Here is a 144179-nt window from a genome sequence, read left to right as displayed (position 1 = left end):
GTATGTATTCCTCCAAAGCCTTCCTCTCAGGAATAGTAAGGTTAAATAAACGACTTTTAGGAAGAGTCGCTCCAGGGACAAATTCAATAGAACAATCATAGTCTCTATGGGGAGGCAAAACCTGCGATTCTTTCTCAGAAAAAACTCTCCAAAAATCCTGAATAGGAACAGGCAATTCTCCCCTATCCAAAGCTGCAATACGCCCGTTACAACACTTGTCATAACATTTATGGCTCCAGGATTTAATTTCACTGGTAGACCAATCCAGTACAGGATTGTGAAATTTTAACCAGGGCAAACCCAATATTACTGGAGAAGGCAAGTTATTCAACACTACCAAATCCAATTTCTCATGGTGAACACCATTAATAGTGAGAGGAAATTCACTGACCTTGAGAGTAATATTCTTCAAAGGGGAGCCATCCACAGAAACCACAGCAATGGGGGATGATAAAGGTTCAGGTTTTAAATTGAGTTTTTCCACGAATCCCCCATCAATAACATTCAGTGTAGACCCGCAATCAACAAACACCCGAAATTCCATTAATTTTTCCTGAGCAATCGTGGAAGCAGCTAAAAATATACCCTTGGAATTTAAACAGGCAATACGGGCGTGACTGACCATTTTTTTTTCTTTCTTCATACGAAGCTCACAGCCTTTAATCAAATGACCAGATTTTCCACAATAGAAACACAAGCCTTCTGAAAAACGACGGTGTTTTTCTTGAGAGCGAGGTGCCACCGATCCAATCTCCATCGGTTCACCACTGTTAGTACACACATTATCATAACCAGAAACTGACATAGCAGAGGATTTGCTCTCATTAACCCTAGCACGCAGTCTTCTGTCCACCCGTATAGCTAATTGCATAGCCTGTTGCAAATCCTCAGGTGTAGGATAAGCAATTAGCAGGTCTTTAACCTTTTCACTGAGCCCAGCAAGAAATAGACTTTTCAGAGCAGAATCGTTCCACCCTGTTTGAGTGGACCAACGACGAAAATGTGTACAATATTTTTCCATATTACTTGATCCTTGTTTTAAACGTCTCAACTCAGTCTCAGCTGATGCCACACGGTCAGGATCATCATATAATAGTCCTAAAGCAGAAAAAAAACTATCCACTGATCTGAAGCATGTATCACTAGGTTGCAAAGAAAAGGCCCACTCCTGAGGCTCTTTGCGCAAAAGTGACATTATGAACCCTACGCGCTGGGATTCATCCCCAGAGGACTTGGGTCTCAAACGAAAATACAATAAGCAAGCATTTTTAAATGAAAAAAATTCTCGATGTTCACCAAAAAATAAATCCGGCAAACATACCTTAGGCTCCAAGAAATATGCTCCAGGACAGTTACTCACGTGCTGACGGAGCTCGGCCACTTCCAGAGAGAGTCCCTGCAGGTGTTTAGCCAAATCCTGAACCGACACCATGATGGAACAAAAAAAAATCTTTCCTTAGAGAATTTACAGGCTGGACTTACTGTTATGTTCTGCTACCAAAGCTAAGGAAAGAGAGGAGATCCGTCCCTACTATAAGACTCAGCTGAATCCCTACGATGTAACAGGGAACCTGATCCTGCGATCAGACCTGCTAAAGTCCTAATCTAGTCTGTACGGAGACCTATAGATTTGGGGAGGGAATCCCTACAAGTACTAAGGACTGGGAGGAATATGGGACACCTCCTAACAGAAATAGCAGCAGACAGACGAACAAACAAAATAGATAGAACCTAGAGGTCCGTAGACCAAGCAAACTAACAGAGTTAGATACAGAGCACAGGCTAGCTAGAAAGTAGATATACAATGAAGTCCAGCAAAGCCAGAAGGGCGGAGCAGGATTAAATAGGCCAACAAGGTCATGTGACCAGCAAAGGAAAAAAAACCTAACAGCAAGGTTCTAACAGCCACACATACGAGAATGGGGAAATTTACAAGTAGCTGCTGCATTTCCCACCCTAGGTTTATACTCAAGTCAATAGGTTTTCCCATTTTTATGTGGTAAAATTAGGGGCCTCGGCTTATATTCGGGTCGGCTTATTTAAAATATACGGTATTTTAAAATCAGTGAGTACGTGGTGCCCATAATACTGCAGGACTCAGGCGTGCAATATACTATATGGGGGCTGCATTTTACCCTATGGGGTGTGTAATATACTGTATGGAGGACTATGGGGAGTGCATTATATTCTATGGAGGACCATGGGAAGTTCATTATACTATATGGAGGATTATGGGGGGGCGCATTATACTATATGGAGGTTTATGGGGGGAGCTTATACTATATGGAAGATTATTGGTGGTACATTATACTATATGGAAGGCTATGTGGGGCCATTATAATATTTTGAAGGCTATGTGGGGGGCCATTATACTGTATGAAAGCAATTATACAGTGTGAAGGTTTGTGTGGGGTCATTATACTGTTTGGAGGGCTGTGTGGGGGCCATGAGAGTGTATGGAGGGCTCTGTGGGGTTCACAGTTGGGGGATTATACTATGTTAGGGTCACCATACTTTGCCGTGGGAGTTGAAGTGGGGTACAATAGGGTCATTATACTGTGCATGTGGAGGAATGCACCATAGGGGTATCATACTGTTTGGGGGTCACTTTTGTTGGCATCATATTTTATGGGGGCAATGAAGGAGGAATCTATGACTTCAGAAGGAGGTAAATTACTATGTAAAGGCTGAAAAGTTATGAGATCTGCTCTTCTGTGACACGGACAAATATTTATTTTTTGTAGGGGGGGGCCCAATTAGAGCTTCTGCTATGGGGCCCCATGACTTCTATGTACGCCCCTGCGGTGACCGCCAGAGTTCAGGGGTCTCCTCGTACAGCGGACAGCTGTACCACATCAGCTCATATCAACTTCTCTGGCATTCCCAGAATCTGGGCTATTTCGCCCTGGGAGGGAGTGTGAGATCATCTTCGCCCAAATTAACACACCGCACTATAACATTGCCACACCGAACGGTTACCAGTGTCCGAGCCACCAAGAGTCCGGGGAGTACTTTGTCCATCGATGTTGATCCAATCTGAACTTCGACCCCCTCAAGAGGAGTGCAGGCCCGTGCGGATGACGAGCCCAGGGGATGGGGACGACTCAGCGCCCGGGCCTTGTAGTTTGGGTTTTGGGGGATGTCACGGTAGTCAGCTCCCGGGCCAGTACCCTGGGCCTCTCTTTTAAAAGGGTGGATAATTATAGGAAAGTTTGTGACGCCACCTGTGGTGTCTGGTGAGGATCACCAGCGCTGTGGCAGTCCTCTGAGGCCGGTGTTAAGGCAGCTTGGGTGGTATAGCTCCCCACAGGTGGAGCTAAGCCTCAGGGCAGCGTAAGAGGGGGGATACAGGACAGGGAGACCCCGCCGGGCCTGAAGAAGGATAGGCAAAGACACAGTTCACTTCAGTACCTTTTACTGATGGAGGTTCAGGCACATTCTGGAGCACTGTAGGGTGTAGGGTGTATATCAGGATTCTCCCCAGTGAGCGGGTATAGGGTCTCCTGTTTCTTGCCTTTGCGTAGTAAGTTTCTGACCGGCCTGGAGCTAGGCCTAACTTTGTCTCTGTCCTGCACCGGCTGACTTTGTGGTAGGGCCTTCTCTTGGAGTACACGCTCCCAGCTTGCGGGGCCTCTGTGTCTCCTGGCTGTGATACGTATCAGCTCTTGAGTGATCCTGGGACCTGAAGTCTTCCAGGGGTCTCCGGTTGTCTCTACAGGGGAATATACGGCCCTGTAGACGCGGATCCATCTTCTGGGGTGAGCTTGCACAGCTCCTCTGCCCCCAATGCTACTCACTCCTCTAGCCTTCGGCCTCGCTCAAGGTCCTCACTAGGCTATCACACTAGCGGCTGCTTGCCGCGCTTCACCGCTCTTATGGCGTCAGCATGCCTTGGGCTCACTAACCTGAGCGTTTAGAGTCAGGACTGTGCTCGGCTGCAGGCTGGCAACTGCAGGAGCTACTCTCTGGCTGTAGCAGACTTCACACTCTGTCTAGACCAGACTCTCTCACTGACTGACTGCCTAGCTCCACCTTCCCAATTTATATCCCTAACGGGCTCCCTCTGGTGGTCTGAGGTGGAAGGTGGAGGTGTGTGAATGCTTATGAGGGCCTCTTGCGGAGGAATCTATCCATGCACCCTTCTAGGATCTGTGGTACCAAGCGCAGCTGGGCGCCACATTCCCCCCTAGCAAAGCTCAGCACTCCCGGGCTGAAGTACATTTTGAAACAACAATATAACATGAACAATAACAATTTTACCTTTTGGGAGGCACCACGCTTGAACATTGCATAAAAAACACTATAAACAATAAATAGATATATGCAATTTGATAAGCAACCCGAGAGTCCAAGTCTCTTGCGGTGAGGTTCCCAGACAGGATGTCCATCTCACAGGGTAGAGTACTTGGTAGTTTGAGGGACCTGTCCCAAACCCTCAACGTAGGCCCTGGGGTGGCTGCAGGGCATGGAGATCCTGAGTTGGATCTCCAGTAGAGCCACACCCAGACAGGTTTTGCTTCTGAGGTCACCTAAAGGGGCACTCCTGGGAGTGAAATTATGTACAAGAAGCAGTTTTTGGGCTGCACATAGTCCTCAGCCTCAAAGTTCTGAATGTACCCTGACAGGTAACTAGAGTCAAACAAGAGAAGTGTCCATATCACTTAAATTGTCCATTGCAAGGCAAAACACACGTTAATAGATACATATACATGAAAATACACAATATAATACCCCAGGGGTAACTATCTACACTGTCAGAGTTTCCTTCTTACTTTCTGTATCTGACAGGGGTCTTACCTTTGGTACTACGTGTGGACCTGCGTGGTACTGGGATACGTGAGGCATTAGTATTCACACTACCTCCCATTCTGTCAGTACTAGGTGTGGAGGGGCCACAAGACTGCATTGACCTCTCTACAAGACTGGCAAGTATACCATTAGCTGGGCCCTCTTGCTCTGCTCCAACCGGTAATTCGTCTTCCGGGGATTCTGCTTGAGCAGGCTCTTCTGAAGCACTTACAGGTTCTTCTTGTTGTGGATAAAAGGTGATTACTGGTATGATTACTGCTCCTCCTAACTGGGGCCAATCTACTGGGAAATCTCCTAAGTCAGTGTGTATTACTGTTTCTTTAGGCTCCTCCGGTATGGTGAGAGGCACTTCTTCTTGGGGCTTTAGCAGACCTGGACACAACTTCAGATGGTCCCTGGATATTGTTGCAGTCGTTCTTCCTCTGTCTCTACTAATTAGGGAGGTCTTCCTATTATCGAATCTTGACTGTAACACAGTGTAGGGTTCTCTCTTCCACTGGGAATTAAGTTTGTGGTTCCTCCTTTTCCTTTTTAATACCACTTCTCCTGGTGTAAAGCGTTCTGCGGGCGCACTTTTGTTGTAGTGGACCTCCTGCTTGTCCCTCACCCGAGTGAGACTGTCTTCGACACAGGCCTGTACTCTTCTGTACTGCTCCTGTCTGGTTGTGTTCCAGTCCTCAGTGGTCACATCTGCTTCTGGTTCTACAACACCAAGCTCCAGGTCCATGGGCAACTTCCCGGGTCTTGCTCGCATGAGATATGCTGGAGTGCAATTGGTGGAACTTACTGGTATGTGATTGTACACATCTACTAGGTCAGGTAGTAGGTCTGGCCACTGGTTTCTCTCCTCTAGTGATATGGTCTTCAGAAGGTCGATGATGATGTTATTCATCTTTTCACAGAGACCATTAGTTTGGGGGTGGTACTGTGTAGTCCTGATCTTTTTACACCCGTACAAATGGCAGAACACTTTGAACAACTCAGCCTCGAAGGCCGGGCCTTGGTCCGTCAGCACCTGCTCAGGGTATCCATGGGGTCTGCAGAAACATGCCTGGAACGTTTTTGCTGCTGTCTCTGCGGTCAGGTCCTTGACGGGGGCGACCACCAGGAACCTGGAGTAGTGATCCACCATGGTCAGGGCATAGGAGTACCCTGACCTGCTGGGTGACAACTTGACATGGTCCAGGGCCACGATCTCCAGGGGTCGAGTCGTCTTGATGGGTTGCCGGGGTGCCTTCTGGCTGCTGTAGTCTTTTCTTCTGAGGCTACAGGGTCCACAGTTTCGGCACCACCGCTCGATGGAGCTGCGCATTCCTACCCAGTAGAATCGACACTTCAGCAGGGTCTCTAGCTTTTTCCAGCCAAAGTGTCCCGCCTGATCGTGGTAGGCTTCCAATACCATCTGGATGTCTGTCTTGGGTACTACTATCTGCCATACCATCTCATGGGTCTTTGGATTGACGTACCCCCGGCACAGCTTCTCACGCTAGATAAACAGTCGGCTTCGCTCGTTCCACAGCTGCTTTGCTTGCAGAGGTGCTTCCTTCTCCAGGGAGGAACCTTCCTTGGTTATCAGTTCTTTAATACGGCTGACAACCAGGTCGCTGTCCTGGGTCTCCTTCCAGCTGTGGTGAGGCAGGGGGTTTAACGTCTTCCCACGCTGCCTCCTGGAGGCTCGTTGCTCGTGGATCACCCCATTCCGGTGAAAGGCAGGTAGCACAATCTCCTCCAGGTCATCCACTTCTTCTTCAGTGTCTGACTGGTGAGGCATCCTGGACAGGGCATCGGCGTTAGCGTTCTTGCGGCCCGCCCGGTATTTAATAGTGAATTGGTAGTTTGACAGCCGAGCCATCCATCGCTGCTCCATGGCTCCTAGCTTGGCTGTTTCAAGGTGAGTCAAGGGGTTGTTGTCAGTGAAGGCATTGAACTTACTGGAGAGTAGGTAGTGCTTGAACCTTTCAGTGATGGCCCAGACCAAGGCCAGAAACTCCAACTTAAAGCTGCTATAGTTCTCTGGGTTCCTCTCGGTCGGGCGGAGCTTCCTGCTTGCGTATGCCATCACTTTCTCTTGGCCATTCTGCTTCTGACTTAGGACAGCTCCCAGCCCTTCGTTGCTGGCATCAGTATACAGCAGGAACAGTTGGCTGTAGTCAGGGTAGGCCAGGATCTCGTCACCTGTCAGGATATTCTTCATCTCCTGAAATGACTCGGCTTGCTCCTTACCCCAGTGGAACGGGGGATTCCTGCCTTTGGGGGACTGCCCTACCAGGAGGTCTTGCAGAGGGGCTGCTTTCTTAGTATAGTCTTTTACAAACCTCCGGTAGTATCCTACTAGTCCCAGGAACTGACGCACCTCCTTGAGGTCCTTCGGCTCCGGCCACTTCTGGATGGCAGTGACCTTCTCCGGGTCTGGTGCTATTCCCTCCGGACTGACAATATGCCCCAGGTACTGTACCTTTCTCTTGAGCAGGTGGCACTTTGAGGGCTTCAGCTTCATCCCGTACTGGGACAGCAATTCAAATACCTCTGCCAGGTGCTTGAAGTGGTCCTCGTACGTTTTGGAGTACACTATCACGTCATCCAGGAATAGTAACACAGTCTCGAAGTTGCAGTGTCCCAGGCAGCACTCCATCAATCTCTGGAAAGTTCCTGGGGCATTGCAGAGTCCAAACGGCATACTGTTGAACTCACAGAGTCCCATCGGGGTGGTGAAGGCCGTCTTCTCCCGATCCTCCTCAGCCACAGCTTCTTGCCAGTACCCACTAGTGAGGTCAATGATGGAAAAGTAATTTGCAGACTTTAAGGCAGCCAGGGACTCCTCTATACGTGGTAAAGGGTATGAATCTTTATGTGTAATGCGATTTACTTGTCTGTAATCTACACACATTCTCATGCTCCCATCCTTTTTCCTGACTAAAACTAGGGGAGCTGCCCAGGGACTACAACTATCCCTTACTACCCCTGCCTTCTTCATGTCATGCAACATTTCCTTCGCTTTCTGGTAGTGTGCTGGTGGTATCGGCCTGTAACGTTCTTTGATAGGTGGATGGTCACCTGTGGGAATACGGTGTTGGACCCCCTTAATCCTCCCAAAGTCAAGTGGGTGCTTGCTGAATACCTGAACCACCCGGTGTACCCCCTGTTTTTGGTGGGCAGGAGTGGTGTCTGTCCCAGCATGGATCTGCTGACACGAATCCTCCACCTGGGTTGCCGGGTCATTATCCTCCACCTGGTCTGAGGTGGTCAAGGACTCCGCCGTTAGAATGGAGTTGTTATTTACAGCATGTAACTTGGCAACAGTGGCATAGCGTGGTAATCTGACCTCATCTTCCCCATAGTTGAGAAGACGGACGGGCACCCTCCCATTGCGTACATCCACTACCCCTCTGGCAGTTAAGAGTGTAGGCCTGTGCTCTGAGCTAAGGGGTTCTACTACCGCCTGGTAGCTCTGTCCTTTAAGACCTATTGCTGCTCTACACCAGATAAGCATTTCACTCATTGGGGGAATCACAATGGGTATGGGGTCTGTTACCCGCACATTAGCAATCTCACCACCGGATAACTTTACTTGCTGCTGGTACATCAGGGCTCGGATCTCCTTCTGGATCGCTCTTCTCTGCCCTGGTCTGGCGGCGTTACCAAGCTGTTGGAGAAAAAACACCACTTCCTCCAAACAGTTACCAACAATGATAGTGCCTAGTACCATATTCAGTCCTGAGTCATCAGAGACAGTCTCTGCTACAATGAGCCCCTGGTCCTTCAGCTCCACTCTCCCCACCTTTACCGTCACCTCCTTAACCCTGACTAGGTTAAGAGGGAGACTGTTGGAGGCATATACTGAAAAGTCTGGGTTCGGGGGTTGAAGACTGTCCATGGACCAGTATCTCTTATAATGGACATCAGGTATAATTGTTACCTGAGATCCAGTGTCCAGCAGGGCAGGTATTGCAATGCTGTCCAGGATTATGGACAGGAAAGGTCTTCCTCCCATGTACCTGCTGTGCCAGTCCGAGGGGCCTGCTGAGTCTATTCCTGGGTGTTGGCCCTCAGACCCAGGGTTTTCTCGTTTAGAGGACAACTCTGGATGGTGTGACCTGGCTTGCGGCAGCGGTAGCAGACAGGGTCCTTCGATGGACGGCGCTGGTCGCTGATCCTCCCAGGGGGTGGCGTTGTCCTCTTCTTCCTTCTCATCCAGGGGACATCCTCAGGGCTGTCAGCTAACAGGATCTTTCCATCCTCCTCGGGCTCCGTCCTCAGCTGCAGGGCACTCAGCACAGTGATCAGGGTTTTGCTCAACTGACGCACTTCAGAGCGCAGGCTGTCCAGTTCACTAGGGGGCGTTGCTTGCACCTTGGCTTCAGCAGCCACCGGGGAAAAGGTGGATGCTGCAGGTACTGGGGTGGCCCCACCCTGGTAACATTGGATGGCAGTTGTTTCCAGGGGCTGCAGTCCTTTTATAGCCATGTCCTTAAGGGTGTCGAAGGTGGCATCTGGATGATCCAGGGACCACCAACGCACAGTCCTGCTCTCCTCTTGGGACCTCATTCCCCGGATAAACTGTTCTTTCAGCATTTTATTTTCATCGTTGATGCTGGTTGGACTAACCTGCTTCAGAGCTCGCAGGGCCCCTTGTAAACGCCAGGCATAGTCCCGAACACTGTCCTCCGGTTGCTGAGAGCAGTTGTAGAACCTCATCCGGAGGTCTGTCTCAGTATGATTCTCAAAGACAGTCTGTAACTTTTTAAAGATTGCAGACACTGACTCCTGGTCTGCGGCCGACCAGGTTTCTACTTCTCGCTCCGCAGCTCCAGTCAATTGTCCTAATACAACAGCGGCTCTTTGCTTGCCTGTCATAGAGTACATGTCCAGTATACCGCATATCTTCCTTTTGAATCCAGACAGGGTATCAGGTTTGCCGCTGTACTGGGGGAGCCACTTCACTCCAGGGATGTACGGTAGGGCAATGGGTATGACAGGGGTTACAGGCCCTGCTGATGGAACAGCTGCTCTGGCCTGCTCGGCGCCGAGCTCGGGTTGAACATCAGGGCGGTTAACCGGTGCTCCGGCGTTGTGCTGTTCCTCGGACATTCTGGCGCCCCCCTAGCGAACCGTGGCCTACCTTCTTTTCATTTCTTCCGGTAGGCCGCAGTTCCGCAGGTGACGGTCTTCTTCAGGACCTTGCTTCGTTTGCATCCTACAGTACAGACCAAAAGTTTGGACACACCTTCTCATTTAAAGATTTTTCTGTATTTTCATGACTATGAAAATTGTACATTCACACTGAATCAAAACTATGAATTAACACATGTGGAATTATATACTTAACAAAAAAGTGTGAAACAACTGAAAATATGTCTTATATTCTAGGTTCTTCAAAGTAGCCACCTTTTGCTTTGATGACTGCTTTGCACACTGTTGGTATTCTCTTGATGAGCTTCAAGAGGTAGTCACCGGAAATGGTTTTCACTTCACAGGTGTGCCCTGTCAGGTTTAATAAGTGGGATTTCTTGCCTTATAAATGGGGTTGGAACCATCAGTTGTGTTGTGCAGAAGTCTGGTGTATACACAGCTGATAGTCCTACTGAATAGACTGTTAGAATTTGTATTATGGCAAGAAAAAAGCAGCTAAGTAAAGAAAAACGAGTGGCCATCATTACTTTAAGAAATGAAGGTCAGTCAGTCCGAAAAATTGGGAAAACTTTTAAAGTGTCCCCAAGTGCAGTTGCAAAAACCATTAAGCGCTACAAAGAAACTGGCTCACATGAGGACCGCCCCATGAAAGGAAGACCAAGAGTCACCTCTGCTTCTGAGGATAAGTTTATCCAAGTCACCACTCTCAGAAATCGCAGGCTAACAGCAGCTCAGATTAGAGACCAGGTCAATGCCACACAGAGTTCTAGCAGCAGACACATCTCTTCAACAACTGTTAAGAGAAGACTTTGTGCAGCAGGCCTTCATGGTAAAATAGCTGCTAGGAAACCACTGCTAAGGACAGGCAACAAGCAGAAGAGACTTGTTTGGGCTAAAGAACACAAGGAATGGACATTAGACCAGTGGAAATCTGTGCTTTGGTCTGATGAGTCCAAATTTGAGATCTTTGGTTCCAACCACTGTGTCTTTGTGCGACGCAGAAAAGGTGAACGGATGGACTCTACATGCCTGGTTCCCACCGTGAAGCATGGAGGAGGAGGTGTGATAGTGTGGGGGTGCTTTGCTGGTGACACTGTTGGGGATTTATTCAAAATTGAAGGCATACTGAACCAGCATGGCTACCACAGCATCTTGCAGCGACATGCTATTCCATCCTGTTTGCGTTTAGTTGGACCATCATTTATTTTTCAACAGGACAATGACCCCAAACACACCTCCAGGCTGTGTAAGGGCTATTTGACCAAGATGGAGAGTGATAGGGTGCTACGCCAGATGACCTGGCCTCCACAGTCACCAGACCTGAACCCAATCGAGATGGTTTGGGGTGAGATGGACCGCAGAGTGAAGGCAAAAGGGCCAACAAGTGCTAAGCATCTCTGGGAACTCCTTCAAGATTGTTGGAAGACCATTTCCGGTGACTACCTCTTGAAGCTCATCAAGAGAATGCCAAGAGTGTGCAAAGCAGTCATCAAAGCTACTTTGAAGAACCTAGAATATAAGACATATTTTCAGTTGTTTCACACATTTTTGTTAAGTATATAATTCCACATGTGTTAATTCATAGTTTTGATGCCTTCAGTGTGAATGTACAATTTTCATAGTCATGAAAATACAGAAAAATCTTTAAATGAGAAGGTGTGTCCAAACTTTTGGTCTGTACTCACCGGCGCTCCTTCCAGGACCTGGCGCTTCCTGGTTTGACATCGAGGCGTGGGGTGTGTCCGGGGCTTCGCCCGCTTCAGCAGGTACGCCCCTCAGTTTTCCGCGGTTACGCCCCTCTTCCCGCTCGGCGGCCCAACAATGGCGGCAATCTTCGCCACAGTTAAATACACAGTTTCTATTAAAGTAAGCACAGTAAGCGGTGGCAACGGGCACAACACTCCGTCGTTGCAGCGGGCACGGAATCCTGTTCGTGACGCCAGGAAAGAGATGACGAGCCCAGGGGATGGGGACGACTCGGCGCCCGGGCCTTGTAGTTTGGGTTTTGGGAGATGTCGCGGTAGTCGGCTCCCGGGCCCATACCCTGGGCCTCTCTTTTAAAAGGGTGAATAATTATAGGAAAGTTTTTGACGCCACGTGTGGTGTCTGGTGAGGATCACCAGCACTGCGGCAGCCCTCTGAGGCCGGTGTTAAGGCAGCTTGCGTGGTATAGCTCCCCACAGGTGGAGATAGGCCTCAGGGCAGCATAAGAGGGGGGATGCAGGACAGGGAGACCCCGCCGGGCCTGAAGAAGGATAGGCAAAGACATAGTTCACTTCAGTACCTTTTACTGATGGAGGTTCAGGCACATTCCGAAGCACTGTAGGGTGAAGGGTGCATATCAGGATTCTCCCCAGTGAGCGGGTATAGGTCCTCCTGTTTCTTGCCTTTGCGTAGTAAGTTTCTGACCTGCCTGGAGCTAGGCCTAACTTTGTCTCTGTCCTGCACCGGCTGACTTTGTGGTAGGGCCTTCTCTTGGAGTACACGCTCCCAGCTTGCGGGGCCTCTGTGTCTCCTGGCTCTGATACGTATCAGCTCTTGGGTGATCCTGGGACCTGAAGTCTTCCAGGTATTTCCGGTTGTCTCTACAGGGAAATATACGGCCCTGTAGACGCGGACCTGGTGTCCGGCATACGTCTTCAGGGGTGAGCTTGCACAGCTCCTCTGCCCCCAATGCTACTCACTCCTCTAGCCTTCGGCCTCGCTTGAGGTCCTCACTAAGCTATCACACTAGCGTGTGCATGCCTCGCTTCATCGCTCTTATGGCGTCGGCACGCCTTGGGCTCACTAACCTGAGCGTTTAGAGTCAGGACTGTGCTCGGCTGCAGGCTGGCAACTGCAGGAGCTACTCTCTGGCTGTAGCAGACGTCACACTCTGTCTAGACCAGACTCTCTCACTGACTGACTGCCTAGCTCCACCTTCCCTATTTATATCCCTAATGGGCTCCCTCTGGTGGTCTGAGGTGGAAGGTGGAGGTGTGTGAATGCTTATGAGGGCCTCTTGTGGAGGAATCCGTCCTTGCATTCTTCTAGGATCTGTGGTACCAAGAGCAGCTGGGCGCCACACGGATAACGTGAGTACAGTTTGTCCGGGCAGTAAGATGATCACCGTAGCTGCTGGCACTATGATTTTCCCCAGGATCTTCCCTTCACTCGACGTCTCCTGAGCCTGGGCAGCTCGGATTAGTTGTTGAAAGACCCTCCCTTTCAGGGTTCGCGGGTTCCACTGGTCTAGAGGAATCTCCTTCGGCTCACTAATCAGGATTTGCCCGATCTCTTTCAGCACATTCATTCTGAGGGTCACCAGGGGTCCACTTCCGGTTCCCCCTGCGACCAGGACGACTCCTTTTTTTCCCACATCTTTTCCACACACTCGGATCTTCATCCACCCCACCCCTGCGACCGGGATGGGTAATTGATTAGCTGCCGTGAGTCTAATTACTGGTCCCCACTCAGGCCGCGCTATCTCTGAAAATCGCTGTTGGAAGTAGGCTTCTGTCATCGTAGTCACCTGGGATCCCGTGTCAATCAGGCAGTGAACAGCCCGACCGCTTATTTCGGGCCCAGACGGTCGGGCTGGTGGAAAGACTTCCTCTTTTTCTTTCCCCTTCCTCAGGCTCCGGGCTGTGTCCCCCAAACACGGAGCCCGCTAGTTTAACGGCTGCCGCGACAGGGGCCGCCCTCGGCTAGCACAGCCCCTGGCGTAATGTCCTGCTCCTCCACACTTCCAGCAGGTTGTGTCTCTGTCTGTGTAGGGCTGCCTCACTCCCCTACAGAACTCTCCTGCAGGGGGGGCCCTGAATTCAATTCTTTCCATAACTGGAGCAATAGATCTGGGTATCTCTGGTGTCGGGGCAGGGGTCTTCTTGAGACTGGACCATTCATCCCGCATCTCCTGTATCTCCTTTCGCATCTCTCGAGCCCATTCCGGTTAAGCTGCAGGTGGGGTGGGTACCTCGTTACTCCAGACCATCCCTGCCAGGGCCATCACCCCCATCTCCTGCTCTCTCACACATGCCTCTGCCCCCACTTCTAGAAAAGTCATACGTGGGATGGCGCGCTGGCGCTCCCACAAGGCCTGCTTCAGCTGCACATCCCTGAGACCTGCCACAAACTGGTCCCTTAAGATCACGTCAGGGGGGCCCATTCCCAAATTCCCCATGTCGTCTTTTCTAGTGATATAGGCATGCACCCTCTGTAAGGCATTAACATACTGCGTCACAGTCTCCCCCTCCTGCTGCACTTGGTGAAATAGCCATATCCTCAGCTCTACTATATTGGTGGCATCTCCTCCAGTATCCACACCACTTTTTCTACAGTATCCCGGTCATGGGGAGGGCGGTACATCACAGATTGTCGGGCCTCGCCGTCCAGGGCCAGTAAGGCTATTTCGACTTGCATAGCTGGGGTCATCGGATGCATATGGCGCGCCCCCTGGGCCGTGGGGTACTCGGTGCCGGGCCGGTCGTTGCTAGGGGAGATGTCACAGTGGCAGTGACCCGGTCCGTGACTCAGGGCAGTCAATAAAGGGGGATATTTCCAGGGGATTTATAGTTTTTATATACAGTTCGTGATGCCACCTGTGGTATGCAGCTAAAGGGAGCCGCCGCTGCGGGGCAGGTCCTCTGGAGCTGGTGTAAATGGAGCAGAGTTGGTTTAGCTCTCCACAGGTAGAGCTTAGCTCCAGGGCTGTGCTGAGTTGTTATGGATGTTGCGATGTAGTGCAAGGTGTGATGGCACAGCAATAATTTCACAGAGACAGTGGAGTGCAATCTTCAGAGTTTACTCACAGTTGTTAAGTTCCTCAGGTTGCACTGTCCAGCTTACAGCCTCCTACGTCGCGCTGCATTCACCAGGCAGGGGTTCAGCAAACTCCCAGGTGTTTCAAGAGTGCCTGACAGGACCCCGTTCTATATGCCCTTCTCAGCCGTCTTCCTGCGCTGGCTCTCACCCTTCTTGCCCTGCGCCTCGCCAAACAATGTCCCAAGCCGGTAACCTCGGATCTTTCTGGGCAACCTGGAGTTCCCTGGATCCTATGTGGTTACCTTTTTGGCGACTTGAGTGCGGATGTGGCAACTGCACCCTGAAAGTACAGAAGCCTCCGGTTTCCAGTTGAACCTTGTAATTCTCACTGGTCAGGGGCCGGTCCCCTCTGCGGCTTGATCCCTCCACCGCCTGGCAGATTCGGGCGTACGGGTGGCCTCCAGCACTGCCCGTACCCCTGGGATCCCTTTCACTTTCCTGGAGCCCCTCTCCTGCTCCTCTCTCCTTCCTCCTTTCCTTCTCAGTCTTGGGCCTCTCTCTCAGACCCTCCTCCTGAGCCAAGCTCCTACAGAGCTCCTGCTCTCCTCAAACTCCACTGACTGACTGGCCTCTCTTTCCGAGGTAGCTCCCTCTTTTATATCACTTCTAACAAGTGCTCGCCTGATCTACGTCCTCCACCCACACCCTCTACATGGTTCCCCCTACTTGGTTCCCCCTACTCCAACCAGGGTCAGGGCTCAGCAGGAAGCGCGACACATCTTGCCCCTCCAGCTGGTCTGGAGTAAAGTAGTGTTGGATGCAGGTGTTAGGGTTCCGGGCAGCACTCTATCCTTACCTGAGAGTGAGATACCACACCTCTGGGTGAGATGCAGTACCTCTGCGGTGACTGAACCCGCAGGGGCGCCACACATACGTAACATACAAAATACAGCAGTAGGGGTTTTAGAAATAACTACACAAAAAAATAAATGTAAACACAAGCAGGTGTAGTGCTATAGAAATTTAAAACTTAACATTTATTACCACTAGATAAAATATGTGCAATATACAAGGACCTAAAAACACAGATATACTGTCTGTGATATTAGATAGCCAAAATACTTCCATATATTGTTGCGTCCAAAGATATAGATATATGTCATATAAGCATATTGTATCTCTGACGCAACCAAGAAAGTGTGGCAAAAAGAAAATGATGGAGCCTACGGGACACTATAACAACTTATTGTGTCTCAATATATGAGAACGCAGAAACATTAACCCCATCAGTGGTAACCATTTAACCTTGCTATATATAGAAATGGAACATCCTCACCAATTTTGACATCCGTTCCTGCTCTCAGACTTCAAAATAGCTCCATATGATGGGGGCAGACCAAGTCTCATAGGGTCACCAACCCATCGCAATATACCGCTCCCGACGCGTTTCTTTGCCTTAGCTAGTCATCAGGGGAAAAAGAGAGAAGACATGCGGTATGCACGCTGCCCACAATCGCGCAGCTCATTCACCAGACAGCGCCATTTGACACTCTGATAAGTCCTCTTTTAAATCCTAGTCGCGCTATACTCGCGATCGTGTCACTTCCGGTTCCGGTCAGCTGACATCCGGTATGTGGAACGCAGGTGCCGGCCGTGACACGCAAGCGTCACATCCGGTGTGCGCATCACAAACACGGAAAACCGCACACTACGGAGCGACGATTAAGGGGCACACAAGGTAACCAACTGACATCTTGTGTTGGATGGTGACATGAAACCCTCCCATCCATAAGTACCCCAGGCCAGGGCAAATGTCCAAGTTATACAGTAGCTGACACCCATCCAGGCACATACCGTATGTACCGCGGTATATACTAACCGCGTATATTCTGCCCCAATGGTTCATGAGCTGGAAATACCTCATAGGTCAAAACCGCACAGTGGTGCCACGGCCCAGGTCGAGAGCGCACTTAAAGCCCAAACAAAAATTATTATGAAAATAAAAATGGAAATCAAGGTGAAATTATGAAAAAAAGGGGGGAAAATGGAGAAAAATGAAGAGAAATGGGAGGGACCACACCTCACAGAATTAGAGGGAGAGAAAAGAGGGGGGCCAAGGGACCTATAAAAAGCCCTATTGAGCAACTAAAACAACATCACCCTACCTGGCAGTGGAGGTTGGCACCCTAAAACCTGCGCAAATGGCGCCCCCATTCCTCGACGGCTGTCCCTACACTCCTTTCCCTAATTCACCCTACACTTATAGGAAGGACCTATAAGACAGCTGTTCATTGAGGCCGTGAGGAGCCATTGTCCGCAGCCTAAAGATCCACTTTGTCTCCCTTTGCAGAATCAGTTTGTCCCAGTCGCCCCCTCTTGGCGGGACCATTACCTTGTCAATTCCCATGAATCGTATCATATCCCTGCTATTCGGGTGTGCGTTATTCACATGTTTCGCCAGGGGGGTGTCTCTTTTCAGGATGATATCCCTTTGATGTTCCCCCACTCTTCTCCTCAATTCCCTCCTTGTTTTCCCCACATACTCCATTCCACAGACACATTTGGCCATATAAATGATTCCCTTGGATCTACAGTTGATAAAATGTTTGACAACAAATGTTTTCCCGGTGACATTGCTTGTGAAGTCTTTTCCTTGTGTGATAACTTTACATGATACGCATCCGCTGCATCTAAAGCAGCCATTAATAGAACTTCTCAACCAGTTGTTCCCCAGATGGCCCATATAGTGACTATGGACCAATCTGTCCCTCAGGGATCTACCCCTTTTATAGGTAATCATGGGTCTTGAATCGACCACGTCACCAATGTCCTCATCCATTAGTAAAATCGGCCAATGTTTTTGTAGTATTCTACGTACTGTATATGACTGGTTGGAGAAGGTGGTGATGAGTCTGCAGAAAGTATTATCCTTATCCAAATTCGGGGATGGATGTAGCAAGGAGGAGCGGTCCCTGGCCAAAATCTCTTCATAAGCCTCAACTATTACCTTCTTTGGATAACCCCTCTCATAAAATCTTTGACATACGTAACATACTCCTAACTCTCTCAATCCAGTCCCACAACATCATATTGTCCCCGGTGAACTTTGGGAGATTGCTGAGCATGGCCCCCAGTGGCAAGCTAGATCTAGGGGCTCCCAGGATGGACTGCTCTGCAGTGTCTGTGTCTAACGACTGCATCCTGCTGACTATGGCAAATGTAACACAGGTACTTTAGATGCAGCGACACAGAAACACAGAGCAGCCAATACAGGGTTAATAAACAGGGGAAGTTTATAATAACAGGGTCAATCTCCATGCAGGGAGTAACAGGGTAAAATATGGGGGAAAAACAAGGGAAGTAGCAGGTAAAAGTCTTTAACTGACAGTTCACAGTTTAACTAGATATAACAGAGTCGAACCGGTTGTAATCGACAGTTTTTCCACAAGGCAGTTGCCAGCTGAGGCCAGTGTTGATTTATTCAGGCTTCCCCGCTCAAACAATGCTTCATCTTCTGGCGGCAGCGGGCGGTCTCCGGTTTTACACGCTGAGCCCCTAGTCCATAACACGGCACCTCACGTGCCCGGCTCCACCGACCCTGCGTCTCTTCTCTAGTCGGCTTGACTCCTCCGGTCCACTGCACTCGGCTCTTGCTCCCAGTCCTGGAGCCAGGAGCCTGGACCCTCTCACACTGCTCTGCTGAGCAGGACCCAGCTCCGCTTTCCCGTGCAAAAGTCCTCGTCTCTTCCTCTCTCTACCCACGTGACCAGTCTCCTGGTCACCTGACCTCCCAGCTCTCACTCTGGACACGCCCCTAGCTTCCCAGTCATCTGACTCCTGTGCTCGCAGTCTGTCTTCCCCCTGCAACCAGAGGCACGGCCCCGGCAGTTCCAGATCCCTTGCTCTGAAAGTACTTACACCCCCGGTCTTCCCCCTTACATAACCACCTAACTTTCATAAAGATGAACAAGTCATGGATCTCAAAGGACTTTTGCACCCCAATCGCAGACTATGCAGACTAGATGATGGTGTAGTTTTTAGTGTGCTGCATTGACCTTGCGTTATTGCAGTCTGTGATATCTTTGTTGTGGCTTCTGTGCTTGCTGTTGCTGCTGCTGATGTTAACAATAATTTTTGGAAATGTGGAGACTCCTGATTGGGTCTCCATCTGCTGGGTTGGCTGTAGTGGAAGAGGTGTCATTCCCAATTATACTATTTCTACTCTGGTGAAATTGATGCCACTTTCATGGTGTCAGCCCCAAACATTTTGAAATGTGGAGACTCGGGGTTGGGTCTACTTTATGTGTGTTGCCTGTAGCAGTAGGGATCCCAGACCGGCAGGCCTCCACTTATTTTCAGTCAACTACCTGTGTTACTATCCTTCAATTTTTGTACCAATAATACTCTATGAAACAGATGTTTGTGCCACCTGAGTGTGGCTGAGCAGTAAAGCAGCTTGAGCTGTTGCATGTGGTATCATGGCTCCCAGAACAGCAGGCCTACACTGATCCCTCATCCACCTCATCTTAATTTAAAGACCCTGATAACTCGTGCATGTGTGACGCCCCTACGGGTTCAGTCGCCACAGAGGTACTGCATCTCACCCAGAGGTGTGGTATCTCACTCTCAGGTAAGGATGGAGTACTGCCCGAGACCCACCCACTTGCATCCATTACACTCCACTTCAGAGGGCAGGGCGAGATTGCTCCTAAGGGAGAGCACAGTCCCTCGTCCCTAGCTGGAGGGCGGAACCATGTAGTGGGTGTGGGTGGAGGACGAAGCACAGGGGAGCACTTGAGAAGGAGAGTATAAAAAGGGAACCATCTTGAAAGGACAGAACAGTCTGAGGAGAAGTAGTGGGAGCAGGAGCTCTGTAGGAGCTCTGCTCAGAGGAGAGGAGAGGAGCGGGCCTGAGTTGAGAGGCCCAGGAGGACAGGCTGGAAGAGGACGGGCGCAGAGGGAAGGCTCCAGAAGTGAGGGGATCCCAGGGGCACGGCGAGTGTGGAAGCCACCCGTGTGCCCGAATCTACCGGAGTGTGGAGTGATCAGGCCGCAAAGGGGACCGGCCCCTAACTAGTGGAGAACTACAAGGCTCAACTTGAAACCAGAGGCTTCTGTACTTTCAGGGTGCAGTTGCTCACAGCCGCAAATATATCACCGAAAAGGTAGCCATATAACATAGTTTGTAAAGCCGAATAAAGACTTGCGTCCATCAAGTTCGACCTGTTAGTTCTGTAATTGCTAAAGTTGATCCAGAGGAGGGCAAAAACCCCAAATGATTTAGCCAATCTTCACCTGAGGAAAAATTCCCTCCCGACTCTGAAACCAGCAGTCAGAATAAATCCCTGTATCAACCTACTATTTTATTTTATTTTTAAGTATACGCTGAAATCTGCCTGGTATCTAGAAATGCATCCAGTCCCCGCTTGAACTGGTGTAGTGAATCTGACATTACCGTCTCCTCACTCAGTGAATTCCATATTCTCACTGCTCTTACCGTGAAGAACCCCTTCCTATGCTGGTGCTGGAACCTTTTCTCTTCCAGTCTTAGTGAGTGCCCTCTTGTTACCGTAATATCCCTCCTTTTGAACAAATCCCTGGCAAGTAGTGTTGAGCGATACCTTCCGATATCGGGAAATATCGGATCGGATTGGATCGGACCGATACCGAAAAAGTATCGGATATCGCCGATTCCGATACCGGAAACCAATGCAAGTCAATGGGACATAAATATCGGAATTAAAATAAACCCTTTCTTTCCTTGTAGGTTATTTCTACATGAAGGAAAACAACTAAGAATAATGTAGAATGTATTGGGGGAGGTGGGGGAGACAATAAAGGCATAGAGGTTTAGCCCAGTCAAATGGAATAGCAGGAATTAATATTTTTTTATTATGTTCTGAGTTACGGAAATATTAACTATGTTAAGTATTTTTATATTTTGTCAGATATTTATGTTTCACTACTTCCATGCTCTTCACCTTCTTTTTTACTTCTCCCACACTTTCTCCTTCATCATCCTCAGCATCTTTTTCATCCACTTCTTCTTCACCTTCTTCTTCTTCACCTTCTTCGTATTATTCTTTTTTTTACATTCTTCATATTCTACTTCTTCATCTTCTTCATATTCTTCTTCTTCATCATATTCTTATTTGTGACAGGCATTCCTGTAGTTGTTATCTATAAAAGGTTGGACATTACACCTTTCGTTCTGCCCGTCACAAAAGATTTACAACAGGATTTGTCCGCGTTCAGTTTGGCCTGCAGCAGCAGGTCTTTTCCAGGGGCACCACGAGGAGGAACGGACTCACCCCCATACACTGCTTAGTCATCTTCTGCTTATAATTTAGATATTATCTTTTGCTCTGATTTTTAGTCTTATGCTTAATGTTCTTCCGCTTTTTGTTCTGCAGCTTCTTGTATTTCTGCTTCTTGGTTTTCTGTCTCTTGTTTTTCTGTATCTTGGTGCTTGTCTTCTCTTCTTTGTCTTCTTGGTCAACTTCTTCAGGGTCATCTTCTTGGTCTTCTTCGGGGTGGTCTTCAGGGTCGTCGTCTTCGGGGGTCCTCGTCTTCGGGGTCCTCGTCTTCTTCGGGTTGGTCTTCTGGGTCCTCGTCTTCGGGGTCCTCGTCTTCTTCGGGGTGGTCTTCAGGGTCCTCGTCTTCTTCGGGGTGGTCTTCAGGGTCCTCGTCTTCTTCGGGGTGGTCTTCAGGGTCCTCGTCTTCAGGGTCATTGTCTTCGGGGTCCTCGTCTTCTTAGGGTTGGTCTTCAGGGTCCTCGTCTTCAGGGTCCTCGTCAGGGAGATCCAGAGTGATTACCAAGAACCATTTCAAAAAGCTTGAACTTGGAAATGTAGCAGAAGGTACAAGAAAGCTGAGGAACTACCGAGGACCAGCTGACGGTACTGGAACCCGGATGGATAGCAGAAGGTACAAGAGCCAATGGAACTACCGAGGACCAGCTGATGTTACTGGAACTCGGTTACTAAGCAGGAGGTACCTGTGCCAGAAAGCACTACCAAGGACCAGCAGACGTTGGTGGAACTTGGATACCGAGAAGGAGGCACCTAATCCAAAGGCACTGCCGAGAACCAGCTGACGGTACTGGAACCCGGATGGGTAGCAGAAGGTACAAGAGCCAATGGAACTACCGAGGACCAGCTGATGTTACTGGAACCCGGATGGGTAGCAGAAGGTACAAGAGCCAATGGAACTACCGAGGACCAGCTGATGTTACTGGAACTCGGTTACTAAGCAGGAGGTACCTGTGCCAGAAAGCACTACCAAGGACCAGCAGACGTTGGTGGAACTTGGATACCGAGAAGGAGGCACCTAATCCAAAGGCACTGCTGAGAACCAGCTGACGGTACTGGAACCTGGATGGGTAGCAGAAGGTACCCATGTAAAAAAAAAGTTCAAGGCCGCGAGCCGGCCGCAGTTACCAAAACCCACAGTCCTACAGAGGGTGCTTGTCCTATTGGCACTATGGAACCAGCCTTCATTGCCAGATCCCGCAGCCCACATAGGAGTCACCTAAACTGCAGGCACCATAGAGTCGGCTAACCCGACCGCAACACGACAGGACAACGCATTGGAGGCAAAGTGACGTTGACACTACCCGGAAACAGCTGGCGTGCTGGAACCAGGCTGGGCAGGAGGGAGTACCCGTGCCAAAGACACTGCCGAGAACCAGCTGACGGTACTGGAACCCGGATGGGTAGCAGAAGATACAAGAGCAAATGGAACTACCGAGGACCAGCTGACGGTACTGGAACCCGGATGGGTAGCAGAAGGTACAAGAGCCAATGGAACTACCGAGGACCAGCTGATGTTACTGGAACTCGGTTACTAAGCAGGAGGTACCTGTGCCAGAAAGCACTACCAAGGACCAGCAGACGTTGGTGGAACTTGGATACCGAGAAGGAGGCACCTAATCCAAAGGCACTGCCGAGAACCAGCTGACGGTACTGGAACCCGGATGGGTAGCAGAAGGTACCCATGTAAAAAAAAAGTTCAAGGCCGCGAGCCGGCCGCAGTTACCAAAACCCACAGTCCTACAGAGGGTGCTTGTCCTATTGGCACTATGGAACCAGCCTTCATTGCCAGATCCCGCAGCCCACATAGGAGTCACCTAAACTGCAGGCACCATAGAGTCGGCTAACCCGACCGCAACACGACAGGACAACGCATTGGAGGCAAAGTGACGTTGACACTACCCGGAAACAGCTGGCGTGCTGGAACCAGGCTGGGCAGGAGGGAGTACCCGTGCCAAAGACACTGCCGAGAACCAGCTGACGGTACTGGAACCCGGATGGGTAGCAGAAGATACAAGAGCAAATGGAACTACCGAGGACCAGCTGACGGTACTGGAACCCGGATGGGTAGCAGAAGGTACAAGAGCCAATGGAACTACCGAGGACCAGCTGATGTTACTGGAACTCGGTTACTAAGCAGGAGGTACCTGTGCCAGAAAGCACTACCAAGGACCAGCAGACGTTGGTGGAACTTGGATACCGAGAAGGAGGCACCTAATCCAAAGGCACTGCCGAGAACCAGCTGACGGTACTGGAACCCGGATGGGTAGCAGAAGGTACCCATGTAAAAAAAAAGTTCAAGGCCGCGAGCCGGCCGCAGTTACCAAAACCCACAGTCCTACAGAGGGTGCTTGTCCTATTGGCACTATGGAACCAGCCTTCATTGCCAGATCCCGCAGCCCACATAGGAGTCACCTAAACTGCAGGCACCATAGAGTCGGCTAACCCGACCGCAACACGACAGGACAACGCATTGGAGGCAAAGTGACGTTGACACTACCCGGAAACAGCTGGCGTGCTGGAACCAGGCTGGGCAGGAGGGAGTACCCGTGCCAAAGACACTGCCGAGAACCAGCTGACGGTACTGGAACCCGGATGGGTAGCAGAAGATACAAGAGCAAATGGAACTACCGAGGACCAGCTGACGGTACTGGAACCCGGATGGGTAGCAGAAGGTACAAGAGCCAATGGAACTACCGAGGACCAGCTGATGTTACTGGAACTCGGTTACTAAGCAGGAGGTACCTGTGCCAGAAAGCACTACCAAGGACCAGCAGACGTTGGTGGAACTTGGATACCGAGAAGGAGGCACCTAATCCAAAGGCACTGCCGAGAACCAGCTGACGGTACTGGAACCCGGATGGGTAGCAGAAGGTACCCATGTAAAAAAAAAGTTCAAGGCCGCGAGCCGGCCGCAGTTACCAAAACCCACAGTTCTACAGAGGGTGCTTGTCCTATTGGCACTATGGAACCAGCCTTCATTGCCAGATCCCGCAGCCCACATAGGAGTCACCTAAACTGCAGGCACCATAGAGTCGGCTAACCCGACCGCAACACGACAGGACAACGCATTGGAGGCAAAGTGACGTTGACACTACCCGGAAACAGCTGGCGTGCTGGAACCAGGCTGGGCAGGAGGGAGTACCCGTGCCAAAGACACTGCCGAGAACCAGCTGACGGTACTGGAACCCGGATGGGTAGCAGAAGGTACAAGAGCCAATGGAACTGCCGAGAACCAGCTGGCGGTGCTGGAGCCCAGGGTAAATACTAAAAACAGAAGAGCCAGAGGTGTATTTGGAGGAGGTTTTAAATCCGTACTACAGTGGATGTGGACAAAGCAGGAGAATTTGCCGGACACACAGCTGGGGATCAGCTGACGTTACTGAATCCCAATAACACTGGAGCAAGCGTTGACTGTGCAGACGGCACTTCTGAGCAGCAACTAGCGGTATTGGAGCCCAGGGTAAATACTAAAAACGGAGGAGCCAGAGGTGTAATTGGAGCAAGTTTTAAATAAGTAGCACAGTGAATATGGACAGAGCAGGAGAAATTGCCGTGAACACAGCAGGGGAACAGCTGACGTTACCGAACCCCAATAACACCGCAGCAAGTGTTGACTGTGCAGACGGCACTTCCGAGCGCCAACTGGCGGTGCTGGAGCCCAGGGATAAGAATGAAAACAGAGGAGCCAGAGGTGTAATTGGAGCAACTTTAAAATCTGTAGTAGTGAGAATGTGGACAGAGCAGGAGAAATTGCCGTCCGCACAGCAGGGGAACAGCTGACGTTACTGAACCCCAATAACATGGTAGCAAGTGTTGACTGTGCAGACGGCACTTCCGAGCGCCAACTGGCGGTGCTGGAGCCCAGGGATAAGAATGAAAACAGAGGAGCCAGAGGTGTAATTCGAGCAACTTTAAAATGTGTAGTACAGTGGATTTGGACAAAGCAGGAGAAATTGCCGTCCGCACAGCAGGAGAACAGCTGACGTTACTGAACCCCAATAACACGGCAGCAAGTGTTGACTGTGCAGACGGCACTTCCGTGCGCCAACTGGCGGTGTTGGAGCCCAGGGATAAGAATGAAAACAGAGGAGCCAGAGGTGTAATTGGAGCAACTTTAAAATCTGTAGTAGTGAGAATGTGGACAGAGCAGGAGAAATTGCCGTCCGCACAGCAGGGGAACAGCTGACGTTACTGAACCCCAATAACATGGTAGCAAGTGTTGACTGTGCAGACAGCACTTCCGAGCGCCAACTGGCGGTGCTGGAGCCCAGGGATAAGAATGAAAACAGAGGAGCCAGAGGTGTAATTGGAGCAACTTTAAAATCTGTAGTAGTGAGAATGTGGACAGAGCAGGAGAAATTGCCGTCCGCACAGCAGGGGAACAGCTGACGTTACTGAACCCCAATAACACGGCAGCAAGTGTTGACTGTGCAGACAGCACTTCCGAGCGCCAACTGGCGGTGTTGGAGCCCAGGGTAAATACTAAAAACGGAGGAGCCAGAGGTGTAATTGGAGCAAGTTTTAAATAAGTAGCACAGTGAATATGGACAGAGCAGGAGAAATTGCCGTGAACACAGCAGGGGAACAGCTGACGTTACTGAACCCCAATAACATGGTAGCAAGTGTTGACTGTGCAGACGGCACTTCCGAGCGCCAACTGGCGGTGCTGGAGCCCAGGGATAAGAATGAAAACAGAGGAGCCAGAGGTGTAATTCGAGCAACTTTAAAATGTGTAGTACAGTGGATTTGGACAAAGCAGGAGAAATTGCCGTCCGCACAGCAGGAGAACAGCTGACGTTACTGAACCCCAATAACACGGCAGCAAGTGTTGACTGTGCAGACGGCACTTCCGTGCGCCAACTGGCGGTGTTGGAGCTCAGGGATAATACTGAAAACAGAGGAGCCAGAGGTGTAATTGGAGCAACTTTAAAATCTGTAGTAGTGAGAATGTGGACAGAGCAGGAGAAATTGCCGTCCGCACAGCAGGGGAACAGCTGACGTTACTGAACCCCAATAACATGGTAGCAAGTGTTGACTGTGCAGACAGCACTTCCGAGCGCCAACTGGCGGTGCTGGAGCCCAGGGATAAGAATGAAAACAGAGGAGCCAGAGGAGTAATTGGAGCAACTTTAAAATGTGTAGTACAGTGGATGTGGACAAATCAGGAGAAATTGCCGTCCGCACAGCAGGAGAACAGCTGACGTTACTGAACCCCAATAACACGGCAGCAAGTGTTGACTGTGCAGACGGCACTTCCGAGCGCCAACTGGCGGTGCTGGAGCCCAGGGATAAGAATGAAAACAGAGGAGCCAGAGGTGTAATTGGAGCAACTTTAAAATCTGTAGTAGTGAGAATGTGGACAGAGCAGGAGAAATTGCCGTCCGCACAGCAGGGGAACAGCTGACGTTACTGAACCCCAATAACATGGTAGCAAGTGTTGACTGTGCAGACAGCACTTCCGAGCGCCAACTGGCGGTGCTGGAGCCCAGGGATAAGAATGAAAACAGAGGAGCCAGAGGTGTAATTGGAGCAACTTTAAAATCTGTAGTAGTGAGAATGTGGACAGAGCAGGAGAAATTGCCGTCCGCACAGCAGGGGAACAGCTGACGTTACTGAACCCCAATAACACGGCAGCAAGTGTTGACTGTGCAGACAGCACTTCCGAGCGCCAACTGGCGGTGTTGGAGCCCAGGGTAAATACTAAAAACGGAGGAGCCAGAGGTGTAATTGGAGCAAGTTTTAAATAAGTAGCACAGTGAATATGGACAGAGCAGGAGAAATTGCCGTGAACACAGCAGGGGAACAGCTGACGTTACTGAACCCCAATAACATGGTAGCAAGTGTTGACTGTGCAGACGGCACTTCCGAGCGCCAACTGGCGGTGCTGGAGCCCAGGGATAAGAATGAAAACAGAGGAGCCAGAGGTGTAATTCGAGCAACTTTAAAATGTGTAGTACAGTGGATGTGGACAAAGCAGGAGAAATTGCCGTCCGCACAGCAGGAGAACAGCTGACGTTACTGAACCCCAATAACACGGCAGCAAGTGTTGACTGTGCAGACGGCACTTCCGAGCGCCAACTGGCGGTGCTGGAGCCCAGGGATAAGAATGAAAACAGAGGAGCCAGAGGTGTAATTCGAGCAACTTTAAAATGTGTAGTACAGTGGATTTGGACAAAGCAGGAGAAATTGCCGTCCGCACAGCAGGAGAACAGCTGACGTTACTGAACCCCAATAACACGGCAGCAAGTGTTGACTGTGCAGACGGCACTTCCGTGCGCCAACTGGCGGTGTTGGAGCTCAGGGATAATACTGAAAACAGAGGAGCCAGAGGTGTAATTGGAGCAACTTTAAAATCTGTAGTAGTGAGAATGTGGACAGAGCAGGAGAAATTGCCGTCCGCACAGCAGGGGAACAGCTGACGTTACTGAACCCCAATAACATGGTAGCAAGTGTTGACTGTGCAGACAGCACTTCCGAGCGCCAACTGGCGGTGCTGGAGCCCAGGGATAAGAATGAAAACAGAGGAGCCAGAGGAGTAATTGGAGCAACTTTAAAATGTGTAGTACAGTGGATGTGGACAAATCAGGAGAAATTGCCGTCCGCACAGCAGGAGAACAGCTGACGTTACTGAACCCCAATAACACGGCAGCAAGTGTTGACTGTGCAGACGGCACTTCCGAGCGCCAACTGGCGGTGTTGGAGCTCAGGGATTACAGTTCAGGTGGTAGAAACATGAACAGAACAGGAGACCTGGATACTGTTGCCAACCAATTATTTATTCTGGAAGAGGACTGGCAAATTCATGAGAGATCCAGGCCTTGTTCATTTTGAGAAAAGTAAGCCGGTCAACGTTATCGGAGGATAGTCGCATGCGACGGTCTGTTAGTACACCACCTGCGGCACTAAAGACGCGTTCCGATAATACACTAGCAGCAGGGCAAGCTAGCACCTCCAGTGCATACTGACTAAGCTCTGGCCATGTATCCAGCTTACAGACCCAAAACTTGAAGGGAGAAGAGCCGTCTGGGAGTACACTAAGAGGGCAAGACATGTAGTCTGTCACCATCTGACGGAAACGTTGCCTCCTGCTGACTGGAGCTGTCTGTGATGGTGTAGACATTTGTGGCGGCGGGGACACAAAACTTTGCCACATTTCGGCCATACTGGTCTTGCCTTGTGCTGAGGCGCTGCTTCTGCTCCCTCTTTGTGCAGAGCTTCCTCCACTGCCTCGACGCACTGAGCTGCTTTGTAAAGCACTAGCAGCACTGCTCTCGGTTGGAATGGAGAACATGATGGAATGCACCAGTGCGTCTTGGTACTCCCGCATTTTACGCTCCCGGTTCAATGGTGTTATGAGGCTTTGTAAGTTGTCCCGGTAGCGAGGATCTAGGAGGGTGGACACCCAATAATCAGCCGTGTTGAGAATGTGGGCGATGCGGCGGTCGTTTCTGAGGCACTGCAGCATGAAATCAACCATGTGCTGCAGACTGCCAACTGGCCAAGAAACGCTGTCCCCTGCTTGAGGCGTGATCTCTGCCTGCTCTGCATCACCCCACCCTCGCTCTAGATACTGACTACTAGAGCATTGTGTACCTCCCTCCTCTGGACAGATGTCTTCCTCATCCATTGACTCCTCCTCATCCTCCTCACAAAGTGTCCCCTGCCTAGGCCTTTGTGAGGAACCACGTTGCGCAGACTGTAGAGAAGCAGATGGCATTTGTGACTCCTCATCCTCCACCTCTTCCAAAACCTCGTCCCTTAGTGCTTGCAGTGTTTTTTCAAGCAGGCAGATAAGGGGGATAGTCATGCTGACTAGTGCATCATCTGCACTCGCCATCCGCGTGGAATAATCGAAGGCACGCAAAACGTGGCAAATGTCCTTCATAGAGGCCCACTCAGTGGTGGTGAAGTGTGAACGGCGCGCACTGCGACTTGTTTGCGCCTGCTGCAGCTGGTACTCCATTACTGCTGCCTGCTGCTCACACAACCTCTCCAACATATGTAACGTTGAATTCCACCTGGTGGGTAGGTCAAATATGATGCGATGTTCCGGAAGACATAATCGGCGCTGCAGAGCTGCAATGCGTGATCTTGCATTGCTGGAACGCCGCAAGTGAGCGCACTCTATGCGGACCTTGTGAAGCAGTGCATCAAGATCCGGATAGTCCCTCAAAAAACTCTGCACGACCAAGTTGAGCACATGTGCCAGACATGGGATGTGAGTGAGGTTGCCTAGGCCCAGAGCTGCCACCAGATTTCGGCCATTGTCACACACTACCATGCCTGGCTGGAGATTCGCTGGCACAAACCACACGTCACTCTGCTGCTTGATGGCATTCCAGAGCTCCTGCGCTGTGTGGCTTCGATTCCCCAAAGAAATTAATTTTAATACGGCCTGTTGACGTTTGGCCACGGCTGTGCTCATATCGGTCATCATAACAGGTAACCGTTCACGGGTCGATGTGGAGGTAGACCGTGACGGCTCCTGCAGCGCTGATTCAGAGGAACTGGAGTATGAGGAGGAGTCAATGTGTACAGACTGGATTCCTGCAATCCTTGGAGTTGGCAGAACACGTACAGCGCCACTCTCAAGATCTGTACCCGGCTCCACAACATTTACCCAATGGGCAGTGAGGGAAAGGTATCGTCCCTGTCCATGCTTACTGGTCCACGCATCAGTGGTCAGGTGGACCTTGCTACTGACGGCGTTTTGTAGCGCATGTTTAATTTTTCCCTCCACATGATGTTGCAGGGCAGGGACGGCTTGCCTGCTGAAATAAAAGCGGCTGGGCACGTTGTATTGTGGGACTGCCAATGCCATAAAGTTACGGAATGTGTCAGTCTCCACCAGCCTGAATGATAGCATTTCAAGGGCCAGTAGTTTAGCAATGCCAGCATTCAGAGCCTGTGCTCGGGGGTGGTTTGCCGAGTATGGGCGCCTTTTCTCCCATGCCTGTGCTAACGATGGCTGTAGACTGGCCTGGGAGTGTGAGGATGACTGGGAAAGTGGTGCTGTGGGTGGAATTACACTGTGTCTCTGTACAACAGTGCCAGAGATTCTTCCATGGCGATCCTGTGAGGAAGCCGAACCAGCTGTGTGTGAGCTGGAGGAAGAGGCTACAACACGAGCTGAAGAGGTGGTAGGTGGCGCTGTAGGTTGGCCTAGGTCTTCAGTGTGTTTGTGTAACTCCACCACGTGCTTGGTCCGCACATGTTTCCACATATTTGTGGTATTGAGGTTGCTGACACTTTTCCCTCTTTTCACCTTCTGATTACACAGCTTGCATTTGACAAAGCAAATGTCATCTGCAACTGTGTCAAAAAAGGACCAGGCACTGCAAGTCTTGGGAGCGCCCGCTTTGGATTTTGGAAGAGCCATGCTCCTAATGGGTGCCGAAGTGGAGGCTACAGGCAACCAAGTCTGCCCCCTCCCTCTCCCTCCTTTTTGGGCCGTTCGGGGAATCTCTTCCTCAGAGCTGCTCCCACCACCTTCCTGTCCCTCACGCCATGATGGGTCAAGGACCTCATCATCTACACCACCCTCTTCAAACAACTGCCTCTCCTGGGTAGTCTCGACAGCACAGTACGCACCAGAAAGTGGCACCTGAGTCTCATCATCAGATGCGTACTGAGGTGTGCTGCTGACCATAGGCACTGGCCCACCCGCCTCTTCAGATTCAGAGAGACAAAACGGTTGCGCATCACTGCATACTACCTCTTCTTCAAATTCTCGAATTCTGCTTGGCTGGCCCCCTCTTTCCAAGCCAAGAGATTCAGAGAACAGAAGTAGAGATGGCTCCTGTCCAGGGCTCTCTGACTGCCTGGGCAATTTGGCAGGTGGTGAAGAGACAGATGGGTGCTCTTCAGTGCTCAGGACCTGAGAGGATCTGGAACTAATTGAAGTCGATGCGTTAGCTGCCATCCATCCGACAACGGCTTCAATTTGGTCCTCGCGCAGCAGTGGGGTACGGCTAGCTCCTACAAAGCTGCGCATAAAGGACTGTTCCCTGGTAAAACTGGGGGATGATGAGTCACTGGTGCCCGCAGCAGGCACAGAATCCCCACGTCCTCTCCCTGCAGGCACAGAATCCTCACGTCCTCTCCCTGCAGAAACTCCACGCCCACGCCCACGACCACGACCACATGCCTTACTCCCTGCCTTCTTCATCTTGGTAGACTGATAAAGATAGGCAGAAAAGTACTAAGGGCTTAGTGTGCTTATTCCTGAACAGCTGCTAACAGGTATAAGAAACACTAATTTTATAAAGTGTGGACTAGACTTTAATATGAGCTAATGTGGCCTACACAACTGTAAAGTGGAGTGTTTGGTGAACTTTATTTAGGTTTTTTTTGTCACAAAAAGACACTGGATGTGCCTAAAGATGTAATAACGATAGTATCACAAACTTTTTGTAGCTATTACAATGTAGGAAGGTAACCTACAATGCAATAGATGAGGCTGCAAAAAATAGGCTAATACTAATCTGGCTGGGGCTGCAGGACCCAATGCTGCAGAAAGGCTCCTCTATCTACTCCTATATAGTGTGTTTGGAATCAATTTAGCTGAATATGGATGGAACCACCACACTAATAGGAGATATCAGGAAAAATTATGAATTGGCAATAAAGGACAATGTATGAGGCAGTGACACACACTGAGTGCACTACAACCAGACGGGGTTGAAGCACACACTACAGGGTGAGCTGCACTCACACACCAGACCTTGCAGACAGCGGTGAACAGTACAGATGCAGAGCACTGTGCACTAGTGCTGCAAGACGGAAAAAAAATTCTCTATCTACTCCTATATAGTGTGTTTGGAACCAATTTAGCTGAATACAGATGGAACCACCACACTAATAGGAGATATCAGGAAAAATTATGAATTGGCAATAAAGGACAATGTATGAGGCAGTGACACACACTGAGTGCACTACAACCAGACGGGGTTGAAGCACACACTACAGGGTGAGCTGCACTCACACACCAGACCTTGCAGACAGCGGTGAACAGTACAGATGCAGAGCACTGTGCACTAGTGCTGCAAGACGGAAAAAAATTTCTCTATCTACTCCTATATAGTGTGTTTGGAACCAATTTAGCTGAATACAGATGGAACCACCACACTAATAGGAGATATCAGGAAAAATTATGAATTGGCAAAAAAGGACAATGTATGAGGCAGTGACACACACTGAGTGCACTACAACCAGACTTGGCTGAAGCACACACTACAGGGTGAGCTGCACTCACACACACAGACCTTGCAGATAGCGGTGAACAGCACAGGGAACTGTGCACTAGCACTGCAAGGCACAGTGATTTAGAAAGTAGCTTGGGTAAAGCAGTATAGAGCAAATAGGTAGCTAAAACTGTCCCTCAGAACAACAGCGTCCTATCCCTAACTGAATTCACAGCAGAGTGAGCTCAAAATGGCGGCGGTGGCTTTTATAGTGCATCATGACATCATTTCAGCAGCCAATCACAGCCATGCCATTAGTTAAGATGCCTACATGCCTAACAGGATGTGCCCACACTTCTTAGGATCCTCATTGGCTGAATAAAATGAAAATGTCTCATTGCATTATGGGAACTTCCGATTCCGGTATACGATATTGCAATAGTATCGGAATTAAGTATCGGAATTCCGATACCGCGAATATCGGCCGATACCCGATATTTCAGTATCGGAATGCTCAACACTACTGGCAAGGTCTCTATACTGTCCCCTAACATATTTGTACACATTTATTATGTCCCCCCTCAACCTTCTCTTTTCCAGGCTGAATAGTCCTAGTTTTGCCAACCTCTCTGGGTATTGCAGTCCCTCCATTCCCTTTATTAATTTTGTTGCCCTCCTTTGTACCTTTTCAAGCTCATTTATATCCTTTCTATATATTGGGGCCCATAACTGAGCACAGTATTCCAAGTGTGGTCTGACCAGTGCTTTGTACAGTGGAAGAACAATGTTTTCATCCTTTGCAGCTATACCTCTTCTGATACATCCCATTACCCTGTTTGCCCTTACAGCAGCGGCCTGACTTTGGGCACTCCAATTTAGTTTGCTATCAATCAAGATGCCCAAGTCCTTCTCCATCTCTGAATTCCCCAATGATTTCCCATTCAGTGAGTACTGGTGACTTCCATTTTTCCTTCCCATATGTATGACCTTACATTTCTCCTCGTTAAACCTCATTTGCCATTTAATGCTCCACATACCCAGCTTATCCAAATCCCTCTGTAGGTCTGCGCTGTCCTCTTTTGTATTAATTGTTTTACATAACTTTATAAGATTCAGCGAACTGCAGGTTGCCCGCCAAGATCCGAGGTTACCAGCTTGGGACACTGGTTGCGAGGCGCAGGGCAGGAGGATGAGAGCCAGAGCAGGAAGACGACCGAGGAAGGAACACAGAATGGGGTCCCGTTATGTACTCCTGAAACACCTGGGAGTTTGCTGAACCCCAGCCTTGGTAAAAACAGGACGACGCGGGAGGTTACCCTTGTCCTGGTAACCTGGAGTGCAACAACTGTTAGTAAACCTTGAAGACTGCACCCCACTGTGTCCTAGCATTATTATCCCCGGCACTACACTGCACAGCAACATCTACCTCATTAATCATCACAGCACCACCCTGGAGCTTAGCTCTACCTGTGGAGAGCTGAACCAACTCTGCTGCATCACCAACAGCTCCAGAGAACCTGCACCGCAGCGGCGGCTCCATATAGCTGCATACCACAGGTGGCATCATGAACATTATATAAAAACTATATTCCCTTTTCTTTAAAACCCCTTTTATTGACCGCCCTGGGTCACGGACCGGGTCACTGCCTCTGTGACATCCCCCAGCATCGACCGGCCCAGCTACCGAGTACCGCACGGCCCAGGTGGCGCACCACATGGCCCATGGCTGACTGCGGCTGTGCCATTATAAAATTTGTACTGTGGGTCAATTGATGTCACTTTTCTTGGTGTCTGCTCCTAGTTTTGGCAGCTTTTGGGCCCCTTTGAAGGTGTTGTATATCCGAATGCAGTGGGATTCGGATATGTTCAACGAACTGTTCGACGAATTGTTCAGAGAACATCGGGAAGTTCACCGATCTGAAACTAATCGAACCTTGGAAGGTTTGCTCATCCCTATTCATCATCAGAGGCAGTGAGCATCCTATGATTACTTTTTTCCTATGCCCCCTTTATGTATTTGTAAGGTGCCCCAGCGAGGTAGTCGTGGGCGAGCTGTAGTCCCCACTCGCTATGGCACCCTACAGACAATACATGTCCTCCCTCTGAAGTGTGGCTGTGTATGTGTTGCTCTTCACTTACTTCAAGCCATCCGATCGCGGCTGTCTCCAGGCATTTCTCTTCTGGGACCAGGGCAGCAAGAACTTCAGAGGACACGAGGTTCTTAACCAGAACTTGAACTTTACTTGGGGAAGAGGGATATATACAGTATTTACAAGCAGATATAATGGATAAGGCCCGACAGGCTATCATCTCTCTCACAGGCACTGACAACATCTTCAGCCCTGGTTTCCTCTTTAAGTGAAGCATCTCTGTGACTCTATCTCTAGTCCACGAGACTCTTCTGTAACATTAACAGTGACCTGGATCAAATATCTCCCCCACGTCCTAGCCTGGAGTCCTATTTATCTTCTTCTGCTTCCTGCAGACTAGAAGTGCCTCGGGTCCTCACTACCTCTGATGAGTTTCTCCGACCAGCTAACAGGACTCTTGCTCTTGCGTGAGGAGACTTGCACAGTAGTGATCCCACTGTCTGAGGGTGTAGAGCTCCCGTCTACCCTAGCAGCCACTATAGTCAGGCTGCCCGCACGATTCCCCGTACTGTCTCTTATTGAAGAATCACTTCCTGATTCTGGAAACTAAACAGAGATTTTCCTAATGTGCCCACCCTCAGTGAGCTGTCATCACACAGCATTAACTCATCCCTGTCTGTAACACTGCTAGCAGACTCAACCTGACATCTGCACCCAGGACAGTGGCATCTTGTGGCTGTTTACAGGTACTGCAGCCCACAATGAATTATGCCAGGAACAAGCTCTATATCACTCAAGGCTTGATCCGGGCACTAAGTTCCCCCTCTACTCTACTGACTGGACCACTGAAGCTAACCCCTTAGCTTGGCCTACCACAGTTCAGAGAGGATTAACTAAGGGAACATTTTCCTTAACTACTTCAGTGCCTAGGGAAGGCTACATCCTTCCCCACTATTACATATTATTATGTATTATTTGTATTTATATAATGTTTTTACCAAAATAAGAAAAAAAATAATTAACCTAGATGCCGTAGTATGTTATTAGACTGTCGCATAATAATTCATGTGGTTTTTAGGATTTGAAAGACACAGTATCTCTTCACTGAAACCAATGGTTTTTAGTAGACATATCTTATTGTAGAGATGATTATAGAGATAATTAATAGAGATGAGCGTTGTTCTACTCGAACTGTTCGCCAATCTCAAATTCGAGCTGTTTTGGGCGGTGTTCGAGCCGGTCGGCGAACACGAACAATTTGAGAAAAATTCGGCTGTTCGAGGTTATGTTCGATAACTGTTCGTGCACCAAAATCATAACTGGATTTTTTCTCAGTAATGATGAAAATTAATGTTAATACGCAGTTTGAGTGTACAGCGGGGCGGGGGGAGGGGCAGGGGATGGATCTCTGCAGGAACAATGAAGATCTCCATTTTTTTTTCTCTTTCCCGCATTTGCAGTGGGGAGGTGCAATCTGTCAGCCTATCAGCAGCGCACACACGGAGCGAAGTGCTTTTTTTCACACAAGCAAGGGCATGTGTCATTGGCAGTGTATGTCACATGTCCTTGCCCTATAAGACCAAGCCATTTTCCCCGTCGCCTCCATTTTCTCACTGCTGCAGCTGCGTGTTAGACGGCACCGCTGTTGCTGTGTGCGCTATACCTTGTTAATTTCAAGCCAATTTTCGCACAAATATACAGATAGCTTGGGAGTAGGGAATAGTTGTGATCGCAGTCCTTTTAAGGACTAGGTTACAGCATTTCCTACGACTTTTATCAGGCAGGTCTGTGCTCTTAAATAGATAGATTGTGGGAGTAAAGACTAATTGTAATTGGAGTCCTTTTCAGGACTAGGTTACATCAGTTCCTATCAGTTTTTGCCAGGCAGGTCTGTGCCAGTGCTGTGCAAGTTTTTTTCACAGCATTTGGCTGAATCTAGCAAAGCTAATCCTTTTTGGCCTATTGCAGAGTGTGTTAGTCAGTGGAGTAGCCTATCTGTGTTGCAAGATATACCACCTGTGTATAGAATACCAATTTTTTTACTGCACCTAGTGAAGTAAAATCTTTTGGGCATAGCATCATTCTATTAGTCCATCTATACTGACCTCCATCAGGTTGCAAACTGAATATAATTTTTTTCTGCATCTAGCTCTGAAAAAATATTTGGGCTTCTAGCAGTGTGTGGGACTTGGTCTATTAGTCCATCTATACTGACCTCCATCAGGTTGCAAATTAAAAATAATTTTTTTCTTCATTTAGCTCTGAAAAAATATTTGGGCTTCTAGCAGTGTGTGGGACTTGTTCTATTAGTCCTTCTATACTGACCTCCAGCAGGTTGCAAATTGAATATAATTTTTTTCTGCATCTAGCTCTGAAAAAATATTTGGGCTTCTAGCGGTGTGTGGGACTTGGTCTATTAGTCCATCTATACTGACCTCCATCAGGTTGCAAATTAAAAATAATTTTTTTCTGCATCTAGCTCTGAAAAAATATTTGGGCTTCTAGCAGTGTGTGGGACTTGGTCTATTAGTCCATCTATACTGACCTCCATCAGGTTGCAAATTAAAAATAATTTTTTTCTTCATTTATCTCTGAAAAAATATTTGGGCTTCTAGCAGCGTGTGGGACTTGTTCTATTAGTCCATCTATACTGACCTCCATCAGGTTGCAAATTAAAAATAATTTTTTTCTGCATCTAGCTCTGAAAAAATATTTGGGCTTCTAGCAGTGTGTGGGACTTGGTCTATTAGTCCATCTATACTGACCTCCATCAGGTTGCAAATTAAAAATAATTTTTTTCTGCATCTAGCTCTGAAAAAATATTTGGGCTTCTAGCAGTGTGTGGGACTTGGTCTATTAGTCCATCTATACTGACCTCCATCAGGTTGCAAATTGAATAAAAAAATTTTCTGCATCTAGCTCTGAAAAAATATTTGGGCTTCTAGCGGTGTGTGGGACTTGGTCTATTAGTCCATCTATACTGACCTCCATCAGGTTGCAAATTAAAAATAATTTTTTTCTGCATCTAGCTCTGAAAAAATATTTGGGCTTCTAGCAGTGTGTGGGACTTGGTCTATTAGTCCATCTATACTGACCTCCATCAGGTTGCAAATTAAAAATAATTTTTTTCTTCATTTAGCTCTGAAAAAATATTTGGGCTTCTAGCGGTGTGTGGGACTTGTTCTATTAGTCCTTCTATACTGACGTCCAGCAGGTTGCAAATTGAATATAATTTTTTTCTGCATCTAGCTCTGAAAAAATATTTGGGCTTCTAGCGGTGTGTGGGACTTGGTCTATTAGTCCATCTATACTGACCTCCATCAGGTTGCAAATTAAAAATAATTTTTTTCTGCATCTAACCCAGCCAATAGTTTTGGCCTAATACCACAGTTTGGCCACTCAGCTCTGCTCGGTTACCATCCATTGTTTTTTTGTGCAAACAACTCCAGAGTTGTGAATTAGTTAACCACCAAAATGAGTGGAAAAAGGCCTGCTGCTGGTGGAAAGGGGAATAGGCGTGTTGGGAAGGGGAAAAAAGGTTGTGTCCGTGGGGTAGGTGCAGAAGAAAGACCATCTTCCAGCCAAACTAAAATGTCTACTTCTTTTAGCGGACAATGTGATAAGATCCCTTTCTTACGGCCACGCCAATCGCTACAAATTCCAGATGAGGCACAAAAACAGCAGGTGCTTCAACGGATATCAAGTGCTCCTTTAAGTGGGCTCTCCTCCACATCAACTTCAACATCACAAATACTCCAGTCCTCAAAGGTGTCACCCAAATCGCACTTGCTTCCTCACAGCTCCCAAATCTCCAGCTGCCCGTCTGAGTATGAGGTAGAACAGATGGTTGAGTCTGCAGAGCTGTTTACTCATACTATAGCCTGGGAATCAGAGGTCGACTCCTGCGCTTCTGTGAATCCAGACGAGGAAATGATCTGCACTGATGCCCAGAATCTTTATGAGTCGGATCCAGGACCAGACGCAGAAGGTTCTGACCATAATGTAGACCCTCATTCCCAAACTGTAACTCCTGTTGGTGGAGACAATGAGGAAGACGATGATAAGACTCAAATACCTGATTGGAGCGACAACTTTAGTTTTTTGTCAGGGCAGGAACAGGTTGGCTCTGAGGACGACGGGTGTGATAACGCACAGGGTGATGATGATGGGGTCGGAGATCCCACTTACTGTCAACCCACAGTCAGCCAAGAGATGAGGTCAGCAGAGGAGGTGGAGGAAGATGCTAGTGACGACGAGGTCAGGTTGCGCCTTCCTGGACAGAGACGTAGTACTGGAAGCACGTCAACAACTGCATCCTCAAACACAACTCTGCCTCTCACCACAAGTCGTGGTGGCTCTTCAGGTCGCATGGGTGCTAAGCCTTGCATAGCCTGGGCATTTTTTCAGATCGATAAAGATGACCCAACTCGTGTTATCTGTAACATTTGTCAGCAAAAGCTAAGTAGAGGCCAAAAAATACATAGTTTGAGTACTTCATGCATGAACCGGCACATGGACATGAAGCATAAGTTGCAGTGGGAAGCTCAGTGTGCTACAATGCGGTCTAGCCGGCCGGGCCAACCACCGTCTGCCATATCTTGTGCATCCGCGGCCTCTTCATCCTCTATGACTGGGGGGACAGCAGTCACACCTGTTTTGGGGCGCAGACCTGCCACCTCTTTACCCGCAACAGTCAGCGTGATTGGCAGGTCATCATTTTCTTTGGAGGTGGTAACACCAGCTGGTCTTGAGCGCTGTCCGACATCGATAGCACCACCTTTGGATCAAGGCAACCTAACATGTCCACCTGCATCTTCCTCACAGACCGGCAGTTTGCCGGGGACACCCTTAACAACCCCGTCTAAGCACAATAGCCAGCCCTCGGTCCCTCAGATGTGGACAAGTAAAAGACCATTTCCTCCTAGCCATGAGAAAGCTAAGAGGTTGAATTTCACCATCTGCAAGCTCTTGGCTACAGAAATGCTGCCTTTCCGCCTGGTGGACACAGAGGATTTTCGAGACCTTATGTCCGTCGCAGTGCCCCAGTACCAGATGCCCAGTCGGCACTACTTCTCAAAGAAAGGTGTGCCTGCGCTCCACCAGCATGTCGCACACAACATCACCGCTTCTTTGAGAAACTCTGTGTGTGACAGGGTGCATTTCACCACAGACACTTGGACGAGTAGGCATGGACAGGGGCGTTACATGTCGCTGACTGGGCACTGGGTAACTATGGTGACAGCAGGACAAGGGGCTGCTGTCCAAGTCTTGCCGTCCCCACGAGTTGTGCGTCAATCCTCTTTATGTCAAAGTTCCTCCACTGCTTCTGCCTCCTCAACCTCCTCTCGGTCTTCCACCTGCACCCAAAGCCTGTCTGGTCATGCCACAAGCTTTCTAACTGCGCAGAAGGGATCCTGCACACCTCCTTACTATGCTGGCAGTAGGGCTCAACGTCATCAGGCGGTTTTTACATTGAAATGTCTGGGAAATGTGAGTCACACAGCTGAGGAGTTGTGGTCAGCTCTGGAGAACCAATTTCATGAATGGTTGTCTCCACTGGACCTGAAACCAGGGAAGGCCGTGTGCGACAATGCTGCAAACCTGGGTGCGGCCCTTCGCCGGGGCAATGTCACACACGTGCCTTGTATGGCTCACGTGTTGAACCTGGTTGTCCAGCAATTTTTAGCCCACTATCCCAGACTAGATGGCCTTCTGCAGAGGGCACGGTCGCTGTGTGCTCACTTCCGCCGTTCGCATCCCGCAGCTCAGCGACTTACATCTCTACAGAAGTCGTTGGGCCTGCCACTTCACCGGCTAAAATGCGATGTGCCTACCCGGTGGAATTCAACTCTGCACATGTTGCAGCGACTGTGGCAGCACCGACAAGCCCTGGTGCAATACGTTCTGACGTATAGCCTGGGCCAACGAGATTCAGAGGTGGGGCAAATCACGCTGGAGGAGTGGTCTCAGATCAGGGACCTATGCACCCTTCTGCACAGTGTTGAAATGGCGACGAAGATGTTTAGTGCTGACGATGCCATTATCAGCATGACTATTCCGGTGATTTACATGCTGGAGCACATGTTAAACAGAATTCGGAGTCAGGTGGTGGCACAAGAGGAGGTGGAGGAAGTAGAGGAGGAGGAGTTGTATGCAGAAGGGCTAACATCTGCAAGGTCCAGACGGTCGGCAGCACCAAGGCGGCAGGCATGTGAGGGTGGGGGAGATGATTTTACCAGGGCGCATGGTAGCAGCCAAACTAGTGAGGAAGGTGCAGGAGCCCAGGAAGAAGTGGAGGACGAACTGATGGAAGACTCATCAGATGAGGGAGACCTTGATCACATTTCTGTTGTGCGAGGTTGGGGGGAGAGGACAGAGGAAGGAAGCATGATTGTTACCTCGCCACCAACACAACAGGGACTTGGTGCTCCTGGATGCGCAACACACATGAGTGCCTTCTTGCTGCACTACCTGCAACATGACCCTCGAATTGTGAGAATTAGAAATAATCCTGACTACTGGGTTGCCACACTGTTAGATCCCCGGTACAAAAGTAAATTTGCAGAAATTATTCCTGCCATAGAAAGGGATGCACGCATGCAGGAGTATCAGCAGAGACTGTTGCAGAATCTTACATGTGCTTTTCCACAAAATACCAGTGGTGCACGTAGTGAATCTCACAGTTCCAACTTGCCAACCGTGGGACCGTCAAGTGTTCAGCACTCAAACCGTAACAGAACCACAGTATCTGCTGGTAACATCAATTTTGCGGAATCATTTCACCACTTTTTTAGCCCATCCTTTGCAAGGCCACAGGAGACAAGAAGTCTGACACATAGTCAACGCCTAGAGACGATGGTACAGGAGTATCTCCAAGTAAACATTGAAGCCACGACTGTGTCACTGGACCCTTGCTCTTTTTGGGCTTCCAATCTGGATAAATGGCCGGAGCTAGCCACTTACGCCTTGGAGATCTTGTCATGCCCCGCAGCCAGCGTTCTGTCTGAACGTGTGTTCAGCGCTGCTGGTGGTGTGCTGACAGATAAGCGCACGCGGCTCTCCACTGATAATGTAGACAGACTCACGTTCATAAAGATGAACAAATCATGGATCCGAAACGACTTTTCTACCCCTGTGTCATCCTGGGGAGAGTAAAAGCTTGATGATTGGTTAAAATCACCCTACCAACCGTTTTAAGCTTTCAAATTACTAATCATGTTTATCTGTATCTTGACTGGAAAATAATTTGGGCTTTGTAGCAGTGTGCAGCACTGATCCTATTAGGCCATCTATAATAAGCTTCACCAGATTTAAAATTAAAAATAATTTTTAGCTGCATCTAGCCCGGAAAATAATTTTGGGGCTCCAAGATGCGCAAGACACATAAGTGCCTTCTTGCTGCACTACCTGCAGCATGACCCTCATATTGTCAGAATTCGAAGTAATCATGACTACTGGGTTGCCACACTCTTAGATCCCCCAAACTTTTCGATCAACCTTTTCATTTTAATAAAGACCAAAAAAATGGTCATTTTTGAAATTATAAGCATTAGCAGGTTGTTAGAAACTGAAATCAAACAGTTTTCAACTCAAAACTTTATTCTAGGTGATGTTACATTTTCACATAGGACCCCTTGTTCGAAAGGAGCTTCTGAACTCTCTCGTCCATTGAATTTGTCAGGTTTTGGATGGTTTCTGCTTCAATTGTTTTGCATGAGGACAGAATACCCTCCCAGAGCTGTTGCTTAGATGTGAACTGCCTCCCGCCATCATAGACACTCCTTTTAATGATGCTCCAAAGGTTCTGAATGGGGTAGAGGTCAGGGGAGCATGGGGGTCACACCATAAGTTTGTCCCCTTTTATGCCCATATCAGCCAGAGATGCAGATGTTTTATGTGCAGCATGAGATGGTGCATTATCATGCAGAAAAATGATCTTGCTGTGAAATACACGGTTCTTCTTCTTGAACCATGGCAGGAAGTGCTGTTTGAGAAAATCCACATACATTATGGAGTTCATCTTTAGCGCCTTCAGGGATCCTAAAGAGGCCGACAATCTCTCTCCCCATGATTCCAGCCCAAAACATTACTCCACCTCCTCCTTGTTGGCGCTGTAGCCGTGTTTGCGTGGGGTGTCCATCAACCAGCCATCCTCCACTCCATTCATCTGGACCATCGAGCGCTGCACGGCACTCATCCGTGAACAAAACAGTTTTGAAATCAGTCTTCATGTAATGTTTGGCCCACTGGAGCCGTTTCTGCTTGTGTGAAGTGGATAGAGGAGGTCGACAGGATGGCGTATGCACAGCTGCAAACCTCTGAAGGACCCTGCATCTTGTTGTTCGGGGGACGTTGGAGGCACAAGCAGCTTCAAAAACTTGTCTGCTGCTATGACAAGGCTTTTTTGCCGCTGCTCTTTCAACCTGACGTAATTGCCTGTAGGAAAGAGTCCTCAATTTGCCCTTATCAGCACGCACACGTGTGTACTGTGAATCAGCTACATACTTCTTGATTGCCAAGACACTTCATCCTGATCATCGCACAATGTTGATTGTAGTCATGCCTTGACCTAAACACTCCACAATTTGTTGCTTCTCAGCAGCCGACACATCCTTTTTCTTTCCCATTTTGGCAGAAAATGTAGGCTGCTTAATAATGTGAGAGAGCCTTCTTAAGTAGTCTTGCCTTTCATTGGACACACCTGCCAAACTAATTAGCACAGGTGTCTGCAATTGCTTACAGTGATATAAAGAGTCCTGACACACATCACCATCAATGAGTTTAACTGACAAACAAACAAATTCTTCCCTTATCACTCCTAAACACTTTTTGCATAATAATTTGGAACACAGTGTACATGTGCTTTTCCACAAAACACCAGTGGTTCACGTAGTGAATCTTACAGTTCTAACTTGCCAACCGTGGTCTGTATGGAATTGTTCAATAAAGGGCCCAAAATTAAGATAACATAGATGGGAGAGGTCTCTATGAATAGGAATTCCTAAGTATTTGATACCCTGTGAGGGCCAGGCAAAGGGAAAGTTGGACTGGATGGAATCCTATATGGATTTAGGGAGGGAGACATCGAGGGCCTCAGACTTCGCTGCATTGATTTTAAAATTTTACCATGTAACAAAGTGATCTATTTCAGCCATAACAGCAGGGATGGATATATGTGATTGAGTGATATATACTAAGACATCATCAGCAAATAGAGAGCACTTGTACTCGGTGCCTCCCACCTCAATCCACCTAATATTGGGGTTATGGCGAATTGATGAGAGCAGGTGCTCCGTCACTAGGATGTATAAGAGAGGGGACAGAGGACATCCCTGCCTTGTCCCATTGGTGATTGTGAAAGGTGATGAAAATGTTCTGACGCACCCCCTGGGCCTTGGGACACCCGGAGCCGGACCCTTTTTGGTGGATGCTGGTGGTTGTAGTCTTCGTGGCGGCGATCCGGTTCCGTGGCTCAGGGCGGTCAAACCAGTGGCGGAACTATTTATGTGGTTTTGATGTTTAAATGTCCGACTACGCCACCCGTGGATTGCGGTCAGAGTGAACCGCCGCTACAGGGCAGACCGCTAAGGCTGGTGTTGTGGGTGCAGCAGAGCGTAGCATAACTCCCCACGGGAGGAGTATAGCCTCAGGGCAGTGTATGCGGAGGATGGGGGTGATGGTGCAGGGCAGCAGCAGTAACGACACGGAGTCAGTGATGCAGTTCAGGGCCTTTACTCACAGTTCTTATTATCCAGACCACGTCTGCAGGTAACGGCTGCCCACGTCGTACTGTGCTCACCAGGTGAGGGGCTCAGACAACTCCCAGATAACTTTGGAGCGCTTCACAGGACCCCCTTTGTGTGTCCTTTGTCTGGCCTTTCTTACCAACACTTCTGTCCGGCTGCCTCGGGCCTCCTCTTGGTAAACTTGGCGCCAGTTTCCCTGACCCTATGTGGTGCCTTCCTAGCGGGTGGAGCAAGGGGCTGCGCCACATAAAATGTCAGAGCCTCCGGTTTCTAGCTGAGGGTCGTTTCCTGCCTCCACTAGTTCGGGGACCGGTCTCCCCCTTTGGCCTGACCCCTCCACGCAGGTGGATTCGGGCGTGCGGTGGCGACTCGCCCGTCCGCACCCCTGGGATCCCTTCATTCCTCGTTCCTGGAGCCTTCTCCGCTCCTCTTCCTTCCTTCTCCCTCTTGCAGGCCTGGGCCTCTGTTACTAGGCCCGCCTCCGGAGCAGAGCTCATGCAGAGCCCCTGCTCCCTGCCACTTCTGCTCAGACTTCTCTGCACTGAACTAAGATGGTGCCCACCTTTTATACTCCCTTCTCAATGCACCCAGGAACTGCTTCCTCCCTGCTCCTGCACTGCAGGGTTCCCCTTCCTCAGTGTTCCCTCCCCCCACTCCAGCCAGGGACAGGGACTGTCGTGCCCATCTCAGGGGCATATTGGTCGCCCTGCCCCACGGCAATGTGGTGTAATGCATGCAGGTGTCGGGTCCTGATCCACACTCCATCCTTATCTGAGAGTGAGATATCACACCTCTGGGTGAGGTGCAATACGTCTGTTGCAACCGAGCCCTCGGTGCTACAGTTCCATTTATCTTCAGCCTAGGTGACGTATTGTGATACAGGGCCGTGATTTTGGCTATAAAAGGGTCCCCTAGACCCCTACCCCAAGCTTTTTAAGAGAATCATATATGGCGTGCCAGGAGACTCTATGGAATGCTTTCTCAGCATCCAACGAGAGTATCTACTTACAAATTTTTAACTGCATCTAGCCCAGGAAATACTTTGTGCCTAGTAGCAGTGTCTGCTAGTCAGCGGATTATCCCGGCTGTTAAGCAAGCTACACCACCTGTAGTTTGGACACTTAATTTTTTCAAAGGAAATGCTTCGGGACCACGGGATACTTAGTGAAGAGCATCAGGAGGCACCCCAAGGCATAGGGGCTGGGACTGGCACTAGGATGCCTTGCGGTGGACAGCCGAGCTCGATCCTTATAAAAGCTTTTTAACTGCAGCAGCTTTAGTGGACGCTACTGGAGCTGGAATTACGCGGCTGCTGGCATGAGACTTGCCCTCCAATAGATCCTTGTAAATGGATTTAAAGTGTATTCATTCAAATTAGAGGGACAATTTAAATTAAAAAGCTTAGAGCTGCCTCCACCACAGGGGGGCTCTCTCGACCCACCAGCGGACAGGCACCAGTATTGGGAGAGGGGGGCTGGCCGTCAGGGTTCACCGCGGCTCTGGCACAAACCCGGCGACACGGAGGTGGCACGGGCAGGAGCGGACTGGCCGTCTCGGCTTCTCACTTTTTGGATTTTAGAAGGGCATGACATGCCTATATCTGTGTCTCCCCCTCCTTTTACTCCTCCACCTCTTTTCTTTTCGCATGACTATATGTACTTGTCACTTTTCCATGTGTTAGTTGTGTCTTCTGAGCAGTTTGTCAGCTTTTGGACACCTTTGAAGGTGTTTTCTATGTGTTTCTATGTGTTTTTGTTTGCCTGCCATTGGTTTTAACGGTGTTCGAAGGTGTTCGACGAACAGTTCGACGAACAGTTCGGCGAACACACGGGTGTTCGACGAACCGAACCGAACTCGAACACTACGGGGGTGGCTCAACACTAATAATTAACTACTCCTGATTTCCTAATTTAGTGTAATATTAGATATATGGGAGGCTTTTTTTACTTTTCTGCTGATCATTGAGATTCCCTGCTATAGGACCCAACCCAACAGGAAGCTTCATGCAGCTGGCTGTGCTTTATGCTTTTGGCAAAAAGATTGTCCACATGCCAGCAGGTCTCAGTCTCGGGTGTTTTCCTGTATGACTCTCCCTCATGCCTGAAAGTGTGGCACCACCAAAATGGGATGGGTTCATTTCCTTTGAGGTCATCAAGACTGTTTCAAACTATTGCATATACCTTTTAAGATGGGTGAAACATTGCTATAGTATTTCATACGCCTTGCCCTTTATTCGCCTTGCTAAGCATATATAAAGAGCTCCCTTCCTGCATAGATCGTATTGTGTGCATAGACTGTCATAGTTCTCGGCAGCACATGTGCTTCACTTGGAGAACAAATTATTTGTCAATCTTTGGGTGGTCATCAGCCTGTGTACACTGGCCAATTATTCGGAAGCAAGCTTTTGGAGAATGATTGTTCATACTAATTGGCAAGTGTCAAAGTACTGACGCATCCCCTGGGCCGTGGGGTACTCAGCAGCCGGGCCTCTGGTTGCTTGGGGAATATCACGGTAGTTGGCCCTTCCGTGACCCAGGGTGGTCAGTAAAAAGGGGGATAGCTTTATAGGGGATTTGGAAAGTTTGTGACGGCACCTGTGGAATGCGGCTAAGGGGAGCCGCCGCTGCAGAGCAGTCCTCTGGAGCTGGTGATACGGCAGCAGGGATGGTGTGGCTCTTCACAGGTAGAGCTAGCTCCAGGGCAGCGTGGGGTGTAATGGATGGAAGTGCAGGGGAGAGACGGCAGGACAGTCCCGGAGGAAAGACGGACACTCACATGGGGGTAAGCTTCAGTACCTTTACTGGTGATAATGCAGGCACGGTCCAGGGTACTCAGGACGAAGGGCGCACTTCTGGACTCTCCCCAGTAAGTGGGTATAGGGCCTCCTGATCCGTGGCTTTACTCGCTAAGCTTCTGACCTGCCTGGAGCTAGGCCTACCTTGGTTACTGTCTCTTTCTTGCACCTGCTGACCTGGTGATAGGGCCTTCTCCTCGAGATCTCTCTCCCTGGTCGCTGGGGCCTACGTGACTCCTAGCCCTGGTACTGTAGTCAGTGTTTGGTAAACCTGGGACCTGTAGTCCTCCAGGGGTTCTGGTGGTCCCTACTGGGTATTAAGGGACCCCGTAGGCGTGGACCCGGTGTCCGGTATATATCTCGGGGTGAGCCTGGTATGCTCCTTTGCCCCCTTGCTACTTCTTCCTTCTCCTCTCGCCTTCAGCCACACTCGAGGCCCTCACTAGGCTTCAGGGTGCTCTAGGCCTCAACTTGCCTCACACAGCAGCCTACGTGCTGCTCTCTCACTGAGCACACTAAACTCTGAACACTCACACTGACTGACTGACTGCCTCCACCCTCCCTATATATATCCCTAACGGGCTCCCTCTGCAGGTCTGAGGTGGTAGGGTGGAGGTATGTGAATGTGTGAGGGCCTCTTGTGGAGAAGTCCATCCATGCACTCTTCTGGGTTCTGTGGCACCAATGCGCAGCAGGGCGCCACAGTACCCTTAGTGTTTTACTTGTGTCCTTCATTAACCTTGAGTGACAATTCTTTTATGTACTAATTATTATCCCTATGATGTTCTTTCATTAATTTGCTGTTTTTCTTTTCTGCGAACCACATGTGACATTTAAATAGAAGTCCACATGTTGGTGGCCAAACTAGTTACCCATGTGTCATATGAGATACATTACACATAACATATTCATCAAGGTCCTCTGAAACTTATTGTAAAGTAAATTTCAAAATATTAAAATCAGGTTTTCATCATAAACATATTTTAGATGTTATCCAGACTAGCTAGATGTTTTCTGTTTTCCGTATATCACTTGTACGCTTTGCCGTATAGACTGAGAGAGTGTGAGCAGGGTCATCTCAAGATCATTAAAGGGCAAGTGATTCAATGACAAGTTGGACAGTTTAGACAATATGGGCCTTCCTAGTCACCTTATGTGTCATGTGACATGTCACATGACGATGATGGTGGGCTGAAATGTGATAGGTCACGTGATCAACATACAAGTGCTCTTGTGCACGTTTGGTAGATAATGGTGTAAAGAAAGCGGTGCCCATAATAGACTGTGCCAAATTTTGTCCCTTATGGACAGCTCTATATATAACAAGAGAAGACATTATTTAAAAAGGAACAGTGCTATATACAGTATATCAAGAGAGGATACTATGTAATAGTGGGACTGTGCTGTGCATAACAAGAATGGACGCAATGTAATACCGGGAATGTACAATACATAATAAGAGGGGATGTTATGTAATAATGGATGGCGCTATACATAATGAGGGAGGGCACTACGTCATAAGGGATGGAGGTATACATAATCAGGTAGGATGCTATGCTATGAGGACAGTGCTATACATAAAAAGGGAGGATGCTATGTAATAAAGGGACTGTGCTATATATAACAAGAGAGACTGCTATGAAATACCGGGAATGTACAATACATAAGAGAGGATGCTTTGTAATAACGGGACTGTGCTATGCATAACAAGAGTGGAAACTATGTAATAACGGGACTGTGCTATATATAACAAAAGAGGACATTATGTAATAACGGGACTGTGCTATATATAACAAGAGAGGACACTATTTAATACTGTGAATGTGCAACACATAGTAAGAGAGGATGTTATGTAATAATGGACAGTGCTGCACATAATAAAGGAGGGTGCTATGTAATAAGCAACAGAGCTACATAATAAGGGAGGATGCTATGAAATGAGGGACGGTGTTATACATAACAAGGAAGGACATTATGTAATAGGGTATGGTGCTATACATAATAAGGGAAGATGTTATGTAAGAAGGGACAGCTATATATATAATAAGGGAAGAAGCTATGGAAAAAGGGAAGGCACTATACATAATAAAGGTGGACACTATGGAAACAGGGATGGCAATACATTAAACTGTACATAACAAGAGACAACATTATGTAGTAAGAGAAAACACTGTAATAAGAGATGGTGCTATACATAATAAGAGAGGACACTATGTAATAATGGGCGGTGCAATACTTAATAAAAGAGGACACAATTTAAAAATGGATATCACTATATACTAAGGGACACACTATACATAAGAAGAAAGGTCACTATGTAATAATGGCACTATATATAATATATATGTGTGATGTGTTCACTCCTCCAACATGCTTTCCCCAGCTATACTAAAAAAAATAAATCACTTACCTGTCCAGATCATCCTTCGATAGTATCTGCTAAATGACAGAGGTGGCGTGATGAGTCTTAGAAAAAGTGCCAGGATGGAGTTGAAAATAGCTTCCTGCAGCTATGCTGAACTAGGTTGAAAACTCTGCTGTGCATAATAATTTGGAACATGCATTTTGAGTGCAGTTTGAGTTTTTTATTTTTTTAAAAATATACTGTTATCATAGGCAGTTTGTACAAATACCTTTCAATTGTACTCTAATAGTTATTTGACTGGAAAATTACAATGACTGCATTTACAGTGTGTCTTCAGCAAAATGGCGCCGGACAGCGCGGTGCTCCGGCGCCGCACTCCTCCCCTGGCCTCCGGCAGAGAGGAAGCAGCAGCGCTGGAGTACAGAGAAGAAAGGTGAGTATAACTGTTTATTTTTTTGTATGTGTGTACAGTGTGAAAGGGATAAGGGGGCCACACATAACAGGATTGTGGGGTGAGGGGACCATGCATATATCAGGATTGGGGGGGATGAGGGGTACCACACATACCAGGATTGGGGGGTGAGGGGTAACATATATTCCAGGATTGGGGGTGAGGGTTACCACACATACCTGGATTGGGGGTGAGGGGTACCACGCATACCAGGATTGGGGGGTGAGGGGTATCACGCATGCCAGGATTGGGGGATGAGGTGTGCCACGCATACCGGGATTGGGGATGAGGGGTGTCACGTATACCGGGATTGGGGATGAGGGGTGCCACGCATACCGGGATTGGGCATGAGGCGTGCCACGCATACCGGGATTGGGGATGAGGGGTGCCACGCATACCGGGATTGGGGATGAGGGGTGCCACGCATACCGGGATTGGGGATGAGGGGTGCCACGCATACCGGCATTGGGGATGAGGGGTGCCACGCATACCGGGATTGGGGATGAGGGGTGCCACACATACAAGGATTGGGGATGAGGGATGCCACGCATGCCGGGATTGGGGATGAGGGGTGCCACGCATGCCGGGATTGGGGATGAGGGGTGCCACGCATGCCAGGAATGGGGATGAGGGGTGCCACGCATGCCGGGATTGAGGATGAGGGGTGCCACGCATGCCGGGATTGGGGATGAGGGGTGCCACGCATGCCGGGATTGGGGATGAGGGGTGCCACGCATATGGGGATTGGGGATGAGGCGTGCCACGCATGCCGGGATTGGGGATGAGGGGTACCACGCATGCCGGGATTGGGGATGAGGGGTGCCACACATGCCGGGATTGGGGATGAGGGGTGCCACGCATGCCGGGATTGGGGATGAGGGGTGCCACGCATATGGGGATTGGGGATGAGGCGTGCCACGCATGCCGGGATTGGGGATGAGGGGTGCCACGCATGCCGGGATTGGGGATGAGGGGTGCCACACATGCCGGGATTGGGGATGAAGGGTGCCACGCATGCCGGGATTGGGGATGAGGGGTGCCACGCATGCCGGGATTGGGGATGAGGGGTGCCACGCATGCCGGGAATGGGGATGAGGGGTGCCACGCATGCCGGGATTGAGGATGAGGGGTGCCACGCATGCCGGGATTGGGGATGAGGGGTGCCACGCATGCCGGGATTGGGGATGAGGGGTGCCACGCATATGGGGATTGGGGATGAGGCGTGCCACGCATGCCGGGATTGGGGATGAGGGGTACCACGCATGCCGGGATTGGGGATGAGGGGTGCCACACATGCCGGGATTGGGGATGAGGGGTGCCACGCATGCCGGGATTGGGGATGAGGGGTGCCACGCATATGGGGATTGGGGATGAGGCGTGCCACGCATGCCGGGATTGGTGATGAGGGGTGCCACGCATGCCGGGATTGGGGATGAGGGGTGCCACGCATACCGGGATTGGGGATGAAGGATGGAGTGCCATGCATACCGGGATGAGGGATACCATACACACCAGGATAGTGATGAGGGGTGCCATACATACCAGGATAGGGATGAGGGGTGCCACGCATACCGGGATTGGGGATGAGGGATGGAGTGCCATGCATACCGGGATGAGGGATACCATACACACCAGGATAGTGATGAGGGGTGCCATACATACCAGGATAGGGATGAGGGGTGCCACGCATACCGGGATGAGAGGTGCCAAGCATAACGGGGTGAGGGGTGCCATGCATACTGGGATTGGGGGTGAGGAGTGCCACGCATACTGGGATTGGGGGTGAGGAGTGCCACGCTTACCGGGATTGGGGGTGAGGGGTGTCACGCATACCAGGATTGGGGATGAGGGGTGCCAGGCATACTGGGATTGGGGATGAGGAGTACCATGCATACCGGGATTAGGGATGAGGGGTGCCACGCATACCGGGATTGGGAATGAGTGATGGGGTGCCATGCATACCAGGATGAGGGATACCATACACACCAGGATAGGGATGAGGGATGGGGTACCATGCATATCAGGATGAGGGATACCATACACACCAGGATAAGGATGAGGGGTGCCACACATACCGGGATTGGGGGTGAGGGGTGCCACGCATACCGGGATTGGGGATGAGGGATGGAGTGCCATGCATATCGGGATGAGGGATACCATGCACACCAGGATAGTGATGAGGGGTGCCATACATACCAGGATAGGGATGAGGGGTGCCACGCATACCGGGATGAGGGGTGCCAAGCATAACGGGATGAGGGGTGCCATGCATACTGGGATTGGGGGTGAGGAGTGCTAAGCATACTGGGATTGGGGGTGAGGAGTGCCAAGCTTACCGGGATTGGGGGTGAGGGGTGTCACGCATACCAGGATTGGGGATGAGGGGTGCCAGGCATACTGGGATTGGGGATGAGGAGTACCATGCATACCGGGATTGGGAATGAGTGATGGGGTGCCATGCATACCAGGATGAGGGATACCATACACACCAGGATAGGGATGAGGGATGGGGTACCATGCATATCAGGATGAGGGATACCATACACACCAGGATAAGGATGAGGGGTGCCACGCATACCGGGATTGGGGGTGAGGGATGCCACGCATACTGGGATTGGGGGTGAGGGGTGCCATGCATACCGGGATTGGGAGTGAGGGATAGGGTGCCATGCATACCAGGATGAGGGATACCATACACACCAGGATAAGGATGAGGGGTGCCACGCATACAAGGATTGGGGGTGAGGGGTGCCACACATACCAGGATTGGGGGTGAGGGGTGCCACGCATACCAGGATTGGGGGTGAGGGGTGCCACGCATACCAGGATTGGGGGTGAAGGGTGCCACGCATACCAGGATTGGGGTTGAGGGGTACCACGTATACCAGGATTGGATTGTGGGGACAGGATGTGGGCAGCACAAATACAAGGAGGGAGGCAGCACATACCAGCATGGGAGACCATATACCAATAAAAATGCTCGCCACCCGGGCGTAGAACGGGTTCAATAGCTAGTATATATATATGCATATATACAGTTAGGTCCATATATACAGTATTTGGACAGAGACAACATTTTTCTTATTTGGGTTCTAGACATTACCACAATGAATTTTAAACAAAACAATTCAGATGCAGTTGAGGTTCAGACTTTTAGCTTTCATTTGAGGGTATCCACATTAAAATTGGATGAAGGGTTTAGGAGTTTCAGCTCCTTAACATGTGCCACCCTGTTTTTAAAGGGACCAAAAGTGATTGGACAATTGACTCCAAGGCTATTTCATGGACAGGTGTGGGCAATCCCTTCATTATGTCATTCTCAATTAAGCCGATAAAAGGCCTGGAGTTGATTTGAGGTGTGGTGCTTGCATTTGGAAGGTTTTGCTATGAAGTAAACATGCGGTCAAAGTTGCTCTCCATGCAGGTGAAACAAGCCATCCTTAAGCTGCAAAAACAGAAAAAACCCATCCGAGAAATTGCTACAATATTAGGAATGGCAAAATCTACAGTTTGGTACATCCTGAGAAAGAAAGAAAGCACTGGTGAACTCATCAATGCAAAAAGACCTGGGCGCCCACGGAAGACAACAGTTGTGGATGATCGCAGAATAATCTCCATGGTGAAGAGAAACCCCTTCACAACAGCCAACCAAGTGAACAACACTCTCCAGGAGGTAGGCGTATCAATATTCAAATCTAGCATAAAGAGAAGACTGCATGAAAGTAAATACAGAGGGTTCACTGCACGGTGCAAGCCACTCATAAGCATCAAGAATAAAAAGGCTAGACTGGACTTTGCTAAAAAACATCTAAAAAAGCTAGCACAGTTCTGGAAGAACATTCTTTGGACAGATGAAACCAAGATCAACCTCTACCAGAATGATGGAAAGAGAAAAGTATGGCGAAGGCGTGGTACAGCTCATGATTCAAAGCATACCACATCATCTGTAAAACACGGCGGAGGCAGTGTGATGGCTTGGGCATGCATGGCTGCCAGTGGCACTGGGTCATTAGTGTTTACTAATGATGTGACACAGGACAGAAGCAGCCGAATGAATTCTGATGTATTCAGAGCCATACTGTGTGCTCAGATCCAACCAAATGCAGCCAAACTGATTGGTCGTCGTTTCATACTACAGATGGACAATGACCCAAAACATAAAGCCAAAGCAACCCAGGAGTTTATTAAAGCAAAGAAGTGGAATACTCTCAGTCACTTGATCTCAACCCAATTGAGCATGCATTTCACTTGTTAAAGACTAAATTTCAGACAGAAAGGGCCACAAACAAACAACAAACATTTCCGGTGACTACCTCTTGAAGCTCATCAAGAGAATGCCAAGCGTGTGCAAAGCAGTCATCAAAGCAAAAGCTGGCTGCTTTGAAGAACCTAGAATATAAGACATATTTTCAGTAGTTTCACACTTTTTTGTTAAGTATATAATTCCACATGTGTTAATTCATAGTTTTGATGCCTTCAGTGTGAATGTACAATTTTCATAGTCATGAAAATACAGAAAAATCTTTAAATGAGAAGGTGTGTCCAAACTTTTGGTCTGTACTGTATATCTTTTCAAAATGCAGAATATAGTAAGCTAAAGTCTGCCTAGAGTTTATCGAGCATTAGTGAATTGACTGAATGTGTTTATTTTCATATCCCGTGATTTATTTCTTCCTTTTCCATATATTTCGGCTATTAATTCTTTATCAATAAACCGCGTCTCCCTGCAGAAGCTTTTAATGACTTCATTTTTAACTTGTGGGCTGAATGTGGTTACATCTTAGCCCTCCATCTTCTTATCTGTCTCTACATTTTCTCTTGGGGGGGATATCTGTCTGAGGAGAGGATTATCTGATGGTTACTGGACTCTCACTGTTCTTATCACTATCACTACATCATTCCCAATATGGTTTCTGTAACAGAGCCCTGAGAATCTGTCTTGTTAATGGAAACAGTTAACCATTTTATATAATGAGATCAGGAAATGAAGTCTCTTGTAGGGTATTGAAGTTCAATTTGGAGAAGGAGGGGTTAATGGACTATTGTCCATTAGCCGACTTATAGTTCCTTCCTCATCACTCTTCCTGTAGGAGGACGGCTGTGCTCCCTGGGAAAACAAGTCATAACTTTCTGTCACATTTCCCCTCCCCGAGTTCATTTGCTTTACTATTCTTCCCTACATCATGCATAACCTTTTGTCTGGCCACACTGAAGTGTGTAAATGCCAGCAGCCCTGTTGAAGGGCTACAGACCTAGTCTGTACCACAGACTACATGGAATCCAATGTGAGATGTTAAAGAGAACCTTGAGGGCCTCCGGCTGAACCTCCAATTTTGAAAATACTTATTTTCCCTCATTACTTGCGAGGAACCATGGATGGGATTCTTAGGATCATCAACCACATCTATCCTCTTCTACTTATTTGCTCCTATCACAAAATTCATTGCAAGAATTCATCTTCTTTAATGGTGAGATTTCGTGTCAAAGAAGAAGTACCCACAGGCACAATTATTGGACACATATCCGATGTACCAGGATGGATAAAAGATTTGAATGAAGAATATCAGCTTATGCAGGAGAGTCACTTTTTTCCAGTTCAAGTAGGCTTAAAAAGTGGATCTTTGACGACTACCGGACGTCTGGATAGAGAACAGCTTTGTCACATTCATGGACATTGTATCTTGTCTTTTAATGTTTTGGCAACCAAGGTCTTGTCCTTAGTACATGTGGAAATTGAGATTTTGGATATCAATGACAATGAACCAATATTTCCCAAACCAGAACTGGATATGGAGATTTCAGAGAGTGCTTCTCTGCGGACAAGAATTCCTCTTGACAAAGCCTGGGACCCCGATAGTGGCAGCAATGGAGTAAAGATGTATACCCTTTCACCCAATGACCACTTCATTTTAAATATTACTTCTGGTTCTGATGGCAATAAACATCCAGAATTAGTGGTGATAAAGGAACTGGATAGAGAACAGCAATCTTCTTTTAACCTTGTCCTAACTGCTTTGGATGGAGGGCATCCACAAAAATCTGGGACTGTCCAAGTCAGGATTAATATTTTGGACTCTAACGATAACAGCCCAACTTTTGGAGAAAGTTCTGTTATTCTAGAAGTCTTAGAAGACATCTCACCTGGTACACTTCTTATAAATCTTACTGCCACCGACCCAGATCAAGGTCCAAATGGTGAAATTGAGTTCTCATTGAGTAAACACAATCCTCAACATGTCCTCAATATGTTCACCATTGACCCCAAATCAGGTGGAATAGTTCTGAAAAAATCACTTGATCATGAGGAAAGACGTTCTTATGAATTAGACGTGCAGGCAAAGGATTTAGGACCTAATCCTATCCCTACTCACTGTAAAGTGGTAATTAAAGTTTTAGATATTAATGATAATGCACCGAATATCAAAGTCACTTGGGCTTCCAAGGATTCTTCAGAAATCGTGGTATCTGAGGCCATTCCATTAGGCAGTTTTGTAGCTCTGATTATGCTCAATGATCCAGATTCTGGTGAGAATGGACTGGTGCACTGCCATTTAGTTCAAGACCAGGAACATTTTAGGTTGCAGAAATCTAATCGTAACAGTTATATTTTAATAACCAATGCCATACTGGACAGAGAGAAGTGGGATGAGTATGAATTGACCATCCAAGCTAAAGATCAAGGTGAGCCTTCATTTTCTGCTACGAAATCTTTAAAAATTCGTGTTAGTGATGCAAATGACAATCCTCCTATTTTTGAGAGGTCAAGCTATGATGTCTTCCTAGATGAAAACAGTCTTCCTCGCACTCATCTCCTAACCTTAAATGCTCATGATATTGATCAAGGAAATAATGCTGAAGTCACATACAGTATTATTGACTCGGTTATCTATGGAATACCGCTATCTTCATTAGTTTCCATCCATTCCAGAACAGGGGAAATTGTAATACTTAAGTCCATAGACTTTGAGGAAATTAAAGAAATTACATTTTTAGTCCAAGCAGAAGATAATGGAGACCCGAGACTAAGCAGTAATACTTCTGTTAAAGTATTGGTAAAGGACAAAAATGATAATAGTCCACTGATCGTTCAACCAAAACTTAAGAGAGGTCAGGCCAGCATTACCGTCCTTGTTAACACCGAGACAGGGTATTTTCTTTCTGCAATGGAAGTTACCAATTCTGAAGCTTTTGGATATACATCAGATGAAATATTATCAGAGACTGCAAAACTCAATATACATCCATTATATCAAGTGGTGGCTACTGATGCAGACTCAGAGGAAAATGCAAAACTTCTCTACCAACTGACAGGTAATCGCCAAGCCTTGTTTATTATGGATGAACATCTTGGACATATATATCTAAATGCAAGCAATGCTAGTAACCTTATTGGAAATACATTTGACTTGGAAGTCACAGTCAGAGATTGTGGAACGCCTCATCAGGAGACAAAAGCTCTTCTTCATGTTATGTTTAGTAGCCACTTGGACCATCTGAAAAATTCAGCAAGTGAATCCAATGGAAAACTAAGCTTATCAATGGTGATTGTTATTTGCCTGGCTGTCCTTTTGGCAATATGTCTTCTGATTTTAGCTCTTGTAATGTCCTTTTGTCGTGTGGACAGAAAGGACAACAGAGCTTACAATTGTAGGGAAGAAGAATCAGCTTATAGAAAGCAACCGAGGAGACCCCAAAGGCAAATCCAAAAGACAGATATTCATGTGGTTCCTGTACTCAGAGGTAGGCAACAACAACAACCCGTCACACCAATAGAAGAAGCCAAGCAATTTCCTGGCTCAGATGAAGGTGAAAAAATGCTAGAAGATGAATCCCTCCATACTCCTTTTCATCTAACACCCACTCTTTACCGTACACTAAGAAACCAGCATAACCCTGATACACTTAAAGAAGATTTTCCAGACTTAGAACACTCTTTCTCTTTGCCCCCCTCTGTATGCCGAACTTTACAGTACCAAAGACAGAGAAGTTGCTCAAGAGAGAACCTCCAAGACACACACGCAACCCTTCCTGCAAGCAACAAAACGTTAAAAAATCCAGGAAGTCCCCAAATAAGAGCATATGATGATGCCAATCCATCAGAACCCATCATCTTCAATGAAGAGGACTTTTCACCAGCCACATCTCCAACTCTGAGACGTCAAAAGAATGTAGAGCAATCTTCTAAGGAACAAATAATCAGAAGCCTGGTACGTTTGTCTATGGTAGCACTGGCGGAGAAAGAAGCGGTGGAACTCACAATGCAATCCCCACATGTACAGGTAAGACCAAGTTCTTCTTATCTTTATCAGCATTAAGATTGTGATTAGTTTATGCTGCTATTTTATCCTCTAGTTGTCATAAATTAAAAGGGTTGCCTGCTCATGGCAACCCCTTTTTTTGGGGTCTTAGAACCCCCCAGGGATTAATAGCGGTCGAAGGGCAATCTGTACCTGGTCATACATGGAGGGTCGGGTCTGCCATACTAGTAGAGGGGAATCTGAAGCTGGGGGCCTCTCTCTATGATATCCATATGTCCTAAAAGGGTTATCTTTATTAGGAAATCCCTTTAAGGTTCTACTATTTCCAGTGTTTCATTTAACATTCTTGATAACTTATTATTTCACTTTTGCTGTCCCATCTAAGTTATGACATTATGACAAAGGGTGACTAACGCAAACCCAAAATGAACCAAGGAAGGAAGCATAATGATCAGATATGACGTGAAATATGAATGGAAATTAAGAAATTTTCCCCGTCAATGCATTACAAGACATTTCTATTTGCAGTTCTGAATTCAAGACGTCAGTAAGAGTATTAAATAGAAACCACAAGGTCATTATTTTCCCAAAGTCCAAGCTGTTCTATACTGATAAGAAACATCACAATTTGTAACGTCATCTGATACTGAATCATGGGGGATTTAACAATTGTCTGACATCATTAGAGATTTAAATTGGAGAGTTATGTAAGAAATTGTGGCTGAAACCGCTCCATGCTTGTCCCTAGACTGCCCAAATGAATGCAATACCAGAAACTGACTGATTACAAAGGGGGCGCTGTTTTTAGGAAGTGCGCATCCATGTTTATTATATCTCCTTCAACCCCACTTAGGCCACATTCACACGTTCAGTATGCGGTCAGTATTTCACATCAGTATTTGTAAGCCAAAACCAGGTGAGGAAAAGTATAATAGAAACACGTCACCACTTCTGTATTTTTCACCCACTCCTGGTTTTGGTTTACAAATACTGAGGTTAAAATACTGACCAAATACTGAATGTGTGAATGTGGCCTAACTGGAGAGGTTGACACGCAAGCCAAACTCTCTGAAACTATTTCTATAACTTTTGCTACTTTTACTAGCTGCTATTAAAGGTGTGTTTATCTCGCCGCAGCGTTTCAATGTCGTTTCTGAGCATTATGTTCACTTTTTGCTGCAGTTTTGCAGTGCTTTATCAGGCACATTCAAGGTGGAATCCACCTGAGAAAGACAGTGTTCACATACCCTAAAACTCCTCCAAAAAAGGAGACATTCCTGATGCAATTTCTGCTTGAAAAACTTGTGCTTTTTCGAATGTCTCAAAAAACTTGGTGTGAACATACTCTAAGAGTATAAAGCAAAATGTACTTGCGCACAAGCTTGTGGACTAATACAGTTATACAAGGTACTGACAGCATTGTATACTGCCATGGATGTCATTCTTATAAAACACAGAGAAAAGCAGGCAGAGGAGCTCACTTTGGTAGAAGTAGGATCTCTATATGCAATAGTACTTAAAAAAAATCCTGGCTGCATTCTTTCAGAAACAGTGCCACTCCTGCCCTCAGGTGGTGTGTGGTATTGCAACTCCGCTTCAAAGAAGCTAAGCTGAGATACCAGACAAACACATGGACAACTCCTTACATTTTGCAATCTTTTGTTGAGGTAAGGAGAGCTGACTTTCATAGTAAAAGGGCAGTCTCTAGTGCGACGACCCTTTAAATCTAGTGATATTTTCATTTGTGCCATGAAAGAGTTAATCAAAAACTACTAATTCCTGCACATTCTTCAATAAGTAAAGTACTTGCCATGACTTTGGAGCTGCTGCAGAACAATTAGAAGGAAGTCTTGACAAACAATGAAAATTGTCCTGTGAAAGAGTAGCTCAAATGTTAATGTGTGGGTATACATACAGTATATATATATATATATATATATATATATATATATATATATATATATATGTATACTGTATATATATCAATATATATATATATATACAGTGAAGGAAATAAGTATTTGATCCCTTGCTGTTTTTGTAAGTTTGCCCACTGACAAAGACATGAACAGTCTATAATTTTAAGGGTAGGTTAATTTTAACATTGAGAGATAGAATATCCCAAAAAAATCAAGAAAATCACTTTGTATAAATTAGATAATTTTTTTTGCATTTTTCAGTGAGAAATAAGTATTTGATCCCCTACAAACCATTATGAGTTCTGGCTCCTACAGACTAGTTAGACGCTCCTAATCAACTCGTTACCTGCATTAAAAACAGCTGTCTTACATAGTCACTTGTTTAAAAGACTCCTGTCCACAGACTCAATTAATGAGTCAGACTCTAACCTCTACAACATGGGCAAGACCAAAGAGCTTTCTAAGAATGTCAGGGACAAGATCACAGACCTGCACAAAGCTGGAATGGGCTACAAAACCATAAGCAAGATGCTGGGTGAGAAGGAGACAACTGTTGGTGCAATAGTAAGAAAATGGAAGAAATACAAAATGACTGTCAATCGACATCGATCTGGGGCACCATGCAAAATCTCACCTCGTGGGGTATTCTTGATCATGAGGAAGGTGAGAGATCAGCCTAAAACTACACGAGGAGAACTTGTTAATGATCTCCAGGCAGCTTTGACCACAGTCACCAAGAAAACCATTGGTAACAAACATTGCGCCTTAAAGGTTTAAAATCCTGCAGTGCCCTCAAGGTCCCCCTACTCAAGAAGGCACATGTGCGGGCGCGTCTGAAGTTTGCCAATGAACACCTGGATGATTCTGTGAGTTATTGGGAGAAGATGCTGTGGTCAGATGAGACACAAATTGAGGTCTTTGGCATTAACTCAACTCGCCGTGTTTGGAGGAAGAGAAATGCTGCCTATGACCCAAAGAACACCTTCCCCACTGTCAAGCATGGAGGTGGAAACATTATGTTTTGGAGGTGTTTCTCTGCTAAGGGCACAGGACTACTTCACTGCCTCAATGGGAGAATGGATGGAGCCATGTACCATAAAATACTGAGTGACAACCTCCGTCCCTCCGCAGGACATTAAAAATGGGTCGTGGCTGGGTCTTCCAGCAAGACAATGACCCAAAACATACAGCCAAGGCAACAAAGGAGTGACTCAAAAAGAAGCACAGTAAGGTCATGGAGTGGCCTAGCCAGTCTCCAGACCTTAATCCCATAGAAAACTTATGGAGGGAGTTGAATTTCCGAGTTGCCAAGCGACAGCCTCAAAATCTGAATGATTTACAGATGATCTGCAAAGAGGAGTGGACCAAAATTCCTCCTGACATGTGTGCAACCCTCATCATCAACTACAAACAACGTCTGACTGCTGTGGTTGCAAACAAGGGTTTTGCCACCAAGTATTAAGTGTTGTTTGCCAGAGGAATCAAATACTTATTTCTCACTGCAAAATGGAAATAAATTTCTCTAATTTATTCAATGTGATTTTCTTGATTTTTTTGATTTTTTGGGGGATATTCTATCTCTCAATGTTAAAATTAACCTACCCTTAAAATTATAGACTGTTCATGTCTTTGTCAGTGGGCACACTTACAAAAACAGCAAGCGATCAAATACTTATTTCCTTCACTGTATATTATATATAGATAGTAAATAAATATATATATATATATATATACATATATACAGTTAGGTCCATATATATTTGGACAGAGACAACATTTTTCTAATTTTGGTTCTAGACATTACCACAATGAATTTTAAAAAAACAATTCAGATGCAGTTGAAGTTCAGATTTTCTGCTTTAATTTGAGGGTATCCACATTAAAATTGGACGACGGGTTTAGGAGTTTCAGCTCCTTACCATGTGACACCCTGTTTTTAAAGGGACCAAAAGTAATTGGACAGATTAAATAATTATAAATAAAATGTTCATTTCTAGTACTTGGTTGAAAACCCTTTGTTGGCAATGACTGCCTGAAGTCTTGAACTCATGGACATCACCAGACGCTGTGTTTCCTCCTTTTTGATGCTCTGCCAGGCCTTCACTGTGGTGGTTTTCAGTTGCTGTTTGTTTGTGGGCCTTTCTGTCTGAAGTTTAGTCTTTAACAAGTGAAATGCATGCTCAATTGGGTTGAGATCAGGTGACTGACTTGGCCATTCAAGAATATTCCACTTCTTTGCTTTAATAAACTCCTGGGTTGCTTTGGCTTTATGTTTTGAGTCATTGTCCATCTGTAGTATGAAACGACGACCAATCAGTTTGGCTGCATTTGGCTGGATCTGAGCACACAGTATGGCTCTGAATACATCAGAATTCATTCGGCTGCTTCTGTCCTGTGTCACAGCATCAATAAACACTAGTGACCCAGTGCCACTGGCAGCCATGCATGCCCAAGCCATCACACTGCCTCCGCCGTGTTTTACAGATGATGTGCTGTGCTTTGGATCATGAGCTGTACCACGCCTTCGCCATACTTTTCTCTTTCCATCATTCTGGTAGAGGTTGATCTTGGTTTCATCTGTCCAAAGAATGTTCTTCCAGAACTGTGCTGGCTTTTTTAGATGTTTTTGAGCAAAGTCCCGTCTCGCCTTTTTATTCTTGATGCTTATGAGTGGCTTGCACGGTGCAGTGGACCCTCTGTATTTACTTTCATGCAGTCTTCTCTTTATGGTAGATTTGGATATTGATACGCCTACCTCCTGGAGAGTGTTGTTCACTTGGTTGGCTGTTGGGAAGGGGTTTCTCTTCACCATGGAGATTATTCTGCGATCATCCACAACTGTTGTCTTCCGTGGGCGCCCAGGTCTTTTTGCATTGATGAGTTCACCAGTGCTTTCTTTCTTCCTCAGGATGTACCAAACTGTAGATTTTGCCCCTCCTAATATTGTAGCAATTTCTCAGATGGGTTTTTTCTGTTTTTGCAGCTTAAGGATGGCTTGTTTCACCTGCATGGAGAGCTTCTTTGACCGCATGTTTACTTCACAGCAAAACCTTCCAAATGCAAGCACCACACCTCAAATCAACTCCAGGCCTTTTATCTGCTTAATTGAGAATGACATAACGAAGGGATTGCCCACACCTGTCCATGAAATGGCCTTGGAGTCAATTGTCCAATTACTTTTGGTCCCTTTAAAAACAGGGTGGCACATGTTAAGGAGCTGAAACTCCTAAACCCTTCACCCCATTTTAATGTGGATACCCTCAAATGAAAGCTGAAAGTCTGAACTTCAACTGCATCTGAATTGTTTTGTTTAAAATTCATTGTGGTAATGTCTAGAACCAAAATTAGAAAAATGTTGTCTCTGTCCAAATATATATGGACCTAACTGTATATATATGTATATATACAACAGATGTAATGTAGAGTATATACAATGTGTAATAGCTTTAATTGTACTTAATTAATACATTGCATTACTCGTTTTGTACTGATCCTCAGCTCCAGCCTAAGTTATACTTCAGAGCTGCATTCATAATACTGTCAGTTCAGATACTGCACTTGGACACCTAAATCTTCCCTAGCTACAGTAAAGGAGCATTTACAGTGCAAGATAATCGTGAACAAGCGTTGTTGTCGAGCTTGTAAACAATCTGCAGATCATCAGATGAATGCAAGAAACGCTCGTTCGTTGGGTGAAATGATCTTTTGTGCATCGTTCTGTGTAAACAGGACTCGCACTGCTGAGATCTCTAGCAGCCTATGTGCACCGAACGATCTGTGCAAATCAAAGATCATTTCACCTGACGAACGAGTGTTTAGACTGCACAATTATTGCGACACGCACATTCCAAATGAGCATGTTTGCCAAACTACAACATGGTGGATAAGGGAATTTCCTATAATTAAGATAGCGCCTATCTGATAGCGTTGGATCATGGATAGAATACCCGATGCGTTAGAATCGGGCCACCATCTAGTGGATTTATAATACGCAAGTGCGTCGGGTGGGGTTCAAATCCGCGTGATCATTTCTGGTTTACTGTTCCATCCTATGAGCCAGCTCCGTCATTCTATGGAGACCAATGGCCACCACTGAACTCCATTGACTTATAATAGTGTTTGTTGCGTTCCATCATGGTGACAGTCATGTCAATGGAAAGGATAAGTGATGCATGCTATTATTCCCATCAACGTTTAACGGAGCCTCAGACACACAGAGCCTAGCATGTTGTTATTGTCTACAAAATGTCAATAACCATCAAGTTTTTTTTGGCTAGTGACTGACGGGAACATCTGGTCAAAACCTTGTATGAGTTGGCGCCAGTCCACATCCTGCCCCACTTTGCCTCCATCCAGGTGCTGCAGCGGCATCTGAATTCCACCCAAATTAAACATTTTACATGTGATATCTTCTGCTGACTTTACATCATGCTATACAAGCGCAGATGTAGGATTTATAGATGGAATAGTGGGTCGTATTTATCAGTATTTATCACTTTACTTATTTTACTCACTTATATAGTACCATCATACTCCTCATCACTGTACAGACATTATCATCACTGTCCCCATTGGGGCTTACAATCCAAATTCCCTATCAGTATGTGTTTGGAGTCTGGAAGGAAACTGGAGAACCTAAAGGAACCCACACAAACACGGGGACAATATACAAACTCCTTGCAGATGTTATTTTTGGTTCTGATCGATCCCAGGAACAGCACGCACTTAAAGGCTAACCACTGAGCCACCATGCTGCTTCCCAGCTGTGGTAGTTTCTTTTCTGCAAGCACGGTCACTTGGGCTTTGAGGTGAGATGAGCATCTCCAGCTACCAAAATATAAAATTAAAGGGGTTGTCTAGCCTAAGGTTACAAGTCCGCAGTCACTGTATGTGACTAGATTTGTAAATCATCACATCGTGTGCACTGCTCGCTGTGAGGATTCTCCTCTGTCAGTGCAGGGAGCAGCATGATCGTAAGGCAGGTTTCACAAGTCCGTATATCTCCGGTACTAGCAAAACCGGTACCGGAGATATCCGTGTCCGAGTGTGTCACACGTGTGGCAACCATGTACCGCATCAGGATCACACGGACCGGCGCCTGAGAATCCTGTAGAGATGTATTCTTCTCATCAGCCAAATTTGTGAATGACAATGCCTGTCAATATAAGAATCTATACTACAGTGGTGGCCAAAAGTATTGGCACCCCTGCAATTCTGTCAGATAATACTCAGTTTCTTCCTGAAAATGATTGCAATCACAAATTCTTTGGTATTATTATCTTCATTTAATTTGCTTGCAAGGAAAAAACACAAAAGAGAATGAAGCAAAAATCAAATCATTGATCATTTCACACAAAACTCCAAAAATGGGCCGGACAAAAGTATTGGCACCCTCAGCCTAATACTTGGTTGCACAACCTTTAGCCAAAATAACTGCGAACAACCTCTTCCGGGAACCATCAATGAGTTTCTTACAATGCTCTGCTGGAATTGTAGACCATTCTTCCTTGGCAAACTGCTCCAGGTCCCTGATATTTGAAGGGTGCCTTCTCCAAACTGCCATTTTGAGATCTCTCCACAGGTGTTCTATGGGATTCAGGTCTGGACTCATTGCTGGCCACCTTAGAAGTCTCCAGTGCTTTCTCTCAAACCATTTTATAGTGATTTTGGAAGTGTGTTTTGGGTCATTGTCCTGCTGGAAGACCGATGACCTCTGAGGGAGACCCAGCTTTCTCACACTGGGCCCTACATTATGCTGCAAAATTTGTTGGTAGTCTTCAGACTTCATAATGCCATGCACACGGTCAAGCAGTCCAGTGCCAGAGGCAGCAAAGCAACCCCAAAACATCAGGGAACCTCCGCCATGTTTGACTGTAGGGACCGTGTTCTTTTCTTTGAATGCCTCTTTTTTTTTCCTGTACACTCTATGTTGATGCTTTTTCCCAAAAAGCTCTACTTTTGTCTCATCTGACCAGAGAACATTTTCCCAAAACGTTTTAGGCTTTCTCAGGTAAGTTTTGGCAAAATCCAGCCTGGCTTTTTTATGTCTCGGGGTAAGAAGTGGGGTCTTCCTGGGTATCCTACCATGCAGTCCATTTTCATTCAGACGCCGACGGATAGTACGAGTTGACACTGTTGTACCCTCGGACTGCAGGGCAGCTTGAACTTGTTTGGATGTTAGTCGAGGTTCTTTATCCACCATCCGCACAATCTTGCGTTGAAATCTCTCGTCAATTTTTCTTTTCCGTCCACATCTAGGGAGGTTAGCCACAGTGCCATGGGCTTTAAATTTCTTGATGACGCTGCGCACGGGAGACACAGGAACATTCAGGTCTTTGGAGATGGACTTGTAGCCTTGAGATTGCTCATGCTTCCTCACAATTTGGTTTCTCAAGTCCTCAGACAGTTCTTTGGTCTTCTTTCTTTTCTCCATGCTCAATGTGGTACACACAAGGACACAGGACAGAGGTTGAGTCAACTTTAATCCATGTTAACTGGCTGCAAGTGTGATTTAGTTATTGCCAACACCTGTTAGGTGCCACAGGTAAGTTACAGGTGCTGTTAATTACACGAATTAGAGAAGCATCACATGATTTTTCAAACAGTGCCAATACTTTTGTCCACCCCCTTTTTTAGGTTTGGTGTGGAATTATATCCAATTTGGCTTTAGGACAATCCTTTTTGTGTTTTTTCATTGAAGACAAATTAAATGAAGATAATAATTGTTATGCACACGCCCGGGCTAAGCGGCGTGTGCGTGGGATTGGTAGTGATTCCACTGGACCGTGCCGGAGAGTGAATGCCTGGAGGGGCGTGACTAAGTATTCACCCGATCCGACCAGGGTCGCACGACGGCATACGACGCCAGTGCACCAAGGAGGAACCGAGCAGAGGGACCAGGTGCTACTCCAGGACAGACCCCGGACACGGCTGTTGACCCACACAGGGGAATACAGGAACAGGCTGGTAGGCTGGCACACAGACTGGAGGGTATAGGCAGGCACGACTGGTATGCAGGCAGGCGGGTATGCAGGCAGGGGGGTAAAGGCAAGCACAGCTAGAGTGCAGACAGGGAGGCACTAGCAGGTAGGAACACAGGCGGGATAGGAAATCGGCCACTAGAAGGCGGAACGAACAGGCAAGGAGCGTGTTCAGACAGGACAGACCAGACACAGGAGCGGGTCTAGGAAAACGGCCACTAGAAGGCGGAACGAACAGGCAAGGAGCGTGTTCAGACAGGACAGACAAGAGAACACAGAAAGGACTCAGTTCAGACACGGGAACTAATACCGCAAAGCAGGAGACATACAGGACTTAGTTCAGACACGGGAACTAATACCGCAAAGCAGGAGACATACAGGACACAGTTCAGACACGGGAGCTGATACCGCAAAGCAGGAGACATACAGGACTCAGTTCAGACACGGGAACTGATACAAAAAGCAGGAGACATACAGGACTTAGTTCAGACACGGGAACTAATACCGCAAAGCAGGAGAAGTACAGGACTCAGTTCAGACACGGGAACTGATACAAAAAGCAGGAGACATACAGGACTCAGTTCAGACACGGGAACTGATACAAAAAGCAGGAGACATACAGGACTCAGTTCAGACACGGGAACTAATACCGAAAAGCAGGAGACATACAGGACTCAGTACAGACACGGGAACTGATACAAAAAGCAGGAGACATACAGGACTTAGTTCAGACACGGGAACTAATACCGCAAAGCAGGAGACATACAGGACTAAGTTCAGACAGGCCTGGAAATACAGCCTCCAGGAAAGGCAGACAAGGAAACAAAGACGGGACCTGGCACCTTCAGAGTGCAAGCACACACTGAAGGAAAACACTATGCTCAGGCAGGGATAGAAGGGAGCTGCTGAGCTATATACCAAGTGTCAGACAGCAATAGGCTGAGGACGCACAAGGGGTGTGACCCACAGCAGGTACAAAAAGCAGGAAGTGATCGGGCGCCGCCCTTAAGCAGCAGAGACAGACACAAACAGACAGCATGGAGGGAAGCCAGAGAGACATTCTGGACAGGAGATCAAGTGCGCCCTCTTGCACAGTGGGAGATGGACCACCATGCAAGGACGCCGCCAGGTATGTTACAGTACCTCCCCCCTTACGCCCCCTCTTCTTCAGGCCTGCCAGAATCTTCCGCAGGGAATTCGAGGACCAGTCGTTCACTGGGTTGGAGGGGGACAGAGACTTAAGGGTAATCTCTGCTTCGAGGTACATCTTGTCAAGCTCACAGGAAGAAATAGACGGGTTATCAGGTACATAATGAGGAAAAGTCACTGTCTCTTTGTTATCTGGTGGTATCCCGGAGGATTCAGGAAACAACTGGAGGTCCTCCGCCGGGTCAGAAGAGTGCAGAGGCTCAGAGAAAACAACTGCTTCAGAGTACACTAGGTCGGACTCACTGGAGGAAGCAGGCGAGGTATCGGGTACCGAGTATAGGAAAGTCTCTGTCCATTCACCACCAGGTGGCACCCCGAAGGGTTCTGAACACAACTGGAGGTCCTCCGCCTGGTCGGAGGGGTGTAGAGACTCGGGAGTAACCTCTGCTTCGGAGTACACTAGGTTGGACTCACTGGAGGAAGCAGGCGAGGTATCGGGTACCGAGTATAGGAAAGTCTCTGTCCATTCACCACCAGGTGGCACCCCGAAGGGTTCTGAACACAACTGGAGGTCCTCCGCCTGGTCGGAGGGGTGTAGAGACTCGGGAGTAACTTCTGCTTCGGAGTACACTAGGTTGGACTCACTGGACGAAGCGAGCGAGGTATCAGGTACAGAGTATAGGAGAGTCTCTGTCCTTTCGTTACCAGGTAGCACCCCGAAGGGTTCAGGAGACAACTGGAGATCCTCCGCCTGGTCGGAGGGGTGTAGAGACTCGGAGGTAACTACCACTTTGGGGTACCCATTGTCAGGCTCACAGGACGAAGCGGACAAAGTATTGAGTACCGGGTGTAGAGAAGTCTCTCTCCATTTGTCATCGAGTGGTATCCCGGAGGATTCAGGAGGCAACAGGGGATCCTCCGCCAGGTAGTAGAGGTGCACAGACTCAGAGGTAACCACAGCTTTGGAGCATCCTTGGACATGCACACCGGTTAAAGAGAGAGAAGCATCTGATGCCGGGTGCAGGAAGTTCTCCTGTGTGGAGTCTGGTTGGGCAGAAGTCTCTTCGGGCAGGAGAACTGGTGCACTATCCACGCACATTACCCATTGGGGTTTCTCCGGGATACAGGGAGATGAAGCTTCAGTAGGGACTTCAAGGTTGGGGTCAGGAGGTCTCAGGGAGGACAGACCCTGGCGTGACGGCTTGCCTCTACGTCTAGCACGTCTGGACTGCCTCTTGAGGTTGAGAGAAGTATTCCGGAAAGCGTAGTCACCCTGTGAGGATTCTGGGTGGGCAGTAGTCTCATTGGGCTGGAGGACTATTGCGCTACCCACACACATTACCCATCGGGGCTGCTCCGGGATATTGGGAGGTGAAGCTTCAGCAGGAGCCTCCGGGTTAGGATCATCGAAGACCATTAGAAAGGCCACCAGGAAGGCCATTAGGTCCCGGAGGATCGGATCCTGTGTTTCATATAGGGGGTTGATCCATTCCAAGGCATCACCCGCCAGGTAAGACATCATAAAGGCCACTTTAGCCCAATCGGAAGGAAAATAGAGAGGGTAGGCCTTAAAGTGTAGCATGCATTGCTCCACAAATGCACGACACTGTCTTGGATCCCCATAGTAACGTGGCGGATCCGCAGGAACGAGAGCTGATAGATCCATCTGGACGGTGCGTAATTCGCCTGGAACTCAGCTAAAGGGGGAAAAAAATTTATTTATTTATTTTAATGCATGTATTCGCTGGAAAAACTTCTCAAAGAGCGAAGGCCGTGGGGCTCAACGGGAACCATGGCCTGAGCATGCTGTTATGCACACGCCCGGGCTAAGCGGCGTGTGCGTGGGATTGGTAGTGATTCCACTGGACCGTGCCGGAGAGTGAATGCCTGGAGGGGCGTGACTAAGTATTCACCCGATCCGACCAGGGTCGCACGACGGCATACGACGCCAGTGCACCAAGGAGGAACCGAGCAGAGGGACCAGGTGCTACTCCAGGACAGACCCCGGACACGGCTGTTGACCCACACAGGGGAATACAGGAACAGGCTGGTAGGCTGGCACACAGACTGGAGGGTATAGGCAGGCACGACTGGTATGCAGGCAGGCGGGTATGCAGGCAGGGGGGTAAAGGCAAGCACAGCTAGAGTGCAGACAGGGAGGCACTAGCAGGTAGGAACACAGGCGGGATAGGAAATCGGCCACTAGAAGGCGGAACGAACAGGCAAGGAGCGTGTTCAGACAGGACAGACCAGACACAGGAGCGGGTCTAGGAAAACGGCCACTAGAAGGCGGAACGAACAGGCAAGGAGCGTGTTCAGACAGGACAGACAAGAGAACACAGAAAGGACTCAGTTCAGACACGGGAACTAATACCGCAAAGCAGGAGACATACAGGACTTAGTTCAGACACGGGAACTAATACCGCAAAGCAGGAGACATACAGGACACAGTTCAGACACGGGAGCTGATACCGCAAAGCAGGAGACATACAGGACTCAGTTCAGACACGGGAACTGATACAAAAAGCAGGAGACATACAGGACTTAGTTCAGACACGGGAACTAATACCGCAAAGCAGGAGAAGTACAGGACTCAGTTCAGACACGGGAACTGATACAAAAAGCAGGAGACATACAGGACTCAGTTCAGACACGGGAACTGATACAAAAAGCAGGAGACATACAGGACTCAGTTCAGACACGGGAACTAATACCGAAAAGCAGGAGACATACAGGACTCAGTACAGACACGGGAACTGATACAAAAAGCAGGAGACATACAGGACTTAGTTCAGACACGGGAACTAATACCGCAAAGCAGGAGACATACAGGACTAAGTTCAGACAGGCCTGGAAATACAGCCTCCAGGAAAGGCAGACAAGGAAACAAAGACGGGACCTGGCACCTTCAGAGTGCAAGCACACACTGAAGGAAAACACTATGCTCAGGCAGGGATAGAAGGGAGCTGCTGAGCTATATACCAAGTGTCAGACAGCAATAGGCTGAGGACGCACAAGGGGTGTGACCCACAGCAGGTACAAAAAGCAGGAAGTGATCGGGCGCCGCCCTTAAGCAGCAGAGACAGACACAAACAGACAGCATGGAGGGAAGCCAGAGAGACATTCTGGACAGGAGATCAAGTGCGCCCTCTTGCACAGTGGGAGATGGACCACCATGCAAGGACGCCGCCAGGTATGTTACAATAATACCAAAGAATGTGTGATTGCAATCATTTTCAGGAAGAAACTGAGTATTATCTGACAGAATTGCAGGGGTGCCAATACTTTTGGCCACCACTGTATGTAGTATATGCTTTTTTTACATGTTTGAAGCAAAGACTTGTCAAAATGTTTCTAATGGTCATGCCAAAAAATGAAACTGATATTATAGTTAGGGTCCCTATGGACTCTTTGGAATGATTTCTACAGTTAACTCAAAAAACATGGAATTAATGACAGGTGGACCTTAAAGCGACCCCCACTCTGGCACTGAAAATCTTCTACACATTTCAGATGTATGGCCACTAGTGATGAGCGAGTGACGCGCCCAGGGGATGGGGGGACGACTCGGCGCCCGGGCCTTGTTGTTGCCTGACCTTGGGGATATGGGGATGTCGCGGTGGTCGGCTCCCGGGCCCGTACCCTGGGGTCACTCTTAAAAGGCAAAGGAAAAAGGGGAAGTTGATATGGGATAGGGAAATGTTCATGACGCCACCTGTAGATTCTGGTGAGGATCACCAGCGCTGCGACAGTCCTCTGAGGCCGGTGTTCAGGCAGCTTAGTTGGTGCGGCTCCCCACAGGTGGAGCAGGGCTTCAGGGCAGTGTAGAAAAAGAGGGTGTAGAGTAGAGCATTGGCGGGTGCAAAGCCGCGGAGGAAAGAATAGACAGAGGCAGTAGTTGAAGTCATCCAAGTCTTTACTCACTGTGGTGGTTACTTAGCTCAGAGCTTCTCTCTGCTGTCACGCGGCGAGCTGCGGCCACCAGGGTGGGGTTCAGCACACTCCAGGTAGTTCAGGAGCACTTGACAAGACCCCTGCTCTAGAATGTTCCTCTCTTGTCCTACTTCTCTCGCCTTGTGTCCCCCACTGAGTTCCGTACGGGTACTGCGATGTCCTATATGGGTAACGTGTAGCTCCCAAACCGACTGGGTGCCCTTTTTGGTGACTTGTGGTGAGAACATGGCGTAAGGCCGGGTCCCTCTGGATAAACTCAGATTAGGGCATACAGGTGGCGACTCCGCTCCGTCCGTATCCCCCTGGGATCCACATAAGCCTCCGGACTTTTCCGACAGAGACATAAAGTGCAAAGTCAGATAATCGGGGACCGGTACCCCCTCTTGCGGCAGGGTCTCTCTGGCTGGGCCAGAATAAGGTATGCAGGTGGCGACTCCGCTCCGTCCACACCCCCTGAGATCCTTTCGCCTGTGGAGCCTATCTCCTCTGCTCCCCTCCTGGGCCTTCTTGGTTGGACCCTGACCGGGGACAGAGCCAGTTATAACTCTGCCCCGACCCCCCGTCTCGAGGCCTGAGACCGGGAACCGTGGACCCTCAGCCGGCCGCAGCCTTGTGCTGACTTGCCGTCCAAAAGACCCACGACCAAAGACCTTGTTACTAAGATGGCCTCCAGTTATATACAATTCTAATAAAGTGCTTAGGTAAATGCTTCCTCCACCCTCACTCACTATGTGGTTCCCCCTAACTTTGGTTCCACCCAACTCCTCCATTCAGACCCGGGGCAGCACTATGATGCTTTAGGCCCCCTTCAGAACTGGAGTGGTGTAGTGTTGAGTGTGTGGTTGGGGTCCTGTGTAGTACTCCATCCTTACCTGGGAGAGGAGATACCACACCTCATTCTGAGGTGCAGTACCCCTGTGGCAACTGAACCCTCAGGGGCGCCACACGAGCATGCTCGCTACTGCTCTGTGCTCGCCCGAGCATTTCACTGCTCGAGATGCTCGGCGCTCGCCGAGTATTTCCGGGGTTGCTCGGCGGGAGCTCGGGTCCCTTACCTGCATGTTTGGCGCTCACTGTAATGCAGTAGCCATGTTGGTTGTGGCATTACAGTGATTGGCTGTCTGCACAGTGTCATCAGGTGTATATCAGACCTGGCGCCGCCATGTTCGTCACAGTCACTCCGGAATCAGACAGTGTAGCGAGAGGTGCTGCTGCGTCAGGGAGAGATTTGCTTGTGTATTAGGTAGTGTAGGGAGAAAAACCATACATTACACATATCCATCTTAACAAACAGTCCTTCTGAGGACTAATCCATCTGCAGAGATATCAGGCAGGCAGTGTATATAGGCAGGCAGGATATATAGCAGACTGCAGTGCATATAGCACAAGAGGCTCCATTCCAGTTCTGCCTTTTGCTGCTGTTAGATATTTCTATACAAAAGCCCAGGTCTCAGGGGCCAAGAATACTTTTCTTTGGATCTTAATCCTCATCATTTGCTTAAAAAGCAATCCAGAGAACACATTTTTCTGCACCATTTGCTTGTTGGCACTGCAGAATACAGCCAGGTACTTTCCATATTACAGCGCTAGAAATCCAGCTTTGTATATGTTGTCAGAAAATACTGCCATTTCTGGCCTCCATTAAAAATTTCCTTTAGTGTGAAGCAATTCACAGCAGTTTGCTGTTCAAACCACTTACCTACAGGCCAGGTATTTAAAACTCTGTTTTCTCCGTCACACGGATCACATATAAGTTCGCTCCAAACTCAGTCATTTGTAGTGAGCGTGGAAGATACTGTCCTCCATTTAAAATGGGCAAGGCACGTGGCAAGGCCGAGGACAAGGCCGTGGGCAAGCTGAAATTGTGCCACAACAAACACCCACATCTTCTCGCCTGACCTTCCTGTCCCAATTTCTAGGGGACCACAGCACACCACTATTGAACCCAGAGCAGTGTCAAAAGGTTGTTGGTTGGATAGCAGATAATGCTTCCAGTTACTTAGCCACCCCCCCACCACCCTGTCTTCCACACGGTCAAGTCTCAGTAGCCGTGAGTCTGTACCGCATATTCCTCACCCAGATCCTCCTTCCTCCAACCATGCCGAGTACCCAGAGACAACTGATCCCACACTTGGACACTCTGAAGAGCTGTTCACTTTTCCATTTATAGATTCGGGCCTCTCGCCTGGCCCACTTGAAGCGGGGCAAGAGGAGATCGCGTGTAGCGATTCCCAAATATTTGAGCAGCCACGGTCACACGAAGGCGACGGTGGGAAAGTGTCACAAGAGGTGGACGATGATGAGACACAATTGCCAGAAAGTCAGGAGGAGGACTAGGGTGCGGAAGTGGAAGACGAGGTGGTGGATGATATAGTAACTGACCCAACTGACCAAACCTGGCAGGAGGACATGCTGAGCGAAGACAGCAGCACACAGGGGGAGGGAGGCAGAGCACCCCAACAGGCAGGAAGAAGCAGTGTGGTGGCTGCAGACAGAAGGCAGGCAACCGTTCCCCGTAACACCAACACGGAAGTTGCCAGTACAACTGTTAGGTCTTCCCGAGTCTGGTTGTTTTTTAAAGACTCTGCCGATAACCCCAAAAAGGCCATTTGCACCACCTGCCAGGCCAGCATCAGCAGAGGTGACAAAACGACCAGCCTGACCACCACCAGCATGATCAGGCACATGGCAGCAAAGCACCCGACTCGTGGGCCGAACCCCAGGGTCCAGGAACAGTGTCTGCAGGTGGCACCATTGCTTCTTAAGCTGTTGTGCATGCAAGCCAATCCCCTGTCCATGGTGCATGCGAAGATGCCTCCTGCCCTGCACCTGTCATTGCGCACTCTCAAGTAGCAGCATCAGGAAGCACGTCCATGTCCTTGTCCCAGCACAGCATTCAGTTGTCCATACCCCAGTCCTTGGAACGCAAGCGCCAATATGCAGCCAACGCCCCACAGGCTACACTACTAAATTCTCACATTTCACGACTGCTTGCGCTCGAAATGTTGGCTTTTAGGCTCATGGAGACGAAAGCATTCCGCAACTTGATGGCGGCGGTCGTCCCTCGGTACTCGGTCCCCAGCCGCCAACTATTTCTCCCGGTGTGCCGTCCCTGCATTACACAAGCACGTGTCCCAAAATATTAGCCATGCCCTCAACAATGCAGTTACGGGAAAGTCCACCTAACCACGGACACGTGGACAAGTGCTTGTGGGCAGGGATGGTACATCTCGCTGACGGCACACTGGGTTAACATAGTGGAAGCCGGGACTCAGTCGGACCTTGGGACGGAACACGTCCTCCCAAAGCCATGGATTGCGGGCCCTAGGTCAATCAGTGTTGCCCCCACGGTCTACAGCTCCTGCACCTCATCCTCCTCAGCCTCGCCCTCCTCTTCAGCCTCCATCTCCGAAATGACCACATCAGTCACAAGCTGGAAGCACTGCAGCACTGCCTCGGCCAAGCGGCAACAGGCTGTGCTGAAGCTAATATGCTTAGGTGACAAACCGCACAAAGCTGAAGAGCTGTGGACAGCTCTGAAAGAGCAGGCAGATCTGTGGCTCACACCGCTGAACCTACAGCCAGGCATGGTCGTGTGTGACAATGGCCGGAACCTGGTGGCGGCTCTGAGGCGAGACGAGCTCACACACGTACCATGCCTGGCCCATGTGCTTAACCTCGTGGTTCAGCGGTTTCTCAAATCCAACCCGGAGCTGCCGGATCTGCTTGTTAAAGTATTCCGCCTGTGTGCCAATTTTAGAAAGTCAGCTACAGCTTCCGCCGCCCTTGTAGTGTTTCAGCAGCGTTTGCAGATTCCGGCTCACAGACTGGTGTGTGATGTCCCCACACATTGGAACTCTACACTGCAGATGTTGGGAAGGATTTGTGAGCAGAAGAGGGCAGTTGTTGAGTACCAGCATCAACAAGGCCATCGGTATTCAGTTCAGACTCCACACATAAGACCTCAGGAGTGGACATGGATGTCAGACATATGCACGATCCTCCAAAACTTTGAGGACTCCACCAAGATGGTGAGCGGCGATGTTGCCATAATTAGCGTCACCATCCCGCTTCTCTGTCTTCTGAAACGCTCTCAGCTCACAATCAAAGAGGATGCATTGCCGGCAGAGCACGATGAGATGGAGCAAGGAACCATACAGGGTGATTACACACAGCCAAGCCTTATCTCACCCCAACGTGGATTGGGTGACAATGAGGAAGAGGAGGAGGAGGAAGGACAGGAGCTAGTTTCATGCACTATAGACGGTACTACCTGCACAGCTGTCATACCGTCTGTTCAGCGTGGATGGCCAGAGGACAGAGAGGAGAAGGAGGAGGAGAAGAGCATGGTCAGTCATCCTCTTGGTGAGGACACGGAAGTCTTACCTGTTAGTAGTCTGGCAAGCATGGCTGAGATTATGTTATGCTGCCTTTCCCATGACCCTCGTGTTCTCAAAATTTTGGGTGACAGTCATTACTGGTTGGTGACACTTCTAGACCCACACTACAAGGAGAACTTTATATCTCTTATTCCTGAGGCGGACAGGTCTACAAAAATGGGGCTGTACCAGAAGGCCCTTGTTGCGGAACTATTAAAAAAATTCCCATCTGAAAACGCTGGCGGCAGAGGGCACACTTCGTTGGACAACCAAGGAGTACAGGCGAGAGAGACACAACTTCAATCCAGCAGAGGCAGGGGAACACTGTCAAAGTTCTGGGAGAGTTTTCTCAGACCCTCCCATCGCACAGGCCCTGAGGCGCAGGGTACTCTCACAAGGAGTGCAAAGTTTGGGAAGATGCTGAGGGAGTACCTTGCCGACCGTACCAACGTCCTCCGTGATTCCGCTGTGCCTTATAATTATTGGGTATCCAAGCTGGATACGTGGAATGAACTGGCTCTCTATGCCTTGGAGGTGCTGGCATGCCCTGCCGCCAGCGTTTTATCTGAGCGGGTTTTTAGTGCCGCTGGTGGAATTATAACTGATAAGCGCATCTGCCTGTGAACTGAAAATGCTGACAGGCTAACTCTTATAAAAATGAACAAGGGCTGGATTGGGCCAGACTTCTCAACACCACTGAATGATAGCAATGTAACATAAACTCAAATCCAGTGTCTTTTCTTGGGAGATGTGTTCCCATGCACCTTTTCACACCCACACATAGGTATACGCTTCCTGATTTTGGCTATTTGCTCTTGTCCTCCTCCTTCTCCTCATCCTCCACCACCATATCACCAGGGTGACAGTGGGCCATGATGCAGCACCCACATAATTTTTTAAAGGGTGTTTATGATGCCCGTAAAAAAAAAAATTTATACAGTATGTTCATGTATACCCCCCAAGGGTAAATGTTTATCAGCCCATACACTTAGTGCATGGGCATTACAAGTATAGGAGGCCTGCTCCTTTCTAATGGGAACATTTTTTATGAGGCCCTCCTCCACGTCTCTTCCAAGAGGCATTTAAGTGCCTCCAAATTTTTGGCAGCCCTTGCATTCACTGCATAGGCCAACACTATGGGAGACTCTCTCCTTTCTAATGGGAATTTGTCGTTACTGTGGCCCTGCTCTATGTGTATTTAAATTCTTAGTGGGGTTTTTCCTAAAATTGGTCAGCCGTTGGACTCACTGCAAACCCTATAACTGTATAGCAGACTCTCTCCTTTCTAATGGGAACATGTCGTACTTGTTACTGTGGCCCTGCTCTGTGTGTCTTTAAATTCTTAGTGGGGTTTTTCCTAAAATTGGTCAGCCGTTGTACTCACTGCATACCCTATAACTGTATAGCAGACCCTCTCCTTTCTAATGGGAACATGTCGTACCTTGTTACTGTGGCCCTGCTCTATGTATCTTTAAATTCTTAGTGGGGTTTTTCCCAAATTTTGGCAGCCCTTGCAGTCACAGCATGGGCATTACCACTATAGGAGACCCGCTCCTTTATAATGGGAACATTTTTTTTACTGAGACCCTCGTCTATGTCTCTTCAAAGGGGTATTGGGTTGCGTCCAAATTTTTGGCAACCCTTGCAGTAACTGGATACGCAATAACAGTATAGGAGACTCACTCGTTAATAATGGGAACAACAAAGCATAGCCGGCTGATGGCTCTCTAACAATAGCGAGGGCCGACTGCTGGCCTTTTAAGAATAGTAAGGGCCGTCTGATGTCCCTATAAAAATAGGCTTTATGACTTTCAGAGTCCCTCCATCATAAATAAAACAGGATGTGTCTGATGATGTGTCACACACCACATTGCCAGTTAAGGTTGTAAAATGTTAAAATGACATTTCCCAGTGAATGCATTTGTCTTAAAAAATGACGTAAAGAAAAACAAAACAATAGGATCTTTCTTTAGTATAAAAAACCTCAATGTAATCACATTGTTCAGCTCATGCACCTCCTCCTCCATGTCCGAAATGACCACATCAGTCACAAGCTGACAGCACTGCAGCACTGCCTTGGCCAAGCGGCAACAGGCTGTGCTGAAGATAACATGCTTAATGCTTAATTGACAAACTGCCCAGCTCTGCAGAGTTGTTGAAAGCTGTAACACAGCAGCCTGATCTGTGGCTCTCACCGCTGAACATACAGCCAGGCATGGTCGTGTGTGACAATGGGCGGAACCTGGTGACTGAGAAATGACAGCCGGAGTAGATTCGGTTTCCCTCTATGCCTGTACTTTCACTGAGCTAAATACAACTCTCAGCAAAAAAAGTTGTGGACTAGCTCCGTACCGTCCCTGGTCACATTCACCTGTCCAAGTGTTTGTGGTTAGGCGGTCCTTCCCAGTAAGTGCACTGGGAAGGGCACGGGTAATGTTGTGGGACCCGTGCTTGTGGAAGCCAGAGACGATACCGGGAGAAATAGTGGCGGCTGGGGACCAAGTATGGACACCCGGGCCCGCCGCCGGCATGAGGTTGTGAAAAGCTTCCTCCTCCACGAGCTTAAAAGCCATATTTCAAGTGCAAGCAGCTATCCCCTAGAGCATGGTTGTGCTTCTTCTCACATAGCGCTGTTTTACCTATGCCCTTTTCTCCTGTGACCCTGCCATTGTTTGGTTTTCCACATACCCACTGGGCAGAACCTTGTTCTGATGAAGGCCGTATGAGGCCGAAACGTCAATTTAATTTTGAAGAATTATGTTAATAAATTTCATGAAACCTTTTCATCACATCTTGAAGTGCCAGGTCCTTATTGTTATCTACTTGTGACTATACATATCTCATAGAGATGAGCAAATTTGACTCGCAGGACTCTGGTCCAGCTGCCAGGTCAGTATTCTGTGGCTGCTGGACAGGAGATCTGGAAATCACCTCCTACCTAATCAATCCACTTTTGATCAGATGGTCTGGTACAAAGTCATCGATGTGGCGTGATGCACACATGACGTCGCTAATCGAAAGAGTAACCTTGGATGCCTGAAAGTAGGAGGCATTCACAGAATGAAGGCTGCTACACCAGGGTCCCACAATTTTATTTGCTCATCTCGCATTTCATAGTCACTATATCTAATGGCATCTGGTCTCCTGACCCTCCAGCCACGTTGGAGATCAATGTCCAGTTATCCAAAATGGCTTCTGCAGAGAAGTGTGAACCAAGCCTTCCTGCCTTTACATTAATGTGGGATGGACTAGCGCTGATGATGAGGGTACAGAGTCCATCCTGCAGCAGAGGAAGGCAGGGGAGATATGTCTCAGGCTCACCACAGTGGTCCCCATGCATCTGCATTGGCCATTTTGGACATGAAGAGAACCAGGTTCTGATCTCAGATACAGAAGGAGAAGCAGACTGGAGGCCATTGGATAGATTGACTACACGTTAAAAATGTATGGTAACATTAAAACTAGTCAGTAACTATAAGGCTAGTCAACTAGTCATTTAATTAGAGCCAGATGGTAAAATTCACCAAGTGCAATCTGTTACTTTTCCTCTGAAGGTAAAATGTAATAACGATGACAGATTTCCGCAAGAAGAGTAAATCTCATATGCGTCCCGTCAGTTTCCTAGTTATCATTTCATTGTACCGAAACTTAACACATTCCATTTTGTTTCATCTTTTTAGCAAATTTCTCAGCTCCTGTCCCTGCTCCACCAAGGACAAGTTCACCCCAAGACACTTCACAGAGGGAACAAGTACTCGTCTAAAGCTGGCAGGTAACGCGACAAAATTAATGGCTGACTGTATGAAGGAACTTGCTTCCAATTAGTAGATAGTGACACACAGAGTCATCCTTGTCTTCAGAGCCTTTAACAATAGCTATGATTTTGCACAAATGTCAGGCTATACAAATATTTGAAGGCACCTAGAAGGACCACATCTGGGATACATTTGTTATACAGTGCCTACAAGTAGTATTCAACCCCCTGCAGATTTAGCTGGTTTGATAAGATGTAAATAAGTTAGAGCTTTCAAACTGCAAACGAGAGTAGGTTTTATGAACAGAAGCATAAATCTTACAAACCAAAAAGTTATGTTGCTCAGTTGAATTTTATTAAATTTTAAACATAAAAGTGTGGGTCAATTATTATTCAACCCCTATGTTTAATATTTTGTGGAATAACCCTTGTTTGCAATTACAGATAATAATCGTCTTTTATAAGACCTGATCAGGCCGGCACAGGTCTGTGGAGTTATCTTGGCCCACTCCTCCATGCAGATCTTCTCCAAGTTATCTAGGTTCTTTGGGTGTCTCTTGTGGACTTTATTCTTGAGCTCCTTCCACAAGTTTTCAATTGGGTTAAGGTCAGGAGACTGACTAGGCCACTCCAACACCTTGACTTTTTCCCTCTTGAACCAGGCCTTGGTTTTCTTGGCTGTGTGCTTTGGGTCGTTGTCTTGTTGGAAGATGAAATTACGACCCATCTTAAGATCCTTGATGGAGGAGCGGAGGTTCTTGGCCAAAATCTCCAGGTAGGCCGTGCTATCCATCTTTCCATGGATGCGGACCAGATGGCCAGGCCCCTTGGCTGAGAAACAGCCCCACAGCATGATGCTGCCACCACCATGCTTGACTGTAGGGATGGTATTCTTGGGGTCGTATGCAGTGCCATCCAGTCTCCAAACGTCACATGTGTGGTTGGCACCAAAGATCTCGATCTTGGTCTCATCAGACCATGGAACCTTGAACCAGTCTGTCTCAGAGTCCTCCAAGTGATCATGAGCAAACTGTAGACGAGCCTTGACATGTCGCTTTGAAAGTAAAGGTACCTTACGGGCTCGTCTGGAACGGAGACCATTGCGGTGGAGTACGTTACTTATGGTATTGACTGAAACCAATGTCCCCACTGCCATGAGATCTTCCCGGAGCTCCTTCCTTGTTGTCCTTGGGTTAGCCTTGACTCTTCGGACAAGCCTGGCCTTGGCACGGGAGGACTCTTTCAAAGGCTGTCCAGGCCGTGGAAGGCTAACAGTAGTTCCATAAGCCTTCCACTTACGGATGATGCTCCCAACAGTGGAGACAGGTAGGCCCAACTCCTTGGAAAGGGTTTTGTACCCCTGGCCAGCCTTGTGACCCTCCACGATCTTGTCTCTGATGGCCTTGGAATGCTCCTTTGTCTTTCCCATGTTGACCATGTCTGAGTGCTGTTCACAAGTTTGGGGAGGGTCTTAAATAGTCAGAAAAGGCTGGCAAAAGAGATCTTTAATCCACACATGTGAAGCTCATTATTCTTGGTGCCTGAACTACTTCTTAATACTTTAGGGGGACCAAACTGAATTCTTGTGGTTTGAGGGGTTGAATAATAAATGACACTCTGAATTAACTTTTAACGTTTTAAAAAAAAAAAAAAAAAACAATATTTGCTGCAGTGCATTTCCCACTTCCAGGCTGATCTACAGTACAAATGTCACAATGCCAAGTTAATTCCGCATGTGTCAACCAGCTAAATCTGCAGGGGGTTGAATACTACTTGTAGGCACTGTAAGTCTGACGTTTCAAGACATAGTATAACTGAGGCAGCGCCTTCCTAATTTAGATTGTAAGAACTAACTTAAAGCGCTTTTCCAGGTTTGGAAAACCCCTATAACCCGTCACTATACTCACCCTCCCTTGTAGAGCCCTGCTGGAACCTGTGTTTGTTATTGACTGCGGCGCTTACACCCTGTCGACATAACTGAGCTCAGCAGTTCTACCTGAGTTTACAGCAAGAGCTGCTCAGAGTTGTTGAGCTCATCGATTGGCTGAAGCGCTATTGATGCAATGTCAGCGCTGCAGACAATAACCGAAACCGGGAGCAACAGCGGAGAGACTCAGCGCTGGAACAAAGGAGGGTGAGCAAAGAAGTTTGTTTATAGTGAAAAGAAGAGGGTAGGAATGGCACATCCACATTGAATAAAAAATGTTCAAACTTTTTCACATAGTCATCAGATTAAAATCTACATGACTGTTTTGGGGGGGGGGGAAATGGGAAAGTAGCCAGCTCACCGTATGATGAAGTCCAGCGTGCAAGGAATAACGCTCTGACAAGTGTGAAGAACATGAGAAAGTGAACAGAGATTCCAGCTTCTGATAAAGTAGTAATAAAAAAAATTCTCTTTTTATTCAAATATTAAAATTCCATGGGGATAAAGCAGGGAGAAGGAAAACACATGGCGACACGTTTTGAATGCAATCCAGCCTTGAGGAAGGACGCTGGATTGCTTTCGAAACGCGTTGCCATGTGTTTTTCTTTTTTCTGCTTTATCCCCATGGAATAAAAAGAGGATTTTTATTACTACTTTATCTCTGTTCATTTTCTTTGGAATAAACACTCTGACGCGTTTCTGACACTAGCTGCGCCCTTAGTCATACTCTATGCGTCAAAGTGTTTTCTCCAAAATTATCGTGTGGATTTTAATCTGATGACTATGTAATAAAGTTTGAAGATTTTTTATTCAACATTGATGTGCCATTCATCCCCTCTTTTTTTCGCCGTATGCATTTTTTGTCGGTCAGCAGTATTGGAACGGTGCCCGTCAAGATACTATGTATGGTGAGCAATAATTTTTCCTTTTCAGAGCAGTCTGTTGTCTTAAAACAAACAAGCTAGGGGACAGTTTTTTTTTTTCCAAAACTGGAAAAGCCTTTTAAATTGAGATACCAGTGAAACCTCTCCAAAAGAACACCTCCATATTTTCAGTTCCCCCATATTTATTCTTATTGGCCATTTTCTTTGAGAAAACCACCTTCCTACAATAACACTTTACTATGGGGACGTCCGAAAGAGGTTTCACTGTATCTCCAAACCAGCAAAACTTTTTTTAGCCCTAACAAAAATAGTGTTGTAATTTATTTTATTTGCTGTCATGTTGGGCGCAGGTCTTAAAACGTGATGTAAAAAAAAAAGTGAACATTGTTTAGATATTTAAATTTTTTAAAAAAAAAATTGAGAAAAACTGCAATCACAAATTCAGTTTTAAAATATATGCTGTGAATCCACCATACTAATACGTTCATATTAACCAGTTAGTATATATCATAAAAGAATGATAACAGAATATACTAGAGTTTATTATTTAGGGATTTAATTACATTTTTTTTCTAAAAAGGAACTTGTCACATGAAAATTGAGTCTGATCTGCAGCCATCAAGTTATAGAGTAGGAGGAACTGAGCAGATTGATGTATAGTTTTGTGGGAAACGGTTTAGTATAACTTGTAATTCATTCATTAAAATCTCTGATCTTTTTGGGGCTTAGGAGTCCAGTAGGCGGTCCCTGAAGAAGCAGGACTATAAATGAATGAGTTACATGTTAAAGGAAATCTTTTCCCACAAAACTATATATCAGACTGCCCCTGTTAAATTAGCAGGAGACTGCGAAAAGCGTCCCATGTGTTTGGATCTTAGCTTTTTGTCTGATACCACATGGAAGGTTAGCTTTTTAGATTAACTTGGCTTTGGTACTGTATGGTGGCCATTATTACTATGGTGTTGTGGGGTGGTGTGGCTGAGGGCAGTAGGGGCTTTGCCTGGTACATGAGATACTGATGCAGTTTTGCAGCGCTACACCTGAATAGTGACCCACTGAGAGGTTCGCCATGATGTGTCAGTGGGCTTATACATTGTGATCAAAATGTTAAGAATCTTGTGTCCAGTTTTGTAAAGTTTGCTTATCTGCAGTGTATAATATTTGGATGTGAGGTCCAGCTCTTTTTTTTACAGTCATGGTACAAGTTAGACTGAACCTTTTCCCTCAAAATTATAAATCAATCTGCTCAGTTCCTCCTATAACATGCCGACAAATTCCCATTAAAGTGGTTATCCAGGACTATATTAGTTTTTTTGGCTCATGGTAAAAAAAATTAACAGGCAGGAATTTGTTAACTATTCAATGACGTCTCAGAGGGATCACATTCACCTGCTTCATGTCAACTGAGTAGCTCTTCTTCTTCTTCCAGGCTGTCCTGTTGACGGAGCTTGACGGCTTTCCGCAGAGGGGAGCCGGCTGTCAATCACCATGACATAGGCAGTCTCGTCCCGTCATCACAGAGCAGAGCCAAAGAGAAGCAGCTGCTCTGTCAACGAGACGTCAGCGGAAACCACAGAATCGCCGGCAAGAGATCTGTGCTGTGCGGTTCTTAGGCCCATAGTAAAAAAGTAATATAGTCCTGGATAACCCCTTTAAGTATACATTATTTTTGCTGTACAACATACATACCATCCATAAATTTGTATCCTATGTGGTACTGCAGCTCCCACTGAAAGTGTTTTTGCAGAATTAAATATGATATATTTTAACATATTAACTACGTTAATATTTCAATATTTCATTTACTACATCATAAGATACATCCTAATGAAAGTTAAACCAATAAGATGAACGCTAAAACTGTACCTAAAAAATGGTTTATCAATACTAAAACAAAAAAATATATATAAAATGAGCATTAGTGTCCTAGTACACATTTACATTATACTGTAAAAAAACACTTTTTACTTTATGGAAAAATCATTCAAGTGGCACAAACATTTTCTCTAGACAGCACACGCTGTAGGAGTGCCTGTAGTTAATGGGTGGAATATAGATATCAACGGTACGATGATGTCTCTTATTGCTGCTGAGTAATGATAGAAATAAAGACAAGAACAGATTTATACTTTTTGATCAAACTGTATAACCCCACTTGCCACTTTATTATGACCTCATTCAAGTGTGTTCCTACTCTTACAGTCTCTCTCACCTTTTACATATTTTTTGAGATGTTTTCTGCTTTCACTGAATGAATTTAGGAATTGATGGTCAGTCTATATTAACTCTTTCAGATGTGCTGGACAAGACACAGACTGGCAGAGCACAAAGGACAGTGGACATGGTGAAAGCGAGGCTGGTGACTTGGACTCTGAGCCTGGTGGAGATCTTTCTTCTACCCATCAGATGGTAGAGGACAATCTGGAGGCTCTGTTTGGTCCATGTATAGGTGAGTCGCCATAATTCAACATCACCTTCTGCCATTGAGGAATAGAAATTTGCTGCAAAGCATAATTAGATGTGACCTAGCTTACTTGGAAAAAATGAAATGCCCTATCTATCACAAGTGCCTAAGTGCCATATGATACAGGAAAAATATATATCTTTGTACCCTGTAGGCCAGTAGATAGAAAAATATTAAGATTTGAGAGTCCTCAGTGGTTGATACCTTTTAATGGCAAACTGAAAAGATGGTGAATTACAAGCTTTCGAGACTACTCAGGTCTCTTCATCAGGCATGGAATGCTTGGTGAAGAGACCTAAGTAGGCTCAAAGCTTGCAATTTGTTACCATCTTTTCAGTTTGCCATTAAAAGGTATCAACCACTGAGGACTCTCAAATCTTTATATTTTTCTAAGCGTCAAATGTTGAATTGAGCACTTTCCGTCACACGGATCTAATATACTGTAGGTGGGATGTGCGATCAGCTCTTTAAAACAGCAACTGTCTTACAACAAATGCCTTTTTTATCTTTTTGTCAGGTACCGAGAGCAATCGGTTGAGTGATCTAGATCCAGGGTGGATTGCCCGTCTTTCCTTGCCTTTAGCCAACAACTACAAAGAGAATGTCTTCACCCCAAATACTCAAATCACTCAAGAGCCCACAATTACGGCAGCCGACAAAGAAGATCTCAGAACCTTTCTGACTTTTGGCAAAGCGTCTGATGGGTCTCAAGAGAACAGACTGGCCAGCACCTTCCTATCCGAAATGAGTTCTCTATTTGAGATGCTGTTGACACAGAAAGCCGAATCTCATGGAAATGCAACGTCTGAGGTGCTTATGAGGCTGTCGGCTTCCAGCAAGAGCATGGATGGGTATGGACAGTAATAAAAGTGATGGGCCCAAGATTTAACCAGAAGACTGTTAATTGAGAGTCAACAAGATGATTGAGCATGAGGTTCTAGTCTCAGCCATCCATCTGCTCGTGTATCAATATGGCACTTAGGATGAAGTTTTTGAATTCGCATTGACTGAATGGGAGATTTGTAGATATGAAGATGAAAAGTCTATGGCAACACTTGCCTTAATTGATGAATATGGATTATTGGTGACTTTTACAGTATGATCATTAAGAGTAGTTGGAAACATGGATTTTTCTCATTATACAAGACAGTAGAACATAACATATTCACACAGTTACATAGTATTTTACTATTGGTGCTACCAAAGGCAAATTTGCACTATCTTTGACAAGGGCTAATTTGCACTGTATGCAACAGTTGCGGTAGTGGACATGTAGAGAAAATAGAAGATTGGCTGAAATAGTTTTTTTTTACATAACTTATCCAGTTAAAAAACTAAATATCCTAACTATGATGAAAATAGCAAGTTATACAATTTACTAACATATTTCAATTATCTGAAGATACTTGCTCAGACATTGGTGGGTCTAGTTCCGATTTGTGTTTGACATTTGACAGAGTTTTCGTTGTCAATATTTGTGGCAAGTGCAATGTGTCAGAGGGGCTAGCTGACTAATTTCAGTAACTAAATCAGCCCCCTTCTCTGTCACAGCAAATGCATAGGCAGAAAAGGGGTTGGTTTACCTATTGAATTGAGAAGAAATTTAGCCCTTTACACTCAACACTGATGACGTGTAGACAAAGGAAATGCTCTTTTGTGTTGAACGGAAGCCGGAAGTAGACATAACAAGACCTAGGACTGAAACAGAGGTCTTAAAATTGGGGAACTCTTGAAGCATTGAGTTATATCAGTAAGTTTTATAAATTACTATTTTGAGTGGGTTTACCAACCAATATCAATTCTACTTAAGGTGAAAACTTGTTGACAAACGTGAAAGAAATGATACTCACTCTCACTGATGTCGTACACGGACTGTTTTGGCCCTTAAGCCATCTCTGATGGTTTGTACTTCCTGCTTCCACAGAAAAGATGACCCACCAATGGTTATCTGAGTAGCCTTTTCCTGTACCAGGAAGCACAGACCTGAGGGAACCAAGTAAGGACCGGGATGGGACCTGCACGAGATGAGTAAGGGTATCAGTTCTTTTTTCACCTTTATAAGCCAGGTTAAGTATAATTTTGATAAACTTGAAAACTTCTTTAATCACATTCAAGAAATTTGACTGAAGGTAGTTGTAAAACAATTGTGTATATCGTGTATATACTATTCACATGTCTATAGATGTTCAACTTAACCCGAAGCTTCTGAAGCTGATTAAGCAGAGTACTCGAGTGAACTGGTTTGACAACCTAGACTGGATGACTTATCTAGAATTACTTTCTGCTATATTTTGTAGCCTGGCTTATCACACTGTATTTTATTTAAATAGTTTATCCCAGAATATTTGTTATTAAAAATAGCTAAAAAAGTTTAAATTACATTGAAAACTCACAAGGCTCTTTAAAGGGTCAAACTTACACGGTATGTTTCCTCCAGTGAGTGGTGCTAGCGAAGGTTTTCTTGTATTATGGGTCATTTGCATCGTTTTTTTCCATGAAGAATTGTCAATTAGACGCAACACAATCCTTAAAGAGGACCTGTTACCAGGTCAAAAAGTGACCAACTAGTCCCCTAAGTATTCCGTATTTTTTTTTTTTTTTAAATCCACCATACGATTCCAGAGATATGTGCTTTTTTATTCAGTGTTAATTTTTAAAAACTTTACCAATGGGTGTGGTAATTATGCAGAGCAGGCAAAAGACACGCCCCAGAGGATCCTGTGAGCCACACCCCTTTGAAACGACCATTAATATTAGCAAAAATTTAAAAGGCCCATGTATCTGGAACCATATGGCCGATTTAATTAAAAAATGGAATACTCAGGGGAGCAGTGGGAATGTATTGCAAACAAAAGCTGGCCACATTTGACCTGGTGACAGGTCCCGAATTTACTAAATGTTTTACATTGGCTCTAAAAGAGATCCATTCTTTTAGCATTACATTTTTATGCTGACATACAAATTGAAGGTATTCAATGGCATTTCAATATACAATGAACATTATTTTTTTATAAATGTTCGTACTTTTTTTTTTTGCATATAATGTATATCATTTTTTACTCCATAGATCAGCGTATAGGTCATGGGGGCCTCCATTACAGACACTGTCTCAGTCAGATACGACTTTCAATTTGGAGTTGGCATTTTATTTAGTTAAAAGTAGATTTGGATTTAGCAAAGGATAACAAAGTGATCAAAAAAAATCTACACTGATATATGGGGGGGAACAAAGATCAGAAATATATAAAAAATAAAACTTCATAAAACATACATAACAACACACACAACATGATTTGGAGATGGTAAATATAACACAGTGCCGCCATAACAAAGGAGAACAGAGAGCAGCTCCTCTGCTTTGCATATGCACATCCCTTCCCTTGGCAGCTTCACATCAGGCACTTGAGAGCTCCATGTGGCCCCCCATCACTGATCTACATGCACTATATCAGGTCTTCATTACCATAAGTTACTAATTAACATAGCTCTTAGTGAACTACTGCTAACCACTTCAAGTTAATCATCACCCAAAAAGTCAATGGCTTTCTAGCTCTCACCAGGCCGAATCAGGTCTCATACTTTGTACTGATGAGCGGCAATACCCCGAAACACTGTGTCTACAAATTGAGATTCTGATTTGGCTTTTATCCTAAGTCACATTTCAAAGCTCATTAAAGGGTTGATAATAACTTGTAGGATCTCTACTTCTAATAGGTGGCACTAGACTTCAAGTCCTCTTCCTCTCTGAAGAGACAATTTGCATATTTAATTTCCCAGAGGAGCATGCAAGGCATTTAAGTCTCCTCATATTGGCATGCCAGACCTGGCATGTCACTCTCCATAAGGAGAAATCTATCCTAGCCCTGCGATATAATTCTTTCTGTTGAGCCGACCATTCAACATGCCGGGCTGAGGACATACGTTAGACTCGTAACATTCTTTTTATTATTTATGTTATTTATCGACGTTTAACTTAGTTTTCTAGTTTTTTTTGTACTTTTACATTGTTGCCTTATATGAACTGTGTTCAATTCAATAAAATTAATAAAACTCTAACTTGTACTGGAAAGTGATATCACACGCAAGCTAGGGTCTGAGTCATTTAATTAATTAGTATTTTGATGTTCAGGAAGTTTTGATAGGCCAATCATTCATGTACATTGGCTTAACGTTCTGTAAGTAATTGCTGGTGAGTGATATGGGTGCACTCCCAACCACCTAGCACTTCCTATAGTCAGAGGACATCCCTTTGATATCAGCCAGGCATTGATGGCAGAGAGTCTGTACAGTGTGGTGGAGCACGTAACTGATAGCTCAGCAGATAGGAAATGATACTGACGCTGGGATTTTACTGACGTTGTTTCCTTCATGAAGAAATTACACTTCAAAAACTCACAGAATAACTTTTGGAGGTTGGAAACTGCTTTCCCTGGGAACACTCATCTACACTAGTGCATACAAAATAAAGAGTAATTGTATTTGGTCCATCCAAGATCCTCGAGAAGTTGCTCAACTACTGATGAAAGCCATATCTAAGACTGAGGAAAGTGCACTCGTGGCTTGCCTAAATTTTTTCTACCCTTTTTCCCTTGTCTTATATTTGCTGTAAGCCATTCAGTTGTCTTCCAGCTGCTGTTCCCCCTCTCACAGTACATAGATTGCAGAGAGCCTGCAGCTTCATCTCCCCCTTCTTCCTGTCAGTTTTTCTCAGGACATTTGCAGCTATTATTATTATCATTCAGAACTAAATAACTTTTTTACAACGAACCAAAAAAATGAACAGGCGGGAGTTGCTAAATAGTAAGCAACTCCCTGCCTGTTCTATCCGGCGCCAGCTCAGAGGTCACTGCCGTTTCTGCTGGTGATTCAGCTGCTCCATGTCAATAGAGCAGCTCTTCTTCTTCCGCTCTGCTCTGTTGAAGGGGTGTGACTGCGACGTCACGCCCTGTCAACAAAGCGGAGTGGAAAAGAAGTCGAAGTGATGTCAGTAGAGATCATAGGATCACCGACAGGATCAGTCAGTGACCGCTTTATGCCGGCATTGATTTGCGTTGGGCAGATCAACTACCTGCCTTTTAGTTCTTAGGCCCACAGTTAGAAATTAATATAGTCCTGGATAACCCCTTTATAGGTCCTCTGATCAGCTACACTAAAGCCGTCGGCATTAGTTTACTGCCTTATTTAGATAGGCCGAACACATCATTTACTGAGTTCAAGGTGCACAGAGCATTAGGGAACATAGAATTGTTGAAATCAGCAGTTTAGCAAAGAAGATGTGCAACATACAGTCCTCAACATTGAGATTGCAGCACCAAGAAGGAAAAGGTTTGGATTATGGAAATCGCAGGATGGATAGACAGGTTAATGCTATGTAAATTATGAACAGAAAAGAAACAAAACTTTCAAAAGATCTCTATTTATTCGGTATGAGCACCATGTGAAGAATTACACGCACTTAGCTGCTATTAATGGTTGTCTGAAGAATGCTCTGCATGATGAGCAGACAAATCATCAAGATCCACTGCTGGCAGCTCCCTTTGAAATTGCCCACCAATGATATCTCAGATGTGAGCAGTGGGAGATATGTCCGGAGACACTGAAGGCATGGTAGTACGTTAGGCCACGAAGGCTGCTCATAGTAGCACAATATTTGTTCAGTTTTTCTTCTATGTATCTAGACCATCAGTTAATATATATTTTGGTTATTGAGATTGCACATATTCCACTTTCAGAAGCCCATTGCAAGCATCTACAATCATATAACCTTCAGCCCGCGTAATATTTTCTATGAAGCCTTTGGATGCTGGATGGTCGGTGTTGTTAATTAATATTAGGGTCCCAGTGAACAGAAGTCCGACCTCTGCCAGAGCCAGCAAGTCCTCCATTTGTTGGTCACATTGATAGTCCATCAACACAAAATCCACCTTCTTCACACCAAACTGGCTTTTCAGGACATGAATGGCATCTACTGGGTGTCGACACAACAGTCTAAACTGGAAGAAAGGAGCAGAAGATAAAAGTTAACAAAACAGATATCTAATGAGGGTCACATGTCACTAAAGTTTAGACATTCTGAAAGAAGTCTATATCATAATTGACATTGGTCCTGGAAAGTCCAGGAGGCTCCTTGAAATGGAGAGACCTCAAAGACTCCAGGAAGTTGGCAAATCTCTTGAGTACCGCAAAAGCCATGCTCCGCCATTGCTATGATGCTGAGCACCATTAAAGGGGTTGGGAATGGAGCATGGATGGGTTGGGTGTACATTGCTGTATTCTGTTAACAGAGGCCATGCCTATGTGTTAAGTCGCTAAGAATCAGCCTTTGTCCACAGAATGCAGGTTGGAATAAACTGCGCTTGTATTCTGCTGACAGTGCATTATTATATGATTAATCTCCATTGGTCAAAGGAGTGGAAATAATAAAGATACCAATATCATCTTATAATAGTGCACTGCCTTATAATATATTGTACTTAACATGGGTTCAAATAGGTTAAACTGTCTGCAAGCATATATTTCAACTAATTTTACAATATCAATTGCCTATATTAGTAAACAGATCAATTGGACCTGATGAGGCTGGGGTACTTACTTTTAAAATCCATGTCATAATAGTTGTATAATTGTTTTTTATGGATCTAACCTCCAAACTGAGCTCTGATCAAGAAAATTCTCACTGACAGTGACTGCTTGTAGTCTGTTGCTAAGGACAGTTTGTAGTCTGTTGCTAAGGACATATTATATAAAATTGGAATTCTGCAATTCTTCATGGAACTGAACCTACACAGTAAGTAAAATATGAAAACTTAAATAGTGTTTTTACCTGATTATTTTTGAAACCAGCAACTAAAATCATCTCCTCAGCTGATTCTGCCATGCTTTCCTCTAGTTCTATTGCATACAACATCCCGTCTGTGGGCAGAAGTTGTAGGAGGCATATGGCGGAGAATCCACATTGTGTGCCCAACAAAAGAGTTGTTCTGGGATAACACTGTTTGGCGGTTTTCTCTAGGAAACATTCTGTGAAAATCATATTACTTAATAAAATTAATAAAATGAGGGGAAAAAAAATGTCCATGATCCTGGGGGTTTACTGATTATAATATATAGTACAGCAGAGCTATCAACTGATCAAAGTGATCTAAAGGTTACAGAAATTAATGGTCGAGATCCAAAGACCTGTTGGTTGCAGAGCCCCATCTTGAATTGGACAGAGGTGCACATCTTTGACCTCTGCTCCATGAACTATCTATGGGACTGCGACAGGTTTTGACTTTCCTCAAGATAATAGATGAATCCCCCAGTGGGCCCTATGCGCAGGAGTGGACCTCTTAGCCCCCTATATTTGCAGCACTTGGCATAATACACTTGATTTTCTATGTACAAACAAAGCTGGCATCCCATAATTAATTTAACTAACTACCAAGTTTATTACTGTATAAAAGCAGAGGTAATATATGAATTAGGGTAATCTAATATTTGCATGTAGCTAAGCAGGGGGCCCTCAGAGTCAATGTTACTGGCAGGCCCTTGGAACATGTGCAGTAATTGATCCATAGCCCCATTGTCGAGATCATTGGGGTCCCAGCAGTTGGACGTGCAGAGATCAGTAATATATTCCCTGTCTCGTGGATAAGTAATTATTCACAGATTTGAAAGTTCTTACCTAAATGGGATCCCACTTTGTCTTATTTGCCACCAGCATCCAGCGCATCTCAAGTAATTAAAAGTATTCATTGAACTAAAAAATTATAACTGCTAGTTATGTTATGTATTGGATATAAGTAGAAGCTGCTATGATGAACTGATCAGAACTAGAGATGAGTGAACCAGAACTGTAAAGTTCAGGGTTCGTACCAGACACCTAGTGTCCGGTGCTGAACTCCGAACACGGACTTCTCCTGGAAGTCCGTTTTACAGTTCGGGAGTTCAGGGAGGAGAGGGAGAGGTAGAGGGGGACAGGTACAGGTAGAGGGAGGGGAAAGGGAGAGGCAGAGAGAAAGATTTCGAGCTCCAAAGTTCGGGTCCCCATTGATTTTTATGGGGTTCAGGTTCAAGTTCGGGTACAGTTCTGGTACCAGAATTGAACTTTGGACTAAAGTTCGGTCGAACCCAAACTTCCACGGGTTCACTCATCCCTAATTAGAACCTACTCATATGCAGTAAGCTGCCATTATATATGGATGCTTTATACATAGAGGACGGGGTTATATATAATAATTCTATGTCTGTATTTTGTACGTACCTTGCTCTGCGGTAAATAACAGCTTCTTTATTGTGCGATCTTTCCTGGCATATTCCTTAAATGCCTGCAGAACACTGTCCGGTTTTCCATGGGTGGATTCTAATAGCACATATCGACGTAGACCCTGCTGTGTCTTCACAGCCACACTCCGGTGTGTGTCCGATGGGCAGAAGTGATACCTGTACAGTGCCCAGACCACACCAGTAGCCAGTGGCACAAGTACACCGGTGAATAGCAGAGAGTAATTTGAGCCCATAAACGGTAGAAAGCTGAAATATTTAAAATATTATTTAACATTTCTACTTATATTAAAAATAAAAATAGAAGTTCACAAATTTATCTGCTGCAGATCTAGCAGTTCTCTGAATGCTGAGCGCTGTGTATAGCCCCGCCCACACCACTGATTGGCAGTTTTCTGTGTACAATGTGCGCAGGCAGAAAACTGCCAATCAGTGGTGGGGGCGGGATTATACAGAGCTCATGAATATTGAGGACTACATGGCAGCAGTATTACTAGTCCTCTACTGATAACCTCCTGCTGATAAAACTATGATTTTATCAAAACTACAGCAAGCAGTCCAGGAAGTGCCTGTGTCTCTACATTATGCTGCTTTTAGATTTTCACATTGGCTTCTAGGACTATAAATAGAAAATCACACATTTTAAACTTTACAGAAAAGAGTGTCAGCGGTCTAATTATCATCACATACAGGATTACAATGATAGGTAACATCTCCAAATACAGTAGATAAGGATCCACCACACAAAAAAAGGGATGTCAGGGGGCATATCCGGGCGGCAGGCTGTGCAATTTTCCTTGGTACAGCTATAACAGAGGGGTGTCTTCCTGGCGGCTGCATTTTGTTGACCCCCGGAGTGGGATTCAGCAGTTTTCTGAGCAGGCTATCAAGCTCACAGCTGACTCTGAGATTGTATTCTCGCTGTTTCCCTGGATTCAATTGCACTCTTGTCTTTCAGGCGTGAGTACAACTGAAGACCTGACCGCCAGTACTTCCGGATCAGGCGACATTAGCAGTGTTATAAGGTCATCTGATCACGCTGCTGACGTCACTCTCCTGCGCCACCTAGGAGGTGAAAGTTGTTACAGTAAGCCCTCCAATGGAGCTGAAGAAACCAAAAATGTATTGTTAAATGGAATCTTGTGAGGTGACAGTAAAGAAGAAGAAGGGGGAGGAAAAGGAAAACGGGGGAGGATACGTTTGAGGAGGCAGTAAGTGGAAGAGGAAATGTATGGGGAGACAATGTGGGTTAAAGGGGTGGAATGTGAAGAGACAGTTTGAGAGCAGGGGGATATGTGAAAAAATGCCTGTGTTTCATCAGTACTGTGGTACCTGTATGGTCCACAGTCTGATGGATGAGAACAACACCTCACCATTGTTAAGGATATACTAGGAATTGTAAGTTCATGCGATACAATTGTATATGGGACAGACCTGATATTACAATTGATCGCTGTACTAAACTTGGTGCTGTATTCATGTGATGATTCTGGTGATGAACTCATGTACTGATAGTGGTTCTGGTGGTGTATTTATGTACTGTTGGTGGTTCTGATTATGTTTTCATGTACTGATGGTGGTGCTAGTGATGTATTCATGTACTAATGGTGGTCTTAGTTGTGTATTCATGTACCGATGAAGTAATTCTGTACTAATAGGAGATGTGATGTTGTATTTCTCTAGTCATGGTGGTTCTAGTAATGTATTTCTGTGCTGTTATTGGTTTTAATTCTGTACACATATAACAATAACTTTTAAGATTACAACACACATGGCCATGTTAATAAAACATTGTGCCATCTGACACGTTAAGGGTTAATGCATTTGTATTTATGTTAAGACCATTAAAGGAGTTGTCCAGGTTTGTGATGAAAGTCTGCAGTCACTATGTGACTGCAGACTTCTGAATCCTGACAGAAAGCAGTGCTGTTTTCTGATGCTGGCGGTGAAAATAGGAGGTCACATAATAATAAGTATACACTTTGCATGCATGCTTTCACGTGTCGACTACACATTGCCAGTTCAAATCACTTTTTGTAGCCCTGCCCAATATTTCAACAGAAAGGTGAACACAATTTAAAATGTATTATTTAGCAGTCCATTATGGTCATAAAAAAAATTGAAAAATAGATATGTATCTTGTTTTTTTCATTTATATTTTCTCCCAATATCAGCAAATAAATAATGTAAAAATGAAGTCCCATGTATTATAAAAAAAGTAAAAAAATTATTTTACTATTCCAAAGAGAAAAATGTTTAAAGTGCATGTATGATAAAACCTGAAATTGTGCCTGGACATGGGGAAAATTGCCTGGTCATGAACTGGCTAAGCAATGTGTCATTCATTATCTGATGACACATTCCCTTTAACTGATGGAATAGTGGTCCATATATTACAAGGATGGTAGAGATTAGCACTGTTTTGGGGTGGGTCTCTCTCTGAACACATACATAGGGCGAGACCGGTCAGTCTCGGGGAGAAGGACAGGGAGAATCCTCTTGGACTTGCCAGGTCTCTCCCTATAGTCCCCGGACGGCTTTTCAAAGTAAGTTTTCTATGGAACGTCTCAGCATTTCACAGTGATTTCAATAAGCCAGTGTCTGATCCATGGTGCCTGTGGTTTGAGCAGAATAAATCTACTGTCAGGTTAGGATCTCATTCACACGTACGATTTCTCCACGTATAAGAAAAACTGACTGATTTTTTTTATCACACTTTTATCAGAATGTCATCAGTTTTTCTCATACGTGAAGAGTAAAAAAAAAAAAAGTTTCCCTACCATCTCCATTCTGATGGTCCTTGAAAATCGGACTGCACTTAGATGGCATCTGAGTAAGGGTCAGATTTTTTCACTGACCCATAGACTTGCATTGCCGGTTTTGATCCGATGCACGGATCAAAATCAGACATGTCTCCGATATTTTCCACGGTCCACTCAGTCCGAGCAAAAACTCAGACCCGTGAACAGCCCCATCATAGGTACGAATGCTGTGCGTGAAAAAAACAGCACTCATATGAGAAAAACTGACGTGTGAATGAGCCCTTTGAGCTGTTGTATTTTATTCTAGAGTTGTCAAAGTGCAGAACTACATGAGGGCAATAAACTGTCTGAGACCCTTCAGCTACAAATCAGTCAGCTCAGGAGTGTTCAAGGTTCAGCGGGAAAATGCCTGGATTGTAGTGATATAATAAGCTGCTCTGAATGTTTCAACCGTTGTCTGCACAAAAGATCGCTAGCTACAATGAGAAGCATGGAAGTGTCAGTAGAAACTGGGCCCAGACCATGTACGATCCACATAACCTCAGAATATGCTATTCACATTCCCTGTTCTGTGGAGTTTGATTCATTTGATATCTTCTTGCAGACTCACCCTGTGGTTGTGAACTCCATGGAGCCTGGTCTCAGGACGGGGAGGTAGTGTCAGATAGCAGGAAGTAGATCACACCTGAGATAAAAGCTGTGGTAAGCAGGCTCAGTACAGCGCTGGCCTACAGGGAGGCAGAGCTCAGTTATCATCTGCAACAGGGGTCAGCCAGCTTCAGCTGCTGTGAAACTACAACTCTCAGCATTCCCTGATAGGTAATGTTGGGAGTTGTCATTTTGTAAGGTGCCCAGGACGGTAAGTGTGGACGAGCTGCTGCTCCATAACGCCCTGGCACTTAACAAACAAATTATGTCCCAGTCCATAAGTGTTGTGCTGTGTAAGGTGCGTTACACTCACTTACAGGCCTGAGACCTTCACTGTCTCCACATCCTCAGGTCCAGGATTAGCCACACACACATCAGGGAACACCCGGTTCGTTTTAACAAGTTCAAATTTACTGGACATTTCAAGTACATCAGTCTTTAACTGTCACGGGTGTGTTAGGTGTGACAGACAGTCGTGCTGGATCCGGCTGTAGAAGGTCACTGTTCTTGGCATTGCTGACGCCTTCTGGATCCTCTCATCTCTATTGTATAGTTATATCCTTCTCCCTTTAGGACCCAGCAGCGACCTTTACCTCTTGCTGCTGATTGACACAGCCTTGCTGGGTGGTTAAAAATTCTCAGTTTCTCCAATGAGTTGCTAATGATAGTTCTATGTACCTCTGTGCAAGCTTGGAATACTAGTAGTGTTGAGCGAACATGCTCGACACTGCTCGGTACTCGCCCGAGCATCACACTACTCGGGATTAGTGTTGAGCCACCCCCATAGTGTTCGAGTTCGGTTCGGTTCGTCGAACACCCGTATGTTCGCCGAACTGTTCGTCGAACACCTTCGAACACAGTTAAAACCAATGGCAGGCAAACAAAAACACATAGAAACACATAGAAAACACTTCAAAAGGTGTCCAAAAGCTGACACACTGCTCAGAAGACACAACTAACACATGGAAAAGTGACAAGTACATATAGTCATGCAAAAAGAAAAGAGGTGGAGGAGTAAAAGGAGGGGGAGACACAGATATAGGCATGTCATGCCCTTCTAAAACCAAAAAAGTGCGAAGCCGACACGGCCAGTCCGTTCCTGCCCGTGCGACCTCCGTGTCGCCGGGTTTGTGCCAGAGCCGCGGTGGACCCTGACGGCCAGCCCCCCACTCCCAATACTGGTGCCTGTCCGCTGGTGGGTCGAGCCCCCCCGCGGTGGGGGGGGGTAACATCTGCAGAAGAAAGACCATCTTCCAGCCAAACTAAGATGTCTACTTCTTTTCGTGGACAATGTGATACGATCCCTTTCTTACGGACACGCCCATCGCTACAAATTCCAGATGAGGCACAAAAACAGCAGGTGCTTCAACGGATATCAAGTGCTCCTTTAAGTGGGCTCTCCTCCACCTCAACTTCAACATCACAAATACTCCAGTCCTCAGAGGTGTCACCCCAATCGCACTTGCTTCCTCACAGCTCCCAAGTCTCCAGCTGCCCGTCTGAGTATGGGGTAACACAGATGGTTGAGTCTGCACAGGTGTTTACTCATACTATAGCCTGGGAAATGGAGGTCGGCTCCAGAGCTTCTGTTAATCCAGACGAGGAAATGATCTGCACTGATGCCCAGAATCTTTATAAGTCGGATCCAGGACCAGATGAAGAAGGTTCTGAGCATAATGTAGACCCTCGTTCCCAAACGGTAACTCCTGTTGGTGGAGACAATGATGAAGACGATGATGAGACTCAAATACCTGATTGGATCGACAACTTGACTTTTCGGTCAGGGCAGGAAGAGGTTGGCTCTGAGGACGACGGGTGTGAGAACACACAGGGTGATGATGACGTGGTTGGAGATCCCACTTACTGTCAACCCACAGTCAGCCAGTCGATGAGGTCAGCAGAGGAGGTGGAGGAGGATGTGACTAGCCCAGGGGATGGGGATGACTCGGTACCCGGGCCTTTGCCTGGCCTTGGGGATGTCGCGGTGGTCGGCTCCCTGGCCCGTACCCTGCGGTCACTCTTTAAAAGGGTGGATAATTGTTAATTTTATAAGAGTTTGTGACGCCACCTGTGGTATCTGGTGAGAAGCACCAGCGCTGCAGCAGTCCACTGAGGCCGGTGATAAGGCAGCTCGATGGTATAGCTCCCCACAGGTGGAGCTAGGTCTCAGGGCAGCGTATGCAGGGGGAATGCAGGACAGGTGAGACCCAGCTGGGTCAGAGCAAGAACGGGAACGGACACGGTAGTCACTTCAGTACCTTTTACTGGTGGAAATTCAGGCACATCCCGGAGAACTGTAGGGTGAAGGGTGCATATCAGGATCCTCCCCAATGAGCGGGTGTAGGGCCTCCTGTTTCTTGCCTCTGCGTAGTAAGTTTCTGACCTGCCTGGAGCTAGACCTAACTTTGTCTCTGTCCTGCGCTGGCTGACCTTGTGGTAGGGCCTTCTCTTGGAGTTCACGCTCCCAGTATGCGGGGCCTAAGCATCTCCTGGCTCTGTTATGTATCAGCACCTTAGTGATCCTGGGACTTGTAGTTCTCCAGGGATTCCGGTTATGCCTTACTGGGTCATAGAGATCCCGGTAAGCTCGGATCCGGTGTCCGGTAAATTCTTCGGGGTGAGCTGGTTAAGCTCCTCTGCCCCTTATGTACTAACTCGCCACTCGCCTTCGGCCTACTTGGGCCCTCACTAGGCTATACACACTAACGGCAGCTTGCCGCGCTTCACCGATCTTATGGCGCCGGCACACCTTAAGCTCTATCTGGGCTCCCTGAATCTAGCTAGCAGGAGCCTCGTGCTCCACTGCTGAACTATTAACTTAGTTCTCTAGACTAGACTGAGCTCCACTGCAGACTGACCTCTCTTAGGCTTCTCTACTGCAGGAACTCTTCAGAGGAACTGAACTGCCTAGCTCCACCTTCCCTATTTATATCCCTAACGGGCTCCCTCTGCTAGTCTGAGGTGGAAGGTGGAGATGTGTGAATGTTTATGGGGGCCTCTTGTGGAGGATTCCATCAATGCACTCTTCTAGGATCTGTGATACCAAGCGCAGCGGGGCGTCACAGATGCTATTGACGATGAGGTTAGGTTGCGCCTTCCTGGACAGAGACGGAGTACTGGAAGCATGTCAACAACTGCATCCTCAACCACAACTCTGCCTCTGACCACAAGTCGCGGTGACTCTTCAGGTCGCATGGGCTCTAAGCCTTGCATAGCCTGGGCATTTTTTCAGATCGATAAGGATCTCGTGTTATCTGTAATATTTGTCACCAAAAGCTAAGTAGAGGCCAAAAAATCTATAGTTTGAGTACTTCATGCATGTACCGTCACATGGATATGAAGCATAAGTTGCAGTGGGAAGCTCACTGTGCTACAATGCAGCCTAGCGGGCTGGGCCAACCACCTTCTGCCCCATCTTGTGCATCCGCAGCCTCTTCATCCTCTGTGACTGGGGGGACAGCAGTCACACCTGTTTTGGGACGCAGACCTGCCACCTCTTTACCCGCAACAGCCAGTGTGATTGGCAGGTCGTCAGTTCATTGGGAAGTGGAAACACCTGCTGGTGTTGAGTGCTCTCCGACATCGAGAGCACCACCTTTGGATCAAGGCAACCTAACATGTCCGCCTGCATCTTCCTCACAGACCGGCAGTTTGCCGGGGACACCCTACTCAACCCCGTCTAAGCACCACATCCAGCCCTCGGTCCCTCAGATGTGGAAAAGTAAAAGACCATTTCCTCCTAGCCATGACAAAGCTAAGAGGTTGAATTTCACCATCTGCAAGCTGTTGGCTACAGAAATGCTGCCTTTCCGCCTGGAGGACACAGAGGATTTTTGAGACCTTATGTCCGTCGCAGTGCCCCAGTACCAGATGCCCAGTCGGCACTACTTCTCAAAGAAAGGTGTGCCTGCGCTCCACCAGCATGTCGCACACAACATCACCGCTTCTTTGAGAAACTCTGTGTGTGACAGGGTGCATTTCATCACAGACACTTGGACGAGTAGGCATGAACAGGGGCGTTACATGTCGCTGACTGGGCACTGGGTAACTATGGTGAAAGCAGGACAAGGGGCTGCTGTCCAAGTCTTACCGTCCCCACGAGTTGTGCGTCAATCCTCTTTATCTTGAAGTTCCTCCACTGCTTCTGCCTCCTCAAACTCCTCTCGGTCCTCCACCTGCACCCAAAGCCTGTCTGGTAATGCCACCTGCTTTCTAACTGCGCAGAAGGAATCCTGCACACCTCCTTACTATGCTGGCTGCAGGGCTCAACGGCATCAGTGTTTACTTTGAAATGTCTGAGAAATGTGAGTAACACAGCTGAGGAGTTGTGGTCAGCTCTGGAGACCCAGTTTCATGAATGGTTGTGTCCACTGGACCTGCAACCAGGGAAGGCCGTGTGTGACAATGCTGCAAACCTGGGTGCGGCCCTTCACCGGGGCAATGTCACACACGTGCCTTGTATGGCTCACGTGTTGAACCTGGTTGTCCATCAATTTTTAGCCCACTATCCTGGACTAGATGGCCTTCTGCAGAGAGCATGGTCGCTGTGTGCTCACTTCCGCCGTTCGCATCCCGCAGCTCAACGACTTACATCTCTACAGAAGTCGTTGGGCCTGTCAGTTCACCGGCTGAAATGCGATGTGCCGACATGGTGGAATTCAACTCTGCACATGTTGCAGCGACTGTGGCAGCACCGACAAGCCCTGGTGCAATACGTTCTGATGTATAGCCTGGGTCAACGAGATCCAGAGGTGGGGCAAATCACGCTGCAGGAGTGGTCTCAGATCAGGGACCTATGAAGTTGACGCGCCCCCTGGGCCGTGGGGTACCCGGAGCCGGGCCGGTAGACGCTGGGGGTTGTAGTCACTGTGGCGGTGACCCGGTCCGTGACCCAGGGCGGTCAATCCAAGGGTAATTTGTATATATGGGTTTTATAATGTCCGACTACGCCACCTGTGGAGTGCGGCCAAAGGGGCCGCTGCTGCGGAACAGTCCTCTGAAGCTGGTGGTTTTGCAGCAATGGTATTATTACTCCCCACAGGAAGAGTGTAGCTTCAAGGCAGTGTGGGTGGATGATGGTGGTTGTAGTGCAGGGAGTCAGTAATGAACACAGAGTCCGTGTGATGCAGTCCCAAGATCTTTACTCACAGTTGTTGCAGTCCAGATTACAGGTACCAGGGCAATCTCCCCCGTCGTGCTGTGCGTACTCAGTGAGGGGCTCAGTCCACCCCCAGATAGCTCCGGAGTACTTAGCAGGACCCCCTTCTGTGTGTCCTTTCTCTGGCCTTCTCCCTGCACCTCACACCCAGTGACACTTCTATTCGGTATCCTCGGGCCTTGGCGGGCGACGTGTGTTCCGTCCCCTGGGTCCTATGTGGCTACCTTCTTAGTAAGACTGGTGTGGACTTTGGCCTGCAGTACATGAAATGCTGCAGCCTCCGGTTTCTAGTTGAGCCTTGCTGTTTCTCCGCTAGTTGAGGGACCGGTTCCCCTTTTCTGGCCTGACCCCTCTACCTCCTGGTAGCAGTGGGAGTACGGGTGGCCTTCTGCACGGCCCGTAGCCCTAGGGTCCCTTCGGTTCCTGGAGCCTTCCTGCTCCCACTCCTCTCTTCTCTCCTTCAGTCCTGGGCCTCCCAGGCTAGGCCCGCCTCCGGAGCAGAGCTCATGCAGAGCCTCTGCTCCTGTAACTTTTCCTCCTCTGACTGGCTTGCTCTTTCTAAGATGACTTCCTATTTATACTCTCCCTGTCATGTGCTCCCCTAAGCTGCTCCCCTAAGCACCCACCACATAGGACCCTCCCGCCAGCTAGGGACCTGGGACTGTGCTCTCCCTTAGGAACAATCTCGCCCTACCCCCACTGCGGGTATGTGTTGGATGCAGGTGTTAGGGTCCCGAGCCATACGCCTTCCTTACCTGAGGGTGAGATACCACACCTCTGGGAAAGATACAGTAACTCTGTGGTGACTGAACCCTCAGGGGCGCCACACATACTTCTGCACAGTTTTGAAATGGCGACGAAGATGTTTAGTGCTGACGACGATGCCATTATCAGCATGACTATTCCGGTGATTTACATGCTGGAGCACACATTAAACAGAATTCAGAGTCAGGTGGTGGGACAAGAGGAGGTGGAGGAAGTAGAGGAGGAGTCGTATGCGGAAGGGATAACATCTCCAAGGTCCAGACGGTCGGCAGCACCAAGGCGGCAGGCATGGGAGGGTGGGGGAGAGGGATTAACCAGGGCGCATGGTAGCAGCCAAACTGTTGAGGAAGGTGCAGGAGCCGTGGAAGAAGTGGAGGACGAACTGGCGATGGGCATGGAAGACTCATCAGATGAGGGAGACCTTGATCACATTTCTGTTGTGCTAGGTTGGGGGGAGAGGGCAGAGGAAGGAAGCAAGATTCTTACCTCGCTACCAACACAACAAGCACTTGGTCCTCCTGGATGCGCAAGACACATGAGTGCCTTCTTGCTGCACTACCTGCAACATGACCCTCGGATTGTCAGAATTCGAAGTAATCCCGACTACTGGGTTGCCACACTCTTAGATCCACGGTACAAAAGTAAATTTGCCGAAATAATTCCTCCCATAAAAAGGGATTTACGTATGCAGGAGTATCTGCAGACGCTGTTGCTGAATCTTACATGTGCTTTTCCACAAAACACCAGTGGTGCACGTAGTGAATCTCACAGTTCTAACTTGCCAACCGTGGGACTGTCGAGTCTTCATCACTTAAACCGTAACAGTAACACAGTATCTGCTGGTAACAGCAATTTTGTGGAATCGTTTCACCACTTTTTTAGACCATCCTTTGCAAGGCCACAGGAGACTAGAAGTCTGACACATAGTCAATGCCTAGAGAGGATGGTACAGGAGTATCTCCAAGTAAACATTGAAGCCATGACTGTGTCACTGGACCCTTGCTCATTTTGGGATTCCAATCTGGAAAAATGTCCGGAGCTCGCCACTCACGCCTTGGAGATCTTGTCATGCCCTGCAGCCAGCGTTCTCTCTGAACGTGTGTTCAGCGCTGCTGGTGGTGTGCTGACAGATAAGCGCACGCGGCTGTCCACTGAGAATGTAGACAGACTCACGTTCATAAAGATGAACAAATCATGGATTCGCAAGGACTTTTCTACCCCTGTGTCATCCTGGGGAGACTAAAAGCTTGAGGATTTGGTAAACTCACCTCACCAACCGTTTTAAGCAACTGTGGGGCAATTGATGCCACTTAACCCTAGAACGCATGACCATAAAAATCTACACTTTCACATACCTGGGGCCTTTTAGGCCCGTGTGCAAATAACATGGAATAACTCAAACTCAAATGACAAACAACTATATACATGAAGAATACGTAGAGTTTCAAAATTCTAACTAAAGTAATCTTGCAGAAAATAGAAAACATTTAACAGGGCGGGCCTGCGAGGCCCCAGGTATGCGTTCTAGGGTTAAGTGGTGTCTGTGCCACAATTTTGGGAAAAAATTGAGACTCTTTTTGGAGTCCCCTTGCTGTGTCTTACGTGATGTTGGCATCGTCAATTCCAGGTGGGTTGGGTCGCCCCCCCCCCTTTTAACTGTAAGAAACTACATACACAATGGCTTGGGGTAACACAGATGGTTGAGTCTGAAGAGCTGTTTACTCAGAGGTCTGCTCCAAATCTTCAGTGTCTGCTAGTCAGCGTAGAATTTTTAACTGCATCTAGCCTAGGCAATACTTTGGGCGTAGTAGCCCAGCTGCGAAGCAAGCTGCACCGCCTGTGTATCTAATAAGAATTTTTAAATGCATCTAGCCTAGGCAGACTGTGGGGACCCCCAACCAAACCCAGACACTCAGCCCCCCTACCGCCCCCCTTTCCTTGACAATACAATAATGTAACTCTTACATCTGGATGGGTGAGGATCGGTCACAGCTTTATTAACTCTTTGTACTCATTCCATTAGAAAGGCATTTTATTTCTAAAATAATTCAGCTTGTTGCAGCATGCCCTGGGTCTCCACTCTGGCAAGTTGGCCAACAAGTGTAACTCTCCAACATGTCCTTTCTATTTCCAGGCCATGGAGGATCCTGCGTACTCGTATGCAGGACTCTGACCCCCACCCATCACTCTTAACGCTTGTTTCACTACGTCCTGGAGTCCTGACAGGAAAATGTCCAGTCCAATATCCATTAAGTGAAAACCGTCGAGCAGTATGAGGCCTGCTTTATCTCCTTCCAGTTGTCGGTGTCGTATCACTACACCGCCTCTGTCTCTTCTAAATTTTGCCATCCGAATATTTATTACCCGCCTTGTCCGTTCGATGGCCGTGATGTCTCGCGCACCTTGCCATACCGCTCTCGGCACAATCTCTGACCATACTATAGCTAGTTTTGTGAAAAATTCTCTGAAGCGCTCAGTGTCTAGTTTCATTATTGCCATTAGTTATGCGCTCTTGTGATGACCTAGGTTGTTTCCCCCGGCCTGTATAACTAAGATGACCAGACCTCTTGCCTCTCTCCCTACCTTGATTACCTCCATTAGTACCTGTGGCCATAGCAGGCCTCTAATACCTCTCCAGTTGAAATATGTGTTATGAAACTGTAATTTCCTCCCGCCTGGGCGGACTTTCGCCCTTTTTTCTGCCCAATATATATACGAGTGGCCTATCAACCACACTGTTGGCTTAGCGTCACCTGTAAAAGAAACAAACCACGTTAGGATAACAAGTCCGGTCTTATGTATCTCGCCAAAAACATGGATCGCCATCTCCCTATCCTCTGAACTTCCGTTTCTGACAGTCCTGCTCTTGCTGCTTCTGTGGCCGCGCCTATGCGGAATGAGTGTGTCCCGTAATCTTTGGGGTGGTTCCCTGCCGATGTTATGCATTTATTAAATATAGCTTGGAACTGGTATCTTGATAATGGCGTTCCATCAATGTGTGATAGGAAGAAATTACTTTGTGATCTGATGGTTAGATATGTTTTTACTATTGTTACCCGACTCAGTGTACCGTTTGTGGGTTGTAGAAGTACCCAAGTCCCCCTGCCCGCTGGAACCGTTTTTGATTGGCGTATGCGTAGACGTATTGCATTATTGGCTATGACTACGTCCTGGTGTAATAAGCCTCCACTGGTGGTAATTTTGGATTGAGGGACTAATTCGCTTATGCATAGCGCCCCGAAGAAGGCGATCACAAATGCAGTAGACAGTAGTGTTGCTTCAAATTGTGACTGTCATGTTAATGGTGTTAGGGATATGATGTGAGAAATCAGTTTTAGTGACACGGGACGGGACGTCTACACTCCTGACTTGGCTGACCCCTTTTCCACCCTTTTATGGATTGTCTGATGATGAATCTTTGTCACAACTCTCCAATTCAGTAGTTGGAAGTGAAATGCTACTCCGGTCAGACACCGCTGCGCTGACGCCCCTGATATGCCCCTCATCATTAGCTGGTGGAGAAATTCTATGGTGACTTGTGATCGGGCTTGTTCACATTGGTCAACCCGTCTGCCTGCTACTAGTCGTGTCCACTCTTCCCATGCCTTACCGTATGCTTGCCACGTCGACGGGGCAACTGACGCTCTGATTAATGACATCAACTATTCGCCACTAGATCCCATAGGGAGGGTGGGCAACTGTTGCCTGATGGGTGGGCGTTGGGGAAGAGCTCTGTGAAAATCTGCCAATTGAATTGTTCTAATGCGTTAGCAGCAGCTTTAGACCGCTCAGCATAGTGGCTAGCGCGGACCCATACATTGTGTTTTAGGCACAGGAATGCTAGCCGGCGTAGTAGGCCTAGCACTGGGAGAGACAATGATGCCATCTTATTAATGCAATGCGCTAGGCTGGTGTTTTTTGTTATGAAGGGTATATTTTAGTTTGCCAGGCGCGCGCCCCATATTTCTATTGCTACCACTATTGGGAAGAAAAATTATTTTCAGGGCTAGATGCAGCTAAAAATTATTATTCATTTCAAAGCTGGTGGAGCTTGGTATAGATGGCCTAATACAATGAGTATCACACACTGCTACAAGCCCAAATATTTTTTCAGAGCTAGATGCAGAAAAAAATTATATTAAATTTGCAACCTGATGGAGGTCAGTATAGATAGACTAATAGACCAAGTCCCACACACTGCTAGAAGCCTAAATATTTTTTCAGAGCTAGATGCAGATAAAAATTATTTTTAATTTGCAACCTGATGGAGGTCAGTATAGATGGACTAATAGAACAAGTCCCACACACTGCTAGAAGCTGAAATATTTTTTCAGAGCTAGATGCAGATAAAAATTATTTTTAATTTGCAACCTGGTGGAGGTTGGTATAGATGGACTAATAGAATGATGCTATGCCCAAAAGGTTTTCCTTCACTAGGTGCAGTAAAAAAAATTGTATTCTATACACAGGTGGTGTAGCTTGCAACACAGATAGGCTACTCCAATGACTAACACACTCTGCAATAGGCCAAAAAGGATTTACTTTGCTAGATTTAGCCAAATGCTGTGAAAAAAACTTGCACAGCACTGGCACAGACCTGCCTGGCAAAAACTGATAGGAACTGATGTAACTTAGTCCTGAAAAGGACTGCAATTACAATTAGTCTTTACTCCCAACCTATCTATTTAAGAGCACAGACCTGCCTGATAAAAGTCGTATGAAATGATGTAACCTAGTCCTTAAAAGGACTGCAATCACAACTCTTCCCTACTCCCAAGCTATCTGTAGATTTGTGTGAAAATTGGCTTGAAATTAACAAAGTATAGCGCACACAGCAACAGCGGTGCCGTCTAACACGCAGCTGCAGCAGTGAGAAAATGGTGGCGACGGGGAAAATGGCTGGGTCTTATAGGGCAAGGACATGTGACATACACTGCCAATGACACATGCCCTTGCTTGTGTGAAAAAAAGCAGTTTTCTCCGTGTGTGCGCTGCTGATAGGCTGACAGATTGCACCTCCCCACTGTAAATGCGGGAAAGAGAAAAAAAAATGGAGATCTTCATTATTCCTGCAGAGATCCATACCCTGCCCCTCCCCCCACCCCTCTGTACACTCAAACTGCGTATTAACATTAATTTTCAGCATTACTGAGAAAAAATCCAGTTATGATTTTGGTGCACGAACAGTTATCGAACATAACCTCAAACAGCCGAATTTTTTTCAAATCGTTCGTGTTCGCCGAACGGCTCGAACACCGCCCAAAACAGCTCGAATTTGAGATTGGCGAACAGTTCGAGTCGAACACCGCTCATCTCTACTCGGGATGTTCGGCGAGCACCGAGCATTTCCAGGTTACTCGGGCGGGAGCTCGGGTCTCCGCCCTGCATGTTTGGCGCTCTTTACAGAGCCAATGAACATGCAGAGATTGCCAGCCAGTCACTGTAATGCCGCAGCCATGTTGGTTGTGGGCATTACAGTTATTGGCTGGCCGCACAGCGTCACCTCGAGTATTTAAAACGAGGCGCCGCCATCTTGGACACAGACGGCTGGGATCAGACAGTGTAGGGACAACGCTGCTGATTTAGATAGAGATATATACTGCGAAATAGTTAGTGTAGGGTCTGTAAAGGCTGCCAGATCAAACAAACAGTCCTTATCAGGACTAATATCCATCCCAGATATCAGGCAGGCAGGCAGGTAGGCTGTATAGGAGACGCAGTGGTTATACGCTGCATTACAGTCCTGCGTGCTCCTGTAGCTGAAATTGCTGGACTTAGCTCCAGGTCTCGGGGGCCAGGAAAAATCCTTTTTTTTCATCTAAATCCTCTTTTTTTTTTTTTCCCTCCTTCATACTGTACAAATACCCATCTTATTAACCTTTTGGTGCCCCCCCCCTCCAAAAAAAGTGTGTCTGTGACAGTTCAGACATAAATATATATTTTTAAAAGAGTCTGGTGTTGGCCAGAGAAATAGAAGTGTGGTTTTGCAGTTCCACGGTTCAAACCTCTGTATTATCCACTTTTGGGCCATTTTTACTTAAAAAAAACAGTTTGAGTGTGTCGCTCACTGTTCAGCCGCAAATATATCTATCTAAAAAAGTCTGGTATACACCATTAAATTATAGCTGTGGTTTTGCCGTTCCACGGTAAAAAATCTCTATTATCCTGCTTTTGGCATTTTTTGCCGTAAAAAAAAAAATTTAATAGTGTCTCCCTGATTGTTCAGACACAAATATATTTGTTGAAAATAGTCTGGTGTAGGCCAGAGAAATAGATGTGTGGTTTTGCAGTTCCACGGTTCAAACCTCTGTATTATCCACTTTTGGGCCATTTTTACCTAAAAAAAACAGTTTGAGTGTGTCGCTCACTGTTCATCCGCAAATATATCTATTTAAAATTGTCTGGTATACCCCAGTAAACAATAACTGTGGTTTTGCCATTCCACGGTAAAAAATCTCTATTATTCAGCTTTTGTTATTTTTTCCGTAAAGAAAAACAGTAATAGTTTCTCCCTGATTGTTCAGATTGTTTAAAAGAGCCGGGTGTAGGCCAGAGAAATAGAACTGTGGTTTTCCTCTTCCACGATTCTAATCTACTTTTTATTACCCTTTTTCCATTGATAGTACGAGTGTAAGCTTTTTTACTTCCTTTACAATGGGCAAGGCGCGTGGCAAGGGACGTGGAACTGGACGTTCTGGTGATGGTGCGTGCAGAGGACGGGGCCGTGGCCAAGGTGAAAATGTGCAACAACCAACAGCCACATCTTCTCGCTCCCACTTCTTGACCGAATTACTAGGGAAGCACAGAACAACACCAGTATTGCGAACTGATCAGTGTGAACAGGTTATTAATTGGATAGAAGATAATATTTCCAGTTACCTGGGCACCACCACCTCCGGTCTGTCTTCCACACGGTCAAATCTTTAGTAGCCGTGAGTCTCGACTGCATACTCCTCCTCACCCTGATGCTCCTTCCTCCCACCATGCCGAGTGTCGTCAGACAGCAACTGATCCCACACTTGGACACTCTGAAGATATCTTCACTGGTCCATTTCCAGATTTGTGCCCCTAGGAGATCCTATGTAGCGATGCCCAAATATTTGAACAGCCACAGTCACAGGAAGTCGACGCTGGCAATTTGTCACAAGAGGTGGACGATGACGAAACACAATTGCCAGGAAGTGAGGAGGAGGATCGTGGTGTGCAAGTGGAAGAGGAGGAGGTGGTGGATGATCTAGTAACTGACCCAACATGGCAGGAGGACATGCAGAGCGAGGCCAGCAGCACACAGGGTGAGGGAGGCAGAGTACCCCAACAGGCAGGAAGAGCAGTGTGGTGGCCGCACACAGAAGGCAGGCAACAGTTCCCCGTAACACCAACACGAGGGTCGTTGCCAGTACAACCTGTAGGTCTTCCAGAGTCTGGATTTTTTTTAAAGACTCTGCTGATAACCCCAAAAAGGCCATTTGTGCCACCTGCCATGCCAGCGTCAGCAGGGCTGACAAAACTACCAGCCTGACCACCACCAGCATGATCAGGCACATGGCAGCAAAGCACTCGACTTTGTGGGGTGAGCCCCAGGGTCCACGACCAGTGTCAGCGGGTGTCACCACTGCTTCTTCCGCTGTTGTGCATGCAATAGAACCCCCTGTTGTGTGTGCAAGGCAATCCCCTGTCCATACTGCATGCAAAGATGCCCCCTCCTCTCAGTCTTCACTTGTTATGGCAGTTTCTCAAGAAACAGCATCAACGTCCACGTCCACGTCCCACTGCAGCGTTCAATTGTCCATATCCCAGACCTTTGAACGATAGCGGAAATTCGCAGCCAACGCGCCACAGGCCACAGTCCTAAATTCGCACATTTCACGACTGCTTGAGTTGGAAATGCTGCCTTTTAGGCTGGTGGAGACGGAATCCTTCCGCAACCTTATGGTGGTGGCCGTCCCTCGGTACTCGGTCCCCAGCCGACACTATTTTGCCCGGTGTGCCATCCCCGCACTACACAAGCACGTGTCCCAAAACATCTGCCGTGCCCTCAACAAAGCAGGTCCTGGGAGAGTCCACCTGACAACGGACACGTAGACAAGTGCTTGTGGCAAGGGATGGTACATCTCCCTGACGGCACACTGTGTAAACATAGTGGAAGCCGGGACCCAGTCGGACCTTGGGACGGAACACATCCTCCCCACACCGAGGATTGCGGGCCCTATGTCAGTCAGAGTTGCCCCCACAGTGTACAGCTCCTGCGCATCATCCTCCTCCTCCTCATGTTCAGCCTCCATCTCAGATATCATCACATCAGTTACAAGCTGGAAGCACTGCAGTACTGCCTCTACCAAGCGGCAACAGGCTGTGCTGAAACTCATAAGCTTAGGTGAGAAATCTCACACTGCTTGTGAGTTGTGGACAGCTGTGAAAGAGCAGGCAGATCTTTGGCTGAGACCGCTGAACCTATATCCAGGCATGGTTGTGTGTGACAATGGCCGTAACCTGGCGGTGGCTCTGAGGCGAGGCGAGAATACACAAGTACCATGCCTGGCTCATGTGCTTAACCTCGTGGTTCAGCGGTTTCTTAAATCGTACCCCGAGTTGCCAGATCTGCTCGTCAAAGTACGCCGCCTGTCAGCTCATTTTCGCAAGTCGGCTACAGCTTCCGCCGCCCTTGCTGTGTTGCAGCAGCGTTTGCAGCTTCCGTCACACCAACTGGTGTGTGATGTCCCCACACATTGGAACTCTACCCTCCACATGTTGCAAAGGATTTGTGAGCAGAAGAGAGCAGTTGTGGAGTACCAGCTGCAACAAGGCCGTCGATATTCAGGTCAGACTCCACACATAAGACCTCAGGAGTGGACCTGGATGTCTGACATATGTACCATCTTGACAAACTTTGAGGAGTCCACCAAGATGGTGAGTGGCGATGGCGCCATCATTTGCGTCAGCATTCCACTTGTCTGTCTTTTGCAATGCTCTCTGCAGAGAATTAAAGAGGAGGCATTGCAGCCAGAGTATGATGAGATGGATCAAGAAGCCGTAGCGGCCAATTACTCACAGCCCAGCCTCATCTCATCCCAACGTGCATTGGGGGACAATGAGGGAGAGGAGGAGGAGGAGGAGGAGGAGGAAGAACAGAGCTTGTATCATGCGCTGTAGACGGTAGTACCTGTACAACTGTCATAACGTCGGTTCAGCGTGGAGAGCATGGTCAGTCGTCATCTTGGTGAGGACATGGAAGTCTTGCCCGTTACCAGTCAGGCACGCATGGCTGACTTTTTGTTACGCTGCCTTAACCGTGACCCTCGCATTGTCAAAATGTTGGGTGACAGTCATTACTGGTTGGTGACACTTTTAGACCCCCGCTACAAGGAGAACTTTCACTCTCTTATTCCTGAGGTGGAGAGGTCTACAACAATGGGGTAGTACCAGAAGGCCCTTGCTGCAGAATTGTTAAAAAAATTCCCATCTGAACACGCTAGCGGCAGAGGTCACAGTTCGTTGCCCAACCAAGGCGTACATGCGAGAGAGAAGCAACTCCAATCCAGCAGAGGCAGGTGGGCACTGTCAATGTTCTGGGACAGTTTTCTCAGACCCTCCCTTCGGACAGACCCTGAGTCGCGGGGTACTCTCACAAGGAGTGGAAAGTTTCAAAAGATGGTGAGGGAGTACCTTGCCGACCGTACCAGCGTCCTCCGTGATTCCTCTGTGCCTTTTGATTATTGGGTATCCAAGCTGGACACTTGGAATGAACTCGCTCTGTACGCCTTGGAGGTCCTGGCCTGCCCTGCCGCTAGCATGTTATCGGAGCGTGTTTTTAGTGCCGCTGGGGGAATTATAACTGATAAGCGCACTCGCCTGTCAACTGACAATGCTGACAAGCTGACCCTTATCAAAATGAACAAGGGTTGGATTGGGCCAGACTTCTCATCACCACCAAATGACAGCAGAGTAACATAAAGTCAAATCCACTGTTATTTCGGGAGGTGTATTCACATGCACCGCTTCACACCCACACATGGGTATACGCTTCCTCATTTTGACTGTTTTATGCTCTTCTCATCCTCAGCCTCCACCACCACTATACCACCAGGGTGACCGTGGTCCATGTTGCCATTATTGAAAGTTCCTCCGTCCTTATTTTTGTCAGCTTTTGCTTGGAAGGCATAAGCAAAGACTGTGGGAGACCCACTCCCCAATAATGGGAATAATATTTTTAAGATGCTGTACTGTATGGCTCTTGTAAGGGGCATTAAAACCATCTTGTTAAGCTACTGCTACCTCCACCACTTTCCAAGGGGCATTAAAACCATCTTATTAAGCTATTGCGACCTCCACGTCTCTTCTGAGGGGCATTAAAAGCGTCTTGTTAAGCTACTGGGACCTCCACATCTCTTCCAAGGGGCATTAAAACCGTCTTGTTAAGCTACTGTGACCTCCACCACTTTTCCAAGGGGCATTAAAACCGTCTTGTTAAGCTACTGTGACCTCCACGTCTCTTATGAGGGGCATTAAAACCGTCTTGTAAAGCTACTGGGACCTCCACGTCTCTTCCGAGGGGCATTAAAAGCGTCTTGTTAAATCACTCTGAACTCCACAGCTCTTCCAAGGGGCATTGAAATGTTGTTTTTAATTAACTCTAACCTCCACGGCTCTTCGAACGGGCATTGCATTTCCTCCTAATTTTTGGCAGCTTTTGCTTGGAAGGCATAAGCAAAGACTATGGGAGACCCACTCCCCAATAATGGGAATAATGTTTGTAATATGCTGTACTGTATGGCTCTTATAAGGGGCATTCAAACCGTCTTGTTAAGCTACTGTGACCTCCACCACTTTTCCAAGGGGCATCCAAACCGTCTTGTTAAGCTACTGTGACCTCCACCACTTTTCCAAGGGGCATTAAAACCGTCTTGTTAAGCTACTGTGACCTCCACCACTTTTCCAAGTGGCATTAAAACCATCTTGTTAAGCTACTGCGACCTCCACATCTCTTCCGAGGGGTATTAAAACCGTCTTGTTAAGCTACTGGGACCTCCACGTCTCTTCCGAGGGGCATTAAAAGCGTCTTGTTAAACCACTCTGAACTCCACAGCTCTTCCAAGGGGCATTGAAATGTTGTTTTTAATTAACTCTAACCTCCACGGCTCTTCGAACGGGCATTGCATTTCCTCCTAATTTTTGGCAGCTTTTGATTGGAAGGCATAAGCAAAGACTATGGGAGACCCACTCCCCAATAATGGGAATAATGTTTATAATATGCTGTACTGCATGGCTCTTGTAAGGGGCATTGAAAGTTTCTCCGTCCTAATTTTTGGCAGCTTTTGCTTGGAAGGCATAAGCAAAGACTATGGGAGACCCACTCCCCAATAATGGGAATAATGTTTTTAAGATGCTGTACTGTATGGCTCATGTAAGAGGCATTAAAACAGTCTTGTTAAGCTACTGGGACCTCCACCACTTTTCCAAGGGGCATTAAAACCGTCTTGTTAAGCTACTGCGACATCCACGTCCCTTCCGGGGGGCATTAAAACCGTCTTGTTAAGCTACTGTGACCTCCACCACTTTTCCAAGGGGAATTCAAACCGTCTTGTTAAGCTACTGTGACCTCCACCACTTTTCCAAGGGGCATTAAAACCGTCTTGTTAAGCTACTGTGACCTCCACCACTTTTCCAAGGGGCATTAAAACCGTCTTGTTAAGCTACTGCGACCTCCACCACTTTTCCAAGGGGCATTAAAACCGTCTTATTAAGCTATTGTGACCTCCACGTCTCTTCCGAGGGGCATTAAAACCGTCTTGTTAAGCTACTGGGACCTCCACGTCTCTTCCTAGGGGCATTAAAACCGTCTTGTTAAGCTACTGCGACCTCCACGTCTCTTCCGAGGGTCATTAAAAACGTCTTGTTAAGCTTCTGTGACCTTCACCACTTTTCCAAGGGGCATTAAAACCGTCTTGTTAAGCTACTGTGACCTCCACGTCTCTTACGAGGGGCATTAAAACCATCTTGTTAAGCTACTGGGACCTCCACGTCTCTTCCGAGGGGCATTAAAAGCGTCTGGTTAAGCTACTGCGACCTCCACATCTCTTCCGAGGGGTATTAAAACCGTCTTGTTAAGCTACTGGGGCCTCCACGTCTCTTCCGAGGGGCATTAAAAGCATCTTGTTAAACCCCTCTGAACTCCACAGCTCTTCCAAGGGGCATTGAAATGTTGTTTTTAATTAACTCTAACCTCCACGGCTCTTCGAACGGGCATTGCATTTCCTCCTAATTTTAGTCAGTTTTTGCTTTTCAATGCATAGGCGAACACCAAGGGAGACCCACTCCCCAATAATGGGTAGAAGGTTTTTAGTATGCTGTAATCCACGTCTGTTTCAAGGGGCATTGCAGTTCCTCATAATTTTTGGAAAGCCTTCCATTCACTGCTTAGGCCAACAGTGCACAGGAGACCCAGTTGCTATAAATGGAAAAAATGGTTTAGTTAAGGCCCTCTGACCTCCATGTCACTTCCAAGGGGCATTGGAGTGCCTCTAAATTTTTAGTAGGCATTGCACTCACTGTATGCCCTATAACTGTGTAGCCGAACCGCTCCTTTTGGTACAGAAACATATCCTACAAGACAGGTGTGGTTGACTGGCCTGATATTGATGTGAATGGTCCCTGTTCCTCCTGCTCTTTCTCCTTTGCCACCACCTCATCCATCATTTATCACCTGAAGCTTTGTTTTATCGGGAGTCATAGAACTTGTAACGGGTCTGGGAGGCAGAACCTCTGAGCAACTATACAAGGGGGCGGTCCTTGTAAGGAAGCGGGTGGCTCCCAGGGAAGACGGGCAGGTAGTCACGGCAAGTGACAGGGACAGTCTCTGGGTAGAAGGGCAGGTAGTCACGGCAAGTGACAGGGACAGTCTCTGGGTAGAAGGGCAGGTAGTCACGGCAAGTGACAGGGACAGTCTCTGGGTAGACTAGCAGACAGGTAGCAGGTGGACGCTCCCAGGTGAGCGGGCAAGAGTCTCTGGATGGACAGGTGGTCACGGCAAGTGACGGCAGAGCCTCCAGGTAGGCTAGCAGGCAGGTAGCAGGTGAGCGCTCCCAGGTGAGCGGGCAAGAGTCTCTGGACAGGCAGGTGGTCACGGCAAGTGATGGCAGAGCCTCCAGGTAGGCTAGCAGGCAGGTAGCAGGTGAGCGCTCCCAGGTGAGCAGGCAGGCTGGTCCATAGACAGACTGACAGGTGTCGGAAGGCAGACCGTCGGACCGCAGGCTTGCAAGCAGGTGAGCGGATATCAGGCAGGTATCAAGCAGGAATCTGGCAGGTGACTGGCAGGTAACAGGCAGGAATCTGGCAGGTGACTGGCAGGTAACAAGCAGGAATCTGGCAGGTGACTGGCAGGTAACTGGTAACGGGACCTGAGGGCTGAAGCAGAGTGAAGGCTTTGCAACAACATTGCTCGGGCACCTCCATTTTGGAGGAGGTGCCTTATATATGGAGAGATCCTCCGGCCTTAGGACGGCGCGCGCGGCCCCTTTAAGAGAGGGGGAGCGCGCGCGCGCCCTAAGCACAGTGGCCGGGAAGGAGCGTGCGCTGCCAGCAGAGCAGGAGGAAGACGCCGGGCACGGAGCGGAGAGGTGAGGGGAACAGCGTCCCTGCCTAGCAGGAGGCAGGGACGCCGACGCTACAGTGCCCCCCCTTTAGGCCCCCCCTTTTTTAGGCCAGACAGAAATTTACCAAGGATGAGAGGGGCATGGATGTTCCCCCGGGGCTCCCACATTCTCTCCTCAGGACCAAACCCCTTCCAATCTACTAGAAAAAAGGTCTTTCCTCTTACCATTTTGGTGGCCAGAATGTTCTCTACCTCAAACTCGTTTTCAGCGGAAACCGGAGCAGGAGGCGTACCTGTAGACTTGGAAAAAGAGTTAAGTACCACGGGTTTGAGGAGAGATACATGGAAGGAATTAGGGATCCGCAAGTTGGCCGGGAGTTTCAATTTATAGGCCACCGGGTTGATCTGTTTGATAACCTCCAGTGGGCCGATGAACCGAGGCCCTAGCTTGTAGGAAGGAACCTTGAGCCGGACATACTTAGACGAGAGCCAGACTTTATCTCCAGGACGGAATTGTGGAGGATCCAGGCGTTTTTTGTCAGCGTGTTTTTTCATCCGCTCGGACGACTGAAGGAGTGCGGATCGGGTACTCTCCCAAATGGAGGAAAATTTGCTAACGAGAGATTCAGCAGCCGGACTGTCCACCAAGGTGGAAACGGGAAATGGGATCCGAGGATGCTGACCGAAGACTACAAAAAACGGGGATTTGGAGGAAGATTCGCTCTCGTGATTATTGTAAGAGAATTCGGCCCATGGCAGGAGATCCACCCAGTCAGAATGGTGGGCATTAACGAAGTGCCGGAGGTAACTGGTCAGGATCAGATTGATCCGCTCCACTTGACCATTGGACTGTGGGTGGTATGCGGGGGAGAAGTCCACGGTGACGTCTAGCAGCTTACATGTGGCTCTCCAGAAGCGTGAGGTGAACTGAACCCCACGATCCGACACGATGTGGAGGGGTGACGCGCCCCCTGGGCCATGTGCAAGGGATACCCGGAGCCGGATCTCGACGGGGGTAGTAGTCCTTGTGGCGGTGACCCGGTCCGTGCCCAGGGTGTCAAACTAAGTGGCAGTCTATGGCAGTAGATGTTAATTTGATCGACTACGCCACCCGTTGAGTGCAGCTTTGAAGCCGCCGCTGCAGAGCAGTCCGCTGAGGCCGGTGGTATATGTGCAGCAGTGATGGTATAACCCCCAACGGGAGGGGTATGGCCTCAGGGCAACAGGTGTGGATGATGGGTGTAGTTATGTTGTAGAAAGGAGAGTCAGAGACTTGAGGTGCAGTTTCAGGGTTTTTACTCACGGTTGTTCTCTCAGTCACTCTGGCCTTGAGTGACCACCCGAGCCGTGCTGCGTCCACCAGGTCCTGGACTCGGCTAACCCCCAGGCAGTTCTGGAGCGTGGTCCTGAGCTCCCTTCTCTCTCTCTGTCTCTGGCCATTCCCCCCAGGGATCCACCTTTGGCCGGCTCCCTCGGGTCTCTTAGTGGTTAAACCTCCTCTGGGTTCCCTGACCCTATACTTGGTGTGCCTTTCTGGTGGATTTGGTGAGGGTCGTGGCAAATCTTGACCACGACCTCCGGTTCCTGGCTGAGGATAAGTGGCCTCCACCAGTTCGGGTTCCGGTACCCGTGTCCGCCAACCCTTCACCCTTTTTGGTCTGTTTCTGGGTTCTTAGGGTTCCTTCTGACTCTGCTTCTCTGGGCCTTTCTTCCTCCTCTCTCTCTTCAATGCAGGCTTGGCCCTGGAGCTGGGCCCAGCCGGAGCCACAGCTCCCTGTCAGCCCTCCTGGCTGAGCTCCTCTGCTAAAAAGACCCTGTCCTAAGATGGTGCCCACCATATATACTCCCTCTATGTGTGAGCCCAGGTGACTAGCACCCAATGAGCTCCTAGCTTTACCCAGAGTACTCCCCCTATCTGCCCCTACACTACTGGGATGTTCCACCCCCCTCCCACTCCAGCCAGGGACAGACGCTGTCGTACCTGCACATATACTTGGTGGGAGTACCGTAGTTCTGTCCCCCGGAAATGGGATGTATGTAGTGCATGCAGCCTACTGAGCTCAGTCCCACACTCCATCCTTACCCGGGAGTGGAATACCACACCTCTGGAGTGAGGTGCAATACCCCTGTAGCAGCCGAGTCCTCAGGGTGCTACATTCCCCCCTGGTAAATCACAGCACGTCCTCGGGCTGTAAAAGAATAAAATATCCAAAAACATACAATTTTTTTTTTTTAAAACATCATAAACATATAAAACACTATATATATATCAGCAGCATAATACTCTTCATATAAAACTTTTCATTATAAACATTCTTGTTCCTCCGGCCACGGTGCAACTTGTGACCGGGTAAAGTGCAACAGTCTCTTCTGGAAAAACACAGTTCCTTATAAAACCAGTAGGGGGCGCCTTAGAAAGCGCAACTATATACAAGGGGAGGTGGCCGCTCTCAGTCCTCGGCCAGTGGGATTAAGGGACAAATGACCGCTCTCAGTCCTCGGCCAGTGGGATTAAGGGACATACGGGTAACAGTTTAATTTGCTGGTCCCAACGGGGACTATAATGGTAACAGTTCCTGTACCCTAACGGGTAACTATTTTACAGTTCCATTTACCGTACTTTAGTAGCGGCGTCCTCCTGCTCCTTCCTCCGTGTACCCTTCAGACCCGTCCGGGTCCTCTTGCTCCTCCTGACACCTCAGCTCTTTCTCTGTCAGTCGGTGTACATGAAGGGCATAGGGTCCTTTGGCACATTGGTGCCGGGTGAAGGTGACCTCATCACCCAGGTAAAGGTCACGACCTCTGTGTCCCTCCGGTAGGTGGGACTCGACATCTCTTCTGGTCACGAAGACGTCGCCGGGGGTGTGATGATCTCTGATGAAGCCCCAACCGTGCTGCAGTTGGAATTTGATTACAGTCCCGGTGGCACGGGGACCGTGGGCTGCACGGGGGTTCCTTCGGGTCCGGCTCTTTTGTTCTGCACTCTTTACTTGCAGCCGCTCCTCGCGGACCCGTCTCTCTCTCCGTTCTCGCTCAAAGACTTCCAACTGCTGGCGGCAGCACTCCGCACGCTCAGTTGCGGCCGCCCGGGTCTCCTGAGTGAACCCGATGAGGTCTCCTCCTGCGGGGTCCCACTCAAACTGCGCCTCCTCTAACGAGAGCGGGGTCATCTTGACGGGCGCCGGAGCTGGGATTAGGGGCTCATCCAGGGGTCTTTCTTTCCGGAGTCGGGGATGGTGGTACTCCGGTGGCCACGCAAAGGGCTGCCCATCCGGGCAAGTGTGCTGGGCAAATAAGTCTTCACCCAGGTGCTGCACAGTGGAAGTTGAGGGCGCGGTGGTGGCAGCGGCGCCCGGGATCACTAGGCCTTGCGACCAGGCTTGTGGTACCCTGAAGGTAAAGGGCACCGTGAAGACGGCGGCGCCCGGGGGCACTCGGCCTTGCGACCAGGCCGGTGGCGTCTCCTGCTTGGCCGCGCTCAGGGTTGAGGCGCGTGACGTCACAGGGGGCGTGGTCGCGGCTCCTGCTTGGGGCCTAGTCTGGAGCGGTAGCGGTGCGGCAACGGGCACGATCAGTGGGACTTCGGGCTCTGCGACGGGGAGCGGGGGTAGGCTTACGGTGGCTGGGCTCGGGGTAGTAACGTCCCCTTTACTTGCCTCCGTCTCTTCAGCTCCCTCTGCGGCGTCGTCTCCGGCCTCCGTCCCTTCTGCATCCTCTTCAGGGGCAGGCGTGCTCCTCGTTGCGGGTGGTGTGCTCCGCTGGCGGGTTCCAGCCTGCTGGGCCATCTCCCTGCTCCACTCCATCAGCGTTTCTCGCTGCACCTGGGCCATCCTCCGTGCGAGGCCCTCCAGCGCGGTCTGTGCACGCTCCCGGTCTCGGGGGAGCTGTGCCAGGATCTCCACCAGGTCTTGTGGGATGGTTGCTTGCATCAGGCTCCTGACCACAGGGTCGGTGCTGCCTGCCTCTCCCTCCATCTCCGGGTACGGCTTCTCCAGACTCCTCCAGGCTGCACCCATCTTCGCTCTTTTGTTCTGTATCCGCCCACACTCAGGGCGGTCCTGGGGCAACTTGGTGATTGTCAGTTCCAGGGGCAGACCCCCCACGCTGATGGACATCGCTAGCATCGCAGCCTCTGCTGGTGGGGGCGGTCTTCGTTTTTGGCGCCATTCTTGGTCCTGGCCCACGATGGGAGGTCGTCTCTTACCACCCTCTGGCACGCCCATAATGGCGTCCGCTCTGCCAGGGCGGGAAATCTTCTCAGATGGCGGGAATCGTCTCCCAGTGGCGGGAAACTCCGTGGATGGCGGGAAAAAGCTGCAGATGGCGTGCAACCGGCGGGAAACGACCCGTGATGGCGTCCGATGGCGGGGACCCTCCGGAATTGGCGGGAGACTTCTTTTTACGGTACAGATAAACTTTTCTTCAGGCACGCAGTACCCGGTGGTTGCGGGCACGTGATCCTGCCGACTACGCCAAAAGTTGACGCGCCCCCTGGGCCATGTGCAAGGGATACCCGGAGCCGGATCTCGACGGGGGTAGTAGTCCTTGTGGCGGTGACCCGGTCCGTGCCCAGGGTGTCAAACTAAGTGGCAGTCTATGGCAGTAGATGTTAATTTGATCGATTACGCCACCCGTTGAGTGCGGCTTTGAAGCCGCCGCTGCAGAGCAGTCCGCTGAGGCCGGTGGTATATGTGCAGCAGTGATGGTATAACCCCCAACGGGAGGGGTATGGCCTCAGGGCAACAGGTGTGGATGATGGGTGTAGTTATGTTGTAGAAAGGAGAGTCAGAGACTTGAGGTGCAGTTTCAGGGTTTTTACTCACGGTTGTTCTCTCAGTCACTCTGGCCTTGAGTGACCACCCGAGCCGTGCTGCGTCCACCAGGTCCTGGACTCGGCTAACCCCCAGGCAGTTCTGGAGCGTGGTCCTGAGCTCCCTTCTCTCTCTCTGTCTCTGGCCATTCCCACCAGGGATCCACCTTTGGGCGGCTCCCTCGGGTCTCTTAGTGGTTAAACCTCCTCTGGGTTCCCTGACCCTATACTTGGTGTGCCTTTCTGGTGGATTTGGTGAGGGTCGTGGCAAATCTTGACCTCGACCTCCGGTTCCTGGCTGAGGATAAGTGGCCTCCACCAGTTCGGGTTCCGGTACCCGTGTCCGCCAACCCTTCACCCTTTTTGGTCTGTTTCTGGGTTCTTAGGGTTCCTTCTGACTCTGCTTCTCTGGGCCTTTCTTCCTCCTCTCTCTCTTCAATGCAGGCTTGGCCCTGGAGCTGGGCCCAGCCGGAGCCACAGCTCCCTGTCAGCCCTCCTGGCTGAGCTCCTCTGCTAAAAAGACCCTGTCCTAAGATGGTGCCCACCATATATACTCCCTCTATGTGTGAGCCCAGGTGACTAGCACCCAATGAGCTCCTAGCTTTACCCAGAGTACTCCCCCTATCTGCCCCTACACTACTGGGATGTTCCACCCCCCTCCCACTCCAGCCAGGGACAGACGCTGTCGTACCTGCACATATACTTGGTGGGAGTACCGTAGTTCTGTCCCCCGGAAATGGGATGTATGTAGTGCATGCAGCCTACTGAGCTCAGTCCCACACTCCATCCTTACCCGGGAGTGGAATACCACACCTCTGGAGTGAGGTGCAATACCCCTGTAGCAGCCGAGTCCTCAGGGTGCTACAGGGGCAGGCCATGAAGACGGAAGATGTGGTGGATAAAGTCTTTAGCCAGCTCGGGTGCAGACGGGAGGCCTGGCAGGGGAATGAAATGAGCCATTTTGGAAAAGTGGTCAGTGACCACCTTAAATGACCGTACAACCGGCAGAGACAGGGAGATCTGTTATGAAGTCCATAGCTATATGCTGCCAGGGGGCAGCAGGTACTGGAAGAGGAAGGAGGCGACCGGCTGGCAGGTGTCTCGGAACCTTGTTGCGGGCGCAGGACACACAGGCAGAAACAAAGTCTATTACGTCCTTGTGCAGGGTAGGCCACCAGTAGTGCCGGGTGATAAGCTGGAGGGTCTTTTTCTGACCGGCGTGGCCAGCTAGCTTAGACGAGTGACCCCAGTGTAGGATCTTCTCCCGATCAGGTACCGTTACGAACGTCTTACCGGGAGGGAGACGATTTAGACTCACGGGGGCCACCTGCATTACTCTGGCGGGATCGATGATGTGTTTAGGTTCCTCCTCAAGATCAGACACCAGGAAGGATCGGGACAAGGCGTCAGCTTTGATGTTTTTGTCAGCCGGGTGAAAATGAAGAACAAAATTAAAGCGAGCAAAAAACAAGGACCACCGGGCTTGGCGCGGGTTAAGTCTCTGGGCACTCTGGAGGTAAGCCAAGTTCTTGTGGTCCGTGTAAATTATTACTGGGTGAAGAGCCCCCTCGAGCAGGTAACGCCACTCCTCCAATGACAGCTTAATGGCCAATAACTCTCGGTCTCCTATAGAATAGTTGCGCTCAGAAGAGGAGAAGAGTTTGGAGAAGAAGCCGCAAGTTACCATTCTCCCGGAAGACGATTTTTGGGTAAGTACCGCTCCGGCTCCAGAGGAGGAGGCGTCAACTTCCAGGAAGAATTGCATGTTGCCGTCCGGGCGATGCAGCACCGGGGCGGAAGAGAAAGCCTATTTTAAGGAAAGAAAGGCTTCCTCTGCTTTGGGCGGCCATTCTCTGGGATTAGTGCCCTTACGGGTGAGCGCAGAGATTGGGGCAGTCCGGGAAGAGAAGTGCGGTATGAAGAGGCGGTAGTAGTTGGTAAAGCCCAGGAACCGCTGAATAGCCTTCAACCCCTCTGGTCGAGGCCACTTCTCGATGGCAGACAGTTTCTCAGGATCCATTCGTAGGCCGGTTTGAGAAATTATGTAGCCCAAAAACGGAAGCGAGGTCTGCTCAAAGAGGCACTTCTCATATTTAGCGTAGAGGTGGTTCTGCCTGAGCCTGAGCAGAACCTGACGAACATCCCTCCGGTGCGTCTGGAGATCCGGGGAGAAGACCAAGATGTCGTCCAGGTACACCACTACGCAGGAGTAGAGAAGGTCCCGGAAGATGTCATTGACCAACTCTTGAAAGACGGCGGGAGCGTTACAGAGACCAAAGGGCATTACCAGATATTCATAGTGGCCGTCCCGGGTGTTGAATGCCGTCTTCCATTCATCCCCCTGACGGATACGGACCAGGTTATAGGCCCCACGGAGGTCCAGCTTGGTGAAGATTCTAGCCCCCCTCAGACGGTCAAATAATTCCGGAATGAGCGGAAGGGGGTATTTATTCTTCACCGTGATCTGGTTAAGGCCTCTATAGTCTATACAGGGACGGAGAGAGCCGTCCTTCTTTTTAACGAAGAAGAAGCCTGCTCCCGCCGGGGAGGTAGATTTCCGGATAAATCCCCGGGCCAGATTCTCCTCAATATATTCAGACATAGACCGGGTCTCAGCAGCGGACAACGGGTAAATACGCCCACGGGGAGGAGTAGTGCCGGGTAACAGGTCGATTGGGCAGTCGCATGGTCTATGAGGGGGTAATGTCTCTGCCTCCTTTTTATTAAAGACGTCCGCATAAGACCAATAAGGAATCGGAAGTCCAGGTAGATTAGCTGGGGTAGGGAAGGACGGACAGGATGGACGGGAACTAAACAAGTCTTATGGCAGTCCTATCCCCAGCGAAGGACTTCTCCGGTCTGCCAATCAAGCACGGGTGCATGTCTCTGAAGCCAAGGTAGGCCTAGCAAGAGGGCGTGAGAGAGTCCAGGCAGAACATGAAAGAAGATGCTCTCAGAGTGCAGCATTCCCACCTGCAGAGTAATGGATTCGGTGATGAGTTGGATGGAATGTGGTAAGAGGCCCTCATCCACGGCAGCGACAGATAAGGGTACAGCCAGAGGTTTGGTGGGAATGCGGTATTTTACTACCAGGGACTGAGAAATGAGATTCCCGGCAGCTCCAGAGTCAAGTTGGGCTAGTTCAAAATAACGGTTCTCCCCGCAGATGATAGAGACCGACAGCAGCAGAGATGGAGAGGGTTTATTCTGGTCTAGGACGACCTCTCTGAGCGATCCTAGACACAGGCGTTTTCCGACCTCTCCGGGCAGATACGAATCTGGTGCTCCTTACTGCCACAGTAGAAGAAGCTCCCCTCAGCTCGGCGTAACTCTAGACAGGTTTTGACCATCTTGGTCTGGTCGACCTGCATAGGTTCGGGTGAGTGCGCCTGGGGAGTAGTGGGAGAAGAGATGGGTTTCTGAAAGGTAGGAGCTAGACGTGGAAACCTCCTCTCACGGGTGACCTCTTTGGCGCGCTCCTGGAACCGGATGTCAATCCGGGTGGCAAGAGTTATTAAGTCGTCGAGAGTGGTAGGAATGTCCCGACCGGCGAGTTCATCTTTAATAGGGCCGGACAGACCCTCCCAAAAGACAGACACCAGGGCGTCGTTATCCCAGGCCAGCTCCGAAGCAAGGGTACGGAACCGTATGGCATATTGGCCCACGGTGAGATTTCCTTGATGGAGGCGTAGCAGAGATGATGCGGATGAGGTCTTCCGTCCGGGTTCGTCGAAGACTTTCCGGAATGCCGTGAGAAAGGCTGGCAGGTCGGACACCAGGGGGTCTCCTCTCTCCCATAGAGGATTTAGCCAAGCCAGTGTCTCCCCCGTGAGATGGGACATAATGAAGGCTACTTTGGCCCGGTCAGAGATAAACTGGTGGGACAGGAGTTCAAAGTGCAGGGTGCACTTGTTTATGAAGCCCCGGGCTTGAGCGGGATCGCCTCCGAAGCGAGGAGGTGCAGAAAGCCGGGGTCCGGGGCAGGATACCATGGTATTGGTGAGCAGCGGTGCTGCCGGGTTGCGAGTCATGACACTAGCGGTGGTTGCTGGTGGAGCAGTCAGAGTGTCCAGGCGAGAGTTAACTCCACGCAGGTAGTCACGGCAAGTGACAGGGACAGTCTCTGGGTAGACTAGCAGACAGGTAGCAGGTGGACGCTCCCAGGTGAGCGGGCAAGAGTCTCTGGACGGGCAGGTGGTCACGGCAAGTGACGGCAGAGCCTCCAGGTAGGCTAGCAGGCAGGTAGCAGGTGAGCGCTCCCAGGTGAGCGGGCAGGCTGGTCCATAGACAGACTGACAGGTGTCGGAAGGCAGACCGTCGGACCGCAGGCTTGCAAGCAGGTAAGCGGATATCAGGCAGGTAGCAAGCAGGAATCTGGCAGGTGACTGGCAGGTAACAAGCAGGAATCTGGCAGGTGACTGGCAGGTAAATGGTAACGGGACCTGAGGGCTGAAGCAGAGTGAAGGCTTTGCAACAACATTGCTCGGGCACCTCCATTTTGGAGGAGGTGCCTTATATATGGAGAGATCCTCCGGCCATTGGCCGGGGACTCCTTAGGATGGCGCACGCGGCCCCTTTAAGAGAGGGGGAGCGCGCGCGCCCTAAGCACAGTGGCCGGGAAGGAGCGTGCGCTGCCAGCAGAGCGGGAGGAAGACGCCGGGCACGGAGCGGAGAGGTGAGGGGAACAGCGTCCCTGCCTAGCAGGAGGCAGGGACGCCGACGCTACAGAACTGGGATAGTAGCAGGAAAACATCCAGCAATCCTCGGAGGAGGTAGGATATGCGCCAAAACGCTGACCACCTCAGGCCTAGCCGCTACTACATACATGCGCTTGCATTCCAAGAAAACAAAGCAGATGCTAACTTCTATCATCATCATCATGCTCCTCACCTTGGCACTCTCAACTCCCCTGATGGAGAAGCCAGGGCCCACCGGAGGAGTCTGGTTCTCTGGTGGGCTCGTCCAATGCTGCCCTAAAGTAGGCCAGGCTAAGAAAAGTGTGTGGGAAGGTGACAGGAGAAATAGGGGCGGCTGGGGACCGTGTGTGGACACCCGGCCGCGGGGCGGCTGGGGACCGAGTATGGACACCCGGCCGCCCCCTGGTGGCTGGGAACCGAGTGTGAACACCCGGCCGCCGGGCGGCTGGGGACTGAGTATGGATACCTCGCTGCCGAAGCAGCCATGAGGTAGTGGCCAGCTTCGTTCTCCTCCAAACTAAAAGGCCCCATTTCAAGTGATAGCTAGCAGTATGGTATTGCAGCCTGCAGGTGGGTGGGTGGTTGGCTGCATATTTACGCTTGCATTGCAAGGAATGGGAAAGGTACAATTGAATACTGCCCTGGGACAAGGACTTACACGGGGATAGTTGCAAGTCTGCATCTTCTGATGCGGCAAGGATCACTTCTGATGGGCAAACTTTTAGGCAGTGACCTGGGAGTCAGAGATGCTTCCAGGGGTCTTCCCCTTGCTGTTCCCATGTCTTTTCAGCACTGTATGCATGTGTCACACAGCACATGGCCAGATAAGGTTGTAAAATGTTAAAATGACATTTCCCGATGAATGCATTTGTCACGGTTGAAAGCAATACAAAAGTGCAAAAACGCATGAAAAATGCTACTTGTGAACATAGCCCAAGGTGTGGAGGAGTATTTTTGTTTTTGGTTATTTATTTTACCTTATACACAAGTCTTTACCCTGGAAAGGAAATTCCTTAACATATTTCACAGGAAAACCATTTCAGTTTCGTTTTTGAAATTCACTGTTAGGGCTCTCTCACATGTCCAGATATTTCCGCTACTGGAAGAACCAGTACCGGAGATATCCGTGTCCGAGTGTATGTGTGTCCCTGTATATGATACGTGTGGCATACATGTGGCAACCGTGTGCAGCCAGTGTGCTGTATCAGCATCACACAAACCGGCGACTGGGAATCAGTGGTACAGTTAGCTCTGTTCCCAAGCACCGGGTGCTGAATGCTGCCCTCATCATTGTCTCCTGCCGACGCTGCGATCAGCACCAGCAGGGGACAACGTTGAGAGTAATATTCTACTCCCGCTGTGTCCAAAACCTGTAAAAATAAGAATAAAATAAAAAAATCCTTATACTCTCCTGTCCTAAGTGTCCCCCCGCTGTAATCCATCTGACCGCACACGCTGAGGAGCTGGGGAGAATGACTCGCTCCTGTGAACATTGTCCTGTCACTCAATGAGCTCAGCGCAGTTCCGGGGCCCTGCTCATTGTAGTGAGTCATTCTCCTCTGCTCCTCACCATGTGCGGTCAGATGGATTACAGCAGGGGACACTTAGGACAGGTGAGTATAAGGATTTTTTCATTTTATTCTTTTTTTTTTTTTTTTACAGGTTTTGGACACAGTGGGGACAGAATACTACTCTCGAAATTGTCCCCTGCCCACGCTGATCACAGCGCAAGCTGGGGGCAATGATGACCGATGCCTGCAGCACCCGGCGCTTGGGAACAGTGCGAACTGTACTGCTAATTCCCAGGTTCTGGTACGTGTCACACTGATGACACCATGTCATCAGTGTGCATGTGTGCGGGACGTTTTGTGACCCGTGCTGTGTGTAAAAAGTGCACATGTCAGCGTATTTTGCCCACAGACACACGGTCCTTGAAAACACACTGTACACAGACCTATTCATTTGAATGGGTCTTCATATGTCAGTTTATCAAGTACGTGTGGAAACGGACACCACACGTATTCAAAACATGGACGTGTGAAAGACCCCTTAGGTTGTGTGCATATTACATTTTTTTCAGGGAGGTCTGCTCTTAAAACCGCCCAAAAAAGCTCTCAGAAAAAGCTCAAAATAATGAATATATTCATTTTTATGTTTAAAAGAGTTGCTTCAAATATGTTCAGACTTTTAAGCTTCAAAAATGCCAAGATGCATAAGTGATCTGACCATTTTTCAGGCATTTTCAGCTTGGAAGACGCGCAATACTTCCAAAATAAAAGTCAATGAGAAGACTAAAAAGACGCTTAGAATACAGTACATCTGGGCATTTTTTAGAGAGTTTTGTGAGCATTTTTGGCTTAAAAAAACACTTGCATTTTGCTCTTAAAGGAGTTGTGCCACAAACAAAAGTATATTTTAATCAACAGATCTTGGAATAAAAGTAAACTCCACAATGGGATGTGTTTATCTCAGCACAGGAACATTTTTTAATCTTAGAAATATGCCCCTACTGTGTAATGGCTGTGCCTAACTGTGCAGAGTTGCTCCAGTTCATGGTCTGATCATACCACATCTCCTGGGCAGGGGAGGAAGCAAAAGAATATACAGACATTACAGCCGGGGATCACAGCTGATTCTTTTTGTGAGATAAAATATTTCACGGTCTGTTATTAAATAATATTTTACAAACAAAAAATCAACTGTGATCCTGTCACGCAAGGTGAGGGAAAGACTAAGTGCACAACAACAAGAAGAGGGGAAGGAAGCCCAAACACTAGGGAAAGGGGGAGTGGAGACCCCTAGGCAGATCTGACAACACCCTGACTTGGCGAACGTCCCTAAATAGGTTCCGCACCTATTCCTGAGCAGGAAACCTAATCCCTGACTGCCCCTAGCGATAGGCCCTAGGTAGAGAGGGGACAGGGTGAGCACTAGTCAGCCCCCACTGCAACTAAAGACAAACAGGTAAACAGACAAGGGGATACACTTAGCTTGAGAAGACTCCAGAGAGATCACGCCACCTATCCTCTAAGGGAACTCCAAGAAGACACTAGCTGACTTCTAGTAGTTCAGGTCTGGACAGAGAAAAATAGAGCTATCACCGTCGACCCTCTTGATAAACTGAAGATATTTAAACATCCAGCAAGGGTGTGTCAATTAGCAGCAGAAGGTGGAGGTCACTGCTAGGTCCTAGACAGAAAAGGATATCACTACACTACAGAGATGAAAAGATCAAGAAGGTGCCTGCAGAGCCAAGCGCAATGACCTTCTACAGCTGGATCCAGGATGACTGTCTGTCACACCTGACACACCCATAACAGATCCCCTGCTGTAATGTTTGAGTAGTATTTTGCTTCTTCCCCTGCCCAGCAGATGTGGTATATCTGGCCTTTTCTTGCACGGTCAAACATGGACATTACACAATACACAGTAGCAGCACATTTATAGGATTATCTCGGGACAGGAACATTTTTTTTAAAACACATCCAATTGTGGAAGTTATTATTATTTCAAGATCTATTGATTAAAATATACTTTTGTTCGTGGCACAACTGCTTCAGGGGATGGTGGGAAAACACATAAAAAGATGCTTCAGAAAAAAAAACACAGCAAAAACACCAGCATTTCCTGAAGCGGTTTCTCATTGGTTTCGCCCGCCTGAAAAATTGTAGTGTGAACATCCCCAAACAATTGAGATCTGCACTGCATGTCATCCACTTTGCTGCCATTGTAGTATGCTGCAGATTTTCATCCCATCATTTCAGACAGAATTGTGCAGGCAAAATGCAAAGGGGTTTTTTAGTTTCAGAAATTTTATTTTTATTTTTTTTAAATAATATGCACTTTACTCACCCTCCCCAGGTCCAGCACTGAGTCTCCAGTGCTGACTTCACATCAAAAACGTGGGAGCCGATAATTGAGCTCAGCACTTCGTTTTTACAAAAAAAATAAAAAATATTCTCAATTCCTCCATATCGTCCCTCTGTGGGGATCTTATGTAATGTACTGTAATTTTCTGCATATGTGAATATGAGAAACCAAAACAAACATAAAATAACATTTACATCTAGGAAGGCCGAGAATAGCAGTTGCTTGACACTTGAGAGATAGGAAGACATTACAGGAACATAATATTTAGGTTTGGTGCAATCTGAGTTTTGTTTCCTTACAACGGTGGATAAACTGTAAAAAAAGAAAAACATTAACATTGCTCCAAACATAGCGAGTGACATGACAAACAAGAAAAGGAAGAGGTAATGAGCGCTGGCTTCCTGTTGGTTTGTGTCTTGTGGTTAATGGCTATCGGAAGAGCGTAGGATGAGACGTCCGGTGCGAGCTTCCAAACAAGCAGTAGAATAGGTTGACGTCTTGTGGCATACCTTGAAGGAATGCTCAGTTTCCTTATTCTGTTAAAAGAGATGTCCAACTTAAAGGGACTGTCCACCTCTGGGAACATTTTTTTTTTCTTACATAAATGCATGCAATTGGGGTTAGAAATCATTTTTGCAATTGGGTTTCCATTAAAAATTTTGCAATGTATAGCTTTCTCATGTAAGGTTTTCTATTGGAAGAGACTGATGGACAGGTCTGGTCACATGCTCCTCCACTAGCAGCTGTTCTATGGAGAGGAGAACTGTGCAGTCTGAGAGGAAAACTGCAGTAACAAGAGCTGGAGGAGAACCTGTCATACATATAGAATAGTAAGCAGTGGTGTAACTATAGTCCGATAGGCCCTGGTGCAAGATTTGGACCTGCTCCCTCCCCACATGTTGGTCAGATGTATGGGCCCTTGTAGCATTCTAAATCCTATAAGGACATACAAGTTGCACCTCCTCCCCCATTATGTAGTACTGTCCCCCCATCTTGCGATCCTTCCTGGTATATATGTTCCCCATCCTGGACCCATCCTAGTATATATCTCCCCCATTCTGGTATATATACCCCTCATGCTATACAGTGGGGGAAATAAGTATTTGATCCCTTGCTGTTTTTGTAAGATTGCCCACTGACAAAGACATGAACAGTTTATAATTTTAAGGGTAGGTTAATTTTAACATTGAGATATAGAATATCCCCAAAAAATCAAGAAAATCACATTGTATAAATTAGATGAATGTATTTGCATTTTGCAGTGAGAAATACGTATTTGATCCCTTGCTGTTTTTGTAAGATTGCCCACTGACAAAGACATGAACAGTCTATAATTTTAAAGGTAGGTTGATTTTAACATAGAATATCCAAAAAAAATGAAGAAAATCACATTGTATAAAATTAGATACATTTTTTTGCATTTTGCTGTGAGAAATAAGTATTCTAACCCTCTGGCAAACAACACTTAATACTTGGTGTCAAAACTCTTGTTGGCAAGCACAGCAGTCAGACGTTTTTTGTAGTTGATGATGAGGGTTGTGCACATGTCAGGAGGAATTTTGGTCCACTCCTCTTTGCAGATCATCTCTAAATCATTAAGATTTTGAGGATGTCGCTTGGCAACTCGGAGCTTCAACTCCCTCCATGAGTTTTCTATGGGATTAAGGTCTGGAGACTGGCTAGGCCACTCCATGACCTTACTGTGCTTCTTTTTGAGCCACTCCTTTGTTGCCTTGGCTGTATGTTTTGGGTCACTGTCATGCTGGAAGACCCAGCCAAGACCCATCTTCAATGCTCTTACTGAGGGAAGGAGGTTGTTGGCCAAAATCTCGCGATACATGACCCCATCCATCTTCCCTTCAGTACGGTGCAGTCGTAATGTCCCCTTTGCAGAAAAGCACCCCCAAAGTATAATGTTTCCCCCACAATGCTTCACGTTTTGGACGATGTTCTTAGGGTTGTACTCATGCTTCTTCCTCCAAACACGGCGAGTTGAGTTAATGCCAAAGAGCTCAATTTTTGTCTCATCTGACCACAGCACCTTCTCCTAATAACTCACAGAATCATCCAGGTGTTCATTGGCAAACTTCAGACGGGCCTGCACATGTGCCTTCTTGAGCAGGGAGACCTTGTGGGCACTGCAGGATGTTAAACCTTTAAGGCGTAATGTGTTACCAATGGTTTTCTTGGTGAATGTGGTCCCAGCTACCTTGAGAACATTAACAATTTCCCTCTGTGTAGTTTTAGGCTGATCTCTCACCTTCCTCATGATCAAGGATACCCCACAAGGTGCGATTTTGCATTGTGCCCCAGATCGATGTTGATTGACAGTCATTTTGTATTTCTTCCATTTTCTTACTATTGCACCATCAGTTGTCTCCTCACCCAGCATCTTACTTATGGTTTTGTAGCTCATTCCAGCTTTGTGCAGGTCTATGATCTTGTCCCTGACATCCTTAAAAAGCTCTTTGGTTTTGCCCATCTTGTAGAGGTTAGAGTCTGACGGATTGAGTCTGTGGACAGGAGTCTTTTATACAGGTAACTATGTAAGACAGCTGTCTTTAATGCAGGTAACGAGTTGATTAGGAGCGTCTAACTGGTCTGTAGGAGCCAGAACTCATAATGGTTTGTAGGGGATCAAATACTGCAGATTTCTCACTGCAAAATGCAAAAAAAATTATCTAATTTATACAATGTGATTTTCTTGTTTGTTTTTTTTTGGATGTTCTATCTCTCAATGTTAAAATTAACCTACCCTTAAAATTATAGACTGTTCATGTCTTTGTCAGTGGGCAAACTTACAAAAACAGCAGGGATCAAATACTTATTTCCCCCACTCTATATATAAGAGTGGGGAAAAAGAGTATTTGACGCACTGCCGATTTTGCAAGTTTTCCCACGTACAAAGATTGGAAAGGTCTGTAATTTTTATCACAGGTACATTTCACCTATGAGAGAATCTAAAAAATAAATCTAAAAAATCACATTGTATGATTTTTACATTATTAAATTGCATTTTATTGCATGAAATAAGTATTTGATCACATATACATACACATTTTATATATACACTGCTCAAAAAAATAAAGGGAACACTTAAACAACAGAATATAACTCCAAGTAAATCAAACTTCTGTGAAATCAAACTGTCCACTTAGGAACCAACACTGATTGACAATCAATTTCACATGCTGTTGTGCAAATGGAATAGACGCTAGATGGAAATTATTGGCAATTATCAAGACACCCTCAATAAAGGAGTGGTTCTGCAGGTGGGGACCACAGACCACATCTCAGTACCAATGCTTTCTGGCTGATGTTTTGGTCACTTTTGAATGTTGGCTGTGCTTTCACACTCGTGGTAGCATGAGACGGACTCTGCAACCTACAGAAGTTGCTCAGGTAGTGCAGCTCATCCAGGATGGCACATCAATGCAAGCTGTGGCAAGAAGATTTGCTGTGTCTGTCAGTGTAGTGTCCAGAGGCTGGAGGCGCTACCAGGAGACAGGCCAGTACACCAGGAGACGTGGAGGGGGCCATAGGAGGGCAACAACCCAGCAGCAGGACCTCTACCTCCGCCTTTGTGCAAGGAGGATTAGGAGGAGCACTGCCAGAGCCCTGCAAAATGACCTCCAGCAGGCCACAAATGTGCACGTGTCTGCCCAAACGGTTAGAAACCGACTCCATGAGGGTGGTATGAGGGCCTGATGTCCACAGATGGGGGTTGTGTTCACAGCCCAACACCGTGCAGGACGCTTGGCATTTGCCACAGAACATCAGGATTGGCAAAGTCGCCACTGGCGCCCTGTGCTCTTCACAGATGAAAGCAGGTTCACACTGAGCACATGTGACAGACGTGACAGAGTCTGGAGACGCCGTGGAGAGCGATCTGCTGCCTGCAACATCCTTCAGCATGACCGGTTTGGCAGTGGGTCAGTAATGGTGTGGGGTGGTATTTCTTTGAAGGGTCGCACAGCCCTCCATGTGCTCACCAGAGGTAGCCTGACTGCCATTAGGTACCGAGATGAGATCCTCAGACCCCTTGTGAGACCATATGCTGGTGCGGTTGGCCCTGGGTTCCTCCTAATGCAGGACAATGCCAGACCTCATGTGGCTGGAGTGTGTCAGCAGTTCCTGCAAGATGAAGGCATTGAAGCTATGGACTGGCCCGCCCGTTCCCCAGACCCGAATCCGATTGAGCACATCTGGGACATCGTGTCTCGCTCCATCCACCAACGTCACGTTGCACCACAGACTGTCCAGGAGTTGGCGGATGGTTTAGTCCAGGTCTGGGAGGAGATCCCACAGGAGACCATCCGCAACCTCACTAGGAGCATGCCCAGGCGTTGTAGGGAGGTCATACAGGCACGTGGAGGCCACACACAATACTGAGCCTCATTTTGACTTGTTTTAAGGACATTACATCAAAGTTGGATCAGCCTGTAGTGTGTTTTTCCACTTTAATTTTGAGGGTGACTCCAAATCCAGGCCTCCATTGGTTAATACATTTGATTTCCATTGATGATTTTTGTGTGATTTTGTTGTCCGCACATTCAACTTTGTACAGAACAAAGTATTCAATGAGAATATTTCATTCATTCAGTTCTACAATGTGTTATTTGAGTGTTCCCTTTATTTTTTTGAGCAGTGTACAATACTAATCATTAATAAAATAAAACACAATACTAATATTACCATAAGTGCCATTATACACAGGAGCTCTGTACATAATATACAATGTATAGCGTCAGTGTACAGGTAATACAGGGATCTGACATTATACACAGGAGCTCTCTATATAGTGTACAGGTAATACAGTGATCACCAGTGACATATACACACACAATATATATACACATATATATATATACACACACACACACGCCAGCAAGACTTCTGGCTCTCACAGACCTGTTTTTCTTAAAGAAGCCATCCTACTCTGCACTCATTACCTGTAATTACTGCACCTATCCAAACACAATCATTCACACTTCAACATCTCCACCATGGCCAAGATCAAAGAGCTGTCTAAGGACACCAGGGACAAAATTGTAGACCTGCACAAGGCAGGGATGGGCTGCAGCACAGTAGGCAAGCAGCTTGGTGAGAAGGAAACAACTGTTGGCACAATTATTAGAAAGTGGAAGAAACACAAGATGACTGCCAATTTTCTTCGGTCTGGGGCCCCATGCAAGATCTCACCTCATGGGGGTAAGGATGATTCTGAGAAAGGTCAGGCATCAGCCCAGAAGTACACAGGAGGACCTGGTCAATGACCTGAAGAGAGCTGGGACCACAGTCTCAAAAATTACCGTTAGTAACACACTATGCGGTCATGGATTAAAATTCTGCAGGGTACGCAAGGTCACCCTGCTCATGCCAGCACATATCCAGGTCCATTTGAAGTTTGCCAATGACCATCTGGATGACCCAGAGTAGGCATGTGAGAAGGTCATAGGGTTAGATGAGAGCAAAAAAGAACTTTTTTGTACCAACTCCACTTGCCGTGTTTGTAGGAAGAAGAACCCAAGAACACCATCCCAACCGTGACGCATGGCGGAGGTAACCTCATACTTTGGGGGTGCTTTACTGCAAAGGGGACAGGACGACCGCACCGTATTTAAGGAGGATGGATGGGGTCATGTATCGAGAGATTTTGGCCAACAACCTCCTTCCCTCAGTAAGAGCATTGAAGATGGGCCGTGGCTGGGTCTTCAAACATGACAATGACCCAAAACACACAGCCAAGCAACTAAGGAGTTGCTCTGCAAGGAGCATTTCAAGGTCCTGGAGTGGCCTAGCCTGTCTCCAGATCTGAACCCAATAGAAAATGTTTGAAGGGAGCTGAAACTCAATGTAGCCAAGTGACAGCCCCAAAACCTGAAAGATCTGGAGAAGATCTGTATGGAGGAGTGGGCCAAAATCTCTGCTGCAGTGTGTGCAAACTTGATTAAGAACTACAGGAAACGTCTGACCTCTGTTACTGCAAACAAAGGTTTCTGTACCCAGGGCCCTAGTTGGCATTCTTGTTGCCCTAGGCACTTTAAATGGTCGCGCCCCCTACCGGTAACTCAAACTAAGGCCACATTCACACGTTCAATATTTGGTCAGCATTTTACATCAGAAATTGTAAGCCAGAATCAGGAGTAGGTGAAAAATACAGAAGTGATGACGGTTTCTATTATACTTTTCCTCTGATTGTTCCAGTCCTGATTTTTGCTTACAAATACTTATGGAAAATACTGACCAAATGCTGAACATGTGAACGTGGCCTTTAGATTGTAGTTAAAAGGGTTATCCATTACTTAGTTTTTTATGCCATAGTAAAAAAAATAAATAAACACTCAGGTATCTGCTTGTTCTATCAGACGCCGGTTCAGAGTAGTCATTGAACGCTCCTGCTTGCGATTCAGCAGCTCCAAGTTAAAGCAGCTCTTCCAGGCTGCTCTGTCAAAGGTTCGTGACTGTCGGCTTTCTGCAGTTAGGCAGCAGGGAGCTGGCTGTCAATCACCATGACATTGGCAGGTCACACCCTGCCAACAGAGCAGAAGGAAAGAGAAGCCACTGCTCTGTCAACGTGATGTCAGATGAAGCCACAGAGTCACCGTCAGGAACGGTGTGACAGCGCTGTGCCAGGTAGAACAGGCATGTTAGCAACTTAGGTCAGCAAAAAAATGATGTAGCCCAGGATAACCCCTTTAAGGCCTCCATTACACTCCATAGTAATGTGGGTCGCACTTGCAGATATCAACGTGTTCGGTTCTCAGTCTAAGGCTACGTTCACATATCCATGTGAGTGTCACAATCCGAGAGAAATGGATCAATATTCTCAGATGTCATCCTAGTTGTAGCCTAGTTGCTTCTGTGTATGTAGAGTTGTCCTCGTTTCCAAGACAATAAAACAATCCTTTGGAAGATCATGTTTTCATTCAAGGATATCAGTAAACAATAAATTTATGATGGAAAATGGAAGCAAATATGAAGCCTTCCGATCTGCATCTTTGCCTCATAGACTTGAACGGCCGAGTCTGATACACAAAGCGAATCAAAATAGGACCTACTCAGAGTGCATGGATCGCACGATCAGATCCATGATATCAACCGATGTGTGAAAACATCCATTATGCTCTATGGGACAAAGTGCTGTCTCATGGATGTGTGAATGTAGCCTAAGTTCCCAAGATGAGTATTTGGTAAGTTTTTTCTCTGCACCATTTCTGCACCAATTGTCTACATTAGGTTACTTGTGCTTTTGAGTGCATTTTTTACATGTGTTTTATCGCGTTTTTTCAGCTGTGGTTCTTTTAATATGTCATGCTTTAAATAAAACAACTTTGTTTTGGAAGATTCCTGTTACTTAGCTTTGATAAAACTTCATTGATAAAGTCATGTGCGGGTTACATGCGCTTTTATTGCGCTTCCTCTGTAGAAAAGCACAAAAGACACAAAAAAGCATTTTTATCTGCGGATTTTCCTCATCTCATTCAAGTCTATAAGTAAAATCTGCAAATGAATTATTTACTATAAAAGAAATTGACATTTTGCAGATTTCAAAAATCACACTGCAGGTCAGTTTACATAGAGTTAAAAAAAAAAACCAGTGTCCTATATCGGACTGCCAGTCCTTTTGTTCTAAAGAAAAGAAGGACTGGAAAGACACAAAGTGAAAAATAGGGTCTTATCTGGGTAAAAATGGTAAAAGAATTGCAAAATGTTTCTCACCTGGTTGGGCTGCTGCAGACCCACGAGAGGATGGAAGTGCAGGTAATGGAGAAACAAATGGGTTAATTCTGCACTGACGCGTGGGAAGGATAAAGGATGCCAATCCGAGATTGAGCGGTTTATTCATCAATGAGTTTCGTAGTATATAAACTTCTTCTTCAGGACGGCCGCAATAGAGATACATTCAGCAGAAGACAAAAAAGCCGCATGAAAGAAGTCGTCAAGAAGATCATACGACCATGGAGGGACATTTCACCCGAGGTCAGCAGTTATCAATCACATGTTGCCGCTTCAAACAAACATTAATTGTACAATTCTGAAGTCATAATGGTATAATACATGTTATCTGGACCTATATTTTTATCAAACTGATCTATTTATCAAAAGTCAACGTTAAATGTAACAAAATGTGGTAACTGAAGAATGTATGGAAATAAACTAAATAAAATGCATAGATTCTAACTTGGCTTTGCATGTTCTTTCCGAGCTCTATTAGTAGTACAGAGTGTGTGTTCATTCATGCACGCCACACAGAAGGTCAAGGTTTTGATTAGTTAATAGGATAAATTCAGAAAAGTACAGGCTGGTAATAAAAGTTCAGATGCAGTCATGCAGAAAATAGATGAGTCAATCTAGGGAGACATGCTCATTCCGTTCATGAATATATAACACAAATTACATTGGGATGCGGCAAAAAAACACAAAAACCCAAGGGGAAATTGACAAAAAAACCACGTGGTGGTATGGAAGTAATTATACAACCCAAATACCTGTGTTTAATGAAAATATACATAGTATGATGTGATATGGTGCGCCCACATTTAATATCAACTGAAGTTAGGGAGCTATGAACACACTGTGCTGCTGACAACTGAGGGACACCGCAGCGCGCGTTGTAGCCGAATCTATGTGAACAAAGGAATTTCCCAGGTCGAACGAGTTAGTACCCGTTGGAATTAATTACAATTTGCATAATAATCACGGCCAGGGCTGCCATCAGGGCATTACTGCTCTTACTACTGTATGGGGCCCGGTGAACAGAAGGAAAAAGGGGGGGCTCAGCCAGCCCAGGCCCTCCCTCTCTTTGCTTCTACACACCGGGCCTCAGGGGCAACAGTTCAGAGCATAATGCATCATCGTCCTGACGCCGGTCACGTGACACGCTGCATGCTCACTTTCATTTCGGAGCGGAGCAGCATGCGTGCCACATGTGGAATGGGACTGGGAAAGGCAGGCAGACTTTGGCGGCGGCACCAGCAGCAGAGGGAGTGAGAAAAGCAGTGTGTGTTTGTGTGTGTGTGTTGAGGAGGTCTCAGGCTGGGACGGCAGTGTTGGGCAGTGTATGAGGACTGGGGGAGGCTGCTGAGGGGTTTCTGGCTGTGATGGAAGGCCTATGAGGAGGTTTCTGACTGTGAGGGGAGGCCGGTAAGGGGTTTATGGCTGTGATAGGGTTTCTGGCTGTGAGGGGAGGCCGTTGAGGGGTTTCTGGAGGTGAGGACAAGGACAACCAAGGCTAGTCGACAAGGATTGCGTTTCAAGAGGGTGCCAACCAGAAGGTAGGAACAAGAGTAGACAAATAGGGTGTCAACCCCACCCCCTTTTACTCTTGACTACTATATTTTTGTGGCCAGTAGGACTATGGAAGGTTCGAAGGGTGGAGGCAGAGCTTGGGTGGAGGTGGAGCCTGGGAGGAGGCTCAAGGGGGCCCCAAAATTTTACCAGTATGGAGCCCCGAAATTCGTAGAGGCAGCCCTGATCACGGCAGCACACAGACTGCAGAATTGTGATTTTCAAATGTAAGAGGAGGCGATGGTACTCCTGAAGAGCGCCTGCGTGATGTCATTACTGCGGTAAGGCTGCCACCTACTGGCTAGATGGGACCATGCGGAACCAACCATCACCAGAAGAGTTGCAGGCAGAATGAGTTCAAGTGTGGCATCTGGTCAGACGCCTTTGATTACAAAGTTCCCGGATATAAAGATCCTGCGCCAAACTGCAGTGTGATTTGGTGCCAAAAGAAAGAGGTGCAGATGTGGATGGATCAGGGACGACACTGAAGCCAGAGAGACAGGGTTCAACAGAAAGCGTGCGCCAGCAGGGTACTGGCCGCTGTCAGATGGAGCCCGAACGACGCCGGTCAAGAGGCGAGGACCAGATCTACACCGGTTAAGACCCAGAGCCCAGACGACACCAGCCAAGAGCCGAAGCATAGCCCTCATTCTCCCAGGTGTTACCCATCGGTGAGGCACCAAAGATCCAAGAGGAGACTTTGAACAGGGGAGGACGCCTTTCGGTGATAGGAGTGAGACATGAGTGAGCTGGGCAGTCACTTCCAGGACCAACGCATGTTACAGGGGTTGGCCTGGGCTAGGACAACAGGTGGGGGGGTCAGCTGGGGCAAAGAAAGCTCGGCGTTCCCTGATAGACTTCATCAGGAGGACTTGTGGCCTAGTGGGAAGACCTGGTGACCCCCGCCATTGTGTCAAGAGGGGCTAGCGTAGCAGCTCTCCCAGGAACAGGTGTATCAACCCTGTCAGAGAAACACCAGCATAATCCTTTAAGATACTTCTCTGATTATATAGATTGAACTTTAAGACTTATTGTATGTCTAGCTTTGTATAATCCATTGGCGTTTGCGCTGTTTTCTATTGTTAAACTGCTTCTCCCAGTTCCACAAATTCCCGCCATACCGGAAGCACTAAATAGTTTGCTGTCTGCTCCCGCCTTTTGCTCATCTGTGCGTTGCATCCAGTCACATGCTTACACAAGGACACAGAAACTTTGGTATCAATTTCCTGCTTGGACTTTTCAAAAAGGGAAAAAAAATATTTTATTTTTTGGTGTGGAAGAGAAGGAAATCCACAGATTAATTTGCTATAATTATTTTGTAACCGCCGCAGTCTTCACCTTTTATCAGCACCACTCCGGTCCCGTGGCACCATCTTGTGACCACAACTTCTGGCTAACCGGAAGTCAGAGGTAACTGTCACAAGTGCTCAATGTAAGTCTACAAGAGCCAGAACAAGGCTCTCATGAACTTGCATTGAAAAGTGACCTCTGGATTACCCAGCAAACACTACAGTGACAGGTCACAATCTGCTAATGATAGACCAGAGTGGGGGTGATAGAAGGTGAAGATGGAGACAAGTAAGTGTAATAATAGGGTCAGAGACCTTAGATTAGAAGCACCACTTCAGGGCTGCTGTAGGATGCAACGTGCAGACAAGGACAAGGCGGACGTAACCAACTAAACTATTTATTCTCTTAACACAGAAATGAAGAGGTTAATTTTGCAAGGAGTCAATTATTCAAAGACAAGGATATTAAATAATACAATATTAGCGAATATGACAAACACTTTGACAGTTGCAGTACATATTTACACTAATTTCCAATAGAAGCGACGCTCTAATGTCCCTTGTGTGATAACTCCCAAGGATGGTGCTGAGAACTACAACCCCTGGCAAAAATTATGGAATCACCGGGCTCGGAGGATGTTCATTCAGTTGTTTAATGTTGTTGAAAAAAAGCAGATCACAGACATGGCACAAAACTAAAGTCATTTCAAATGGCAACTTTAGGGCTTTAAGAAACACTAAAAGAAAAAATGTGGTACTCCGTAAGGGTAATTTTTTTTAGACCAAGCAGAGGGAAAAAATTATGGAAATCACTCAATTCTGAGGAAAAAATTATGGAATCATGAAAAACACACAAAAGAACACTCCAATACATCACTAGTATTTTGTTGCACCACCTCTGGCAGTCTCTGAGGCATGGACTTAATGAGTGACAAACAGTACTCTTCATCAATCTGGCTCCAACTTTCTCTGATTGCTGTTGCCAGATCAGCTTTGCAGGTTGGAGCCTTGTCATGGACAATTTTCTTCAACTTCCACCAAAGATTTTCAATTGGATTGAGATCCGGACTATTTGCAGGCCATGACATTGACCTTATGTGTCTTCTTTCAAGGAATGTTTTCACAGTTTTTGCTCTATGGTAGGATGCATTATCATCTTGAAAAATGATGTCATCATCCCCAAACAATCTTTCAATTCATGGGATAAGAAAACTGTCCAAAATATCAATGTAAACTTGGGCATTTATTGAAGATGTAATGACAGCCATCTCCCCAGTGCCTTTACCTGACATGCAGCCCCATATCATCAATGACTGTGGAAATTTCATGTTCTCTTCATGCAGTCATCTTTATAAATCTCATTGGAACGGCACCAAACAAAAGTTCCAGCATCATCACCTTGACCAATGCAGATTTGCGATTCATCACTGAATATGACTTTCATCCAGTCATCCACAGTCCACGATTGCTTTTCCTTAGCCCATTGTAACCTTGTTTTTTTCGGCTTAGGTGTTAATGATGGCTTTTGTTTAGCTTTTCTGTATGTAAATCCCATTTCCTTTAGGCGGTTTCTTACAGTTAGGTCACAGACATTAACTCCAGTTTCCTCCCATTCGTTCCTCATTTTTTTTGTTGTGCATTTCCTGCTTTGGAGACATATTGCTTTAAGTTTCCGGTCTTGACGCTTTGATGTCTTCCTTGGTCTACCAGTATATTTGCCTTTAACAACCTTCCCATGTTGTTTGTATTTGGTCCAGATTTTAGACACAGCTGACTGTGAACAACCAACATCTTTTGCAACACTGCGTGATGATTTACCTTCTTTTAAGAGTTTGATAATCCTCACCTTTGTTTCAATTGACATCTGTCCTGTTGGAGCCATGATTCACGTCAGTCCACTTGGTGCAACAGCTCTCCAAGGTGTGATCACTCCTTTTTTAGATGCAGACTAACGAGCAGATCTAATTTGATGCAGGTGTTAGTTTTGGAAATGAAAATTTACAGGGTGATTCCATAATTTTTTTCCCTCTGCTTGGTCTGAAAAAAATTACCCTTACTGAGTACCACATTTTTAATCTTGATTTCTTTTAGTGTTTCTTAAAGCCCTAAAGTTGCCACTTGAAATGACTTTAGTTTTGTGCCATGTCTGTGATCTGCTTTTTTTCAACAACATTAAACACCTGAATGAACATTCTCCGAGCCCGGTGATTCCATAATTTTTGCCAGGGGTTGGATAAGGCCACACCAGAATGTCTCTTCAGCATGTTTCCACTTAGGTTATAGGTGCTAATGGGTGTCACCGGTATTTTCCGCTAGGTCACAAGTCCTCCTGACAAAGTCAAGTAATTGTCTCCTCCCTTCCCTCTGCACAGCCGTCCAGATGGAATCACTTGTTGGCGTCAACTGACCCCTCACCTTGTCACTCTGGCTTTTTATTTTGGGTAACTGTGCCACAGGTGTCTCCTGACCCGGTGCTCTCTTTAGACCCATCCTTCCCAAAACATTTCTCCCATCCTATATGTTGCATCCAATGAAAAAAAACAAATTGTAGATGCTCTACAGATTTGACTGAAGAAGAGACTGAGCACAGGTCAAAGTTTCGAGATGGACGCACGATAAAGGATTAACCAGATTATCTTCACTGGAGCGAAGTAGCTCTGTGGATTGGAATGTGGCATCACACACTAAATAAATGCCACATTTAGCTCAAATCATAAAGAATATGGGCCCCAATTCATAATTTCCCTGAAAAACTGCCTCCAGAGATTATTTTAAATAAAAGGGGGAGTTTCCAGTGTGAGACAAGTAATGACTGACAGTCTGCTCTCCTGATCACCATGTCGCACACAGTTAATGCCCCTTGAGGCCCATAGATCTTAACTTATTTACATATTAAGAAAAACTTGGATTCCTCTGTAAACAGACATCAGATCGCAGATATCCATGTATCATTTTATTCAGCTTCCTTTGACCTACATGCCCATATAGACAGCTTAGGAGGGTTGCTCCTACTGATTGCTTAAAGGGAATCTGTTTTGCTTGGGCTATGCAAGACACTGGATTTTCTTGCGGTTCTACGTTTTTTGCTTACTTTGATCTTCTGCACTATTGGCCTTGAGGTTATCAATATCAATTATTGGTTAATGTTCTACTGATATCATCACACTGATATTTATCTGTATTTCCAGTATGATGAAGATCTTCTAGACTGAAACATCACGTGTATATTCGGATTATCTACTGACACGTAATTCTGGAGTGCCGGAGTTTTCGTCAACTACAAGACCACCATTAAGTGTGAACTTGGCCTAAAGACTGGACAGAGTCAAGATATCTGTCTCGCCAAGTGTGGGAAAGACTAAGTGCAACACGAAGGGAAGAGGGGAAGGGAGCCCAGACACTAGGGAAAGGGGAGGGTGGAGACCTCCTAGGCTGATCTGATATCACCCTGTCTCCTCTATCGTCCCTATATTAGATGCTCACCAATCGCCGCACAGGAACCTAAACCCTGTATTTCCCTAGAGCTTGGCTCAAGATAGGGGAAGGGGGGATGAGCACTAATCAGTCCCCACTAACAACTAAAGACAATAAGGGAGACAAACACGGGGGAAAGTAACTTAGCTTGAGCCGACTGCAGAGAGATTACACCACATATCCTCTTAGCACCAGATAGGAAGTAAATAGACTGCAACACATCCAAGCCTTCACAAGGGAACATGTGAATATCACCGGCACCTCCCTGT

The 144179-nt window shown here is 47.4% G+C and overlaps 2 protein-coding genes across 4 annotated transcripts; one reads left to right on the top strand and one right to left on the bottom strand.

Annotated features, from left to right (window-relative positions):
- Nucleotides 1–54746: 54746 nt before the first annotated feature.
- PCDH12 (protocadherin 12) lies at nt 54747–89349 on the top strand. The gene is made up of 4 exons (XM_073649754.1): nt 54747–57904; nt 79945–80036; nt 85124–85278; nt 85811–89349. The coding sequence occupies exons 1-4, from the start codon at nt 54998–55000 to the stop codon at nt 86155–86157; spliced, it is 3501 nt and encodes a 1166-aa protein (XP_073505855.1). The 5' UTR covers nt 54747–54997; the 3' UTR covers nt 86158–89349.
- A 1336-nt stretch (nt 89350–90685) lies between these two features.
- Nucleotides 90686–137783, bottom strand: LOC141164455 (transmembrane O-methyltransferase homolog). 3 transcript variants are annotated; one of them, XM_073649755.1, is made up of 5 exons: nt 96931–96998; nt 94249–94623; nt 93539–93807; nt 92117–92313; nt 90686–91286 (listed from the first exon to the last, which is right to left on the bottom strand). In XM_073649755.1, the coding sequence occupies exons 2-5, from the start codon at nt 94269–94271 to the stop codon at nt 90996–90998; spliced, it is 780 nt and encodes a 259-aa protein (XP_073505856.1). In that variant the 5' UTR covers nt 94272–94623; nt 96931–96998; the 3' UTR covers nt 90686–90995. The 3 variants fall into 3 exon arrangements, with proteins under 3 accessions (XP_073505856.1, XP_073505858.1, XP_073505857.1); XM_073649757.1 differs by lacking the exons at nt 94249–94623; nt 96931–96998 and adding an exon at nt 137579–137783; XM_073649756.1 differs by lacking the exon at nt 94249–94623 and having other exon boundaries at nt 90687–91286; nt 96931–97045.
- Nucleotides 137784–144179: the final 6396 nt, after the last annotated feature.

The sequence above is a fragment of the Phyllobates terribilis genome, unplaced genomic scaffold (genome assembly GCF_046119375.1).
Source record: "Phyllobates terribilis strain yellow unplaced genomic scaffold, ASM4611937v1 Scaffold_10__3_contigs__length_209671492, whole genome shotgun sequence".
NCBI classification, from domain to species: domain Eukaryota; kingdom Metazoa; phylum Chordata; class Amphibia; order Anura; family Dendrobatidae; genus Phyllobates; species Phyllobates terribilis.
The sequence above is the reverse complement of the archived record's forward strand: the minus strand, read 5'-3'. Positions and strand labels throughout refer to the sequence as shown.

Coding starts and splice junctions, on each gene's coding strand:
- LOC141164455 (XM_073649755.1), bottom strand. CDS start 94,271: ATGTTACCTATCATTGTAATCCT. Junction 92,314..93,538: donor GTTATTTACCGCAGAGCAAG/GTACGTACAAAA, acceptor TGATTTTCACAG/AATGTTTCCTAGAGAAAACC. Junction 91,287..92,116: donor CTGGTTTCAAAAATAATCAG/GTAAAAACACTA, acceptor CCTTTCTTCCAG/TTTAGACTGTTGTGTCGACA.
- PCDH12 (XM_073649754.1), top strand. CDS start 54,998: ATGGATGGGATTCTTAGGATCATCAACCACATCTATCCTCTTCTACTT. Junction 57,905..79,944: donor TGCAATCCCCACATGTACAG/GTAAGACCAAGT, acceptor TCATCTTTTTAG/CAAATTTCTCAGCTCCTGTC. Junction 80,037..85,123: donor TACTCGTCTAAAGCTGGCAG/GTAACGCGACAA, acceptor TAACTCTTTCAG/ATGTGCTGGACAAGACACAG.